At 38.0% G+C, this 112,721-nt stretch overlaps 1 protein-coding gene across 9 annotated transcripts; it reads right to left on the bottom strand.

The window, feature by feature from the left end:
• Nucleotides 1-328: 328 nt before the first annotated feature.
• Nucleotides 329-106,824, bottom strand: LOC141398605 (phospholipid-transporting ATPase IF-like). Of its 9 annotated transcripts, XM_073976018.1 has the most exons (12): nt 70,157-70,621; nt 69,907-69,967; nt 52,335-52,959; nt 32,337-32,547; nt 15,610-15,735; nt 14,589-15,550; nt 13,823-14,516; nt 9,918-10,059; nt 9,353-9,855; nt 1,445-2,258; nt 1,033-1,359; nt 329-966 (listed from the first exon to the last, which is right to left on the bottom strand). In XM_073976018.1, exons 3-12 carry the CDS (start codon nt 52,467-52,469, stop codon nt 744-746), a joined length of 4,137 nt encoding a protein of 1,378 aa, XP_073832119.1. In that variant the 5' UTR covers nt 52,470-52,959; nt 69,907-69,967; nt 70,157-70,621; the 3' UTR covers nt 329-743. The 9 variants fall into 9 exon arrangements, with proteins under 9 accessions (XP_073832119.1, XP_073832122.1, XP_073832118.1 ...); XM_073976021.1 differs by lacking the exon at nt 69,907-69,967 and having other exon boundaries at nt 52,335-52,823; nt 70,140-70,621; XM_073976017.1 differs by lacking the exon at nt 69,907-69,967.
• Nucleotides 106,825-112,721: the final 5,897 nt, after the last annotated feature.

Raw genomic sequence — 112,721 nt, 5'->3', positions numbered from 1 at the left:
GAACCTCATCTAAGTCTGGTAGAAATTTCACGATGTGCAAAGTATGAGCCAAATCGGTTATTCTCTTCAAGAGTTATAGTGCCCACAAATTTTCCGGATATTTTCGAACTTTGGTGGGGAGATACCGGAAAGAGGGGACAGAGGCACATTTTGCCCGTATGAAAATGTATATACCCTCGTTAGCATACATGCTGAGGGTATAAATATGCAAATCTTTGAACTCGTTCAAATATGATGGAAATATATAATCTGTTACGGCATCAAGATAAATCATTAGGTAGAAGCTCGACTGTCTGTAATTTGCTGTGATGGATACTAAAAAATCTGATTTTAGGTTTTTAAGTATTTCAATCAATACTGAAATTTATTTATTTCCTTAAATTGACATTTTAGATATTTACAAAAGTTGTTTTATTTTGTGTTGCTTTTTTTGTGTCATGGTATAAAATAAATAATAACTTCTTAAAACTACAACTTACGAAACTATTTTTGGCACTGGACAACATTGTTAGAACAAAAGTAAAATTATGCTTAAAATTTAAAAATACCTATAATAAAACTGGATTGTCTTAGAACGAGAAAATAAAAGAAAAAAATTAAACATAAATAACAAAAAAATTCAATACTTTTAAATACACATTTTTCTTAGTTAAAGTTTTGTGTTTTCCAAAGGGGAAAAAGCGAGGAATTAGAAAACTTTAACTTTCGTTCGGACGAAATTTGTGACCCTGGGCAATTTGGAACTATAAATGCGTTGATTGAACTTTATTGCGATTCATTTGGAGTAAACGCAAACGTTCTTTGCCCGGAAAAAAACTACGTTGAGGTAAATTTAAGCCTCGTTTGGCCATGCGGAAGGTAAAATCAGGTAGTAGGCAGGCAACAGTGGTCAATATCGTAAACAACCATACGGGAATGGAACTCAGGAGTTTGTTATAGGCCCAATAAATATCCGTGTCATATTGGCTGCAAGCAAAACAAAAGGGATTTAAAGGTGGTTCCATTTTCTCCGAAGAGGGATAGAATACTTACAAATTAATCACATTATAGATTACCGTGGTAATCATGAAAGCCAATATTGAACCAATTATTGTCACAATATACCAATAGCTCAGATATTTTGATTCCAACCATAACTTCAGATTACCCACAATTACAACCAATTGTATCAGCAGTGTTCCGAAGCATGAAAATTCGGCGGTCTGACCAACATTGAGGACCACATCATTGGTGGAGAATATAAAGAAGGCAAAATAGAAGCAAATTAGCGAGTGATAAACGGCATAGAGGGTCCATGCCAGGAAGAAAGGCCACTGCAGCTGCTTGTTGCCAGTGTTCTTCTTGTACAGCTCGGGTTCCCTGCAAGGAATTATTTATGAAAATGTTACAAAAATTTAAAAAAAATGTTAAGGTTATTTTTTACTTGTTTTTATTTTAATCATACCTTATCAATGTCTCCTCTGTATGTGGCTTCTCCGTCAACGATATAAAGAAGATCGGCAATGATGTATATATCACATTGTATAGCGTCAGGAACAGCGAATCGTATACTGATGACGATGAGAACAGTGTATGGAATTGGAATAGGAACATAATACCCATAAAGAAAATATTCTTATAGAAAAAGTACAAAACCAACAAAGACAATCGGGTCGTATGATAATGACCATGAACGAGCAGCAATCGTTTCAGCATATTAAATTTGGCAAATGCAAAATCAGCACAACGCGCAGCCTGGCGACCTTCTTTACCCATAATACCAATACCAACATGGGCCTCTTGAATCATACTAACATCATTGGCACCATCACCAATGGCGGCGGTATTGAAATTTTGTTTTGCCGTCTTTATCAATGAGACAACTTCACTCTTTTGCAGCGGACTAAGACGACAACAGAGAACGGCTGTACATTTGATGGCCACATCACGGAATTCATTTGGTGTCTCATTGAGGGCTACCGTTAAACTTTTACCATCAATGAGAAGGGCACATTGGCGACCCATACCGAAGATAATTTCACGATCCAAAGCATTTAAATGCAATAACATATCCTCTTTGCGCGAACATTCAATGATGAAATATTTGAAAGCGTTTTGTGGTATATGGCCACAGGAGAGGGCAATATTTAATGCGGTCTCTACTTTGTCGCCTGTAAGTACCCAAATTTTAATGCCAGCTCTTTGCAGGGAAATCAAAGTGTCAGCCACATCATCCTGGAGAGCGTCTTCAACGGCAGTGGCGCCCAATAAATCCAAATCTGAAAGAAAGAAAGAAATGTTTCAAATTTAATTTGTGTTGAGTCGAGTGTCAATAGAAGAAACCTTTCTTGCAGAAAGGGTCAATAAAAGCGCCTTTCCTTGCAGAAAGGGTCAATGAAAGCAAAAGGGTTTATAGAAACACCCTTTCTTTAAAAAGGGTCTCGAGGAGCAGCCTTTCTTTTAGAAAGGGCCTCTAGAAGCCGCCCTTCTTTCAGAAAGGGTCTCTAGAATCAGCCTCTTTTCTAAAAACCACCTTTCATTCGGAAAGGGTCTCTAGAAGCAAAGTTTTTCAGAAATAGTCTCGAGAAGGTGTCTCTAGAATCACCTTTTTTCTAAAAACCACCTTTCTTTCTAGAAGCAGCCTTTCTTTCAGAAAGGGTCTATAGAAGAACCCTTTTTTGGGAGAAAGGGTCTATAGAAGCACCCTTTCTTGGAGCAAGGGTCTATAGAAGCACCCTTTCTTGGAGAAAGGGTCTATAGAAGAATCCTTTCTTGGAGAAAGGGTCTATAGAAGCACCCTTTCTTGGAGAAAGGGTCTATAGAAGCACCCTTTCTTGGAAGTCTATAGAAGCACCCTTTCTTGGAGAAAGGGTCTATAGAAGCACCCTTTCTTGGAGAAAGGGTCTATAGAAGCACCCTTTCTTGGAGAAAGGGTCTATAGAAGCACCCTTTCTTGGAGAAAGGGTCTATAGAAGCATCCTTTCTTGGAGAAAGGGTCTATAGAAGCCCCCTTTCTTGGAGAAAGGGCCTATAGAAGCACCCTTTCTTGGCGAAAGGGTTTATAGAAGCACCCTTTCTTGGAGAAAGGGTCTATAGAAGCACCCTTTCTTGGAGAAAGGGTCTATAGAAGCCCCCTTTCTTGGAGAAAGGGCCTATAGAAGCACCCTTTCTTGGCGAAAGGGTTTATAGAAGCACCCTTTTTTGGAGAAAGGGTCTATAGAAGCACCCTTTCTTGGAGAAAGGGTCTATAGAAGCCCCCTTTCTTGGAGAAAGGGCCTATAGAAGCACCCTTTCTTGGCGAAAGGGTTTATAGAAGCACCCTTTCTTGGAGAAAGGGTCTATAGAAGCACCCTTTCTTGGAGAAAGGGTCTATAGAAGCACCCTTTCTTGGAGAAAGGGTCTATAGAAGCCCCCTTTCTTGGAGAAAGGGCCTATAGAAGCACCCTTTCTTGGAGAAAGGGTCTATAGAAGCACCCTTTCTTGGAAAAAGGGTCCTTAGAAGCACCCTTTCTTGGAGAAAGGGTCTATAGAAGCACCATTTCTTGGAGAAAGGGTCTATAGAAGCACCCTTTCTTGGAGAAAGGCTCTGTAGAAGCACCCTTTCTTGGAGAAATGGTCTATAGAAGCACCCTTTCTTGGAGAAAGGGTCTATAGAAGCACCCTTTCTTGGAGAAAGGGTCTATAGGAGCACCCCTTCTTGGAGAAAGGGTCTATAGAAGCACCCTTTCTTGGAGAAATCACCTTTTCTTGGAGAAAGGGTCTATAGAAGCACCTTTTCTTGGGGAAAGGGTCTATAGAAGCACCCTTTCTTGAAGAAAGGGTCTATAGAAGCACCCTTTCTTTGAGAAAGGGTCTATAGAAGCACCCTTTCTTAGAGAAAGGGTCTATAGAAACACCCTTTCTTGGAGAAAGGGTCTATAGAAGCACCCTTTCTTGGAGAAAGGGTCTATAGAAGCACCTTTTCTTGGAGAAAGGGTCTATAGAAGCACCCTTTCTTGGAGAAAGGGTCTATAGAAGCACCCTTTCTTGGAGAAAGGATCTATGAAAGCACCCTTTTTTGGAGAAAGGGTCTATAGAAGCACCCTTTCTTGGAGAAAGGGTCTATAGAAGCACCCTTTCTTGGAGAAAGGATCTATGAAAGCACCCTTTTTTGGAGAAAGGGTCTATAGAAGCACCCTTTCTTGGAGAAAGGGTCTATAGAGAAAGGCTCTATAGAAGAACCCTTTCTTGGAGAAAGGGTCTATGGAAGCACCCTTTCTTGGAGAAAGGGTCTATAGAAGCACCCTTTCTTGGAGAAAGGGTCTATAGAAGCACCCTTTCTTGGAGAAAGGGTCTATAGAAGCACCTTTTCTTGGAGAAAGGGTCTATAGAAGCACCCTTTCTTGGAGAAAGGGTCTATAGAAGCACCCTTTCTTGGAGAATTGTCTATAGAAGCACCCTTTCTTGGAAGTCTATAGAAGCACCCTTTCTTGGAGAAAGGGTCTATAGAAGCACCCTTTCTTGGAGAAAGGGTCTATAGAAGCACCCTTTCTTGGAGAAAGGGTCTATAGAAGCACCCTTTCTTGGAAGTCTATAGAAGCACCCTTTCTTGGAGAAAGGGTCTATAGAAGCACCCTTTCTTGGAGAATTGTCTATAGAAGCACCCTTTCTTGGAAGTCTATAGAAGCACCCTTTCTTGGAGAAAGGGTCTATAGAAGCACCCTTTCTTGGAGAAAGGGTCTATAGAAGCACCCTTTCTTGGAGAAAGGGTCTATAGAAGCACCCTTTCTTGGAAGTCTATAGAAGCACCCTTTCTTGGAGAAAGGGTCTATAGAAGCACCCTTTCTTGGAGAAAGGGTCTATAGAAGCACCCTTTCTTGGAGAAAGGGTCTATAGAAGCACCCTTTCTTGGAGAAAGGGTCTATAGAAGCATCCTTTCTTGGAGAAAGGGTCTATAGAAGCCCCCTTTCTTGGAGAAAGGGCCTATAGAAGCACCCTTTCTTGGCGAAAGGGTTTATAGAAGCACCCTTTCTTGGAGAAAGGGTCTATAGAAGCACCCTTTCTTGGAGAAAGGGTCTATAGAAGCCCCCTTTCTTGGAGAAAGGGCCTATAGAAGCACCCTTTCTTGGCGAAAGGGTTTATAGAAGCACCCTTTTTTGGAGAAAGGGTCTATAGAAGCACCCTTTCTTGGAGAAAGGGTCTATAGAAGCCCCCTTTCTTGGAGAAAGGGCCTATAGAAGCACCCTTTCTTGGCGAAAGGGTTTATAGAAGCACCCTTTCTTGGAGAAAGGGTCTATAGAAGCACCCTTTCTTGGAGAAAGGGTCTATAGAAGCACCCTTTCTTGGAGAAAGGGTCTATAGAAGCCCCCTTTCTTGGAGAAAGGGCCTATAGAAGCACCCTTTCTTGGAGAAAGGGTCTATAGAAGCACCCTTTCTTGGAAAAAGGGTCCTTAGAAGCACCCTTTCTTGGAGAAAGGGTCTATAGAAGCACCATTTCTTGGAGAAAGGGTCTATAGAAGCACCCTTTCTTGGAGAAAGGCTCTGTAGAAGCACCCTTTCTTGGAGAAATGGTCTATAGAAGCACCCTTTCTTGGAGAAAGGGTCTATAGAAGCACCCTTTCTTGGAGAAAGGGTCTATAGGAGCACCCCTTCTTGGAGAAAGGGTCTATAGAAGCACCCTTTCTTGGAGAAATCACCTTTTCTTGGAGAAAGGGTCTATAGAAGCACCTTTTCTTGGGGAAAGGGTCTATAGAAGCACCCTTTCTTGAAGAAAGGGTCTATAGAAGCACCCTTTCTTTGAGAAAGGGTCTATAGAAGCACCCTTTCTTAGAGAAAGGGTCTATAGAAACACCCTTTCTTGGAGAAAGGGTCTATAGAAGCACCCTTTCTTGGAGAAAGGGTCTATAGAAGCACCTTTTCTTGGAGAAAGGGTCTATAGAAGCACCCTTTCTTGGAGAAAGGGTCTATAGAAGCACCCTTTCTTGGAGAAAGGATCTATGAAAGCACCCTTTTTTGGAGAAAGGGTCTATAGAAGCACCCTTTCTTGGAGAAAGGGTCTATAGAAGCACCCTTTCTTGGAGAAAGGATCTATGAAAGCACCCTTTTTTGGAGAAAGGGTCTATAGAAGCACCCTTTCTTGGAGAAAGGGTCTATAGAGAAAGGCTCTATAGAAGAACCCTTTCTTGGAGAAAGGGTCTATGGAAGCACCCTTTCTTGGAGAAAGGGTCTATAGAAGCACCCTTTCTTGGAGAAAGGGTCTATAGAAGCACCCTTTCTTGGAGAAAGGGTCTATAGAAGCACCTTTTCTTGGAGAAAGGGTCTATAGAAGCACCCTTTCTTGGAGAAAGGGTCTATAGAAGCACCCTTTCTTGGAGAAAGGATCTATGAAAGCACCCTTTTTTGGAGAAAGGGTCTATAGAAGCACCCTTTCTTGGAAAAAGGGTCTATAGAACCACCCTTTCTTGGAGAAAGGGTCTATAGAAGCACCCTTTCTTGGAGAAAGGGTCTATAGAAGCACCCTTTCTTGGAGAAAGGGTCTATAGAAGCACCCTTTCTTGGAGAAAGGGTCTATAGAAGCACCCTTTCTTGGAGAATTGTCTATAGAAGCACCCTTTCTTGGAGAAAGGGTCTATAGAAGCACCCTTTCTTGGAGAAAGGATCTATGAAAGCACCCTTTTTTGGAGAAAGGGTCTATAGAAGCACCCTTTCTTGGAGAAAGGGTCTATAGAGAAAGGCTCTATAGAAGAACCCTTTCTTGGAGAAAGGGTCTATGGAAGCACCCTTTCTTGGAGAAAGGGTCTATAGAAGCACCCTTTCTTGGAGAAAGGGTCTATAGAAGCACCCTTTCTTGGAGAAAGGGTCTATAGAAGCACCTTTTCTTGGAGAAAGGGTCTATAGAAGCACCCTTTCTTGGAGAAAGGGTCTATAGAAGCACCCTTTCTTGGAGAAAGGATCTATGAAAGCACCCTTTTTTGGAGAAAGGGTCTATAGAAGCACCCTTTCTTGGAAAAAGGGTCTATAGAACCACCCTTTCTTGGAGAAAGGGTCTATAGAAGCACCCTTTCTTGGAGAAAGGGTCTATAGAAGCACCCTTTCTTGGAGAAAGGGTCTATAGAAGCACCCTTTCTTGGAGAATTGTCTATAGAAGCACCCTTTCTTGGAGAAAGGCTCTATAGAAGAACCCTTTCTTGGAGAAAGGGTCTATGGAAGCACCCTTTCTTGGAGAAAGGGTCTATAGAAGCACCCTTTCTTGGAGAAAGGGTCTATAGAAGCACCCTTTCTTGGAGAAAGGGTCTATAGAAGCACCTTTTCTTGGAGAAAGGGTCTATAGAAGCACCCTTTCTTGGAGAAAGGGTCTATAGAAGCACCCTTTCTTGGAGAAAGGATCTATGAAAGCACCCTTTTTTGGAGAAAGGGTCTATAGAAGCACCCTTTCTTGGAAAAAGGGTCTATAGAACCACCCTTTCTTGGAGAAAGGGTCTATAGAAGCACCCTTTCTTGGAGAAAGGGTCTATAGAAGCACCCTTTCTTGGAGAAAGGGTCTATAGAAGCACCCTTTCTTGGAGAATTGTCTATAGAAGCACCCTTTCTTGGAGAAAGGGTCTATAGAAGCACCCTTTCTTGGAGAAAGGATCTATGAAAGCACCCTTTTTTGGAGAAAGGGTCTATAGAAGCACCCTTTCTTGGAGAAAGGGTCTATAGAGAAAGGCTCTATAGAAGAACCCTTTCTTGGAGAAAGGGTCTATGGAGCACCCTTTCTTGGAGAAAGGGTCTATAGAAGCACCCTTACTTGGAGAAAGGGTCTATAGAAGCACCCTTTCTTGGAGAAAGGGTCTATAGAAGCACCTTTTCTTGGAGAAAGGGTCTATAGAAGCACCCTTTCTTGGAGAAAGGGTCTATAGAAGCACCCTTTCTTGGAGAAAGGATCTATGAAAGCACCCTTTTTTGGAGAAAGGGTCTATAGAAGCACCCTTTTTTGGAGAAAGGGTCTATAGAAGCACCCTTTCTTGGAAAAAGGGTCTATAGAACCACCCTTTCTTGGAGAAAGGGTCTATAGAAGCACCCTTTCTTGGAGAAAGGGTCTATAGAAGCACCCTTTCTTGGAGAAAGGGTCTATAGAGAAAGGCTCTATAGACGAACCCTTTCTTGGAGAAAGGGTCTATGGAAGCACCCTTTCTTGGAGAAAGGGTCTATAGAAGCACCCTTTCTTGGAGAAAGGGTCTATAGAAGCACCCTTTCTTGGAGAAAGGGTCTATAGAAGCACCCTTTCTTGGAGAAAGGGTCTATAGAAGCACCCTTTCTTGGAGAAAGGGTCTATAGAAGCACCCTTTCTTGGAGAAAAGGTCTATAGAAGCACCCTTTCTTGGAGAAAGGGTCTATAGAAGCACCCTTTCTTGGAGAAAGGGTCTATAGATGCACCCTTTCTTGGAGAAAGGGTCTATAGAAGCACCCTTTCTTGGAGAAAGGCTCTATAGAAGCACCCTTTCTTGGAGAAAGCGTCTATAGAAGCACCCTTTTTTGGAGAAAGGTTCTATAGAAGCTCCCTTTCTTGGAGAAACGGTCTATAGAAGCACCATTTCTTGGAGAAAGGGTCTATAGAAGCACTTTCTTTCAGAAAGGATCGCAAGAAGCAGGCCTTCATTCAGAAAGTGTCTTTAGAAGCAGACTTTCTTTCTAGAGGCCGCCTTTCTTTCAGAAGGTTCTCGAGAAGCAGCATTTCTTTCAATATTGGTATGTAGAAGCAGCCTTTCTTTCAGAAAGGGTCCCTAGAAGCAGCCTTTCTTTTAGAAAGGATTTTTAGAATCAGCCCTTTTCCAGAAAAATCTGTAGAAGCAGCCTTTCTTCCATAAAGGGTCTATTGAAGCAGCCTTTCGTTCAATAATAATCTACAGAAGCAGCCTTTCTTTAAGAAAGTGTCTCTAGAGGCAGTTTTTTTTTCAAAAAGGATCTCTAGAAGCAGCCTTTCTTTTTAGAAGTCGCCTTTCTTTCAGAAAGGTTCTCGAGAAGCAGCATTTTTTAAGAAAGGGTCTTTAGACCCATCCTTTTTTCAGAAAGGGTCTCGAGAAGCAGCCTTTCTTCCATAAAGTGTCCATAGAAGCAACTTTTCTTTCAGAAGGGATCTCTGGAAGCAGCCTTTCTTTAAGAAGGGTTCTATCGAAGCACCCTTTCTTCCATAAAGTGTCTATAGAAGCAACCTTTCTTTAAGAAGGGTTCTATCGAAGCACCCTTTCTTTCAGAAATGTTCTATCCAAGCACCCTTTCTTTTCGAATTTCTTTAAAAAAGGTTGTATTGAAGCAACCTTTCTTTCAGATTTTTTTTCTGAAAGATTACTTCGAAGCCCCCACCCCCTTTTAATAATTAAATATCGAAATGCTTACAAAATTTCATACTTACTACTTTCAATTTTTGAATAGCACTTCTCGCTCAGCTCCTTGCGATTTTCCAGCGAACTATTAGCCTCATTTAATTCCTCCACAAATGTTTTATATTCCTCATCGTCAATTCTGCGCCTTGCAATAGCCAACGTCCGTAGACCCAAACGTGCAAAATCGCTTATATGAGCATCAGTCTTCGTTATCATATCGGCCGATTGATTATTACACAATGGAAAGACATAACTTTCAGCACCTTTGGTGTAAATCCATTTGATGTTATTCTCATCTTTGATGATGACACTCATACGTTTACGATCCGAAGTGAATTCGAGAACATGTAAACGATCGAAACTCATTTCATTTACTTTGCCCACACTGAAGGGGCGACTATAATCCATGTGAGGTGGCACAACACGTATCTTGAGGATTTCATCATCATCTCCCAAATAGACCAAACCTAAATGGGCACAAGCTTCAACGAGGGCCTTCTCGTCGGGACTAGAGGCCTGGTAGTCTAGGGTACTGAAAAATTCAAGGTTTTGGTAAATATTGTATGTATTTGATGGATATTTGGGGATACTTACTGTACAACTTGTTCAATTTCATTTTTCCGCCTTTGTGACTCTGCTCTTATCAGCACGGTAGGTTGCCTTTGGAAGTTCGGTGCCGCATACGATTCACGTGATGCTGTACTGGCTGTACGATAAACCACACCACCAGGTGATACTAAAAACAAAAACAAATGAATGGGACAGTTATAGTTTCTCTCAAATCTCAATTATTATCGGAAAGGAGAATATCTGCCGGGAAAACATCTTTCATAATCATTCTGCTAACTGAGACGGAATATATAAATATAACAAGTGCCCCCTTCGGATTATTTTGGTCCGTGCCGAGAAAGAGCAAAACCCAGTACCAATTTGGGTGTGCTTCGTTTGTCACATCCGCATCCAGGCACACTCAATCTTCGGTGAGAAACAATAAATATCGAAAGGGAATTCATCTGAGGCGTTACTAAGAACTCATACATGTGAGACACTAGAACAGGGACTACGTTCCTGCATGCTGCGAGAACACAGTCATTAGTGAAGTAAGATCGAGGAAATAGTGGACTTTATGAGTCGGAAGAATTTCATAGTAGCTGTAGTGAAGGATACCAAGGACAACAACAACTGCAGCTTACAGCGTTGTGATGGTTATTAGATACTGAGGAAGAATTGCCCTTGGCGACTAGCTTTCTGTTCAATACAGACCTATCTCGCTTGTATGTGGCTCTAATGATCGGTAGGTTGAATGTATGGGGTAGCAGTCAGAAGTGGAAAAGCCAAAGTAGAGTACATTCCGACGATTGAAAGTTGTACTCCAGCTCCAGTACAACTATCGTTTTGATTGCTGTCGTACAACAAAGGTTACGTGGCTTCCAAAACTAGTTATCTAGGTTAACGTATACATCCCGACGATTGAAAGTTGTACTCCAGGTTATTGGCCCGCTTTTTTGAGCTGGCAAACTATCGATAGTACAACTATAGTTTTGATTGCTGTCATAAAACAAAGGTTACGCCGGCCTCCAAAAGTAATTATTCGCGTTATCTGTAGCGAATTATTTAAAACACAATTGCTTCTGAGTCCGATATAAACAAAGCTTTACGACAGTGACCAAAACGATAGTCTGGCTATCAATAGTTTGCCTGTTCTACCGCTTTTGGGAGGTCATAATCGACTCATCTTAGAGGATTTTAAATATTATAACGAGTTGTGACAATGGTAATGGTCAGCGCGTAATGGCCATGTATTGGGGACCCCCAGTATTAGCGGAGAGTACCGTAGTTCCCCAGATATATCTCGCTTGAACCTATCTCTGTTGATCGTAGCTGCAATGCATGGGATAGCTGTCAGGCTAGAGTTGACTAACGTATACATTAGGCCGACTAACAACTATACTTAAAGTTATAGGCCCAACATTTGCCAGAGTTTGGAAGGTTCTAACCGACTTATCTTATGGGGACTTTAATGCTCATCACGAATTGTGACATTCGGTCCTATGTCACAAAACATGATTATGGCGCAAAATCATCCAAAGCATTATGCCTTAACAGTGTCTCCATGGCAATGCTGAAACAGATGGGTGAGCCGGGACATTAGTATCTCACGAAAGTTCTCAGCCTGTCGCTAGCCACCCACATCGTGCCTGAAGTCTGTAAAGACAAGGAAAGGCGAATCGTACACGCCAATTTGCTTTTGTCGCCCGTATCAAAGACTCCTGAGATTTTACTCCTTCCCAGCATTGGAAATAGCTATCCATTTGCCGATCATCGGCGTGGGTGCCGTAAGCTGCAGGACACACATATTAGTCGAAGACTCAACCAGAAAAAGCCGTGCGATAGGACATAGTTGTTGGCGCTCGACTTATCGCCATTGATTTAAGGACACCGAACAGACTACCCTCCGGCTAAGTTTGAAACGTTCGATAATCAATTACATTTCTGGACACCATACGCGCTTGGAATTCCGTTTCCCATGGTGTGGCGATATCTACGGAAATGTTTAACCTCTACCTATTCGGTATTCCACACCTCCAGATGGCATTGAGATCGAAACGTATACAGATGATTGTACAATCTTGACGTCTGATATCTTCCCTGACATCATTTGTGAAAGTCTGAAGTTGTGTAACATTCGAAGCATGTCAACGTCGACCTTGCGTGCCACAGCTATCTGCAAAAAGCTGAGATGTAGGAACAAGGTCCTATGAAATCATGGACCTTTCCCGACAATTCTTTGCAGGAATGAATGAAAAAGGTGTCTAAATACGAAATTGTTGCCATTTCGGTAAGATAATGTGGCAAAATATTAAAAATACCTAAAATCGGGAGGTACCGTTCTAGGGGGGCTATATAAAGACGAGGACCTATACCGACGAATTTTAAGTGGAAAGTTGTACACCCCTAACGATAACTAAATACACAATTTCAGTCATTTGGTTGGGATATTAAGGCCACAACTTTCAAAATACAGAAAATCGGGAGGTACCGGCTATATAAAGCGTGGACCTATACTGAAAAATTTCAGGTGGAATGTTGTATACCCCCGACGAACAACTAAATACCAAATTTCAGCCGTTTTAATGGAATATTGTGGCCACAACCTTCAAACTACAGAAAATCGGGAGGTACCGTTCTATGGGGGCTATATGAAAACGTGGACCTATACCTATACAAATTTCAGGTGGAAAATTTTATACCCCAAACGAATACAAAATATCAAATGTCAGTCATTTCGGTGGGATATTGAGGCCACAACCTTCAAAATACCAAAAAATTGGGAGGTACCGTTCTATGAGGCCTACATGAAGACGTGAACCTATACTGACAAATGTGGACAGTTTTATACCACCAACGAACACAAAATACCAAATTTCAGTAATTTCGGTGGGATATTGAGGCCACAACATTCCAAATACAGAAAATCCGAAGGTACCGTTATATGGGGGCTATATGAAGACCTGGACATATACTGACAAAATTCAAGTGGAATGTTTTATATCACCAACAAATTGTAAGCACCAAATTTCAGGCATTTCGATGGAATATTGAGACCACAACCTTCAAAATACCGAAAATCGGAAGGTACCGTTTTATAAAGGTTATATGAAGACGTGGACATATACCGGCAAATTTCAGGTGGAAGGTTTTGTACCCCCAAGCAAGACTAATTACCAAATGTCAGCCACTTTGGTGGGATATTTGAGGTCACAACCTTCAAAATACCGGAAATCGGATGGTACCGTTCTATGGGACCTATATGAAGACGTGGATCTATACTGAGAAATTTCAGGTGTAATGTTTTATACCACCAACGAAGTCTTAGTGCTAAATTTCCGCTATTTCGGTGGGATATTGAGGTCATAACCTTTAGGGTGCCACCGAGGTGCAATGGTATGCACACCCGCCTTGCACGCTGAAGGTTGTGGGTTCGATTCCCCGGCCATTGAACATCAAATTTTCAACGGTGGTAAAATACCCCTCAGTAATATTGGCGACATTTACTGAACATTTCAGCCATATAAAACTTCTCTACAAGTGGTGTCTTAAGACACGCCGTTCGGACTCGGCGATAAACAGTAGGTTCCGCAACATTGAGCTAGTAAAAGTCGGAGTGCACACATTGATATGAGAGAAGTCTCCCCTGTCCCGCATGGCATGTTTGTGGAACTATTATAACCTTCAAAATACCGAAAATCGAGAGGTACAGTTCTTTGGGGGCTTCAATACCAAACATCCTAGGAGTAATAGAAACTTGTATACCAAATTATAAAGCGCTATCTTAAAGATTGCGGATTGTATCTTGATTTCAAGCGACAGACGGACATGGTTATATCGACTTAGACTTTTATGCCGATCAATATACCTTATATACATACCTTATAGGATCTCCAACGAATATTTCGATATAATCGAAATTCCGTTAGGTCTTCCACTTCAAAACTCACCTGGTTGTGTTATGTAAGCCCCCGGAGCACCATATGACTGTGAACGCCGGTGACCAAGAATACCACCAGCGCCCATTGCTTTACCGCCAGCACCATTACAAGCATGTTCGGGTAAATCCACTTCTGAGGTAGAACGTTTAAATTGCATTGATAGTGGACGTCCAGTTGGTATGCTTTGCAGAGATGAGGGAAATATTACTGGCCTTTCACCACCACCCACACCATTGACCATTTCAAAACCCTGAGGTGGTACAGACATTGGGTGAACACGTGTATGTGTGGCCCGGGCAAAATTTGGACTACGTTTCACAATATGCGGCCTTTTGCGTCTTTCCACTTTGTCGGCGGCATCATCTAGCAACGGATTAACATCAGATGTTATTTGGGGATTGATGGGTGAAGGTACTACTGCTGCCGTCTCTGGTGCACCACTGGGATCTGTTGTCAAAGAGGTTTCCAAAGCATTGACATCACTTTGTTGACTAGAATTGTGACTTTCTTCTGTGATGTCGGAAATGGAATATTTGTTGGCTAGGGAGTTGACTATGGGTGCCGCAGGTGTTTTTGTTTCAATTTCGGAGGGTTTTAGTTTTTCTGTTCCTTCCTCATTTGAACCATTGTTGCTGTTCATGTCACCTGCCACTTGGACGGTGTGGCAAATGGTAAGGGCCTGGAAGAAGTTTTTCTGGTCTTTCTGAAAATCGAAAAAGAAATATTATTAAGAAATTATTATCCATAAAATATTTATATGTATGGCTATACTCACATTAAATTTATTAATATCAATCTGATAGGCAGAACCCTCTTCCTGCAACCTGGTCTTTTTGTACATATATTTCCTCCCCGCAATTGAGCATTGTTGAAAGATCATTTCGTTTTTGGTCAAAGTACCCGTTTTATCCGAAAATAGAATATTGATTTGACCCAATTCTTCATTTAAATTGGAGGTATTGACAATACACGGCTGATCGGTATTCTCATCGTATAACTGGGTATCCCATTCCATAAATAGACCACCCAATACCCGATGCATTTCAATTGTCACATACAGCGAAATGGGTATCAAATAATTAAAGAGAATTAAAAATGACAAATAATCCTGTAGAAATTGCTTAACACTATAACTATCGGCTGGAGGACCCAAATACGCCAGATTGGGTATCACAAAAAGTTCGTCGTAACGTTTAAGGAAATACAAGACGGTAACAATCACAATTAGAGCAACTAAAATAAATATCAGGAAGCGATTGATATACATTTCACTGGAGGCAGATTTGTTGCGGGTGAGACGTGAATTCAACTGCAATTTGGTCGTCATACCAGTGTAGACGGCACAGCCAATAACACATTCGGTATTCTTGACACGAGAACCACGTAGCAAGACATTTTCCGCGGTCAAGGGTAAAACTTTGCCCTCAGCTCCTGCCAATTCTATTTTACCATTAAAACTATATAAATCAGTCTTGGGACTTTCACACTCGATGACACCCAATTTGTGCAATTGATCGACATCGACCATGGGTAAATCACGCGGCACCATTAGGGTCTTCAAATTCGATTCACCATCCAAATTGGCAGTGGTTATAAAACATTTGCCATGTGGATCGGAGGAACGTATTAGAACCAAATCACAGGGTACATCACAATCTCGTTCTACCAGCACCAAGTCGCCAGGTGCCACATACTGGGATTCGATATGCTGCTCCACACCATCACGTATCACAGTTACTGTAAAATACAAATGGAACAATTTACAAAATAATTTACACCAACTACCACCCACTTACCTGGTGAACAATTAACAATATTATCAGTTTTATATCGCAGTATATCTTCATAGCCTTGTTTAGCTGCCGTCACTGCAATTACGAAAACTAAGGGTAGCAGTGATGTCATTGGTGATACGGGACTGTCTGCAAAACAAACGAGTGGAGAAGAAAAAAAAAAAAACAAAGAAAATTATTTAATGAATAGAAAAAAAGTAATAAAAATACAAAATTAAATTAAACAATTTTATCAATGAATTCATCAAAAGAAAAAATCAACAAACGTTAGCGCGACCACAAAAAGTGCACGTGTTTATTTATGAATTGGGACAATGAAATATTTCTTGCGGCTGGCTCTTCGTTAATATTCACTGTGAAATATTTCAAGTTATTGTTTGATAGAAATTCTATTGATACTTTTTATTGATTGGATATGTGATGGGTGGGATTGGCACTGATATTATTCAGATAATTATCTAATTGTTATATACAAATTTATTATGTGGTGAGAGTATAATGTTTGACTGTCATAAAGGTTTTTTGTAAAACGTCTGAGTTTTTACCTCTACAATGAAAGGTACAAAGGTCCAGAATAACCCACCATACCATTGCTGTCGAAAACGATATCGCTTTCGAATGTTTCTCGATAGTTTTTGCGGATATTTTGTTCGAGAACGACACACGAGAATGAATTGAAAACGATTCATTCGCCGCTCAGTTTGTGACAGGAAAACCTTCTATTTCGAATACTTACTTACTTAGCTGGCCCTCTATAGAACATTTGTTCCATAGACCGAACTAAGAAAAGATTTCCAATTCTCTCTGTTCATTTTTTGGAATACCGCGCCTTGTCATCTCTTCATCCACTTGTTTGCGCCATCTTTATTTGGCCTGCCAATTCTGCGTGCACCGCCATGTGGCTCGAATTTATACGCCTTTTTAGTGGGTTCATCATCGCTCATTCTTATTATATGGCCTAGCCAACGCAATCGCTGCATCTCGATACGTTTAACTATATTGATGTCGTTGTATATCAGATGTGGTTCATACGACGTCGATATTCACCGTCAACGCAGATCGGTCCGTAGATCTTTCGAAGAATTTTTCTCTCAAACACGCCAATCACTGCCTTATCAGCTTGCGCAAGTACCCAGGCTTCGGAACCATACATCAGCACGGGTAGTATCAGTGTTTTGTAAAGCGTTATTTTTGTTTGACGAGTTGTGGCTTTGTTTTTGAAGTGCTTACTTAAGCCAAAGTTGCATCTGTTGGCCAATACAATTCTTCTTTTTATTTCACAACTGATGTCGTTTGTTGTGTTTACGGTGGTGCCGAGGTATACGAAGTCTTTTACTACCTCAAAATTATAGGAACCAACTTCAAGAGTTGGTCTTCTCGCCGTTTACCGCCAGACCCACTTTAGCAGATTCTCCCTCGACTTTCATAAAGGTATCAGTTACTTCTTTTACTGATCGTCCCATGATGTCTATATCATCAACATAAGCAAGTAACATGTGGCTATTGGTGTAGATTGCGTCACTTCTTTTGACGTTTCCCTCTCGTATAACCTTTTCTACCAGGATGTTGAAAAGATCACACGAAAGGCTGTCTCCTTGCCTGAAACCTCCTTTGGTACAAAACTCTTCGGAGAGGTTCTTTCCTATTTTAACTGAAGATCTTGTGTTAGTTGGAGTCATTTTACAAAGCCGAATGAGCTTTGCGGGGATACCAAATTCAGACATGGCTTGGAATACCTTTGAACGTAGCGGGCTGTCGAAGGCTGCAGGATGCTCAGGTTCCAATCGTCGGGTACTCGTTCTTCCTGCCAGATGGAGCTAACTAGCTGATGCATACACCTTATCAGCTTGTCGCCTCCGGTATGCCATTGTCCTGATATGTTATCGGGACGAGGAGTGCTTTGATTAAGCAGTTGGGCCAGTTGAGTGGAATATGCTGTCGCTATCTGTTGTGATTGCAGCTTACCGATGTCCAACTTCCGTGTTGTATCTGTTCGCACATTGTTTGCTACGTTTAATCTGGTACGTACCTTTGCTGCAACAAGGTAGTAGTCCAAATCTATGTTTGCACTTCGGAACGATCGTACATCCAACACGCTCGATGAATGTCTTCCATCTATCACAACGTGATCAATTTGATTTCTTGTTCTTTGATCTGGCGACAGCCAGGTGCCCTTATGAATATCGAGATGCTTAAATCTGGTACTGCTAACTACCATGTTTCTTGCAGATGAAAAGTCTATCAGCCTCATAGCATTGTCAGATGTTTCACTGTGGAGACTGAATTTCCCGACTGTTGGGCCAAAGATATTCTCCTTTCCAATTTTGGCATTAAAATCGCCTAGTATAGGAAAAACAATTCCCTCTAAACTATTGGTACTCCAAACTGTTGGTACCCAATAGTAGCGACGAAGATACAACAGATCCAATCCCAGAAGATGGTATTGAATGTATACCACCCGGCCAAGATGAGGTAAAGACAGCAACAAACCGACTGAAGAATAATAAGGTAGCAGGAGCTAATGGCCTACCAGCCGAGCTGTTTAAAACCGGAGGCGACACGCTGATAGGGTGTATTCATCAGCTAGTTAGCACAATCTGGCAGGAAGAACGTGTACCCAACGATTTTAACCTGAGCATCCTGTGTCCCGTCCATAAGAAAGAAGATTTGCTCCAACTATAGGGTCATAAGTCTTCTCCCTATCGCCTACAAGATAGTGTCAGGGATATTGTGCGAACGACTAAAGCCCATGGTCCTCGAAATAATTGGATCATACCAATGCGGCTTTAGACCTGGCAAATCCACCATTGACCAGATATTTACCCTGCGGAAAATCCTGGAGAAGACCCACGATATGCAGATCGACACCTACCACCTTTTTGTAGATTATAAAGCAGCCTTCGAGAGCCCGCTACGTTTAAAGGTATTCCAAGCCATGTCTGAATTTGGTATCCCTGCAATGCTCATTCGGCTTTGTAAAATGACTCTAAAGCTCAATACACATACAACGTTTGAGTAAAGTTTTGTGTTGGGCGTTGAGAAAAAAACAACAACAACAGGGCGACGACGATACCAAAGTCCAGCGTTTATCTGTTTGCCGGCATATATATCAAATGAATTTGAATTTTTCGGCATCATGCCCAACAGTGTAAAAACGGCCAAAACGACAAAAAAACTTTACCCAAACGTTGTATGTGTTTTCAGCTTAACTGGCACAAGGTCTTTAGTTAAAATAGGTTTCAGGCAAGGAGACAGCCTTTCGTGTGATCTCTTCAACATCCTGCTGGAAAATTTCATTCATGAAGGTCGAAGGAGAATCTGCTAAAGTGGGTCTGGCGGTAAACAGTGAGAAGACCAAGTTGATGGTGTCGACGCGCAATGCGTCCTTTGAGCTTGAACCAACTGTTGAAGTTGGTTCCTATAATTTTGCGGTAGTAAAAGACTTCGTATACCCCGGCACCGCCGTAAACACAACAAACGACATCAGTTGTGAAATAAAAAGAAGAATTGTATTGGCCAACAGATGCTAATTTGGCTTAAGTAAGCACTTTAAAAACAAAGCCACAACTCGTCAAACAAAAATAACGCTTTACAAAACATTGATACCACCCATGCTGATTTATGGTTCCTAAGCCTGGGTACTTGCGCAAGCAGATAAGGCAGTGCTTGGCGTGTTTGAGAGAAAAATTCTTCGAAAGATCTACGTACCAATCTGCGTTAACGGTGAATATCGATGTCGCATGAACCACGAGCTGTATCAGCTATACAACGACATCAGTATAGATAAACGTATCGAGATGCAGCGATTACGTTGGCTAGGCCATATCATAAGAATGGGTGAAGATGAACCCGCTAAAAAGGCGTATAAATACGGGCCGCTTGGCAGTGCACGCAGAATTGGCAGGCCAAGGAATAGATGGAGCAAACAAGTGGATGATGAGGTGAAAAGGCGCGGTATTCCAGAGTGCGAAGCAACAAATAGGGAGTATTGGAGATCTTTTCTTAGTTCGGTCTATGGAACAAAAGTTCTTTAATGGGCCAGCTAAGTAAGTAAAACTCTATTCTTCTTACTTACTTACTTAGCTGGTCTTTTACAGAACATTTGTTCCATAAGCTGAACTAAGAAAAAATCTCCAATCATCTCTGTTTGCTGCCGTATTTTCCCAATCTGGGATATATAAAGGGTGTTTTTTTAAGCCCGATAGAACTTGAAATTGTAAAAAATAACACAAAAAATTAAATTGTAATCAAAATTTTTTTATTCGAAAGATCAATACGTGACATTAACATTTGAAAATGATTTCGGGCATATGGACACCGCGGCTGTTCTTGACGAAGTGCATTCTGGACGTCCAATTTTTGGCCACTTTTTCGAGCGCTGCTGGCCGTATGTCACGAATAATACGAACAATGCTGGCCTCCAAGGCATCAATTGTTGCTGGTTTATCAGCATAAACCAGTGACTTCACGTAGCCCCACAGGAAATAATCGAGAGGTGTCAAATCGCACGACCTTGGAGGCCAGTTGACACGTCCACTTCTCGAAATCAACTTATCGCCAAATTTTGATTTCAATAAGTCGATGGTTGCGTTCGCCGTATGGCACTTAGCGCCATCCTGTTGAAACCACATCTCCTCCGGATCAATTTTATCCATATTTTCAAACAAAAAAACATTGATCATGGTGCGGTAACGATCTCCATTGACCGTAACGCGAGCTCCGGCCTCATTTTTGAAGAAATAAGGTCCGATGATGCCACCAGCGTGAAAACCGCACCATACGGTGCATTTTTCTGGATGTAATGGAGTCTGTAGGGTCTCTTTTGGATTGGTCTCACTCCATATGCGGCAATTTTGCTTATTAACAAACCCGAATGGCTTGTTCAGATGGACGATTATGTACGCCATACAAATGACGAAGTCGTCTATAAGTTGCGCGAATCGACGACTGATTTTAAAAGTAAATTTAGATAATTTCGTAGCGTTGTTCAAGCGTGAGTCGAGTCACGATGATTTGTCATAGTATACTGAAACAAATAAAAAAAAAGTTTCATCAAAATTTAATTTTTTGTGTTACTTTTTACAATTTAAAGTTCTATCTAGCTTAAAAAACACCCTAGCTTTCTGATATCTCGTTTGACTTGTTCGATCCAACGAAGCTTTGGCCTTCCAGATCTGCGAGAACCTCCATGCGGCCCGTATTTATACGCCTTTTTAGCGGGTTCATCATCACTCATTCTTATAACATGGCCTAGCCATCGCAATCGTTGTATCTCGATTAGTTCAACTACAATGATGTCATTGTGTAGTTGATACAGCTCGTTGTTCATACGACATCGATATTCGCCGTCAACACAGATTGGCCCGTAGCTCTTTCGAAGAATTTTTCTCTCGAACACACCAAGCACTGCCTTATCTGCTTGAGCAAGTACCCATGCTTCGGAACCATACATTAGCACGGGTAGTATCAGTGTTTTGTAAAGTGTTACTTTGGTTTGATGAGAGGTGGTTTATTCCTAAACTGCTTCTTCTTCGTATTTCAAAACTGATGTTATTTGTTGTGTTTATGGCGGTGCCGAGGTAGACGAAGTCCTTTACTACCTCAAAATTGTAGGTACCAACATTCACAGATGGTGCGGGGTGAGTGGACATATTACGCGTCGATACCATCAACTTGGTTTTTTCACCGTTTACTGCCAGACCAACTTTAGCAGATTCTCTTTCGACTTTTACAAAGGTGTCAGTTACTTCCTTTACCGATCGACCCATGATGTCAATGTCGTCCGCATAAGCCAGTAACATATCGTCGGTGTCATGCTTAAGTGTTCCATACGCCATTTGCCTGTTTTGAGATAATCGCATTTTAATGTTTTGCGTCACAACTGTGTGGAGCTAGATAAAGCAAATATTTATATTTTTGACTTGAAATATTAATAATTGTATATAGAACGTATTTGCAAAAGTTTAGAGGAATATGTATTGGAATATAAAAGTTATAGAGATTTTTTTTTAAAAATAGAATTTTTGTCTATTTATTCCATATCCGCACTTATGACACAAATGTGAAATATTGTAAATCACATGAAACAAAATGACAAAAAAAGTCCATCTTTGCCTCAATAAATTAAATACTTCTAAATCGAAAATTAAAATTCTAATTTTTGAAATGACTTTTTAAACTTGTAAATTTTTTAAATATTAATTTCATAACTGAAAAAAGTTTATGCTTTCCCGTCGAGGCGTGGATATCTCGGAAACTAGAGCAGATAGGAGAAAGCCGACTAGAAATTCAGAAAGAGCATACCGGAAAACCCTAGAAACCACCTGTATCTCAAAAAGTCAAAAATGGCGTATGGAACACTTAAGCATGACACCGACGATATGGCTGTTCTTCATACATTTCATATCAATATCGTTCATATTGATATTCAAACAATTATTTTCTTTGATTCTTTTCCAAAATTTAAATCAGTTTGTTGAATTTTCGTAATTAACTGCTGATTAATTTCTATTATAATATGTGAGCAGAGAAATAGGTAGGGCAATATTTCCGTTTTATGTTCTCATGATAGTAGTAAAATCTTATAATATATATCTTACATGTCTTTCTATTTCTTAGGGTTCATTAACCCATTTAAGTCATATAAGGTTTAATAGTTCTACACATAAGTGTCAATAAAGATGTGTTTTACTATCTAAGCGGAAAACTTTTGGCCAAGCCTTAGTGTTTTCCTCCCGTTATTTTTTGTTTGTTGTGGAGTTGATTATATTTTACTACGCTGTGAAATTATTCACGGTCAAGGCAATGACAGAAAACTTCGCACATGGTTCAATGAATACAAGTTTAACGTTGCTGATTTGTTTTTTCTCCGCACTTTACATTTAAGTGCAAATTTAATTTGAAGAACAAGGAAGAAAGCAAAAAAAACTACATGAGTAAAACTTGTGCCCTGGTTCAAGTGGCAACATGAAGTAGTTGACAGCACTTGATGCCCACATGGAAATATTGCATAAGTGTTAATTTGTATATTTTTATAAGTGTTTCAATTAGCTTTGGGAATTGTTGTGGGTTGGTCATATTGGTCTTTTGGAGATATTTACAAAAATTTGTATTAACAGTTATTAAAATTTGTTTTGAAGAGGTTCTAAAGTTGGATTTTTTATTTAAATAATTTTGAATTTCAAATTCAACAAGTTAATTTGTTTTGGGACGTAGGTGTAATTATTATTATCTTTATTTATTTATTTTTTTTTTAAGATTACTCAATTGTCTGTGGTCATGGCCAATGATTGTCATCTGCCCTCTTTAATCGTGGGATAATATTTTGAAATTGGGTTACATTTTAATTTTATTTTGTTTAATTCATTGTTTTGCCAACATTGTCGTTTTGAACAACGATCATTAAATTTTGTACGTGGACATGAAATTAAAATGTAATTTGTAGGAGTAGAGCGGTTTATTGTTGTCGTCTTTGGGGTCGAATTAAATTAGCATTTTTCCCCCAGATGACATGAACAAGAAATGTTTAATTGGACTCTTGGTGGAAATGGAAACGTTTCCAAAAAAAGTTAAATTTAAAAATCTTTCTTATTAAAATAGGTTTGCTCGCATGTTTCAAATAACCTTGAAAATATTTCAGGATAGTTTATCGAAACACTTTGTATTCGCACATTTCTTTCTCTTTGCTAGTTGCTATGAACAAATCTATGTTTGTGTGTATATGGATTGACACTTTCTTCATTCAGCAACAATTTAGAGAAACAAAAGTTCATTCAATTTCAAATAATAGTTTAATTGAAATGAATAGATTGACAAACATTCCATTCAATCAATGCATCAATAAATACAATGTTTATAGCTTCCTAATGCGTCAACTGTCGCAAACATACACTACAGTTCATTTGTATAGGTTAAACTTAAAAAACATTAATCGATATTGTTGATATCGGAGGGACTGCAACAAACTGACTGAAATTTGGCACTGTCCCTGTAAAATGGCACTCAGCGAATTACGATATTTTAAAGTTGTAGTTATATTATCCAACCGAAATCACTGAAAACTGGTTCCAATATAATTTATCGTGGAGGATACTAAAAGTTGGGCCGGCCGAAAATTATTTATATTTTTGTTGTATAATACAATCATTTATTCGAATTTCTTTTCATGCTATACATACATAAATATCTCAAGTTTCTTTAAACACATATAGTAAGACTTTACTAATGAAGCTCTACCGAAAAAAAGATCAACTCAGATATACAAACATATATGAAAATGTAAACCTATTTAAATAACCTAGAGTGTACATAGTTAAATGTTTTTTTTTTTTTTGTTACACAGTGTTGCTGATGATAACACAAGCACACGAATATGATGTTGTTGTTGTTTTTTGTCAGTACCTTAGCACTTTAGTTTTAAATTAATTAAAAATATTTACTTTTCATTGAACACTTAAGTTATCAAAATAATAGATAGTAATAGTAACTGACAAAATAAATTATTTTTAGAAACATTAATCAATAACGAATTTTTAAAATGCTAACTTAAGGAGAATAGCGTAAAAAAATCGAAAAAAAACCTAAAGGCCTCAAGCATGAAGCAGCTGATTACTACAGAAGCGAATCATCATTTAAATATACATATTCTGAAGTACATAACAGCAAACTTGTTATAGAGAAATATTGTTACATAGGTACATACACGGAAGTACCGTTGCATGGGAGCTATATCAAAACGTCGATCTTCACCTACAAATTTCTGGCGGAAAGCTTTTAGACTCAAAGAAGACTAATACAAATACAAAAAAATACCGAAAATCAAGAGGTACGCTTCTATGGGGGTTATAGGAACCCGCGGACCTATAATGACAATTCTCTTCTGGAATATTTTATAACCCCATGGAAGACTAAATAACACATTTCAGTCTTTCGGAGGGATATTGACGTGACATAGGGGATGGAAGATACCAAGGAACGGTCCTGACCGGTTTTAACATGGCAAAGCCCAGGATTTATCTTGGTCCCTCTTTCATCTCAAGTGGACACTGACCTCCCCGTGGTGTCACCTGGGGAGCTGCCTTTAACACCCGTTAAAGGTAGTGAGCTAACATGTGCCGCGCGTTCACCCATAAGAACGTTAAAAACTTGGGTTTGGGCGTCGGGTTAGTAACCCTCCCCTAGAAAAAACAGCCTACTATGAAAAAACGAAAGAAAAGAAAAACAAACCACGGTGCTCTTGAAACAATTTTAAATGGAAGGTGCTTACACTTCGGAAGTTTTTGCGGATTCTGAAACTACAATGTTTATAGATGAGAACAATCAAAAAACAAAAAAATCGGCGGAGCGCGTTTTAAAAAAATCGCGATTTAAGTTGACATTTTTAGGGGTTGTTTAGGTTTTCGCGATTTTGCTTAGAAACAGCAATTCCTATCAAAATGGGACTAAAGCAAATGTTGTAGCTGTAAAAATTCTCTACAAGAATGACCTTTATAATATTCTCGTCGGTTTTACCGTTTTTGAGATATAGAAGTTCAAATTGGGACAATTCAAATTCAATTCTGTATCGCCCCCATATAAAACAATGTCATGACTATAAATTCCCAACTTAAACTTATATATCTAAAAAATAATACAACGTAGGATAATTTACTTAAGCCAGCCTTGTAGAGAATTTTCACAGCTTTAAGATTTTCTCAGGTCCTATGTCGATAAAACTTAACGTATTCAAGCAAAATCGCGAAACCCTAACAAAAAAACCTAAAAATGTAAACTGAGCTTCTTTATCTCAAAAATGGTACATGCTGGGAACTAATGATAAAAGTCAATCTTCTAGAGAATTTTCACAGCTACAACATTTTCTTTAGCTCCATTTCGATTGGACTTGCGGTTTCCAAGCAAAACCGCGAAACCTAAAAAACACCTAAAATGTCAATTTTGACCGCGATTTATTTAAAAATCCCTACAGCGATTTTTTCTTGTTTTTGGATTTTTCTCATCTATAAACACTGCTGTTTCAGAATTCACAAAAACTTTCTCTGTGTAAGCGGTTTTCATCAAATGTTAGTTAAGGCGCACCCTTCATGACATTGTTTTATAAGGGGCGATACAGTCAGCGCATGGTCCCAATTTGAACTTCTATATCTCAAAAATGGTAAAAACTACGAAAATATCATAAAGGTCGATCTTGTAGAGAATTTTCATAGCTACAACATTTTATTTAGTCCTATTTTGATATGACCTGCGGTTTCTAAGCAAAATCGTGAAAACCTAAACAACCCCTAAAAATGTCAACTTAAATCGCGATTTATTTAAAAAGCGCTCCGGCGATTTTTTTGTTTTTTTTTTGTTTTCAGAATCCGCAAAAACTTTCGAGATGTAAGCACCTTCCATTTAAAATTGTTTCAAAAGCACCGTGAAACCCCTCTAAAGTTGACGAACCCCGCAAACGTTTTAAGGACCATGATCTGCGAATCTGCACCTAGAATGTTCACACTCTTTATAGATAAGGTGCAGTCTTCGCATTGGCAGACGTACTTGAAAAGTGCAAGGCCGATATTACTGCCATACAGGAAATACGATGGATTGGGAAAGGCGTCACAACAACACCTAAAGGTGACGCACTGTATTATAGGTGCCATGACGTAAAGCATGAGTTTGGTTGCGGATTCGTAGTTAATCGGAGGCTAAAACATCTGGAATCAAGCTTCACCCCAGTGATTGAAAGACTTGCTGCAATTCGATTAAAAGCTAAATTCTTCAACATCAGCTTTATTTACGCTCATGCTCCCACTGAAGAAAAGGACGAACAGACCAAAGATATATTTTACAGGCGCTTAGAAGAAACATATGACCGTTGCCCTGCCCATGACATTGAAATCATTCTAGGCGATTTTAATGCCAAAATTGGAAAGGAGAATATCTTTGGCCCAACAGTCGGGAAATTCAGTCTCCACAGTGAAACATCTGACAATGGTATGAGGCTGATAGACTTTGCAGCTGCAAAAAACATGGTAGTTAGCAGTAGAGTTGTGCCAAAGGAACTATATGGAACTACATAGTTCACTTCGCAGTTCCAATGGCCCACATTTTTTCTTTGAACAAACTGCGTATACTTAATATCACACGTTATATTTCATGATGTTACTCATACGTTTTTGAACTAGTACAAGGAACTAGGAACTAGATTACCCAACTCTAGTTAGCAGTACCAGATTTAATCATCTCGATATTCGTAAGGGCACCTGGCTGTCTCCAGATCAGAAAACAAGAAATCAAATTGATCATGTTGTCATAGATGGAAGACATTCATCGAGCGTGTTGGATGTACGATCGTTCCGAGGCGCAAACATTGATTCGGACCTCTACCTTATTGCAGCAAAGGTACGCACCCGCTTAAACGTAGCAAACAAAGTACGAACAGACACAACACGAAAGTTAGACATCGGTAAGCTGCAATCACAACAGATAGCCACAGCATATTCCACTCAACTAGCCCAATTGCTTAATCAAAGCACTCCTCATCCCGATAACATTTCAGCGCAATGGCAAAGCATTGCCCACTCCATGCAAACAGCCGCAAAATCCATACTTGGATACCAGAGACCTCCACCAAGGAATCCTTGGTATGACCAGGAGTGTCGTGCTGCCACCGAAGAGAAAAATGCGGCATATAGGGCTATTTTACAATCCGTAGCAACGCGTAGCGCACGAGAGACATATCGAGAGAAAAGGAGAGAGGAGAAACGTCTTTTCCGTAGGAAAAAGAGGGAGATGGAAAAGCGGGAGTGTGAAAAGATCGAGATGTACAGGAGCCAGAATGAAGTCCGAAAATTCTACCAAAGAGTCAAGCATCAAACTGATGGCTTTGGTACAGGCACATCCTCCTGTAGAGACCAGCAAGGTAATTTGGTAACTGATACAGATAGTGTACTCAGGATATGGAAAGAACATTTTTCAAAACTGTTGGTATCCAATAGCAGCGAAGACGACGAAGATACCACAGTCCCAATCCCAGAAGATGGTATTGAATGTATACCGCCCAGCCAAGATGAGGTAAAGACAGCAATAAATCGGCTGAAGAATAATAAGGCAGCAGGAGCCGATGGCTTACCAGCCGAGCTGTTCAAACCGTAGGCGACACACTGTTAAGGTGTATTCATCGGCTATTTAGCACCATCTGGCAGGAAGAACGAGTACCCGACGATTGGAACTTGAGTATCCTGTGCCCTGTCCACAAGAAGGGAGATAAGACTGTATGCTCTAACTATAGGGGCATAAGTCTACTCCCTATTGCCTACAAGATCGTGTCAGGGATATTGTGCGAACGACTAAAACCTATGGTCAACGAAATAATTGGACCATACCAATGCGGCTTTAGACCTGGCAAGTCCACCATTGACCAGATATTTACCCTGCGCCAAATCCTGGAGAAGACCCAAGAGATGCTGATCGACACCTACCACCTTTTTGTCGATTATAAAGCAGCCTTCGACAGCCCGCTACGTTCAAAGGTATTCCAAGCAATGTCTGAATTTGGTATCCCCGCAAAGCTCATTCGGCTTTGTAAAAAGACTCTAACTGACACAAGATCTTCAGTTAACATAGGAAAGAACCTCTCTGAAGAGTTTGGTACCAAAAGAGGTTTCAGACAAGGAGACAGCCTTTCGTGTGATCTCTTCAACATCCTGCTGGAAAAGGTTATACTCGTACGAGAGGCAAACGTCAAAAGAAGTGGCACAATCTACACCAATAGTCACATGTTACTTGCTTATGCTGATGATATAGACATCATGAGCCGATCAGTAAAAGAACCTTTATGAAGGTCGAAGGAGAATCTGCTAAAGTGGGTCTGGCGGTAAACGGTGAGAAGACCAAGTTGATGGTGTCGACGCGCAATGCGTCCATTGCGATCGGACCAACTGTTGAAGTTGGTTCCTATAATTTTGAGGTAGTAAAAGACTTCGTATACCTCGGCACCGCCGTAAGCACAACAAACGACATCAGTTGTGAAATAAAAAGAAGAGTTGTATTGGCCAACAGATGCTACTTTGGCTTAAGTAAGCACTTTAAAAACAAGCCACATCTCGTCAAACAAAAATAACGCTTTACAAAACACTGATACTACCCGTGCTGATGTATGGTTCCGAAGCCTGCGCAAGCAGATAAGGCAGTGTTTGGTGTGTTTGAGAGAAAAATTCTTCGAAAGATCTACGGACCAATCTGATTTGACGGTGAATATCGACGTCGCATGAACCACGAGCTGTATCTGCTATACAACGACATCAATATTGTTAAACGTATCGAGATGCAGCGATTGCGTTGGCTAGGCCATACCATAAGAATGAGCGATAATGAACCCGCTAAAAAGGCGTATAAACACGGGGCGCTTGGCAGTGCACGCAGAATTGGCAGGCCAAGGAATAGATGACGCAAACAAGTGAATGATGAGATGAAAAGGCGCGGTATTCCAGAGTGCGAAGCAACAAATAGAGATAATTGGAGATCTTTTCTTAGTTCGGTCTATGGAACAAATGTTCTGTAATGGACCAGCTAAGTAAATAAGTAATTGACGTCACAATCTTTAGAATTACGAAAATCGGAAGGTACGGTTCTATGGGGCCTATAATGAACAAAGACTAAATACCAAATTTCAGCCATTTCGCTGGGTTCCTGTGGTCACAACCTTCAAAATACAGAAAATCAGGAGGACTGTTCTATGGGGCTATGCAAAGGCGAGGACCTATTATATATATTTCTTGGAGAAAGTTTTATACCCGCACCGAAAATTAAGTACCAAATTCCAGCCATTTCGGTGTTATAATGAGGGGCTATTCTATGGGGGCTATATCAAAACGTGGACCGATATAGCGCATTTGCAATACCAAACATCCTAGGAGTAATAGAAACTTCTATACCAAATTACAAAGCTATATCTTGATTTCAACAGACGGACGGACAGACGGACATGGGCTATATCGACTTAGAATTTTGATCAAGAATATATATACTTTATAGGGTCTCCGATGAATATTTTAATGTGTTACAAACGGAATGACATATTTAATTATACCAACCATACTATGGTGAAGGGTATAATTGCACTGTGCTACAAAAGATGACTAAAAAAAATATTCAAGCGTTCTGATGCAAAAATTCTATCGTATAGGTGTCCATGGATAACTAAAATACCTTTGGGTCACTTCGTTTTTTACGATGAAAATGTGCCTCATCAAAATAATGGTTTTAGACCCCAAGTATGTTTGGACGAAATGCGTTTCAGACAATTTGGAGTCGACCTAGCCATGTCCGTCCGTCTGTCTGTCTGTCCTGCTGGTTGGAGCGCACTATAACTCTTGCGCGAATGAAGCGATTCGGTTCAAATTTTGGCTTTCGTAATATTTTGCCCAAACTTAGTTTAAGTTCGAAGATGAGTTACATCGGTCCCCTCCTTCCGGTACCTCCCCCACAAAAGTTCGAAAATGTTTGGAAAGTTTGTGCGCACGATAACTCTTGAAGGGAGTGACCGATTTGGTCCATACTTTGTATAGCGTAAACTTTCTACCAGAGTAATATGAGGTTCAAATATGGACTCAATCGGTCCACCCCTTCGGGTACCTCCCACACAAAATTTCGGAAAAGTTCAGTTTAGTACCAGCTTTCGAATCGCTTTGATTTTTGTTGTAACAACTTGCATTCACTGTCCCGATACGAAGGTACAAGTTTCATCAGGGGCAAGTCCACCCTTCCTGAGAAACTATCCTTAAAGGTGCAAAAAAAACCCTATGACACCGTGTGTAGTGGTTGGAGCGCAAGACAACTCTCGAACGGATCTACTGAGTCGGTCCAAAATGTGGCCTTCGTAATATTTTGCCATATCGGTCCACACGATAAGCCATATCGGTCCACACCTTCAGGTACCTCCCCCAAAAAAGTTCAAAAATGTTCGGAAAAATTGTGCGCACTATAACTCTGGATGGGAGTGAGCGATTTGGTCCATACTTTACACATCCTAATATATTTACCTGATACAGATCAGGTTCAAATATGGACTATATTTGTTTTGTTTAGTCCATCGGGTACCTCCCACACAAAATTTTGGATAAATTCACTTTAAGACCTGTTCTCGAATCACTTAGATTTTTGTTGACGCATCTTGCATTCTCTGTCTCAATTACGACAGTAAATGTTTTTTCAGGGGCAAGTCCATACTTCTTGAGAAAACAGCCTGAAAGTTGTAAAAAAACCCCTATGGCATCATATGTAGTGGCTGTAGAGCTCGATCCGAATACTGCGTTCGTCCACAATGTGGATATCGTAATATTTCTTCGAATATTAGATGAAATTCGATGGTATTGCTTATAGGTCCACTGCTTCCGGTACCTCTCCCACAAATGTTTGAAAATATTTCCTAAAATGATAAGAGCAATATCTCACAAACGTAGCAACCGATTTGGTCCAAATTTTCGATCTCGAAATTTTTTGTCCTAGCTTAGTTTATGTCCAAATTTGTGCCCTATCGGTAGGGGGTATATTAAGTTTGTCACTACGTTTGTAACTACTGGAAATAATCATTGTAGACCCCACAAAGTATATATATTCTTGATCAGCGTGCAATTCTACATCGATATAGCCATGTCCGTCCGTCTGTCCGTCTGTGGAAATCACTCTAGCGTCCGAACGGATTGACGTAGGTTGATGAAATTTTGGGAAAATATGTTATATTTACGTAGGACTTTTGGTATTGAAAGCGGGCTATGTAGGTCCACGCTTTCGTATAGCCCCCATACAAAATGACGCGTGACGCGTCGTCGTTTTAAGGAATATTTAAGATATTTGCCCCATTTTACCACCGAATTGGTTGTAATTTGGTACTTTGTGTCTTTAGAGGCCAGAAAACATTCCTACCAAAGTTGGGTTATATAGGTCCACTTTTTGGTATAGCCCCCATATAAGGCCCCATATAAAGTACGCGTCATTTTAATACATTCAATATATATTAAAATGACGCGTACTTTATATTTATTGTGTCTTCAGAGGCCAGAAAACATTCCTACCAAAGTTGGGCTATATAGGTCCACGTTTTGGTATAGTCCCCACATAAGACCCCTTATAAAGTACGCGTCATTTTAATATATTTTGAATGTATTAGACCCATTTGACCAAAGAATCGGTTGTAACTTTGTATTTTGTGTTTCCAGAGGCTAAGAAACATTTCTACCATAAAATGTTTATATAGGTCCACGTGTTGATATAGCCCCCATAATACAATATCTACCGATCTTCGATATTTTGAATGTTTTAGCCTCATTATCACACCGAGATGGCTGAAATTTGATATTTAGTCTTCTTTAGGCGTATAAAACTTTCCCCAGAAATTTGTAGGTACAGGTCCACGCCATCATATAGCCCCCATAGAACGGTACCTTCCGAATTTCGGTATTTTGAAGGTTGTGGCCGCATTAATCCACCGAAATGGCTGAAATTTGTGGTGGAGGGTATAAAAAGTTCGGCCCGACCGAACTTAGCGCTTTTCTTACTTGTTAAAGTTTTTTTGGGTATAGTTGCAAGAAGAAATTAATTTTTCGGATTTAAAATTACTATGGTTGTCAAAAACAAATAAAGGTAAACAAAAAAAATTTTGGTGATACTACTTTTATATGCAAGCAACATTTATAAGTTATTTGCACTTAGTTTCCAAAGATATACAATGAAAAAAACTCAAAAATACTCACCAATTAGCAATGAAATAATTGTCATAACTAAAAAATAAAAATTTGCTATTCGACGAAATTGCTCGAGTAGATTTTGTGGTAGAAATGTTATGAATGTGTATTTCGTTGATTTAATGCGATTTAGCTTTTGTTTTCGTTTTTTCTTCTTGACCTCCTCATCACCGCCAATTTTTATTTGTAGCCAATCATTGATGGTGCTGACACGCGAACCCTGCAATACAAAAAATAACATGTTTTAGAATGTTTCTTAATTTTAAAAATGAATTAATATAATTTGAGTTATTATAGGGTAATGACAGCATATTTGATATGTTCAAAATAATTTGTAAAATTTAAAAAATAAATTTAGTATTGAAAAATTAAATTTCGTGTTCTTAATACTTTAGCTTATCTATTTAAATGCATTCGCTTGAATTGTGGAGCAGAAATGGCGCCATTTGTTATTTTTTTCTATTAAATAGAAATCTTTTTGCGGTTACTGTGCACAAAAATGCAATACTTTAATCATAGACGTAATCAATTAACACTTTGGTGTGTTTTTGTTGTACTGTTTTTTTATTTCGATTTAAAAACAATATTTATTGAAAACACAGTTTGTTGTACATGTGCAAATGCTAACAAATCAAAATGGAACATTCTGTAACAAGGCAAGGCATTATTAAAAACAAAACATGTGCAAACTTTATGCCAAGGTTTCCTCAATAATAAAATCCGTGTTACATTATTATTCCCCAAGACAAACCAAAGCAACAATAATATTTGTTCAAGTAATTAGAAACTTAATACGAAAAGCTATTAGCAAAAAAAAATAGAACGAACATTAAACGTTTCATGAAATGCAAATAGCGGTTAGAAATTCTTTAGAATTTTAAAACTTCAAATTTGTAGAATTATTTGGAAAACAGAACATACAAATTTTTATTAAATTTATTTTTGCAGCAATTATTCACTTCAATTTCTTTGTTGTTTTCAAATTTATTGTATAGAGGTTAATAGAGTTCGCAAGAATTGTTTTACTTTGCACAATAAAAAATATTATTTTCTTTCGTTTTTTGTTGTGTTACAAATCCTATTGACATATGTATTTTACTTGCAATTATTATGAAGAATAATGTATTTGAACAGTTTATAGCTTCGCTTGAATCAAAATTTGTTCTACAGGTTCCAAATGCTAGAAAGTTAATCAGTTTTTATGACCATTTTATATTGAACTGTAATTAATGTAGGCATTTATACCCACACCCAGTTACGTAGCCAGAAATACAGCTCGGCCACATCAAAAACAAGTAATTGACAGTTTAAAGTCGATTTAGCCTTGTCTGTCCGTCTGTCTGGTTGGTGTGCACGATAACTCTTGAACGGATTAGACGAACTCCAAACTTAGCATCTCGTTATATTTTGTCATGTCATAGATAAAATTCGGTGATGGGCCAAATGTGGTCCACTGCTTCCACCACTTGTAGAGAAGTTTTACATGGCTGGAATACTTAGGAAAGTCGCCAACATTACTGAGTGGTATTTTGCCACAGTTGAAAATTTGATGCTGCCTAGCCGGGGAATCGAACCCACGACCTTCTGCGTGCAAGGCGAGTGTGCATACCATTGCACCATGGTGGAACCCAGTTTGACAAACCCTTGTTAAAATAATGGGTTAGTAGGGGGTTTTGTAAGTAGTTACCGCTACAAAACAAAAACTATAAAAACCCATTGCTGCGAACCCCACTCACCTGTCTCCTGATTCTTAATAGACTTAGTCATAAAGATAACTGAATAAAATATACGAACAAATTTGCGTTGCTACAACAACAACAACGGAAATAATTCCCATTTACCTCATACCATCTGAGTCACTTTTCGCCATTGAAATCGGCTTGCTACTACAGGGAAATTTCTATCCGTACGTTGACCAATATATTTGGATGAAAATAGAGTACATAGGTATACACATAGGTATAGAAAAGAAAAACGAACCCCTCTAAAGTTGACGAACCCCTCTAAAGTTGGCGAACCCCGCAAACGTTTTAAGGACCATGATCTGCGAATCTGCAGCTGGAATGTTCGCACTCTTTATAGAGAAGGTGCAGTCTTCCCATTGGCAGACGTACTTTAAAAATACAAGGCCGACATTACTGCCATACAGGAAATACGATGGAACGGGAAAGGCGTCACAACAACACCTAAAGGGGACGCACTGTATTATAGCTGCCATGACGTAAAGCATGAGTTTGGTTGCGGATTTGTAGATAGTCGGAGACTGAAACATCTGGTATCCAGCTTTACCCCAGTGAATGAAAGACTTGCTGCAATTCGAATAAAAGCTAAATTCTTCAACATCAGCTTTATTTGCGCTCATGCCCCCACTGAAGAAAATGACGAACAGACCAAAGATGTATTTTACGAGCGCTTATATATATATATATATATATATATATATATATATATATATATTACATATTTTATGAGCGCTTAGAAGAAACATATGACCGTTGCCCTGCCCATGACATTAAAATCATTCTGGGCGATTTTAATGCCAAAATTGGAAAGGAGAATATCTTTGGCCCAACAGTCGGGAAATTCAGTCTCCACAGTGAAACATCTGACAATGGTATGAGGCTGATAGACTTTGCAGCTGCAAAAAACATGGTAGTTAGCAGTACCAGATTTAATCATCTCGATATTCATAAGGGCACCTGGCTGTCTCCAGATCAATGAACAAGTAATCAAATTGATCATGTTGTGATAGATGGAAGACATTCATCCAGCGTGTTGGATGTACGATCGTTCCGAGGCGCAAACATTGATTCGGACCACTACCTTGTTGCAGCAAAGGTACGTACCCGTCTAAACGTTGCAAATAAAGCACGAACAGACACAACGCGGAAGTTGGACATCGATAGGCTGCAAACACAAGAGATAGCCACAGCATATTCCACTCAACTAGCCCAATTGCTTAACGCGAGCACTCCTTGTCCCGATAACATAACAACACAATGGCAACATATTGCCCACTCCATACAAACAGCCGCAATATCCATACTTGGATTCCAGAGACCTCCACAAAGGAATTCATGGTATGACCAGGAGTGTCGTGCTGCTACCGAAGAGAAAAATGCGGCATATAGAGCTATTTTACAACCCAGTGGGAAAATGTAATCGATGGGAATCGAACGGGTAATACAGAGCCACTATGATTTATTGATTACCGAATACATTATTCGTAACACGGTGCATGTCCTAGGAAAATAATATATTCCTTTATAGTATCCATAGAAAGCATCGTGTAATCAATGGGTATATTCTTTTATAGTTCTTTAGTAATATATAATGGAATTCATATACTAGAATGCATCGTATTATGTATGTATTCTCTTTTTATAAATAATTTATTCCCCCGTATGCCTTAAGTAATTCATTGCATTAAAATAGAAAACCATTAATTTTAATTATTATACCCTCCACCATATGGAGGGTATAATTAAATTTGTGATTCCGTTTGTAACACATCGAAATATTCGTCGGAGACCCTATAAAGTATATATATTATTGATCAGTATAAAATTCTATGTCGATTTGACAATGTCCGTCTGTCCGTCCGTCCGTCCGTCCGTCCGTCAGTCCGTCCGTCTGTCTGTCTGTTGAAATCAAGATACAGCTCGCAATTTTAAAGATAGAGAGTCAAAATTTGGTACAGAAGTTTTTATTACTTGCAGGATGGTTGGTATTGAAAATGGGATATATCGGTCCACGTTTTGATATAGCCCCCATAGAACGGTACCTCCCGATTTTCGGAATTTTTAAGGTTTTAGCTTCATTATCCTACCAAAATGGCTGAAATTTGGTACGTAGTCTTCTTTAGGGGTATAAAACATTCCCCCAGAATTTTGTCGGTATCGGTCCACACCTACATATAGCCCCCATAGAACGGTACCTCCCGATTTTCGGTATTTTTAAGGTTTTAGCTTCATTATCCTCCCAAAATGGCTGAAATTTGATACGTAGTCTTCTTTAGGGGTATACAACTTTCCTCCAAAATTTTGTTGGTATCGGTCCACACCTTCATATAGCCCCCATAGAACGGTACCTCCCGATTTTCGGTATTTTTAAGGTTTTAGCTTCATTATCCTACCAAAATGGCTGAAATTTGATACGTAGTCTTCTTTAGGGGTATACAACTTTCCTCCAGAATTTTGTTGGTATCGGTCCACACCTTCATATAGCCCCCATAGAACGGTACCACCCGATTTTCGGTATTTTTAAGGTTTTAGCTTCATTATCCTACCAAAATGACTGAAATTTGATACGTAGTCTTCTTTAGGGGTATACAACTTTCCTCCAGAATTTTGTTGGTATCGGTCCACACCTTCATATAGCCCCCATAGAACGGTACCTCCCGATTTTCGGTATTTTTAAGGTTTTAGCTTCATTATCCTACCAAAACGGTTGAAATTTGGTACGTAGTCTTCTTTAGGGGTATAAAACTTTCCCTTAGCTTTCCTAAAAATGGCTGAAATTTGGTACGTAGTCTTCTTTAGGGGTATAAAACTTTCCCCCAGAATTTTGTCGGTATCGGTTTACACCTTCATATAGTCCCCATGGAAAGGTACCTCCCGATTTTTCATATTTTGAAGGTTGTGTCTTCAATATTCCACCAAAATGGCTGAAATTTGGTATTTAGTCTTCAATGTGATATAAAACTGTTCGTCAGAAATATGTCTGTACAGGTCCACGCATTCATATTGCCCCATTTCTGACTAACATTCGTCGGTATAGGACCACGTTTCGATATAGCCCCCATAGAACGGTACCTCCCGATTTTCGTAATACTGAAGATTGTGACGTCAATATCCAACCGAAATGGCTGAAATTCGTTATTTCGTCTTCCAAGAGTTATAAAATATTCCAGAAGAGTATTAAGCTGGGTACACATTTTCAGTTTGAATGTCGATATTTCGCAATTATCGATAACTGTCAAACCGTCCAGCAACCACAAAACATTTTGTGGTTGCATGATGAATGACAAAAATGAACGGATACACTAGCAAGCACCAACAAAGCTGTCATTCAAAACTGGCAATGTGTACTCAGCTTTAGAAGCGTACTTCTTGATTTTCGGTATTTTTTAAGTTTTAGTCACATTCTCTTACCGAAATATAGGAAATTTGGTATTAAGTCTTCTTTGAGCCGGCCGAACTTAACACCGTTTTTACTTGTTTTTTATTTATATTTAGAAATATAAGAGCTCTGTTCCTTTACGTGCAAGAATCTTCAAGTTTTACCACTTTTTACTCGAAAAGCGTTCCTTTACTTCTGACACCACACAATTCGTATGAGAGCAGTTCACAACTTTTGCTACTTTTGCCGGTTTTACCATTTTCAAAAGTAAAGGAACAGACCAAAGGATTTTATGTAGTTAAAAAAGTATTCATAGAATACAAAAAAAGAATATTCATTCATTAACAACAGAAATTAAAATAGTTCATTACATTTTTTTACAAAATTACGTCTTTATTGTTACACGACACAAACAAAACTGACAAATTTATGCTGCGACTTAAAGGCGTCGGCAGATAACGGGATTACAAAAAAATAAAAAAAAATACAAAAAGAAACATTGCATTCCCTGGTCGTATCCAGTGGGAATGTAAGAGGTAATTAATATGAATTTTTTGTCAAGTGGAATTACTCGTTCGATTCTTTACGGTATAACGTATCTTCTATAATATATTTAATAATTTAACTTTTTGTCCAATTATATTCTTTTCTCGATTCTTACGGATACGTTTTGGAACGTATTGCTTATAATGCATTAATAAATATATTTTCAATGTAATATGTTCCCAATTTTCCCACTGGGAATCAGTAGCAACGCGTAGCGCACGAGAGAGATATCGGGAGAAAAGGAGAGAAGAGAAACGTCTTTTCCGCAAGAAAAAGAGAGAAATGGAAAAGCGGGAGTGCGAAAAAATCGAGATGTACAGGAGCCAGATGAAGTCCGAAAATTCTACCAAAGAGTGAAACATCAAACAGATGGCTTTGGTACAGGCACATCCTCCTGTAGAGACCAGCAACGTAATCTGGTAACAGATACAGATAGCGTGCCGATGGCTTACCAGCCGAGCTGTTTAAAACCGGAGGCGACACGCTGATAAGGTGTATGCATCAGCTAGTTAGCACCATCTGGCAGGAAGAACGCGTACCCGACGATTGGAACCTGAGCATCCTATGTCCCGTTCACAAGAAAGGAGATAAGACTGTATGCTCAAACTATAGGGGCATAAGTCTTCTCCCTATTGCCTATAAGATAGTGTCAGGGATATTGTGCGAACGACTAAAGCCAATGGTCAACGAAATAATTGGACCATACCAATGTGGCTTTAGACCTGGCAAGTCCACCATTGACCAGATATTTACCCTGCGGCAAATCCTAGAGAAGACCCAAGAGATGCAGATCGACACATTTCACCTTTTCGTCGATTATAAAGCAGCATTCGACAGTCCCCTCCGATCAAAGGTATTCCACGCAATGTCTGAATTTGGTATCCCCGCAAAGCTCATCCGGCTTTGTAAGATGACATTAACTGATACTAGGTCCTCAGTTAAAATTGGAAAGAACCTCTCCGAAGAATTTTGTACCAAAAGAAGTTTCAGACAAGGAGACAGCCTTTCGTGTGATCTTTTCAACATTTTGCTGGAAAAGGTAATACGAGTCAAAAGAAATGGCACAATTTACACCAATAGCCACATGTTACTTGCCTATGCTGATGACATAAACATCATGGGACGATCAGTAAAGGAAGTAACTGATACCTTTATGAAGGTCGAAGCAGAATCTGCGAAAGTGGGTCTGGCGGTAAACGGCGAAAAGACCAAATTGATGGTGTCGACGCGCAAAGCGTCCACAGAGCTCGGACCAACCGTGGAAGTTGGTACCTACAATTTTGAGGTAGTTAAAGACTTCGTCTACCTCGGCACTGCCATAAACACAACAAACAACATCAGTTGTGAAATAAGAAGAAGAATTGTATTGGCCAATAGATGCTACTATGGTCTAAGTAAGCAATTTAAAAACAAAGTCACATCTCGTCAAACAAAAATAACACTATACAAAACGCTGATACTACCCGTGCTAATGTATGGCTCCGAAGCATGGGTACTTGGGCAAGCAGATAAGGCAGTGCTTGGTGTGTTTGAGAGGAAAATTCTTCGAAAGATCTACGGGCCGATTTGCGTTGACGGTGAATATCGACGTCGTATGAACCACGAGCTATATAAGCTATACAAAGACATGCATATAGTTAAACGTATCGAGATGCAACGATTGCGTTGGCTAGGCCATATCATGAGAATGAGCGATGATGAACCCGCTAAAAAGGCGTATGAATACATGCCACATGGCGGTGCACGCAGAATCGGCAGGCCTAAGCTTCGATGGAGCACACAAGTGGATGAAGAAATGGAAAGGCGCGGTATTCCAAAAAGTCAAGCGAAAAACAGAGAGGAATGGATATCTTTTCTTAGTTCGGTCTATGGAACAAATGTTCTGTAATGGGCCAACTAAGTAAGTAATAGATAATATTCGGTGACGGACATTGAGGTCCACTGCCTCGGGTACCTCCGCCACAAATGCTCAAAACTTAAATGGTGCACACGAAATCTCTCGAAGCTGTTTTAGTCCAAACATTGTACATCGCAATATTTCTTCCAGAAATATATAGATCAGGTTCGAGCTTCGAATATGGACTATATCGGTCCAATCCTGCAGTTTAAGGTCTTCTCTCGGTTCGTTTCGATTTTTGAATAAGCTCGCCAAAATATATGAAGATCGATCCATTCATTTTCGAGCTATTGCTGCATTTTAAGTTGCGCCTCTACACACAGAACACTACGGGTTCTTCAATTTAAACGGTCATACCTCAGCCACGTTTGCTCGGATCGACTTGATATTTTTTGTGGCATAACTGTACTTCAAAATAAGCCAATATTTTTTTGATTTTTTGAAAGTGATGAGTAGAGGTAACCCCTTATGGCGGTAAATGTCTCTTCAGGGGCAAGTCCATACTTCCTGCGAAAATGGTCTGAAAGGTGTAAAAACCCTGTAGCTGCTGTAATATTTCTGTGAACCTTAGATAAAGCACCATTTCGGATACTTTCAAAATTTCAAAAATTTTCCGAAACTTTCAATAAAAGAAATTTTTCGGATCTTTTTGTTTTGTTTTTTTTTTCAGCAGGTTGGCAGTTCCGTACTTTCTGGCGTAATGGACCAAAAGATCTACACTATGGCTAGTAGATACGATACAACCTTTGGACATGTTAATATTTCTCTCAAATGAAATCAAGTTTAAGTTGACAAAATGTTCACGTACATAAACCTGTCATAAACACATTTTATTACAGGCTTGTAGTCGTAAACTCTATAACCCGGTTTACAAATGCCAGTATTGGCAAGACAATAGCAAAAATACAAACCTTTTTCACAAATACATTTATAAATTTTTAAATATGTATAGAGAAACTTATGAATGTATTGGTGAAAATGGTTTGTAAGTTTGCTATTGTCTTGCCAATACTGTATGTGTGTAAACGCCTAGTAAAATATCGGTGGATTCAGTTCACGTCATTGCACGGCTGGTTCTATGCACACGAATGACTCTGAGGAATCTTCGACCAGGGGCCGTCACCACAACAATGTGTTTGTGTTCGTATGTATTTTCACCATGGGACACAGACTGCCTGTTCCGAGGTCTTTTCGTCAATGCAAGGATAGAAAAAAGTCTAGACCATGGATCTTTTCCATTTGCAGATCCGCATCCACAATATATCAACATCGATGAGATGAACTGGATATATGGAATGGTTGCACTTCCGAGGATGCTCTGGTGTTAGTCGCCTCCAGGACTACTGCAATAGGAGTTATCATCTTTCCGTCGTCGGAATATGAGACACTCCCGCAGTCTTCCCAACAACAACAAATACAACATCTAGAACCACATATTATTGTTCAGCGCCCCGAAAATGCATCCTTCCTTCAACAAGTCAGCGCAATCGTAGTCTTTATGTGTCGGGGGAATATCATGATAGCCGCGATCTAGAAAATAAAGCTCATCGACAACTGTCGCCTGCAATATTGCGATGCTTACAAAGTTTTGCGAAAAGAACGTACATGAAGCGGAGGGAAAGGGCTTGGCTTCTTTATATACCAGTACATACCTAGTGACCCATATGTATGAGGGTAGCAGTATAGTGTGGGACTGCCGAGGTAGACTTGTTTAATATGTACATACCGCCACGAATATCTGTGCCCTGCGCTATATGCCTAATATTAGTTCGCTATAAGAGAACTATAAACGTCTGGTGCTAGGGGACTTCAGTGCTCACCATGGGCTTTGGCATTCCGTCCTATGCAATGACCAGAGGGGTACAGCGCTGGTCGAGTAAATTGATAGCACCCCATTTTTGCATGGTGAACGGTGATGCTCCTTTGAGAATAAGAGGAGCTTTTCACAGCTCGCCAGACATACCCGTTGTAGCAGCCGATCTGATAAATTACGTGTCCTGGCAACCCGTTATTTCTTTTGGCTCATCCCACCTTGCTATCATCTTGTTCTCTAAACCATAGGAAAACTGAGTAGCAAGGTTTCAGAGAATTTTAAAATCTCTTCAGAGAGCTGGTCATTCCCTCAGATCTTCAGGTAGCTGAGAGAATTTTATGGCATATCATCACTGCAGTAGTCACTCGGTATATACCTGCTGGTCGAACACACGAAATCAGACCATATTTTTTAGCAGAGGCGGCAAGACTTGCAAGTGAGCCTCGTAGTATGAACCCAGATGAACCTCTTGAAGTCAACATACTAGAAGGCGAATATACGCGGAAAAAGATGCCATCGTAAACGCGAAATCATATAAAGTGCTGGGCCCACACGGAATCTCAATGTTATGCTTCAGCAACTGGATAGACACGGGGTTGCGTATTTATCGAAGTTCCTCAATGTACCGTTAGCCACCCATATTCTACCGGAAGCCTGGAAAATAGGCAGGGTGGTCCAGCTACTGAAGCAGGCAGATGTTAATCGTACAGGCCGATCACCCTTTTGTCGCCAGTACCAAAGATTCCAGAGGCGCTACCCTTTCCCATGATGAGAGGCAGTTTCCTAGCTGCCCAACATGCATGCAGCATGGATTCCGGAAAGTGAACAGCACAACAAAAGCATTGCACTCCATATTCACACATATCAGTCGAGGACCAGAGCAGTCTGTGCGAACGAACAGTTATTGCTGCTCTTGACCTATCGAAAGCTTTCGATACCATCAACCATGCTAAGCTGTTTGAGGTTATAGAAAATACTTTCCTCCAGTCGAGTTTGAAACGTTGGATAATCAACTACATGTCGTCGGTGTCATGCTTAAGTGTTCCATACGCCATTTTTGACATTTTGAGGTAAAGGTACCTTACAAGGTTTTGAACCATGCTCTTTCAGATTTTTTGGTCGGTTTTTCTCTATCTCTTATAGTTTCTGAGATATTCAGATGCCAGTATGTTCCATATCCGCTTTGTGACCTAAAAAATCTTGTCGTTTTGTTCCATATCCATAAAGCCAGGCGTATGGAACAAAACAACTTTGAACTTTTTAGTTCCATATCCATGTCGTTTGGCGTATGGAACAAAAAGAGACAAAAACGAATTGTTCCGCACCAAAAATGATGGCGTTTGGAACAAAAAATTGCCCATTTTTGCCAAGTTACGGAAAAGTGTGGCGTATGGAACAAATTGTTTTAAAGGACTTGGTTTAAAAACTGAAGAATAATAGTTTCTAAATCCAAATATTGTTGAATATTGTATTGTTATATGAAAACGAGAACGTATCAATCGTTTAAACAAAAAATCCATAGTTTAAAGACAAAATTTTGATGTAAGTCCACAAAAATATACGTAAAAATCAATCATCAATCCGTTTTGTCCGATCGAAATTTTTACCACAAAAAAATAGTGATAAGTGGGGCAAATCCCTTAAATAAATGTTTTAATAAACCTATAATAATGGTCCTTATTGTATTTATATGAGAAAAATAAATGTTTCATTTAAAGTCCTGATTTTTAAACTCCACAGTAGCACTTCATATAAGGGAGGTGGAACACGATTGATAAAAAGTGTTTTGGTTGAAATGTGACAAAACGTGTTCCATGTGACACAAACTGCCAAAAACATGAAAAAAAGATTCCATGGAACAATTCAGCAACTTTTTGCAATTATAAAAATTTGCCATAACTTCTAGACTATCACAGATATCTGACTAAAATAAACTACTGAAATATTCTATGAGTTTAGTTAAGTAGAACTGAGCTCTTAAAGTATTGGATTATTGCACCATTTTTATCCTGTATGGCCTTAAACATTAACTTGAGTTTTTCTCGAATCAGGCAAATGGCGTATGGAACACTTAAGCATGACACCGACGATGTGTGGACGCGAAAAAAATGCGAAGTCCAACACCCGTGGAGTGAAGCAGATCGTTTCCCAATTTCAAACCATCCATACGGCTTTGAGGTTGTAATGTTTGTGAATAAATGTATGCTCTTATAAAGAAGTACGCCGGTCTGTGGTTAGATATGAGGTGCCAGTGTTGTATGCAGATGTTAGCGCTACACATTGGAAGAATATTTTAAACTGCTGAATGCCGCCTTGGTGAATGCAACAAAGGTGCCTCCTCATGACACCAGTTGACCATCTTCATGAGGAGACGAAGATTTTAACGGTACAGGCACGTCATAATCTGGAGAGAGAGGTCCAAAGGTATAAGCGACAACTTCTTGATCAACAAGCCCTTTCAGTCACGCTTGAATATCATACATGCAGTTGTGCAAGCAGTGCAAAGGCCCCATCCATCGCAGCAGAAAAACGTCAAGGCAAGCACGAGTGGCTTTAAAAAAATAAAAAAACAGTTGGTTCCGCCCTAATATACAGGCGCAAAAAACACCAACGTTTAATGTTTTAACATTTGACACAGAAACCTTATATATGAAATTTTATGAAAAAATTTTGCAACTTCATTGTTGTGGCACGTATCCTAAAAAAATTGTGAAAATTGGACCAGATTTCGATAAATCCCATGAAATTTTCAAAATTTTTTGTAGGATTCGTTTTTTAGCCAAAACAATGAACTGGTAAAACTGTTCATCGATTGGACCATAAAGGCGGATTTTAAAGAATTTTGGTGAAACTACAACTTCGGTCTCATATAAATTGCTATGGAAAAAAATATCCCTCTGGTGGCACGGCTTAACTTTAACCGATCGCCATAAAATTTCATATATAAGATTTTCGGGTTAAATGAAAAAAAAAAAACAAAAAATAGTTTACATGTATGCGTTTAAAACCCGTTACTGTCCGTACACGTGGCACAATGCAATGTGTAGTGTGTTCTGCTGCAAATCAGAAGGGATCAAACTTAGGAAATAATTCCCATTTGCATCATGAGCCTGAAATAAATAGAAATAAATGTGTCAAATAATATCGAAATCGGTTCAGATTTGGATATAGCTCCCATATATATTTTCGCCCGATTTCACGTATTTGCTGCACGGTATATGTGTCCGATTTCAATGAAATTTGGAATGTGTGACTGAATTCGGTCTAAAAATAAATGTGCCAATTTATATCGCAATCGGTTCGGATTTGGATATAGTTCTCATATATATTTTCGCCGGATTTCACGTATTTGCTGCACCCTATATCTGTCCAATTTTGAAGAAATTTGGATTGTGTGACTGAATTCGGTCTAGTAATAAGTATACCTTATTATATCGAAATCAGTTCAGATTTATATATACATATCCCCCATATATTGTTCACATATTCACAGTGGGTGTAGGGTATCATATAGTAGGCCCCGCCCAACTATGATCCTTTCTTAACTGGTTTCTAATATTTTTAATTGAATTATTTGAGTTATCCTGCTCAATGTTCATTCATTGGAAAGCTCGGAGAGCATTAACGAACTCTGTTGCATATGACCGAGGCGATTGAAGGTCAATTCTTACTTCGACTGCTGTAACAAATGTTAAGTAAATGCTACCAAATAGAGTATTCATTTTGGTGTAAGGCGTCATTTACGTTGATAATATTATTAAATGAATGTATCTCAAATAAATCGCATATTTTCTGAAGATATTTGAAGCTAGAATTTAACTTGATGAAGTCACTGTTCTTTGTCAAATATTCCTCTTTTGTTTTGACAAAGAAAACAACAACAACAAAAATAACTTTTTGTGTTTTAATGTGTTTCTTAATGTGTTGTTGTGTGTTTTTATAGCATTTAAAAACGATTTAGCAAAAATTTATGGGATTCTGGTTTCACTAAATTTATTTCCATTATTTTTTTCAAAATCTTTGTTTACGAGCACTAAGTATTATGTTTCACATGTGATTTGACCAATAGTATTATAATGTGTATACACGTCTCTAATGGAAATGAACAACAAATGCATGTTTATGACCCCAAAATCATAAGATAAAAGAACAACATATTTATAACTAAATCGTAAAGTAAACACAACGGGTGGTCTCCGGGAGAGATCCTTTGACCGATCATAAGTATTAGAAAACTTTGTTTATAAAATTTGCTGTCCACTCCCAGCTTCTAAGCTTCAACATTTCAAACAATGCCAAACAATAAAAACGGAATACTGCGTAAATTAAAAAATTTTTACGTTGTTCTTTGCAAAATACTAAAATATAAATTTATTACGATTCGTAGAGGCTTTGATATATGATAGACATATAAAAAGTTGATCATAATTTAAATATTTCAAAGGAACATTAAAGCAACATTGTGATTATGACGATTTTAAAAATCAATGGCTGCAAAATTAAAATATGAATATTATACATTTGGCTCGTGTGTACTTAAAAATTGAACTTTTCACGAGAAAATTTAAAAGTATGGTATTTTCAGGTGAAAAACTGCAATTGCAACAAATACCAACTGTCCATTTAATAACAGAACATAACGCCAGACAGATTTATAGGGAGAAACAAGTAAAAAGTATCAGTCGGCTTTGTCGACAGAGATATACACTCAGCTTGTGTGAATTGGCAGATCAACTACCGGTTACACAATCAAAATCATTCTCCCCAATAATTATGTATTTAAGAAGTTTTCAGATTTTATGGCCAGTTTTGGACGTACGAACTTGCCGATAAATGTATATATTTGGATGAAAGCTAAAAAGTGTTGCGGAGGAGGAACCTGAAGGAATACATCGGCATGGTGGAAATATAACTTAAAGTTTTTGGACCTCTTAGTTAAGAAGCATGGACTTGTCCACGAAAGACATAATATCGCTGTAAAGAGGACCACAAAGAGTAGCATCGGAATAAGTTGCAAAAGGATATTTGAACAGTCGGTAAACTGCACTTAAACATAAATGATGAACTTTTGTGGGGGATGCCCCAAGGAAATGATCGATATAGACCATTTTCTAATTAAACTGCATTTGGACAAAATATTAGGAGATTCAAAGTTTGGACCAAATTGTTTGCAGCGTTCAACAGATATTGCGCGTGCCATTTTTGCGAAAAGTTTAGAACTTTTGCGGGGAAAGTACTCGATGGAATGGACCGATATGGCTTATCTTTGAATTTATACTAACTTTGTTCAAAATACTACGAAGGCCAAATTTTGGACCGAATTGGAAGCTACGTACGAACATTATCGAGCGCTCCAGCCGCTACACATGGTGTCATAGGAGGGTTTTTAAACCTTTCGCGCTACACGCAGAGAAAAAAATATGTTTGATCCAACAATATTCCAAGAGCAAAATATGTATTGTTAACATATTGTTGGATTCCTCATGTAGTATTGTAAATCCAAAAATAGTTTGTGTCAACTGAACAATATTTCTCTCTTTTCTTCGAAAATTTGTTTCTCTTCTCTCGCTATTCGATGCCGTGTTGAAAAAACAATTTTGGTGAGTTGTGGTGTGTTTGTATGACATGCTGCCTTTACCTTTGTTTTTGTGTGTATGTACTTGTGAGACTCTTGTTTTTATTTGTTTCTGTTTTGTTTCATTCTTCTTTCCTTTTCATGTTTGTTATGGTGTTTAATTATTCCTTATGTTGTGGTGGGTTCTTGTGGCTTTTTGTTTGTCTTTGTTGTCAGCCAATACAGCAAACCATGTATTGTGTTCATCAATGATTGCAATATTATACGCGACATTTATATCCAAGTTATGCGAAAAGTGTATATGAGAAGTATATGCACTCAAATCAAAAATTTCTGGGCTGGTTTTCTGTATTGACAATACTTTTTGTAAACAAAATTAGATTATGATAGTTCCTACAATCGGTATTGTTAACGATTTTAACAATATTGCGGAAATTCGAAAGTTGTTTTTGTTTTCTTTGTTTGGAACAAAAGATGGTATTTTTGATTTGGATTAAAATGTTTGAACAAAACAAATACATTTTTGGAACCAAAACATATATTTTTGTTCCAACAAAAGCGAAAAATATTTTTTCTCTGCGTGTATTTCTTCACGAAGTATAGACTTGTCCTGAAAACGAAAAAAACTTGTGCTGTCTTAATTGTGGCAGCAAATACAAGTTGCTACAGCAAAAGTCAAAGCGATGTGAGAGCAGCTCTTAAACTCCATTTTTCCGAAGTTTTGTGAAGGAGGTACCCCAAGTAGTAGACTGATATAGTCCATATTCGAACTATATCTAAGATTCGCAGAAATATTACACAAAGTTTTGAATTTTTGTGAGGGAGGCATTGTCGTCGTAATGGTGGCGCCGAATACGAGAACAGGTCTTCAACTGAACATTTCCGTAATTTTGTGGGGAAGTACCCGAAATTTCACGATGTGCAAAGTATGGGCCAATTCAGTTACTCTCATCAAGAGTTATCGTGCTCACAATTTTTTCGAATAATTGTTAACTTTTGTGGGGGAGGTACCTGAAGAAGTGCACCGATATGGCACATCTTCGAACATACCCTAAGTTTGGACAAAATATTACAAAGGTTTAAAATATTTTGGACCAAATCACTTTATCCGTTCAAGAGTTATTGGGCGCTCCAGTCAATTAGACGGTGCAAAATTTGGCTTTCGTAATTTTCAGTCCAAACTTTGTTTAAGTTCAAAGATGGTCCACTCCTTCCGGTACCTTTCCCTACAAAAGTTCGAAATGTTCGGACAATTTGTGCGCACGATAACTCTTGAAGGGACTAACCAACTTGGTCCATATTTTGCACTTCGTGAAAATTTTATCACACTTAGATTAGGTCCCAATATAGAATCAATCGGTCTACTCCTTCGCGGTGAACTTTTGTATAGGAAAAGTCATCTCCGGTGAACTTTTGTATAGGAAAAGTCATCTCCGGTGAATTTTAGTACTGAAAAAGTCATCTCCGATGAACTTTTGTGTTATAAAAGTCATCTCCGGTGAACTTTTGTATAGGAAAATTCATCTCCGGTGAACTTTTGTATAGGAAAAGTCATCTCCGGTGAACTTTTATATTGGAAAAGTCATCTCCGGTAAACTTTTGTATTGGAAAAGTCATCTCCGGTGAATTTTTGTATTGGAAAAGTCATCTCCGGTGAACTTTTGTATAGGAAAAGTCATCTCCGGTGAACTTTTGTATTGGAAAAGTCTTGTCCGGTGAACTTTTGTATAGGGGAGGTCATCTGCGGTGAACTTTTGTATTGGAAAAGTCATCTCCGGTGAACTTTTGTATAGGAAAAGTCATCTCCGGTGAATTTTTGTATTGGAAAAGTCATCTCCGGTGCACTTTTGTAGAGGAAAAGTCATCTCCGGTGAACTTTTGTATAGGAAAAGTCATCTTCGGTGAACTTTTGTATTGGAAAAGACATCTCCGGTGAATTTTTGTATTGAAAAAGTCATCTCCGGTGAACTTTTGTGTTATAAAAGTCATATCCGGTGAACTTTTGTATAGGAAAAGTCATCTCCGGTGAACTTTTGTATAGGAAAATTCATCTCCGGTGAACTTTTGTATAGGAAAAGTCATCTCCGGTGAACTTTTGTATAGGAAAAGTCATCTCCGGTGAACTTTTGTATTGGAAAAGACATCTCCGGTGAACTTTTGTAAAGGAAAAGTCATCTCCAGTGAACTTTTGTATAGGAAAAGTCGTCTCCGGTGAAGTTTTGTATTGGAAAAGTCATCTCCGGTGAACTTTTGTATCGGAAAAGTCATCTCCGGTGAACTTTTGTGTAGGAAAAGTCATCTCCGGTGAACTTTTGTGTAGGAAAAGTCATATCCGGTGAACCTTTGTATAGGAAAAGTCATCTCCGGTGAACTTTTATATAGGAAAAGTCATCTGCGGTGAACTTTTGTATAAGAAAAGTCATCTCCGGTTAACTTTTGTATAGGAAAAGTCATCTCCGGTAAGCTTTTGTATTGGAAAAGTCATATCCGGTGAACTTTTGTATAGGAAAAGTCATCTCCGGTGAACTTTTGTATAGGAAAGGTCATCTCCGGTGAACTTTTGTATAGGAAAGGTCATCTCCGGTGAACTTTTGTATTGGAAAAGACATCTCCGGTGAAATTTTGTAAAGGAAAAGTCATCTCCAGTGAACTTTTGTATAGGAAAAGTCATCTCTGGTGAACTTTTATGTTGGAAAAGTCATCTCCGGTGAACCTTTGTATAGGAAAAGTCATCTCCGGCAAACTTTTGTATAGGAAAAGTCATCTCCGGTGAACTTTTGTATTGGAAAAGTTATCTGCGGTAAACTTTTGTATAGGAAAAGTCATCTCCGGTGAACTTTTGTATAGGAAAAGTCATCTCCGGTAAACTTTTGTATTGGAAAAGTCATCTCCGGTGAACTTTGGTATTGGAACTTTTGTGTAGGAAAAGTCATCTCCGGTGAACCTTTGTATAGGAAAAGTCATCTCCGATGAACTTTTGTATAGGAAAAGTCATCTCCGGTGAAATTTTGTATAGGAAAAGTCTTCTCCGGTGAACTTTTGTATAGGAAAAATCACCTCCGGTGAACTTTTGTATTGGAAAAGTCTTGTCCGGTGAACTTTTGTATAGGGAAGGTCATCTGCGGTGAACTTTTGTATTGGAACTTTTGTGTAAGAAAAGTCATCTCTGGTGAACTTTTCTATTGGAAAAGTTATCTGCGGTGAGCTTTTGTATTGGAAAAGTCATCTCCGGTGAACTTTTGTATAGGAAAAGTCATCTCCGGTGAACTTTTGTATAGGAAAGGTCATCTCCGGTAAACTTTTGTATAGGAAAGTCATCTCCGGTGAACTTTTGTATTGGAAAAGTCATCTCAGGTGAACTTTGGTATTGGCACTTTTGTGTAGGAAAAGTCATCTCCGGTGAACCTTTGTATAGGAAAAGTCATCTCCGGTGAACTTTTGTATTTTTAACTTTTATGGGGGAGGTACCTGAAGGAGTGGATTGATATGGCACATCTTTGAACATACCCTAAGTTTGGGTATTACAAAGGTCCAACATATTTTGGAATAAATCACCCTATCTGTTCGGGAGTTATTTTACGCTCCAGCCAATCAGGCGGTCCAAAATTTGGCTTTCGTAATATTCAGTCCAAACTTTGTTTAAGTTCGAAGATTGGTTATATCGTTCTACTCCATCCGGTACCTTTCCCTACAAAAGTTCGAAAAAAGTTCAATCGGTCTACTTCTTCGCGTACCTCCCATACAAAATTTCGGAAAAGTTCAGTTTAGGACCTGCTCACGAATCGCTTTGATTTTTGTTGTAATAACTTGTATCCACTGAACGGTATAAGTTTCATCAGGGGCAAATCCATAGGTGGAAATAACCTTATGACACCGGGTGTAGTTGTTGGAGCGCAAGATAACTCTCGAACGGATCAGCCAATTCGGTCCAAAATTTGGGCTTCGTAATATTTTGTCTAAACTTAGTATAAGTTCTAAGATAAGCCATATTGGTCCACTCATTCAGGTTCCTCCCCCACAAAAGTCAAAAGTTTACATCCTAATATATCTTTCAGATAAATACCAGATTCGAATATGTACTAAATTTGTTCATTCCTTCGGGTACCTCCCACACATTATTTCCGATAAGTTCACTTTAAGACCTGCTCCCGAATCACTTTGATTTTTGTTGAAGCAACTTGCATTCGCTGCCTCAATTACGATGGTAATTTTTTCAGGGGCAAGTTCATCTTCAGAACTGGTCCATATCGGTCCTCTCCTTAGGGCAAAGCCGTTCTTTGGTATTGCTGAAGTTACGAAGTTTTTCGGCAATTCATACACACACGACCCGAACGCAACGAAAGAGCACACAAAAGAGAGCGAATGTTTTGATTTATTTTCGTTTTCCAGCATGCGTGCGTACAACCTTACTAACACCCTGTCAAAAGTTGCCTATATTCAGAATGTCGTGTGCTCCCTTCTTGGTCGGCAGTGCCTTAGGGTGCCTCACCACAAAAATTCAACATTTGTGTCTAAGTGCAGTTTAGGGTCTGTTCGAAGATCCTTTGAAAATGTATACCGATGCTGTTCATTATGGTCCTGTTTAGTGCGAAATTATGTTTTCCTTGGATAAGTTGAAGCTTCCAGGCATACTGGTGAAATATTATACGATGGTCCACTGAAATGACTAGTGGTCGCGATATCTATCGAAAATATATGACTCCCAAAATAAGATCAACTTCCATAAATAAATTAGATCTCTTTCCCATCATATAATTTTATAAGTATTTTTAATGACTTATTTCTCTAAATACTGTCTTTTTTAGGAATTGAGCGTTATTTTACCAATATCGCAATATGGGTTTATAATACTTAGCAATTTCATTTGATTTTTATGGATGTAATTTCTAAATTTAATGCTTCGTGCACCAACCTTTACCACTGATTTTTCTACTTCTAGCCTCACTCTCTAAAATATAAAATATGCATTTCTATAACTTTATTTACATTTTGATTAACTGCAATCGTTAAATTATATAATTACTTATATATAATAAACATCTTTCTATGTTTTACCTTGTGCCACTTCCATGAAACACTTTCTTTAACAAATGGCGTTGTTTCATTTTTTGTAAACAACGGTATGCCATAGGTGGTGGTGTTCACACGCCGATAACCGCCCAAATGATCATGACGACCAATAATATTCATGTTTCTCCCAAAGAAGTTGACTGCGAATTTCTTTGTTGGGGGGCCAAACAAACGTCGTTGTTATCACTCTCACTTTTCACACGCACACTTTGCGTAAGCATTAATGCAACAACTAATCAGTATTATTTTTTATATGCAGCAAATTACAACACAAATTAATTATTTTTTGTAATATATAAGATAATATTTTTCAATATTAATTTGGTGTTTTATATTTAAATACAAAATTTTTATTTCCGCAAAAAATTTTAATTTATTTTGTAAACGTGTTATGCGTATCATTTGTTTGTTGTTTAAATTAGAATTTATTTTGTCGTTTTGTAATATTTTTGTCACAATTTAATTAACATTTTTCTGTTATTTTGTAATGGAATTTTTCTTCGTCGTCATTATTTTGTTATTTCTTATTTTATTTTCTTACATTTATGTTAGGTAGTAGCATGTTTGTCAAGACAAGTTCTTCGTCGAATGCCAACCGTTTTGTAACTAACTAAAATTTAACAAAATGTAGATAAAAATCAAACGCACTTCATTTGGATTAGTTGTTGTCTCAGCAAATTAATTCACTATTTATGTCTTATTTGAGCTTCGTTAGAAATGATGGCAACAATAACAACAACAACTTCAGCATCAGCAACTTTTGAAAATTATACCATTTATTTTCAAATCCGTTGTCTTGACATTGTGTAACATCTTGCAGCTTTAACTGTTAATTACGTACAGCAATTGGTGAAGAACAATTAGATTTAATGAGATTTTACTACCTAAATAAAAACATAAACATTTGGCGGCATCTTAAAACAATTTTATAAAATGGGCCCTCAGGTACAGTTGTATTTTTTATTGTATTAGCATGGGTATAAGCAATTGCCTAATATGCCTAAAAGGGTTACAGTTTCGAAAATCTCTCGGAAATAATTTAAAAAGTCCACGATTAAAGCTTAAAAAATCCATCAAAAATTCTGAAAAATCCATCAAAAATTCTGAAAAATCCACAGTTTTAGCAACAATTTTCTTCAAAAATACACCCTTTTTGTTCAAAGATGCTTTTAAAAGAATCCACGCTTTTTGTTCAAAGATGATTTTAAAAGAATCCACGCTTTTTGTTCAAAGATGCTTTTAAAAGAATCCACGCTTTTTGTTCAAAGATGCTTTTAAAAGAATCCACGCTTTTTGTTCAAAGATGCTTTTAAAAGAATCCACGCTTTTTGTTCAAAGATGCTTTTAAAAGAATCCACGCTTTTTGTTCAAAGATGCTTTTTAAAGAATCCACGCTTTTTGTTCAAAGATGCTTTTAAAAGAATCCACGCTTTTTGTTCAAAGATGCTTTTAAAAGAATCCACGCTTTTTGTTCAAAGATGATTTTAAAAGAATCCACGCTTTTTGTTCAAAGATGCTTTTAAAAGAATCCACACTTTTTGTTCAAAGATGCTTTTAAAAGAATCCACGCTTTTTGTTCAAAGATGCTTTTAAAAGAATCCACACTTTTTGTTCAAAGATGCTTTTAAAAGAATCCACGCTTTTTGTTCAAAGATGCTTTTAAAAGAATCCACACTTTTTGTTCAAAGATGCTTTTAAAAGAACCCACGCTTTTTGTTCAAAGATGCTTTTAAAAGAATCCACACTTTTTGTTCAAAGATGATTTTAAAAGAATCCACGCTTTTTGTTCAAAGATGCTTTTAAAAGAATCCACACTTTTTGTTCAAAGATGCTTTTAAAAGAATCCACGCTTTTTGTTCAAAGATGCTTTTAAAAGAATCCATGCTTTTTGTTCAAAGATGATTTTAAAAGAATCCACGCTTTTTGTTCAAAGATGCTTTTAAAAGAATCCACACTTTTTGTTCAAAGATGCTTTTAAAAGAATCCACGCTTTTTGTTCAAAGATGCTTTTAAAAGAATCCACACTTTTTGTTCAAAGATGCTTTTAAAAGAATCCACGCTTTTTGTTCAAAGATGCTTTTAAAAGAATCCACACTTTTTGTTCAAAGATGCTTTTAAAAGAATCCACGCTTTTTGTTCAAAGATGCTTTTAAAAGAATCCACGCTTTTTGTTCAAAGATGCTTTTAAAAGAATCCACGCTTTTTGTTAAGAAGGTGCTTCAAACCATTTTCATTAAAAATCCACGCTTTTTGTTAAGAAGGTGCTTCAAACCATTTTCATTAAAAATCCACGCTTTTTGTTAAGAAGGTGCTTCAAACCATTTTCATTAAAAATCCACGCTTTTTGTTAAGAAGGTGCTTCAAACCATTTTCACTAAAAATCCACGCTTTTTGTTAAGAAGGTGCTTTAAACCATTTTAATTAAAAATCCACTCTTTTTTTAAGAAGGTGCTTCAAACCATTTTTATTAAAAATCCACGCTTTTTGTTAAGAAGGTGCTTCAAACCATTTTCATTAAAAATCCACGCTTTTTGTTAAGAAGGTGCTTCAAACCATTTTCATTAAAAATCCACGCTTTTTGTTAAGAAGGTGCTTCAAACCATTTTCATTAAAAATCCACGCTTTTTGTTAAGAAGGTGCTTCAAACCATTTTCATTAAAAATCCACGCTTTTTTTAAGAAGGTGCTTCAAACCATTTTCACTAAAAATCCACGCTTTTTGTTAAGAAGGTGCTTTAAACCCTTTTAATTAAAAATCCACTCTTTTTTTAAGAAGGTGCTTCAAACCATTTTTATTAAAAATCCACGCTTTTTGTTAAGAAGGTGCTTCAAACCATTTTCATTAAAAATCCACGCTTTGTGCTTCTAAAAATTTCCTTTAAAAATCCACGCTTTGTGCTTCTAAAAATTTCCTTTAAAAATCCACGCTTTGTGCTTCTAAAAATTTCCTTTAAAAATCCACGCTTTGTGCTTCTAAAAATTTTCTTTAAAAATCCATGCTTTGTGCTTCTAAAAATTTTCTTTAAAAATCCAAGCTTTGTGCTTCTAATAATTTTTTTTTTAAAATCCACGCTTTGTGCTTCTAAAAATTTTCTTAAAAATCCACGCTTTCTGCTTCTAAAAATGTTCTTTAAAACTTCATGGTTTTTGCTTAGATGGGCTTCTAAAAATTTTCTTTAAAAATCCACGATTTTTGTTCAGATGTCGCTTCTAATTATACCCTAAGCATTTATGCTAACGAGGGTATATACACTTTCATACGGGCAAAATGTGCCTCATCGAAATAATGGTTTTAGACCCCAAGTATGTTTGGACGAAATGTGTTTCAGACTATTTGGAGTCGATTAAACAATGTACGTCCGTCTGTCTCTCTGGCTGGAGCTCACGATAACTCTCGAACGGATCAACCGATTCGGTCCAAAATTTGGCTTTCGCAATATTTTGTTCAAATTTAGTTTAAGATCGAAGATTGGTTATATCGGTCTACTCCTTCCGGTACCTCTCCCACAAAAGTTCGAAAATGTTCGAAAATTTTGTACGTACGGTCCATAATTTGAAACTCGTGAAATGTCTACCCGACTTAGATGAGGTTCCAATATGGACTCAATCGGTCCACTCATTCTGGTTCCTCCCACTCAAAATTTCGGATAAGTGCAGTTTAGGACCTGCTCTCGAATCTCTTTGATTTTTGTTTTAGCAACTTGTACTCACTGTCCCCCATACGACGGTACAAGTTTCATTAAGGGCGAGTCCATACTTCCTGAGAAAATAGCCTGAAAACCCCTATAACACCGTGTGAGGTGTTTGGAGCGCAAGATAACTCTCGAACAGATCTGCCGATTGGGTCCAAAATTTGGACTTAGTAATATTTTTCCCAAACATAGTTTAAGTTCAAAGATAAGCCATATCGGTTCATTCCTTCAGGTACCTCCCCCACAAAATGTCAAAAATGTTCGGAAAAATTGTTCGTTCGGTAACTTTTAAAGGGTGTGGCCGAATTGGTCTATACTTTACACATTCTAATATATCTACCAGGTATATATCAGGTTCAAATATGGACTATATTTGTCCACTTCATCCAGTACCTCCCAAACAAAATTTTGGATAAGTTTACTTTAAGACCTGCTATCGAATCACTTTGATTTTTATTGAAGCAACTTACATTTTTTTCAGGGGCAAGTCCACACTTCTATGGCACCATATGTAGTGGCTGAAGATCCACTTCCATAATATTCAATGTCGATCCATTCCTTAAAGTAATTCCTCCGCAAAACTTTTGCTCTTTAATCCTAATAACATTTTTGTCGGTTCATACGCCCAAAATTTATAAAACCCTCTAAATACATACGTTTTTGGGAAAAAATTGTTTCAGTATGCACAGGCTGAGGGTATATATCTGTCGGCTAAGCCGACTGATACTTTTTTACTTGTTTTTTTTTTTTTAACCACGCTTTTGTTCATAGGATGCTTTTTAAAATTTTCTTTAAAAATCCACGCTTTTTGCCCAGATGGTGCTTTCATATTTTTTTGTTTTAAATCAAGATTACTGCTCGATGGTGCTTCTAAAAATTTTCTTTAAAAATCCACGCTTTTTGCTCAGATGGTGCTTCTATTTTTTTTTTTAATAAAGTTTTCTGCTCGATGGCGCTTCTAAAAATTGTCTTTAAAACTCCATACTTTTTTCCACGTTTTTTGATCAGATGCAGCTTTTGAAAAGTTTCTTTAAAAATCCACCATCTTTGTTCAGTTGGCGCTTCTAAAAAGTTTCTTTAAAAATTTACGCCTTTTCTTCAGATGGCGCTTCTAAAAAGTTTCTTTAAAAACTCAAGTTTTTTGCTCAGATGATGCTTTTAAAAATGTTCTTCAAATAATTTTCTTTAAAAATCCACTCCTTGTGCTCAGAAATGTTCTTTAAAAAAAAACGATTATTGCTCAGATGGTGCTTCTAAAAATTTTTGCTCAGATGTTGCTTTTAAAAATTTCTTAAAAATGCAAGAGTTTTGCTCAGATGTTACTTCTAAAAATGTTCTTAAAAAAGCACGATTTTTGCTCAGATAGCGCTTCTAATTTTTTTTAATCCACGCATTCTGCTTAGATGGTGCTTCTAAAAAATTTCTTTAAAAACGAAGCTTTTTGAGATGGTGCTTCTAAAAATTTTCTTTAAAATTCCAAGCTTTTTTTTCAAATGTTTCTTCTAGAAATTTTCTATAAAAATCCACGCTTTTATCTCATATGGTGCTTCTAAAAATCCACAATTTTTAGTCTGTTGGTAGGCTAGCAGCGACACAAATGCCAAAGGTGAGTCCGTATTCGAGTTTATCTTAAAATATAATCTTAGAATATGCAACAGGGGAAACGAATACACTTTTCAAAATAGAATCAGGGGGGAGGTTATAGACATAACCCTCATTAATAAAGACGAATCTCTAATCAGTGACTGGAGGGTATCGGAAGAATGCTCCTTTTCGCATCATCGGAAGATATTCTTCCAAGTCTCTGTTAATGGCATTCGACAGCCACCAGTTAGAAATCCACGGAAAACCGATTGGAACAAATTCAATGAACTAGTAAGCTCCAAGCTGGGAGTATCACGATACCCCCAAATAGCCACAGAGGTTAATAGCGCAGTGAAGTACGTGACAGAGGTTTTGGTGGACAGCTATGAGACCGCCTACCCACTCACCTACCCAGGCAGAAGATGTCAACCGGTCTGGTGGTCGAATGATCTGGCTAATCTCAGAAAGACTAGCAGAAGGCTCTATAACAAAGCCAACAAAACGAAGTTGTCCACAGATTGGGAGAACTACAAAGTATCTTTCAATAAGTACAACAGCGAAATAAAGAAGGCTAAACGCAGATCATGGGTCTGCTTTAGCGAGTCTATAGAGGAAGTAAAGGATGTAGCCAAAGGACCCCAAATCCATCGGCAGTATCAAACGGGATGATGGCACATGGACTAACTCCGGTCTAGAAACTCTGGATCTCCTAGACAAAACCCACTTTCCCAACTGCATGGATGCACCAGATCGCTCAGCCGATCCACCTATGTGCAACCAAGCCACAGGGGAAGTGAGTGTCATCGAGGAGATTATAAGTCAGACAAAGATAGCTTGGGCGATAAACACTTTTAAGCCTTTTAAATCACCTGGTCCAGATGGTATTTTCCCTGCAATGCTACAAAATGCACTGGAGGTGTTGATCCTACACCTGGATCACATTTATAGGGTCTGTCTACGTCTATCGCTCACTCCGGTTCTGTGAAGGGAGATCACGGTGACATACATCCACAAAGCGGGGAAGTCAAGTCACACACTTCCTAAAGACTATAGACCAATCAGCCTATCTTCCTTTCTATTGAAAACCTTAGAAAGATTGCTTGATCTAGGAATAAGGTCCAAGCTTGAAAACAGTGTTATAAGTCCTGCCCAACACGCCTACATCAAAGGCAGATCGGTGGAGACTGCACTAAATGAAGTAGTTGGTTTAATCGAGAGGAATATGATGGGCTTAAATTATACGTTAGCAGCGTTACTTGACATAGAACGCGCCTTTAATAACGTCAAACTCGAATCCATCCACAATTCACTCCTGAACTTAGATGTTTCCACCACACTGATCAATTGGATCGATGGAATGCTTAACGGCAGGATAATCAATTCAAATATCGGTGAGACCTCCATTCGGAAGTCTGTCACCAGGGGCACACCACAAGGTGGCGTACTATCTCCACTGCTGTGGCTCCTGGTGATTACGAAATACTTAAGGAATTTGACCAAATACGTATAAAAACAGTAGCTTGTGCTGATGACGTGGTCCTAATAATCAGCGGGAAGTTCCCACAAACGCTATCGGAACTCATGCAAGGAGCTCTAGTCAATTTATCAAGATGGGACCACAACAATGGACTTGGGGTGAACCCATCAAAGACAGAGCTGGTTCTGTTTACGAACAAGAGAAAAGTCAAACCATTCACCCTACCAACGCTGAATGGAGTGGCCCTAAAGCTCTCTCTAGAGGCAAAGTACCTTGGCATTACCATGGACCACCAACTAACGTGGAAAAACAATGTCGAAGAACGTGCCAAGAGAGGCCTTATAGCCCTTTATTCATGCAAGAACTCTTTTGGTAAGAGTTGGGGATTGAAACCACTGGTCATGCACTGGATTTTTACGGCCAAAGTTCGCCCTATTCTAACTTATGGTTTGGTATGGTGGAATGCATTAAGTAAGACATCCCTTCTCCACAAGATTAATACCGTTCAAAGAGCGGCATCTCTCTTAATTACCGGTGCCATGAAAAGCACTCCACAGGCTGCTCTCAATGTATTACTGGATCTTCATCCGCTGAATCTCGTGGTGCAAGAGTTGGCAGCAAAGAGTGCTCTCCGACTCAAGGAGATAAGCTCATGGCGCAACTTCGACTATGGCCACGCTGTTATTTTACGACGATCTGGACTATCAGTGGGATCGGAGGTAATCAGTGACTATATATCACCACAACTACACTTCGACGAAATTGATGTTCGGATACCTGACAGAGAAGCCTGGACCCACAACTCCCCACCTCTACCCGGTACAGAGGTTTATACCGACGGCTCCAAGATTAAAGAGGAACAGGAGCGGGCGTCTACAGCGATACCCTCAACTTACGGATCTCGTACAAGCTAAGCGAAAATTGTAGCGTCTTCCAAGCCGAAATCTTTGCGGTCACGAAAGCAGCAGAGTTGATAAAAACAAGTAAAAAAGTATCAGTCGGCTTTGCCGACAGAGATATACCCTCAGCCTGTGCAAATTGAAGCACTTTTTTTCACAAAAAACTTATGGTTTTAGGGGGTTTCAAAATTTTGGTCGTATGAACCGACAAAATTGTTGATTAGGATTAAAGTTCAAAAGTTTTGCGGAAAAGGTACTTAAAGGAATGGACCGACATAGACCATGGGGGTGCCATATGGGGGTTTTTACACCCTTCGGGCTGTTTTCTCAAGAAGTATGGACTTGCCCCTGAAACAACTTTTACCATCGTAACTGAAGCAGCGAATGTAAGTTGCTTCAACAAAAATCAAAGTGATTCAATAGCAGGTCTTAAAGTGAACTTATCCAAAATTTTGTGTGGGAGGTACGGGAAGGAGTGGAAAAATATAGTCCATATTTGAACCTGATCTATATCTGGTAGATATTATGAGAATGTGTAAAGTACTCCCATCAAGAGTTATCGAGCGCACAATTTTTCCGAATATTTTTGAACTTTTGTGGTGTAGGTAGCCGAAGGAGTGGACCGATATGGCTTATTAACGAACTTAAACTAATTTTGGAAACAATATTACGAAGGCCAAATTTTGGCCGGAATCGGCATTTCCGTTCGAGAATTATCTTGCGCTTCCACCCTTTTCCACTTTCAGGCTATTTTTTCAGGAAGTATGGACTTGCCCCTGAGGAAACTTGTACCTTCGTATAGGAGACAGTGAATACAAGATGTTACAACAAAAACCAAGGCGATTCGAGAGCAGGTCCTAAACTGAACTTTTCCGAAATTTTGTGTGGGAGGTACTCGAAGGAGTTTACCGATTGAGTCCATATTGGAACCTCATCTAAGTCTGGTAGAAATTGCATAATGTGCAAAGTATGGACCAACTCGGTTACTCCCTTCAAGAGTTATCGTACGCACAAATTTTCCGAACATTTTCGAACTTCTGTGGGGGAGGTACTGGAAGGAGTGGACCGATGTAATCCATATTTGAACGTGAACTAAGTTTGGACAAAATATTACGAAAGCCAAATTTTGGACCGAATCGACAGATCCGTTCGAGAGTTATCTTGCGCTGCAACCACTACACACGGTGTCATAGGGTTTTTTGTAACATTGAGGCTATTTTCTCAGGAAGTATGGACTTGCCCCTAATGAAATTTACAGCGTCGTATAGAGGACAGCGAATACAACTTGCGTAAACAAAAATCAAAGCGATTCGAGACCAGGTCCTAAACTGAACTTTTCCGAAATTTTGTGGAGGAGGTACCCGAAGGAGTGGACCGATTGAGTCCATATTGGAACCTCATCTAAGTTTGGTAGAAATTACACGATGTGCAAAGTATGGACCAAATCGGTTATTTCCTACAAGAGTTATCGTGCGCACAAGTTTTGCGACAATTTTTGAACATTTGTGGGGGAGGTACATGAAGGAGTGGACCTATATGGCCCATCTTCGAACTTAAATCGAATCTGGACAAAATATTTTGATACCCAAAATTTGAACCGAATCGATTGATCCGTTCGAGAGTTATCGTGCGCACCAGCCAGCCAGACAGACGGACAGACAGACAGACGGACGGACATTGCTAGATCTACTCAAAATTGTCTGAAACGGATATCGTACAAACATACTTGGGGTCTAAAACCATTATTTCGATGAGGCACATTTTTGGTCGTATCAAAGTGTAAATACCCTCTTTATCCTAAAGGCTGAGGGTATAAACATGGAAGGGGACATACATGGACCGGTGGCTATCTATGTGGATAGTCAAGCGGCCCTAAAATCACTTAGATCCCATTCAATCAAGTCTGCTGCGGTCTTGCACTGCAGAAAAGCTTTGGAGGTCCTAAGATCAATCGTTACCTTGTTCTGGATCCCGGGGCATTGCGACATCGAGGAAAATGAAAAAGCGGATGAACTGGCGCGTCGCGGATCTGATTCAAACGACATCGAAATCGATAACTCAATCAAGCCACCCTTGTGTCACTTCATGCGGCTCCTAGAACAAGTATACAGGGAGAAGGCTGGTCAGATTTGAAACAACGAACCTGGCTGTAAGGTATCAAAGGCAATCTGGCCCAACCTCTCCAAACGGAAGACCACTTCTCTACTCTCTATGAGAAAACCCGACCTGAAACTAATGGTTGGAGTAATCACGAGACACTGCAGAAAAAGATCAATGACCTGCAAATGGGATAGAGATGACTCCACGGACTACTGCAGATTATGCGAAGATGAAGAAGAAACAGAGACGTTTGAGCACTTATTATGCCGTTGTCCAATGCTCAGGACCAGGAGAATCCAAACAATGGGTGAACATACAATTTCATCTCTGACAACATTCTGCCATGCCGACAACACTGCTTCTTCTCGCCAAGGGTCTGAAGTGGCTTCAACACGAACGAATCACAGCACCTTAATAAGGCAATACCTCCTTACTCGCTCTCCTTTCTAAAATAATTTCTCAATTGTCTTTCAATCCATAACACTTACTTAGATATTCTAAATTATTCTTACTTATTTAATTATTCTTATTTCTTACTTCTTAACTCGATACCTTCTATGGATGAACTATAGGATGAACACAATTATTGATGTACACGCCTGCACGTTGTCGTAACAACAGAGAATAACAAATTCGAATGAGAGCCATGTCAGCCGTTGTTTAACATAGGGACATTACTCTCCCATCAATTCTCTCTCATTTATTTTGGACATCAATGAACACAATGGACCATAAGGTCTCCGAGTGGAGTGGCTGTCTAACACGACAGCTGCGCGTCCTTCAACCCAGAGCGTTGATGCTCAAATTATTTTGTTCATTTGTCTCTCTGAGACTGTCTTTCCTTTGCTAAACCACGGCAGATAAGAAAAAAGAGAATGTCTGTTGTTGTTGTAGTCACGTTAACGTATATGGATGATCTTGGCTGAGGCAGAACAATTTTTGGGTCTCTCTTGTGCTCTCAATGAGCGTAAATTTGTTGTTGTTCACAACGTGTTAGCATCTACACAGGCTGTGAGCGATAACAAATTTAAGCTCACTTAGAGCACATGGGCTCTCTTGTGAGTCACAATGCCTACCCTTGCTTTAACCCAACCTAGTCTGTTGGTGGTTCTAACATTTTTCTTTCTCTTTTTACAAAATTTCACCTCACATCTTGCACCGTCCCACTCTAATATCTAATGATCATCATCATTACTATTACGTCTTATCCAACCGTTACATGATGATGTTGATCATTAGTTTTAATTGTTTCATAGTGTGTGCTGTTTATGTCACTGTTTTCTTGTCTTTCTAACAAACGAATGTTGTCGTTACCGTGGTCGTACCTCCTCCGCCTCAGCCGTGGAATCACATAATATTTGCACACTCGATTTATTTTACTTATTGACACATTTCTTTAGTCTTTCTCTTTATTGTCCCCCCGCGTGAACAAACGAGATTTGAAAGGAGGTCTTTGTTAGAATGTCAACCAACAAAACCCATACCAAAAAATTGCAGTTTTGGCGTTGATACCCGTTAGAGTGTTCCTGATTTTTTTTCTTCCCATTTGGTAACAAAAGATCAACGTAAATGCACAACAAGTTTGGAAATTGTGTGATTTCATTTGAATTCGCACTTTTGCAAATCACGCTGTGTACATTTTCTTGTTTTGTTTGCAATTTACCTTGTATCATTGGCATCACAGCTAGGTGACTTGTTTTGGCGACAATACAACCCCACCCCTCTTTTTGTTACGCGCATGTGTTACTGTTATTCATCCGTCCATTCATTCAAACCATTCATTCATTTGCTAATTTCTTTAAATGATTTTTATGGGCTTTTAATTAGCACACTTCGTTCGATTCGATTTGTTGTTTATATTATTTCCCTTCGATATGATTTTCAGATGTTTTCGTTTTATCAACTTTGAGTGTTTGTGCGGCTTGTTATTGTTCATCTTCAAAAGTAGACTGAAAATACACAAATAACGGTAGCCAGCTAATGTGTGTATATTTTTCTCATTTGATTGATATTTTAACACCTACTTTTCGATATTTATTTGCAGACGTTTACATTGGGCGTCTTTGTGCCGTTATAAACAACAACCAGGCAATAGGTAAGTCTACTCGTAATTTCTTTTACTGTGTTTTAGCTTTAGACGTTTGCGAATTAATTAGAAAGTCCATCACTTAGTAGTATTATCTGATGGATTTTCATCTGTAGACTATGAATGGGTTTAGTAAAGTTTCAAGACTCTTTGCCTGGCTTTATTATCGGGCCCATCTTACCCATTTTCCACACTCAGCACAATTTGGTTGGCTAGCGACAAGTTGGATGTGTTGGGTATAATCAAAACTTGGCGGACTGAATCCACAGTCTTCTTCTCTCATGCTATGCAAAGCTGTAGCATTCAGAAAATGTTAAGCAATAGTACATCCGGTGTCTGAGGATTTTTCGGATATTAGAATTTACCAATCCATGCATTTCAATTATGACTTTTCTATCCCATGTATTATCCATACGATACACAAGATACACGATAGGTAAATGTAAAATAATTTCATTTTAATAATCTCACAAATTGGACAATCCTATAATATTTCGAATTCAAATATCTATGTATGTATGTAGATGTACATATATGTATAATATTTTCTTACAGTTACACTTTTTTCTTGGCAACAAACATTTTTGCTCAAATATATTAAAGAAACAAATATCTCATAAATAAATTGATATAACAATTAATAAAATACATACGTGAATACAAATTGAAATTGGTTAACTATTGTTGACTTTCTATCAATAGGAAATAAAAATATGAGAAAGAGTACAAAAGTGTTTTAAATTCAAACATAAATAACAGTTACCGCTGAATAGATACATGTTATAGTGATATTTATCATACTCTATCAAAAAATGATACAATGGCGAGGTATTGTCATAAGATATGACGTATTTGACGAAATAGCAATGTACCTATAAAGTTTTAGACATTTTTAAGATTTTTTGATTAAAAAGCAAATATTTATTACTCGTGAAATAGCAGACTTCACACTGTTTGAGGTCACTGAATTGATAGTTTTTCTATCGATACAATCGGAACGAAAGAAAAGAAAAACGAATCCCTCTAAAGTTGACGATCCCCGCAAACGTTTTAAGAACCATGATCTGCGAATCTGCACCTGGAATGTCCGCACTCTTTATAGAGAAGGTGCAGTCTTCGCATTGGCAGACGTACTTGAAAATTACAAGGCCGATATTACTGCCATACAGGAAATTGGATTGGGAATGGATTGGGAATGGCGTAACAACACCTAAAGGTGACGCACTAACTACAAATCCGCAACCAAACTCATGCTTTACGGCATGGTAGCTATAATACAGATACCATGACGTAAAGCATGAGTGTGGTTGCGGATTTGTAGTTAGCCGGAGACTAAAACATCTGGTATCCAGCTTCACCCCAGTGAATGAAAGACTTGCTGCAATTCGAATAAAACCTAAATTCTTCAACATCAGCTTTATTAGCGCTCATGCTCCCACTAAAGAAAAGGACATACAGACTAAAGATATATTTTACGAGGGTTTAGAAGAAGCATATGACCGTTGCCCTGCCTATGACATTAAAATTATTCTAGGCGATTTTAATGCCATATTTGGAAAGGAGAATATCTTTGGACCAACAGTCGGGAAATTCAGCCTGCACAGTGAAACATCTGACAATGGTATGAGGCTGATAAACTTTGCAGCTGCAAAAAACATGGTAGTTAGCAGTACCAGATTTAATCATCTCGATATTCATAAGGGCACCTGGCTGTCTCCAGATCAAAGAACAAGTAATCAAATTGATCATGTTGTGATAGATGGAAGACATTCATCGAGCGTGTTGGATGTACGATCGTTCCTAGGCGCAAACATTGATTCGGACCACTGCCTTGTTGCAGCAAAGATACGTATCCGTCTAAACGTTGCAAATAAAGCACGAACAGACACAACGCGGAAGTTGGGCATCACCTAGCCCAATTGCGTAATGAGAGCACTCCTTGTCCCGATAACAACACAATGGCAAAATATTACCCACTCCATGCAAACAGCCGCAAAATCCATACTTGGATACCAGAGCAGAGGAGGTAGCCAGTCGGCTGAAAATCGGCGGCGCGCCGCCTCCGCTCGTTTTCTTCGAGTCGAGCCGCCGCCGATTTTGTCGGCTCAAATCGGCTAAAAATCGCCAGTCGTCAAATCGGTAGAAACGGCGCGCGCCGATAATTTTCAGCAAAAATCCATGAAATTTCGCGAAATTGAAAAAATGTCATGACATTTTGCTTCCTGAGAAATTTTATGAAATTTCTGTAGTGGAGAATTTGATCTAAGAACGTCTAATTTCATAAAATTTTTTAATGAAATTCATTCTAGTGTGTACCGGCACTATTTTAAACTACATGTTAACTACGCTGAAATTTAGCCGCGAGTCGGTAAATAAGTCGGCGCGCCGCCGTCGATTGTCTTGCACAGACGTGAGCGAGCGAGCTGAAAAAATCGGTCGGTTTCGTTGTCTGTACCAGAGACATCCACTAAGGAATTCATGGTATGACCAGAAGTGTCGTTCTCCTACCGAAGAGAAAAATGCGGCATATAGAGCTACTTTACAATCAGTAGCAACGCGTAGCGCACGAGAGAGATATCGGGTGAAAAGGAGAGAAGAGAAGAAAGAAAAAGAGAGAAATAAAAAAGCGGGAGTGTGAAAAAATCGAGATGTACAGGAGCCAGAATGAATTCCAAAATTTCGACCAAAGAGTGAAACATCAAACAGATGGCTTTGCTACAGGCACATCCTCCTGTAGAGACCAGCAAGGAAGGAACATTTCTCCAATCTGCTGGTATCCAATAGTAGCGAAGACGATGATACCACAGATCCAATCCCAGAAGATGGTATAGAATGTATACCGCCCGGCCAAGATGAGGTAAAAACAGCAATCAACCGGCTGAAGAATAATAAAGCAGCAGGAGCCGATGGCTTACCAGCCGAGCCATTTAAAACAGAAGGCGACGCGCTGATAAGGTGTATGCATCAGATAGTTAGCATCATCTGGCAGGAAGAATGCGTACCCGACGATTGGAACCTGAGTATCCTGTGTCCCGTCCACAAGAAAGGAGATAAGATGTATGCTCCAACTATAGGGGCATAAGTCTTCTCCCTATCGACTAAAGCCAAGGGTCAACGAAATAAATGGACCATACCAATGTGGCTTTAGACCTGAGAAGTCCACCATTGACCAGATATTTACCCTGCGACAATACTAGTGAAGACCCAAGAGATGCAGATCGACACATATCACCTTTTTGTCGATTATAAAGCAGCATTCGGCAGTCTCCTCCGATCAAAGGTATTCCAAGCCATGTCTGAATTTGGTAACCCCGCAAAGCTCATCCGGCTTTGCAAAATGACTTTAACTTACACGAGGTCCTCAGTTAAAATAGGAAAGAACCTCTCCGAAGAGTTTGGTACCAAAAGAGGTTTCAGACAAGGAGACAGCCTTTCGTGTGATCTCTTTAACATCCTGCTAGAAAAGGTTATACGAGAGGCAAACGTCAAAAGAAGTGGCACAATCTACACCAATAGTCACATGTTACTTGCTTATGCTGATGATATAAACATCATGGGCCGATCAGTAAAAGAAGTAACTGATACCTTTGTGAAGGTCGAAGGAGAATCTGCTAAAGTGGCGGTAAACGGTGAGAAGACCAAGTTGATGGTGTCGACGCGCAATGCGTCCATTGAGCTCGGACCGACTGTGGAAGTTGGTTCCTATAATATTGAGGTAGTAAAAGACTTCGTCTACCTCGGCACCTCCGTAAACACAACAAACGACATCAGTTGTGAAATAAAAAGAAGAATTGTATTGGCCAACAGATGCTACTTTGGTTTAAGAAAGCAGTTTAAAAACAAAGCCACATCTCGTCAAACAAAAATAACGCTCTACAAAACACTGATACTACCCGTGCTGATGTATGGCTCCGAAGCCTGGGTACTTGCGCAAGCAGATAAGGCAGTGCTTGGCGTGTTTGAGAAAAAAAAAATTCTTCGAAAGATCTACGGACCAATCTGCGTTGACGGTGAATATCGACGTCGCATGAACCACGAGCTGTATCTGCTATACAACGACATCAATATTGTTAAACGGATCGAGATGCAGCGATTGCGTTGGCTAGGCCATATCATAAGAATGAGCGATGATGACCCCGCTAAAAAGGTGTATAAACACGGACCGCTTGGCGGTGCACGCAGAATTGGCAGGCCAAGGAATAGATGGCGCAAACAAGTGGATGATGAGATGAAAAGGCGCGGTATTCCAGAAAGCGAAGCAACAAATAGAGAGAATTGGAGATCTTTTCTTAGTTCGGCCTATAGAACAAATGTTCTGTAATGGGCCAGCTAAGTAAGTAAGTAAGTAAGTCCACGTTTTCATATAGCTCCCAAAGAAGGGTACTTCCCGATTTTCAGTATCTTGCAGGTAGTGGCCTCAATAGCCAACCGAAATGGCATAAATTTGAGGGTATAAAACTTTCCACCTGAAATGTTTTGGTAAAGGTCCATGTCTTAATATAACCAGCATAGAAGGGCACCTCCCGATTTTCGGTATTTTGAAGGTTGTGGTCTCAATATCCCCAATATGCATATTTGGCCGATTTGCGGGTATTTTGGGCCCTATACAGCTATATCATAAAACGATGCGATTTTCACTATTTTTTGTTGGATTAGTTTTTAAGCCATAACAATGAACTGGTAAAGTTTTTTCAACGATTGAATTTGATGGAAACAAAGATCGCTAAGTTGGCACGGGTTAACGTTAAACGTCATATATACGATTTTTGAATCAAATGGAAAACATTAGGGGGTTGGAATTCCAATTTTTTTTTTTTTGGGTCAGTCTAATGTACTTATATCCAGACTTTACTCTAGCCCCCAAGAACCGGTATTGCCCAACTTATATATTTCGAGGGTTTTTGTCGAATTTTCGAAGCGAGATTGCTTTAGATGGTATTGTGTGTTGTCAAAAGCTCAGCAGTTCGTGGGGGAGGGTATAAAAAATTCTTCGCGGCCGATCCTAACGCCGTTGTTGCTAGTTTTGTTTCTTATATTTTTCTCATCTTTGAGCATTGTAGTTTCAGAATACGCAATAACTTTTCAGATGGAAGCACTTTTTTTAAGTTAGTTAGGGCACAATGGGTTTACTTTATCAATAGGGTAGTTTGTCATATTTCTTAAATATGCAATTTCAAGATCTCTAACCTGAAAGCGGTTCAGATTTTTTACTTCTTCTCTGTAGTTTTTTGCAGAAATCATTAGCATGAATAATTTTTCTGGAATTATAATACAAAAAGTATTACGCGAAGGTCAATATCGAAATATAGAAATATGTGGTCAGGGATTTACCCTTCTATGACGTTATAAAACCAAACTTTCCCCACCTCTACACCAATTTAACTGGCGCAAATCTAGTAAAGAAAACGAAAATAAAACCATATCTGATAAATAGTATTGCATAAAAAAATCTCAATCAAATGTTATTTAATTTTTTCTGTATTGAATGTTCAAGTCAATACCACCAAAAAAATCCAAGCCATTGAATGAAATGCTTGCCATGGGGAAACCCAAGCAAAAATTTACCAATTAATTACATTTCACTGAACAAAAAAAAAAACACAAAAATTCGCTGAGTTATGGCGTTTCACTGGTTGTTTGCTACAGATGTGTTGTTGTTGCTGTTTTTTTGCCTTTCTTTCGAATCTATTTCATTTAACTTTTTGAACTCTATCACATACACAATAACCGAATACGACAGACGACGACACTGATGCGATGAACACTGTAAACAATTCTTGACTTTCATTTCCCAAAAAAAAAACAAAAATTTACATTAAACGGAACGTCATCATTTGGTTAACAACAAATACGAAGTTTGGATTGCTATGATCATTAGTTAAACTGTTGAGCCAGGTAACATGGGCATGATTAAGATCTTGGTTGTAAACAACTTCGTCATCATTATCATCACCGGTGGAGGTTTATTACCTATTTTGTATATTTCGCAGTTAAGATCATTTGAAAGTTTTGAAACATTTTCGTAGATATTTTCTGTTAAATTTATAACTCTTCTTTAAAGCACAGACCAAATCGTTTAATATTTTCATTCATTCATTCTTTTTATTTTTGTTTCTATTCTATACATTATTTGTTTTTTTTGTTACATTAAACCGTTCTTTTTGGTTACGCTTTATTTATGATATTGTTTTTTTTTTTTGTTTTCATTAAGAGATGCCATATAGCCAGCCCTTGGTTTTCATATAAACAAAACGAAGCCAAAAGATGTGCCCGCTTAAGCATTCGCACCGAAACTGAACTTGAAACTGGTCTTAGCCAAAGAAATTGAAACGACTCCTCGTATTCGCTACATTAACTTTGATTTAAGCCTCTTGCTCTCGCTGCAAAGTTATTCTCTGATGGCTCTAGTTTTCTCCATCCACCAGCATAAAAGAGGCCAAATTCGTTTGTTGTGCCGCTCATTTGCTCACTTTGTTTATCGTTTGTTGTGTTGTTGGCTTTTGGATACCAGCTCTGGTTGTTTTGTTTTGACGGTTACCCCCCCATATCTAACGTCAGCATATTCAAACAACCGTATCTTTGAGATGTGTACTAATTGGCATCGAATGTTGTGGGGGCTCGTGTGTTACGGTACTCCAAATATTCTCTATTTTAATGTAGATCTTTGTTATTGAGAGTGTGTATAGGTATTTTTAAAGAAATGTTTTTTTTTACATTTTGAGTTTCAATTTTGGTTTTGTTCTTTATCTTTAGCTGAGATTGTGTAAAGCAATGTGTGGACCAAATGAAGATTTTTTGCTATGGTACCGATAGGAATTCTTTGTTTTGCTTCTTTAGATATGCAGTAATTTTTGGTATACAAAATTGTTCTAAATATTTTTTAAAAAGATATGGAGAATGTGTATTGATGGGACTCTACCCGGTATATACAACTTTTTTAGGTACATTTCGGGCAATTACCTGTGTTGGCGTGATACCACTGACCGTCGATAGCTCAGGGAAGAAAAGAGAAGAAAATAAAAGACAAACACGAGTGTATAAGTTTCAAATATATTTTCGGTTTATTGGTGGTAAAAGTGAGTTTCTTGGTACAAGAAACAGTTACCTTTTGAATGTGCGACTACGAAACGATATTGCAATAGGAGTGTGACTCCCTTGAAAGTTAAATAGCAAGTGAAGTTGCAGGTGGGCAGAATAACGTTCACAAGGCCGTGACATCAACTACGACTGCAGCATTGGAAAGCGCCCCTCTGCATCCGAACTGAGCGAATGTGACTTTTAGGAGAGAGTGTGGGAAAGAATGAATATTCTCTCCCAGCATCCGAACCAGGCGAATATGACTCCTAAAAGAAAGGCAGAGAAGATTTCCCCATTGAGCTCGAAGAGCGGCCAATTAATGTGGTTAATTGTAATACTGCAGAAGGGGAAACAAAGTATCGAACGTATACATTGGCGTAACCAATGTATCGAACTTATACATTAGCCGCCCACCTTGACGCGCTATCTGCAAGGCAACAGGGTTAGACTAAATTCGCGAGCAAACTTAAACTAGAGTTAGTAGGTCGTAAGGTGTGATTTGATTTAGAGGTACGCAAATCAAGTTTCAATTGAGCATGTTCAAATAATGTGCGAGATTTTCGAATGCAAATTAACTACGATTTAGTTAAAAGTGTTCGCTTTGATCGACTATGTGCTATATAATTTTACTATGAGGTATTGGGCCTGTTAGTATATAACCGAACACAGTTTTCTGAGCCACCAGCGAATTCGAAACAATGTGAGGCGACTCAGGCGACAAAATTTTGGAGTAGAGATCAGCGCCCAATAACAAATCAATTGGCTTGTCTTCGAATGTATCTGCTAGACCGAGGTGAGATAATTTAGAACGCAGATTCGAAATTGATGACAACGACGACAAGTTTTTCGGAATGTTAGGTAAGACTAACACATTAGCGTTTAGGATACTTTCCGAATTTTTAGGTGATGAAAGATTCACCGAACAAATTTCTTTCGATGTACTATTAGTATTTACACCAGGCAGAGTGGTGTGACTTGGTCGAGAAGGCAATCCGATTGTTTTTTGTAGTCTCTTTGTGACAAAAGAGACTTTGGACGAGGGATCAATTATTGCTCGAACGGCATAATTTCTGTGATTGTGAACGACATTTACAATCGCAGTTCCCAAGAGCACATCTCTATTTTGTGTGTGCAGAACATGACGATTATCAAAACTAGGATTCGAACTCTGTTTGGAAGTTATGCGAATAGAAGCGGAGTTCGAATTAATAGACGAACGTGATAATTTTGGCAAGGATCTTGACGATGTTTTACTATTTTTACTACGATGGAGTAGCGTGTGATGTCTACCTTTGCAGACAGAACAATTATGTTTACTATTGCATTTTTTAACTGGATGTCCATTCGAAAGACAGTTAATGCAAAGCCCATGTTGTTTAACAAAGAAAAATCTGTTCTCAAACGAAAGTTTTAGAAACCGAGAACAGTTTCGAAGTAGGTGTTCGTGAGTTGAGCACATCCGACATGCATGATTTAACGAAGATTTCAGTTTAGATGAGCTATTTTTATAATTTGGACGACTAATTGGAGAAGATGATTTTAGCGGAGATCGACAATTTTGCGAATATGATGTTTTGGGATTTTCCATAGCAGTAAAGTGTTCTATGCACAACAAAGTTTGTATTCTATCTGCTAGGAACGAATCTAATTGTTTCCATGTCGAAAGAGACGACTTCTCTTTGACACTTTGTTCCCACAGACCGATTGTATGCTGAGGAAGACGTTGCAAGCAAAGATGAACAAGAATTGGATCCCAATGATCCGTTACAACGTCGTAAACAGACATAGCGGAAATACAACTATTTATTCCGCGCTGGAGAGCTTTTAGCCCAGAGATCGATTCTTTTTCTAGTGTTGGAAGGCCGAAAAGGAGATTGATGTGACTATGCACGAGGATACGTTTATTATCATACGCATCCGTCAATGCCTTCCAAGCCAATTTAAAACTACAATGGGTGAGTGGAAATTTCGAAACAATTTCCCGAGCCTCACCGCTGGTTTTGTGAACTAAGTGACACAATCTTTCAATGTCGCTGAATCGAGAATTTTTGATGAAAATTGTGCTAAAAAGATCTCGAAAGGTTGGCCATGATATAAAATCTCCATTAAAGACTTCGATGTCAATAGGAGGCAAGACTAAATTGTGAGAAGGTGGATCGACCGGAGTGAAACTACTAATTGGATTTGTTTGGGTGGAAATAGATGCGAGTGATTCGCTTGTATTCAAAGGAGGCGCTTGACTTTGTTTACAAACATTGGAAACAGAAGGTATTGTGTTCGAACTAGTGGATGGTGGAGCAGATGCACTAACGTGGAATTCCTCCGAAGGTGAGAGGTGTTGAGGAAACATTGGTGGATTGTTGGGAGGGGTTGGTCCATTCAAAGATGGAGAAGACTTGGACGATTTTAGCTCGTCTAGCTTCTGGTTTATTGCCGAAAGGCAATGTTGATAAGCCCGAAAGGAGCTGTCGTATTTACCCTCGACGACATTTTTGTCAGAGGGTTGAGGACTCTGTGATGTCGCCAGATGGTCAAGACACTTCTGATGAGTGCTTTGGAATGTTGTCCATAACTGAGAAAGCTCGGAACCGTGTATTTCGAGACTAAATACGGTGTGCTTCTCAGAATTTATACGTTCGAAAAACGAGTCATATTTAACAAGAGCGTCGGCAGCTCGAATGAAACGCACGAGGGGATTTATGGACATGATTTCAACGAATAAGAGAATGGGGACGAAAGAGGGAAACGAATCAGTTCCAAAAAGGTATGTGGGCTCAGAAGTTTAGGACAAGACTAACGAGTCCAAGCGTCGCAAATTTAGAAAAGCGATAACTATGGAAATACTTGAAGCGAAATTCAAACTATAGAAAATGCGAATCCTACTAATTGGGGAAAGAAAAAAACCAAGGATGTACAAACGAGTGTGAATACTCAACCAATGAAAGGGTCGAAAACTGTTCTAATTTGCGACAATGAAATATAAAATGCAAAATTCCACCAGTAGAGTACGTGAGTAGACAGCAAAGTTCCAAGAAGGATAAGAAATTGAACACAAGTACCGAACTGGGACAATTTGCCGACTAGAGAATATAGAAATTATCAATATTGTTTCTAAAAGAATTGAAGAATAACGACAGATATGTAATTCGAAAGGAGAATTTAGAGCAACAAACAAAAAACAAGAAGAAAATTTCAAAAAAATTAATTTTTTTCTCAAACCTAGCTTGCAGGGTGTAGGGTACAATGAACAAGACGTCAAAAAAGCCAAACAAGAACGAGATTTCTAAATGAAAGCAGGGAGTAAAAATCGAAAAATGATTAAATTGGTGGATTTTTTAAAGTTATTTACTTTGACCAAAGATAAAATGTACCAGTACCGACTGTAGGGTACACGATTTTTGGATGCAAGATTTTTTTTTTTCAAAAACGACTAATTTGTATAAACAATATCGATAAAATAATGTCAATATTATTTGCAATTCAATTCAACCAAATTGAATATAATTTTATTTATAAACTGCAAAAATGCCGAAAATAGGGTGCCTTAACCGAAGATAAACAACAACAAATGGTATTGTAGCACCACACGAAGTAAAAAGCAAAAAAATCGAATCGAAAATATTCAACAAAAAATATAAGAAAAAAATAAATATTTTGAGACGATATGTCCCACTGTGCGAGTGTCGACTACGAATACCCGCACAAAACGTAATAAAACACAAGCAGAGAAATGGCTCTGTGTGGGCAGCGAAGCTCCCACTCAAGTACCGACGCTACAAACGATCAAGCAGTGATCGACAGAACTTTGTTGGTATGTTTACAATGTAATCTAACCGACGCTTTATAATTGTGCGTGGAAAGATGTACGTTGTTATTGCAATTAGAATGCAAATTCTCAAATAGGAAGATCAATACTTCCAGGAGAATAAAAACGAATGCGTTTGGTTTGTGATTAACGATCAATACAACAAATAAACGAAAGGTGCGAGAATGAGTGTTGTTATTGCAGATTTGGGAATGCAAATTTTCAAAGAGTTTTTAGTAAAACGAGGAGAATAACAACGTCAAATATTTTTTGGTTGGAGAGGATTATAACAACAAAATAAACCAAACGAAAATGTGGGTGGGTTGTTATGTCTATTTGCCAATGCAAATTCTCAACTAAAGGGCTTCGTTAGAAAAGACCTTGGGGAATAACAACAACAATAACAAGAAACGAGATTTCAAAAATGATTGGACGAAAGCGATGTGGTTATTTCTCACTGCTGGCTGTAGATATCAACGAGGAAGCGGGGGTGTGCAAGAAGCCTTTGAGTGAGAAATAAAACGAACGAAACAGATAGCGGATAATTGTAGTGAAATTGTTGTAATTATTTCTCTAAAAGGGTTCTTAGAAAACAGAACCAAACGAGAAAAGTAGAAAACAACAAATTCGAAGGAACAGCACTGCTAGAACTGATCTTTGGAAAGATCAACGACGAAGGAAATTTGTTGTTGTGTTTATTATTAAAGTGTTTTATTTTCGAAAATAGAACCGAAATAATAAAGGGACAACAACAAATTGAAATAAGCAGTACTGTTGGCGAGGATCACTACAATTACTGCTACGACTAAGTAAGTGGACTGTATATGACTTGAAGCAATGGACAATTTTACAAGGCGACCAATGCGCGATGTAGCGAACAATTTTAAACCGAAAAATATTTTCTCGTGTGATTACGAATTAAACAAAACAACAACACTCGCGGGTTTGCTCAATTTTTGCACAGAAACTGATTTACGTACCTGTGTTTTGTTGATGGTAATGAGAGATGATGACGATAGCAAATTGTTGTAAGGACAACAACAACGAATTTAAGTATCCAAGATTCTTCTCTCCTTAAACAAATGTAATTTGTTCAGCGGGCAACAACAAATGGCTTCGACTGGAACAGATCCGGCTCGAAGGACCAAAATGTTGGCGTGATACCACTGACCGTCGATAGCTCAGGGAAGAAAAGAGAAGAAAATAAAAGACAAACACGAGTGTATAAGTTTCAAATATATTTTCGGTTTATTGGTGGTAAAAGTGAGTTTCTTGGTACAAGAAACAGTTACCTTTTGAATGTGCGACTACGAAACGATATTGCAATAGGAGTGTGACTCCCTTGAAAGTTAAATAGCAAGTGAAGTTGCAGGTGGGCAGAATAACGTTCACAAGGCCGTGACATCAACTACGACTGCAGCATTGGAAAGCGCCCCTCTGCATCCGAACTGAGCGAATGTGACTTTTAGGAGAGAGTGTGGGAAAGAATGAATATTCTCTCCCAGCATCCGAACCAGGCGAATATGACTCCTAAAAGAAAGGCAGAGAAGATTTCCCCATTGAGCTCGAAGAGCGGCCAATTAATGTGGTTAATTGTAATACTGCAGAAGGGGAAACAAAGTATCGAACGTATACATTGGCGTAACCAATGTATCGAACTTATACAACCTGTTTTGGTTTGGGTGTTTATTTGGATTTTTTAAAATGTATTCATTCCAAACCCAATATTTGGTTTTTTGTCAAGCGGAACTCCAAATGTCAAGATTATCAACTAACAAGTAAAGGGTGTTTTTTAAGCTAGATAGAACTTTAAATTGTAAAAAGTAACACAAAAAATTAAATTTTGATGAAACTTTTTTTATTTGTTTCAGTATACTCTGACAAATCATCATGAATAGACTCACGCTTGAACAACGCTACGAAATTATCCAAATTTACCTTGAAAATCAGTCGTCGATTCGCGCAACTTATAGACGACTTCGTCATTTGTATGGCGTACATAATCGTCCATCTGAACAAGCTTAACGGGTTTGTTAATAAGCAAAATTGCCGCATATGGAGTGAGACCAATCCACAAGAGACCCTACAGACTCCATTACATCCAGAAAATGCACCGTATGGTGCGGTTTTCACGCTGGTGGCATCATCGGACCTTATTTCTTCAAAAATGAGGCCGGAGCTCGCGTTACGGTCAATGGAGATCGTTACCGAACCATGATCAATGATTTTTTGTTTGAAAATATGGATGAAATTGATGCCATACGGCGAACGCAACCATCGACTTATTGAAATCAAAATTTGGCGATAAGTTGATTTCAAGAAGTGGACCTGTCAATTGGCCTCCAAGGTCGTGCGATTTGACACCTCTCGATTATTTCCTGTGGGGCTACGTGAAGTCACTGGTTTATGCTGATAAACCAGCAACAATTGATGCCTTGGAGGCCAGCATTGTTTGTGTTATTCGTGACATACGGCCAGCAGTGCTCGAAAAAGTGGTCAAAAATTGGACGTCCAGAATGCACTTCGTCAAGAACAGCCGCGGTGCCCATATGCCCGAAATCATTTTCAAATGTTAATGTCACGTATTGATCTTTCGAATAAAAAACAATTTTGATTACAATTTAATTTTTTGTGTTATTTTTTACAATTTCAAGTTCTATCGGGCTTAAAAAAACACCCTGTAAAAGGAGCCTTATGTTCGGAATCTTTTAAACATCCACCTTGAGTTGTATTGAAGCAAAATTGTAATAATTAGCTTCTTTTATCCAAGTACGAAGCTCTCCCGCCACGTTGATCCTACACAATCGTGGATCTATACCGACAATACTCTGTAGAAATGTTTTACACCCCTAGCGGAGACTAATAACAAATTTCTAAAACCTTGAAAATATCGAAAAATCGGGAGGTACCGTTCTATGGGGGCTAAGCTATCACAAAATCTCATGGGCGATAAGTACTTTTCAGCCCGATAAATCTCCTGGAGCTGATGGTATCATTCCATCGATGCTTCAGAACGCACCGACTGTCCTGATTACCGTCTACTACTATTGTACATACCGGCGCTGTGGAAAGCGGTAACAGTAACCTACATTCCCAAAGCTGGGAAACCAAGTCACTCGCTACCAAAAGACTACAGGCCGATTAGTCTTTCCTCATTCCTCTTAAGAACTTTGGAAATGTTGTTAGATTCAGAAATTAGAACTTTCTTCACACACGACCTTATAAGCAACTCACAAGATGCATATATTAAAGGAAAATCAACACAAACAGCGCTACATAGTGTCGTAGGGTACATAGAGCAGAATCTGAATGAAATGAATTTCACCCTGACTGCCTTTCTGGATATAGAGGGAGCTTTTAACAACGTGAAACTCGAATCCATCCATTCTGCTCTAGAATTACTGGGTATCCCCTCTATCCTAATAGACTGGATTGATAGCATGCTTAGAAGTAGGTTTATAAACTCTAATATTGGGGAGACCTCTATTAGGAGATCTCTCACCAGAGGCACTCCCCAAGGGGGAGTCCTATCCCCTCTACTTTGGCTACTGGTGATAAATGGGATACTCATGGAATTCAACAGACTGGGAACTAAGGTAGTCACTTATGCGGATGATGTAGTTATCCTGATTAGCGGAAAATTTCTGTCTACTTTGTCTGAACTGATGCAAAGGGCTCGATGGGCTCATAGCAATAGCCTAGGTGTGAATCCGTCAAAAACAGAGTTGGTGCTATTCACTAGGAAAAGAAAAACCGTAGAGTTCGCACCACCAACACTGGATGGTGTGCAACTAAATCTCTCCACTGAGGCGAAGTACCTAGGAGTGATCCTTGACCATCGGCTTAGATGGAAAAGGAACACAGAGGAACGCGCCAGGAGGGGTCTTATTGCACTCTTCTCATGTAAGAACTCCATAGAGAAAAGTTGGGGTCTAAAACCTCATGTGGTAGACTGGCTGTATAAGACAGTCGTCAGCCCCATACTGACCTATGGATGTCTTGTTTGATGGCAGGCCCTGAACAATAGGTCCAAATTGTCCAGGTTAGCTTCTGTGCAAAGATCTTCATCACTTCTTATTACTGGAGCAGTGAAGAGCACCGCTCAGGCAGCACTGAATGCGGTATTGAACATCCAACCCCTTGATATTTCAGTTCAATATCAAGCATCCCGTAGTGCCCTGAGGCTCAAGGAGCTCAACCTGTGGCGTTATTCGGGGTCTGGACATGCTAGTATTTTGCATCAGTTAATCAATCCGATCGGACTAAGCAACGGGAGGAATGAAACTGACTACATTTCGCCTTCACTGGACTTTGATGTAGCGAATGTAATAATCCCTGACAGGAGTGAATGGGAGCAGGACAGACCGCTACCCGATAGCCTTCCCATCTTTATTGATGGTTCAAAGATGGATGAAGGAACTGGAGCGGGGGTGTACTGCGAAGGGCTAAATATCAGACGCTTGTTTAAGCTCAGTATAAACTGCAGTGTTTTTCAGGCGGAGGTCTTTGCAGTAATGAAAGCCCTAGAATTAGTGGTAGGAATGACGGACCACGCAGGTAGCACAGTCACAGTCTATGTGGATAGTCAGGCTGCCCTTAAGGCGCTAGGGTCTTATACTATTAAATCTAGGATTGTTCAAAAGTGTAGATCCATCTTAAAAACATGCAACGTACGTGTCAACCTTTGTTGGATACCAGGACACTGCAATGTTGAGGGGAATGTGATTGTTGACGAATTAGCAAGTCGAGGCTCCCAGTACTCGGACCTCATGATAGAGGACTACGTCAAGCCACCGCTTTGCTTCTTCCTCGGCAAACTCAGTCAGTTCTACGAAGAGAAAACCTTAAGAAATTGGCAGGAAATACCTGGTTGTAAGGTATCGAAGTCAATCTGGTCGGCAATCTCAGGGCGCAGAACTGCGTCCCTTCTCTCACTGCGCAAGCCAGAAATCAGGGTTGCTACGGGGGTTATAACTGGCCACTGTAGCATAAGAACCATGACTTGTAAGTGGGATGAAAACAACATTGAGAATTGTAGATTATGTGAGGACGAAGAGGAAACGGAGACAATCGAGCACCTTCTTTGTCGATGCCCTAGGCTGATGGTCAAAAGACATAGACTATTTGGTGTACATGTGATTGAATCTCTTTCTTACTTCTCCTCTATTGACCCTACAGTCCTGGTAAATTACTGCAAGAGCCTCAAGTGGCTCTGGGGCGGGTCAGTTCAGAGTTAGAACAGTGTAGGAATATTTTCTTAATCAATCTTTCTTCTTAAAGCAATCTGATTTTTCCTCTGTATTTACTTATTCTTCTCTCTTGTCTTATCACTATCGCGTTATCGCGCTTATCATTATTGCTTATTTTGAGCAATTATGTCAGGAAGCATGGACTTGTCCACGAAAAAATTTTACCGTTGTAAACAAAAAATTTTGAACTTGATGTAGGTTTGGATGAAATTTTACAATGTATATAGTTTTGGCCCAAATCAGATACTCAATTGATGCCGGCAGGATTATTTAGAACTTTTGGGATATTATCACAGGAAGTATGGACTTGCACCCGAATTGTCTCATTGTGAAAGGGGCCATGAGAACAAACTGCTGCAAAAAATGTCATGTTGATCCGACAAGAGTCCCTAAACTGCACTTGGTCTAAAATGTTTGAAAATTTGTGTGTAAGTTACCCATTTTCGAAGTTGATTACTACCTTCTAGAGTTATGGTGAAAAATGTTTAACTTTTGTAGGGGAGGTACCCGAAGTAGTGGACCGATATGTCCATCTTCGGTCTTGATCTATGTTTGCGGAAAATTTTGCGATACCCAACATTTGAAATTTAAAATAAAGACCCATTCGAGAGTTATCGTGGGCACCAGCCAGCCGGATAGACAGATAGACAATTCCAAATTGTATGTAACGGATTTCGTTACAACATACTTGGTGTCTATTTCGATGAGGCAAAGTTTTATCGTATCAAAGAGCAGGGATGAGGATACAATGTGAAATGTAAAAAATACAGGTAATAGCGCATTAAGCGTACCGTTCAAAACAATCTCTGACTATATAAGGGTCATTCTATATACAGCACTGATATCACTCGCTTTGTTATATGCCTTGGAATAATAATCACCCTAAATCTCAGAACTCAGAATCATCAGAACTTCAAGAAATGCTTTCGCAACCTAGGTCTGTTAACAGTAAACTAGGTTTTAACATTATTACAGCTGAGTGCGGATAGTGGAACCTTCAGTTGTGTACGATTCAGCAGGTCTGGTGTGAGTTGGATTTTTGAGACTATTATACACACAGAAAAAACAAACATATTTTGCAGCAAACATATATCTGTGTGGGAGCAGTCCCAAACATGACATATGTTTGGGATCCTGCAAACAAATATATGCTTGGGTGCAAACAAATACAAACCCAAAAGCCACAAAAAAACTAACACATGCACCAGTGGGCTCTTTCTGAGAGCAAGGGAGCGTTAATATCAATGTGAAACACATTGTAATGTATGCTCACTTGCTCTCAGCAAGCGCTCACTGGCTATCTCTAACATATACACACATTTATAAATGGTGGTGTTTCATTGAAAGGCATAGAAAAAAAGCACAACAGACACATAGGTACATAAAAAATTCCAAAGAAAGACAAAACAGACTTTAATAAAAGAAAAAACTGAAGGAAATAACTTATAAAAAGTCACACTTTTAAAAAGAAAAAATTATATAAAACATCGTTGAACGCTTCGTCTTAGTTGTGAAATAAAACACATTTTCTTCAAAGTTCAAATCATCAGCATGAAATCGGCATCTGGAATCAAATGATTATAGAATGTAATAAATAGGTACCTACATCCATATTTCAAATATACATACGAGTATGTATGAATGTATATGAAAAATTTATATGAAAATTGTATTGTATTACCAATATTAAATGCGATTTCTTCCTTGTCCAATAAAATATTTCCATTCACCTTTTTGATTCAATTATAAAATGTATTGGGCATTTAATTTACTAAAAAGCCCAATGTCTTTAAGAAAAGACAAAGCACTGATTTACCGCAAACACACCGCCAAAGCGTCTGCATCTCCAATTACACCATACACACAACCCTTTATTATAAAACAGCATTCCGCAGACGCATAAGCCCTGTTGTTACTCTCTTTAACAAAAATCCTCTCTCCACCCATAAGAAATATGTTCTAACATAAAAAATATGTTGGTACCCAAAGAAATAAAATTGAGATATGTTACAAAATGTTGCAAACATATATTTGTTTGGATACAAACAAATTATGTTTGGATCCAAACATATATTTGTTTGCAATCAGTCCCAAACAAATATTTGTTTTGACTCAAACATATTTCTAACATATATTTTTCTGTGTATATGTAATGCAAAGGTCTCTATGAAATTTCAAAGCTTTATCTGTAATCTTGCGAAGTATAGCTCTAAATATCGGGGATCAATTGCCTTTGGTTATGGGTACCGGGTACCTTGAACACAAAATTTTAAAAAGTGTAGATCATTGTCAATTCTCGGCTAATTTTAAAATTTTTTACAGTATGTAGTCCTCTCGGCCCCTTTTACGACGTTATAATATTTTTTGGGACAAGTCCATGCTTCCTAAGATTATGACCCAAATCTCTAAAAACCCTGTCGACACCAAATAAAAGCAGTAAAGAAAGGATCAAGTCGGGAGTGGCCGACTATGTGATGCATTACAGCACCACCATTTCAATATATTTTGGCAAACAATTTTATAGACCATCACATTTCATCACATTTTCCAAATTTCATGAAAATTGGACAAATATAAAATGCATGAAATCAGACGATAAGTATGGTAACATCGGGCGCCTTCGCCACGTTTCTGTTTAAACAAGTAAAAAAGTGTCAGTCGGCTTTGCCGACAGAGGTATACCCTCAGCCAATGTGAATTGAAACTTTCATCTACGGACAGATAGAATGTATTTAGCGTCCCTTCAGATCTTTGTGGCCCTTTTTAAAAATTTGAACTTGCCGACAAAAATGTGGATTAAGAGTTAACACAAATGTTAAACTTTGGTGGGGGAGGTACCCTTAGGGAGGACCGATATGGGCCATTTTAGAAGTTAAACTAAATTTTGACAAAATATTAGGAGATCCAAAGTTTGGACCAAATTGGTTGCACCATTCAAGTTATATCGTCCTAACATTTTAGTGACATTTTTTTAATATTTGGGAGAAGTACCGGAAGTTGGGGACCGGTATTGCCCCATGAAACTAAGTTTGGATAAAATATGACGAAGACCAAATGTTGCACCAAATCGGTAGAACAGTTCGAGAGCCACATATGGTGGCATAGGGCTTTTTACAAATTTCGGGATGTTTTCCCAAGAAATATGGACCTGCTCCGGAAAAACATTTTACCGTCGTAATGGAGGTAGCGAATGCAAATCGCTTCAACAAAAATCAAAGTGATTCGAGAGCAGGTCTTAAAGTGAACTTATCCGAAATTTTGTGTGGGAGGTACCCAAAGGAGTGTACAAATGTAGTCTATATTCGAACCTGATCCATATCTGGTAGATATGTATATTACGATATGCAGAGTATGAATTACATCAGTCACTCCCTTTAAGAGTTATCGTGCGTATATTTTTTCCGAAGATTTTTGAATTTTTATGAGGGAGGTACCTGAAGGAGTTAACCGACATGGTTTATCTTCGAACTTAAACTATGTTTGGACAAAATATTACGAAGGCCAAATTTTGGACCGATTTGGCAGATCCGTTCGAGATTTATCTTGCGCTCCAACCACTACACACGGTGTTATGGGAGTTTTTGCACCTTTCAGGCTATTTTCTCAGGAAGTATGGACTTGCCCCAGACGAAACTTGTACCGTCGTATGGGGGACAGCGAATACAAGTTGCTACAACAAAAATCAAAGCGATTCGAGAGCAGGTCCTAATTTGAACTTTTCCGAAATTTTGTGTGGGAGGTACTCGAATGAGTGGACCGATTGAGTCCATATTTAAACTTCATCTATGTCTGGTAGAACTTTCACGATGTACAAAGTGTGGGCCAAATCGGTTACTCCCTTCAAGAGTTATCGTGCGCACAAATTTTCCGAACATTTTCGAACTTTTGTGGGGGAGGTACCGGAAGGAGTGGACCCATACAACCCATCTTCGAACTTAAACAAAGTTTGGACAAATATTACGAAAGCCAAATTTTGGATCGAATCGGTTGATCCGTTCGAGAGTTATCGTGCGCTTCAGCCAGACAGACGGACGGACATTGCTCAATCGACTCCAAATTGTCTGAAACACATTTCGTCCGAACATACTTGGGGTCTAAAACCATTATTTCGATGAGGCACATGTTGCCCGTATGAAAATGTATATACACAGAAACAACAAAAGTATGAAATTTTTTACTAATTCCGTTCATAATTTTTGTTGTCCATAATTTGAACGTACCTCTTTTAAAGTGAATGGACAATTTTTTTTACTCATGTACACAATACTATTTTTGCAAAAGTATGAATGCTTTTCTAAAATACAAAAATAAATTTCATAGTTTCTCCTACGTTAACCACTATTTTCTGGCAAAACCGGTTTTTGTGCTTTGCCTACAAAGATATGGTGGATTTGCTTCTATTGTTTTTGTCTTTCCTCCCCTCGATCGTATCTACACGCACATTGCGTGTCAACAAAGCACAACAGCCTAAACAACCACCACTACTCACCGCTACCACACTAACTAACCACCATAGATTTCGTTTGTTTTCGGAAGACACTTACCATATCAATAGCATTAATTCGCAAATACAATTTTTGAATTACTTTAATATAAATGCAACATCTATAAATTCAAGCTAGTGCTGATGGACTCAGTATGTATGTACGTATGGTTCACATTGTTCTGATTTAAAGATACATAATCAATTAGGAAAATCAATTAGAAGAGAGAACCCTTTAGGAGAACAGGAATTACAAAATTAAATAAAAAAACAACTAATTTGAAAATAAAATAAAAAAATAGTTTCAAAATAAAATAAAAAAACAAAAATTTGTATAGAAAAAATAAATTTTTGAAAAATATAAAAATAGTTTTGGAATATAAGCAATTTTTTTTTCTTTAAAGAAGATTATTTTGAAATAAATGAATTTGTTCATATTTTGCAAAATAGAATACATATATTACATGTTTATGATTCATTCAAAAAAGAAACCGGTATTTATTGCTTTATGAACTAGGTTCATAAAATACAAAAATCTGAACATTGGGAAATTTTTTTGAACACTATTCATATATTGAATGAATTTTTTTTTTCTGTGTACCCTCGTTAGCATAAATGCTGAGGGTAAAAAAACAGTGTGCGATGCTACACCCACTGTTCCTGATTTATCGCCTTGAAATAGATATATATCGAAGCAGACTTTCGTGGTGCCACTGAAACCGGATGCGGAACAAAATTTATTGTACCTTGCGCAAATTAGAGATGTTTTATAGGTTTTTTAATGCTTAGATGCAGCCGATGCTACATCTAAGCATCCAAGTTATATTTCGAAAAATATATACAAAGTAAAAGATATGGTCTTGCTGTACATGAAAATCACATGCGGACAAAACGATTTTGATAATTACGCGATATACACATATTTTAATAATGCATATAAGTTAAAGCGGTTTATTTGAAGCGGTTTATTTAAGAAGTTCAAAGATTTATTTCATCAACCCGATAACTTTCCTCAATGGGAAACCTTCTATGTGAATGTAGTAGAATAAGCAAAATCCGCCCATTTTTTTGAGAGTTTCAAGAAAAATAAAAGAAGTACTCCTATAGAATTTTTCCAATATTTTCAACTCTAGAATGCATGTGAAAACTATTATTCCAAACCAAAATTTGTTTTTGTAACGCAAATATGTGCTTATTTTGGCTATAATATCCTAACTACTGTCCCGATGATTATAAGTTTGGTCTCATTTGATTCTCCGTGGAGTCTTTATTTAAAACTGTTATTATTTTGTATTTTTTGAAGGGTAAATGGACCTATATTTTCAAAAAATTCGGATTACATTTAAAATTTTGTCAATTTTTTGTAAACTCCGCGAATGCTGAGTAACATTTTACACATATTATGCAATCTACTTAATGACGTCACTTCGTGATAACTTTTTAGTGACAATTGTGCTCAATAAAATAATTAGCGTTTTTAAAATAATTTTTTCTTAAAAGCAGAAATAAAACCGCGATAACATTTGTCCGCAACAACCAAAAATTTGCTCGCGAGCGGATTTGTACTGGGGAATTGTTTCTTAACCTATGTACCAAAACTCCTTAATGTAGCGCGAAAAGAAAAAATTCAATTTTTGGAAATGGGATATGAAACAATTGGCAACATTTCCCATATACACTTTAATGCGGGCACAATGTGCCTCATCGAAATAATGGTTTTAGACCCAAAGTATGTTTGGACGAAATGTGTTTCAGACAATTTGGAGTTGAATTAGCCATGTCCGTCCGTCTGTCAGTCTGGCTGGCTGGAGCGCACGATAACTCTCCAACGGATAAACCGATTCGATACCCTACGGCCAGCATGTTAGTGGCTGCTGCGCACGACAACTCCACAACCGAATACTGCATTGGTCCACACTTTGCATATCGTAATATTTCTTGATATAATGGTCCTATCGAGAGGAATGAATAACTCCCACAATAGCCAAATGGGCTATGTCGGTCCATTCCTTTAGGTACGTCACCCGCAAATCTTCTGAGATTTCATCGTAATCCATATCTTTGTCGACAAGTTCATACGAACAAAATTCTGAAGACCTCTAAATACATAGGTTTTTTTTTTTTTTTTTTGAAAAAAAAGGTATTTCAATTCAAAACAGTCGGCAAAGCCGACTGAAACTTTTTTACTTGTTTTCTTTACAAATCTCACACCCCAACGCAAAGTAATTCTATGTCAAAATGACCACAAAAATATCGTACATGGGTCAATTATAACAACATAATATTATTTTATATTTATTTTTTAAATTAATTGAATAATAATTTTGTTATATTGAAAATGATAATATTGCCAACTTTTCAAAACCTATTACATTTGCACGGAATTCCAAACAAATGTTCCATTGTGGTGTAAGTTGTATATCCCTCGTAATTCTATGGTCTAGAAAAAACTCATTAACATTCAAAACATGGAAAACTACCCGTAAGTGACTCATATAATAACATGAATATTTGATTTAATCTATTTTAACTTTATATCAATGTTTAAGCTTTTTGTTTTGGTAAATTACTTTTGTTTATCTGGTGCGATGAAGTGTTTGGAGGCAAAAAGCTTTTTGTTTATTAAACAAATGGACGTTATCAAAAAAGCTTTCATTGTATTTGAACTGCTTTTTGAAGATAAGACCAACCAACGTTAGATTAGGTATATTTCAATTTATCTTGCCAATTTCCTAGAACGTTGTTCCACACATATCGATGAAGGTGTTCAATGAAAAGTTTTGTATTTACCAATACAAAATATTTCTCGAAAACAAATACGACGCAAGTCCAATATATTAGTCATAACTGATCAATCATGGAGAATTTTTTAACCCACAAGAAATAAACAATTTATAATAAAAATTCTGTTAAATATAAAGAATGCGAAATAAAATGCAATAAATTTAAATTGATTGAATATGGGAAATTGGGGGGTTTGAACTGACTGCTGGGTGCTTTTATTTCTAACAAAAAGTTTCAAACTTACCCTTCTTTTGAACATTTTATCCATAAACTCTTCCATTTTGTGTGAAACAACATTCATTATATGCAATCGATATTGATTTATACAGAATTAAAAAATATTTTTTCGATATTTTAATTTTTTATTTCACTTTTCTTTGTTTTGTTTTAATATTTCTTATTTTTACAAAAATAACCACTCAACAGTTACACCAACACTTTGGCCACCATCTACCACAAGTAGCACAGTTTTCCCTCAATTGACGTAACTGATGGTTCTTGGTCATTTTATTTCGAACCGACTAAAGCATGGAACTTCTTACACTTATCATTAGACCTTAGAATTCTTATCGCTCGCACTTTTAAACCGAAAGGGGATTTCGTCAACAAAAATTATATATTTTTTTATTTTGCTTCTGAATTCGTGGCAAATTATTATCAATTATTGCTTTGATAAGTCATTGAATTGAAAAATGTAATGAAAATTCCTTATTATTTCCTATTGAAGTGGTCTAAATTTAAACCGTATTGAGCTTTAATGCTCATGACTGTATTAACCACTACTAATGCTGGGAGTTCTTGGCATATATCTGCCAACCATCCATAGAAGTGAGTGCGACAGATAATAAGTTCAAATAAATAAAAATACACAGGCTGAAACAAAAGATAATTGTTATCGACTAGGTGACATACTACACTGCAGTGCACTGTGCTAATTAGAGTTCTTAAAAGGGGATGGGAAAATTAATCGCCATCACCATCATTATACCTCGACCGACCGCAGAACTAACTCTTTTCCCTCTATGTAGTGTCCGTAACTCTTATGGGTATTCTACACGATATGTTTTTTACATATGGATTGCCACTTTGGACATACATTTTGTATATAAAAAGTGACAACCCATATGTAAAAAACATATCGTGTAGAATACCCATTAGATTGCACTCATCACGAAGTAGCGCCTGCATCTCTCGGGAACTGCCTTGCTTGCCCCGCGAGTGATTTCAAGCTCTTCGTGCTTAACTCTTTGCGGCTTTCATAGTGTTTGGGCCTCCACGAGCTTTAGTTTGCCTCCGACATCCAATCCACGGCCATCGATTCATAAAAACCGGAGAAGAAGTAGTGAGAGCAAAGCCAAGTCTCTTCAGTATGATTAGATACGGGAATATCTAATCCTGATATATATTTATAGACGATAAGCCGGACTTATGTCCAAGACATTATAAACGTTTGAATTTCAAGTTCAACCACATGGCAATCCCACGGCAGCGGGTTCTTTCGTACCGGATTAACCCGAAACCATACACCGAAAAAATCGGATCCGTTAGTGTACAACCCTACGTATTCGAACGCGTAACACAGAATGTAGTGTGTTTCGCCACAAATCAGTTTGCATGATCAAATCTGGCAGAGCGCAAAATAAAACAAGTAAGAAAGTATCAGTCAGCTGAGCCGACAGAGATATACCCTCAGCCTGTGCAAATTGAAACACTTTTTTCACAAAAAACGTATGTATTTAGGGGTTTTCAAAATTTTGGTCGTATGAACCGACAAAAATGTTGATTAGGATTAAAGTTCAAAAATTTTGCGTAAAAGGTACTTAAAGGAATGGACCATGGGGGTGCCATATGGAGTTTTTACACCCTACGGGCTGTTTCTCAAGAAGTATGGACTTGCCCCTGAAACAACTTTTACGATCGTGATTGAGGCAGCGAATGTAAGTTGCTTCAACAAAAATCAAAGTGATTCAATAGCAGGACTTAAAGTGAACTTATCCAAAATCGTGTGTGGGTGTTACGGGATGGAGTGGACAAATATAGTCGATATTCGAACCTGATATATATCTGGTAGACATTATGAGAATGTGTAAAGTATGGACCAAATCGGTCACTCCCATCAAGAGTTATCGTGCGCACAATTTTTCCGAATATTTTTGAACTTTTGTGGGGTAGGTACCTGAAGGAGTGGACCGATATGGCTTATCTACGAACTTAAACTAAGTTTGGAAACAATATTACGAAGGCCAAATTTTGGCCGGAATCGGCATTCCCGTTCGAGAATTATCTTGCGCTTCCACCTATAAACATGGTGTCATAGGGTTTGTTTTTCAACTTTCAGGCTATTTTTTCAGGAAGTATGGACTTGCCCCTGAGGAAACTTGTACCTTCGTATAGCGGACAGTGAATACAAGATGTTACAACAAAAACCATGGCGATTCGAGAGCAGGTACTAAACTGAACTTTTCCGAAATTTTGTGTGGAAGGTACTCGAAGGAGTTTACCGATTGAGTCCATATTGGAACCTCATCTAAGTCTAGTAAAAATTTAATAATGTGCAAAGCATGGACCAAATCGGTTACTCCCTTCAAGAGTTATCGTACCCACAGATTTTCCGAACATTTTCGAACTTTTGTGGGGGAGGTACCGGAAGGATTGGACCGAAATAATCCATCTTTGAACTTGAACTAAGTTTGGACAAAATGTTACGATAGCCAAATTTTGGACCAAATCGGCAGATCCGTTCGAGAGTTATCTTGCGCTCCAACCACTACACACGGTGTCATAGGGTTTTTTGTCCCTTGCCCCTAATGAAACTTACAGCGTCGTATAGAGGACAGCGAATACAACTTGCGTAAACAAAAATCAAAGCGATTCGAGACCAGGTCCTAAACTGAACTTTTCCGAAAATTTGTGTGGGAGGTACCCGAAGGAGTGGACCGATTGAGTCCATATTGGAACCACATCTAAGATTGGTAGAAATTACACCATGTGCAAAGTATGGACCAAATCGGTTATTCCCTGCAAGAGTTATCGTGCGCACAAATTTTGCGACAATTTTTGAACATTTGTGGGGGAGGTACCTGAAGGAGTGGACCTATATGGCCCATCTTCGAACTTAAATCGAATATGGACAAAATATTTCGATACCCAAAATTTGAACCGAATCGATTGATCCGTTCGAGAGTTATCGTGCGCACCAGCCAGCCAGACAGACAGACAGACCGACAGACAGACAGACAGACGGACGGACATTGTTAGATCTACTCAAAATTGTCTGAAACGGATATCATACAAACATACTTGGGGTCTAAAACCATTATTTCGATGAGGCACATTTTTGGTCGTATCAAAGTGTAAATACCCTCTTTAGCCTAAAGGCTGAGGGTATAAAAAAATATGAAATGCGTGGAAATTGAAAACAAATTTCAATTCAAACCACCTTCACCTTCTAAAAATAGAAAATATGTTTTATTTAGCTTATTTGTTAACTTCTAATGGAGACAGAATAACTAGTTATTGTAGTGGTTATATAATAACTAGTTATTCAGTGAATCATGCCCTTGTTAAAATAAGAGGTTAGTAGGGGGTTTTGTAAGTGGTTACTACTCCCAAAGAGTACTAATAAACCCCATTATTTAGTAATGATTTTATTGTTGAGTAGTGTTTTGGCCAGCGGCTGCCAGCCGAGCGTCAATCCCATGCTTCTACGTAGGTTTCTATGCTGCTACAACAACAACCAACCACATGACGATGCATTCACTGAGGTGGGCAGTGCATAAAATGTGTGCATTTGGGTGACCATAGGACTGCCACGTTAAGCTATGCTAGTGTCGCAACTCTAAGTTGACCATTAGGCTGGTTTCAACTCAAAGGGAAAAAAATCGATGTCGGATTTTTTAAAACGGCATCCCCTAAAATTTAAAGTTTTGTTAGATTTTAAGTAATCAAAGTTTGAGCACAATTGGAATATGTTAACACACGTGCCGCTGGGGACTCAAAGTTTCCATAGTAATTTTTGTTAGTTGCAGAATAATGCATTTATAACTAACCATTTTTCAACCGATTAAGAAAAGTCCCGCAGGGTAGTTTAAACTACCTCTTACTATGGAAACTTTGAGGTCCCAGCAGCACGAGTTAACATCTTCCAATAGAGCTCAAACTTTGGCAATCTTAAAATCTAGCAAAACTAATCATTTTAGGAGTGTGCCGCCTACAAAAATCCGACATCCATGTTTTAAAATCACCCTAGTGACCTAAGTAGCATCCGTAACTCTTAGATCCCTCTCGTTTAACCACAGTTTAGGTGACCACAGAATCGCCATGTTAACATACGTAGTGTCCGTAGCACTTATGCATGTACACTAGGGTTATGACTTTTTTACAACCTCATATCCCTGTATCATAGCGTGATGAGTTTTGCCATAAGATTACATAAAATCATAATTATAAGGTGATTCGGTGAAAAAACCTCACGCACAAAATGTTTTTAAAATTTGAATTTCTCAAAATTATGTAAAATTTTTTGAAGTCACTGCAAGCAGATGTACAATTGAAAATAAACTTTAGAGTCACATGAGATAACTAAACTGACATAACATTTATTTCTCACTAATTTTCTTCAATTCTGAGAATCGTAAAAATGTCGTAAACGCTTTTTTTTAAGATATAATTTTTTTACAAAAAACAAAAAATTTAAATTTTTTCAAAGTGTTTTGTGCATGACCATTTTTCAATATTTGAATGGAATAAACATTATTATAGTTATTAGTAGGCTTATATTTATTCATTCGTGCAACAAAAAAATAATTTTTGAAAAAAAAATTTTTTTCATTTCATACATTGTATTTTTAAAATCGATTTGTGCGTGAACCTTTTTTATATTTCAATGGAATAAACGATAGCGTAGTGATTATTAGGCAAAAGTTCATTCATCCCTGCTACAGGAAATCATTTTTGAGAAAAAAATGTCAAAAAGTCATAACCCTAATGTACACGCTCATTATCTCTCGACCGGCCGCAGAACCTCTCTCTTTTCACCATATGTAGTGTCCGTAGCTCTTAGGTTTCCCCTAATTGACTGCCTTGTTTGCCCCGCGAGTGACTTCAAGTGCTAAACCCTTTGCGGCGTTCGTAGTGTTTGGACCGAGCTGCAGTTTGCCTCAAACATCCAATCCACGGCCATCGATTCATAAAAACCGGAGAAGAAGTAGTGAGAACTAAGCCAAGTCTCTTGAGTATGATTAGATACGGGAATTCATGTCTTCGTTGCAATACACCTACTGGATTACTTACCCAAGTCTCCTTCCAAGACTAGGGCCGACACCATGACTATCCGCTAGGTGAAATAGTCGATGTCACCACGATAGTGCGTAATGTTAACGAATCTCGTATTGGACTTAAGCAGAACACTCCTTCGGACATCGAGCATCTCCCTTTAATACCTATTTAAACCAAGTTAAATACGAACAATCTTGAAATAAAGCCGCAACTTGATTAAAAGCCAAATTACACTGTGTTATCACTCTCTCTGTCACTTTTTCACAAATTTTTGTGACAGACTCTGGCCCGCACGAATTATCCCAGCAACCGGACGGAACTTGTGTCGTACAAATATATTCTGCTTTCGCCATAAACTTAGGACATGACGTTTAGTGTTCTCAAACAACAACAAATAGGTGCTCAGTTGTTCCCTCCATCCAATGGAACACTTTACATACATACATTCCCGAAGGGACAAGGGAGACTTCTGTCATATCAATGAGTGTACGGCCATTGGAACTGCGAAGTGAACGAGATAGTTCCATATAGTTCCTTTGGCACAACTCTAGTGTAAGCCTATTCATATTGGCTCAATGAAATTGGACCTACTTTTTATCCGAATTGCGTATCTTACAACACCGCTTGTAGAGAAGTGTTTCATGGCTGAAATAAATACTCAGGAAATGTAAGCCAGAATTAAACTGAGGGAATTTGTCACCACCGAAAATGTTGATGTTCTGTTCAGGAATTGAATCACATACCTTCTGAGTTCATGGCGTATGTGCTTATGTGCACGTCATTAAAGTTCCACAAAATGTGTGTGGCGTTTTCGTAAGCATTTTTTTTTCCATGAAAGCCTCCAAGATTCAAAAAAAATCGATTATACGGGTTGAACAAAACGTCTTCCAATATCATTCCCTTCTGTAGTAGAGACATAATCCTCATTCTTATCTGTAAGTAACTTTTCGTAGGATTTCAAATTTGTTACCCAAAACAAACGTGTATTTCTCTCCCTCACTAGTTGGGAGTAGGGTGTCGAAACAAAATAATAATGTTTGTCAGTTCTTTTTCGGCCTTAATAATATTATTTTTATGTAGGTATATCCAAACATTGAATTTTTGTTATCAGCTAAGTACATCTTATCTTTATGAATTCATACTCCAGTGTCATTATATTTTCTCTGTGTAAATAAATGATAGAGCGAAAATAGAGCACGATGACAAATCAAAATTTATACAAAGAATGATGTATTAAAATTTGATTTGAGAACTTAGAGAAATAAAAAATTGTAATAAAATGATTTCTTTTGAAGTTTTAATAGAGTTTCATCATCTCTAGTTCGCTATAAAACATTTTGGAAATAATTGAGAAATATCAGTCTGTTTTCTCAGATTTAACATAATTATTCGACAAAAAGGCTACGCGATTTTAATCATAATGTAATTGAAATAGTCACATTTTCCACCCTTAAAAACGGAAAAAACAGGTAATAAATAATTCGTGGCTTTTTACAGATACAAAAAGAAAAAAAAACAAGCTAAAATTCTCAATATACCGAAAATCTGGAAGTAGCGTTACATGGGGGTCATACCAAAAAATTGACTTGTGTTTAAAATTTTTGTGGAGAAGTTTTATGACCACAAGTAATGTGAAATTACAGGCAGTTCGGTCAAAAAATGTAGCTAAAATCCTGAAAACACCGAAATTCGGAAGGTACCGCTATATAAGTGCCCAGCAAAATGTTCGATGCCAAAGATGACATTCAATCATGGGTGCAAGTGATCTAGCATGTCATCTTTTTAGCATCTTCATCGATGAATTTTATATGAGCGTGGACCCCAAAAGATGACGTTCTTTTCTGGATCCTAAGCATGTCATTTCCACCAATGATTTGACATGTCATTTTCACCAATGCTTTGACACGTCATTTTCACCCATGCTTTGACATGTCATTTTAACCTTTGGCATGTCATTTTCACCAACCCCTTGGCATGAAATTTTCATGTCTTGTTTGGAAAATGGAAATGCTGTATTGAAATATGGTTTTCATGAAAAACAAAACTCTTTATTAATTCAAACGAATTCATGAAATAGCTACAATTAATTTATCAGTTTAGTTTTTCAAAAGTTTACATCCAAAATTGCAATGTAATCACCACCGCTGCATCGCAAAAGATTACTTCTTCCGTTCTCCGCAACTGATATTCTTTCATCTTACAAAAGGTTTTTTCAATTATCTTCCCATCACCAGTTCAGATTTCAACATGGACTCCAAATGCACTCCTTTAAGTGTTTTTATTTCGTAAATTACTTTTATTTTATAATTTTGTTTTTTTTTTAACAACATTTTGGTAATTTATACTCTTTTATTTAGTAACGGAAATATGTAGGGATCTACAACCCGGCTTGCTTTAGGGATCACTAAGAAAAAAATGTAACGAACGGGGAGGAGAGACTTTTTATAGAAAATACCATTTATGCTTAATTAATTTATTTTTAATTGTTTCTTTCCAAAAGTAGTTTCTTCTTTATTTTCAGATTCTTGTTCCCTTTCGTTTCGGACTTTTTTTCAAATTCCAAGAAGCGACATTTGATTGATTTCATTCTATGTCAGATTTAGAAAAGACAAGGGAACTTTTAAAATAGCAATGTGTGCAGTCCGATTCTATTTTTAGCTCGATGGTTGGGACTTCATATAATACCAATTGTTTAGAACTTTAAGTTGTTTGATATGCAGGAAATGTAAGACAACATCACGGCGACAGTTCTAACAACTTTTGTCTGTTCCAGAAACTGCAAGAATCTACTTATTTTTACTACGATAACAATTTTTCCTTTATGTTATCGGAAAAAATAGTAAAAATTAGTAGATTTCTGCAGTAATGGAACATACCAAAATGAAAATAAACAGGTGTGTAAATAAAAACACAAACATCATCTCTATTGGATCGATGGAATGGGTACAAATGCTGATTAAAAGATCGGATCTTTCACGACTTCCTTTGCATTGGTTCAAATCCTAATGAAAAGATCGGATCTTTCACGACTTCCTTTGAACCAATGCAAAAGATGACATGAAATCACGTCATCGCAAAGAACCCCTTCCGTCAAGTTTTGCTGGGTGCTAATTAAAACATGGACTTTTATTGACAATTTTTGGAGGAAAAGTTTTGTGACCACTGGGAATCTCAAATGTCAAATTACAAGTAGTTCATAAAACATTTAGGTAAAAAAATATCGGGAGGTACCGTTATATGGGGGCTCATGGATTACCAAAGTAGTAGTGTTGGAGAAGTTTTGCGACCACTGGGAACGTCAAATTACAGCTAATTCGATTAAAAATTGTAGCTAAAATACTCCAAACACCAAAAATCGGGAGGTATCGTTGTAGGGGGCTATACCACAAATGTCAAATTTCAAGTGGTTCGGTCTAAAAATGTAACTAAATTCTTCAAAATATCTGAAATCGGACAATACCGTTATATGGGGGCGATACCATCATCGAACTTGGCCCGTCTATGGAAACACGACACTCGGGTCCAAAAATATAGAATTTTCGCTCAATTATTTTGGACGCCAGAATGATTTCAATAGACGGACATGGATAGATGCACTCAGAATTGTATCCTGATCAAAAATATATGGTAAAAACCAAATTTGCTTAATAATTCCATTTGAAAAAAAAATTGCGAGCACATCTACGATTTTTGGTATAGAGGTTAAGGAAAAATTCTGGTTTCAAATCTGTTGGCGTTCACAAAATTGGCCAATGCGCGCAAAAGTTATAGCGGTTTTTGTTATCCTATAAAGAAAAAATATTTTAAAATTTCAGTAAGAGCATTTGACATCCATCCGCAGATGCACCATAATTTCTAACATTTGTTTTTGTTTTCGGGGAAAATCAAAATTATAAAAAAAAAGAAAAAAACTGGGAGCAAATCTAAATTTTACTATCTCAGAGTCCGTATAAACCTCTAAAAAATAAATTAAAAATACGTACAGAATCTATAAACTCTCTTTCGAGTTGAGCTGTTATGACGTAAGAGGTACATATATGTACAAATTAGGAATGCATCGAAGCCCCACACATTCATCCATTATGCTACGTTTCACGGGTGGTTAGACCGATCATCAGGCATATGGACCTATGGACGAAGGCTAAGCTTGGAAACTAGCATTTATACCACAAATCATTCGAAAATTGTATATTCGAATTATTTATTTTATTTTTAATGTTAGTTATTTAATTCCAAACTATTTTTCAATGCTTTATTACAAATACTGGGGCAGCTTTTTCCACCTTTATTCTGATACAGAATGACAAATATAAATAAAGGTGGAAAAAGCTGCCTTAGTATTTTTAATAAAGCATTCAAAAATAGGGATACCAGCCAAGTCGGACTATAGGAAAGGTTTGGAATTAAATAACTAACATTAAAAATAAGATTAATAATTCGAATATACAATTTAGAATTAGAAAAAAATATTATTACAAAAAATACTATTTCGCTAAAATCCCATACAATAATTAATGTATACGGCTAAAACTTCGCGAGAGCTTAACTGCTTACTGTGATAACATATAAGAATAGGAAATTAAGAGTAATATTGAAATTACAATCATTCAAAAAATATGAAAATTAAAAAGCGTGTTATTCGCGAATTAGTTAAAGTCGGTTGATGCGCATTCGATTTCGAACACAGCGAATCAATCTCTTTCAATATTTATGCATATTCCGATGTTTCACTCAGCGGCCATTGTGTGCCGTCAGTTGCACCTCACAATGCCAAAAAACTTAAAGTGGGTAAAAGTAGCGCAATGTGCATACGATTTTGATACACATCCGGTTTCATTATCGCCCATCAAAGATACTATGTAAATATACACCTATTTCAAATAGATTCTTCAAAAACCGCGGATGGGCCTTCACATTCAATTTTTCGCAAAAGACCCATATTACTCGCCTATCTCTGTACTTTATGACACGCGTTTTCGCAAATATTATAATCGCGTATTAAAAAAAATCGCGATTTAGTACGCGGATTTGTCAAAATATATTTTTGCTCATTTTCCTATTTCCAAGGTATCTATTTCCGCCGTTTTAGTGGATAGATTCGATCGCGGAAGGGCCCATTAGATCCGTCGTGTAAAAAAAGTAAATTCACGGGGGATTCAAAGGAAAATCACTCATCAAATTTTGGCATTTAGACTCCAATTACTGGGATACTGTAAGAAACACACTCATGGGATATACATTAAACGACATAAAATCACGAGTTCTATAATCCTGTTATGAGTTTGGAATATAAATCTTGTTGCGCGTCCGAATTATTAAAAAATTCAAAAAACCCCGAAATTCCGGCTTCAAAATGTCAGCATCAATTTTAGGTAGATGCAGTGGATATATCAAAAAATAATACACTAGTATCATATTGCCCATGAAGTATTCTTTGAGTCTTTCTTTGGGCATATGTCTATAAAATGTAATGTTAAGCCAGAAATCGGAAGGGAGCATAAAAAAACTTGTTGGCTTCAACCCAGTTTTACCTATTTTTCTACATTGATGCCAACACAGCTTGTCGATATTATGGGATCCGTCCTAAAACACTTCATTTTAAAGAATGTATAGCATACTATATAGAATATGTTAACAGTTCGCGAATTCTGAATTGGTTAAAATCGGATTCATCGATTGTAAAACATTTTTGGTTTTCGCCATATATAATTTAATTTAGTATTTTGAAAATAACACTATGCAACATTGAAATTCAAACAATTTCTAGAAATAATTTTTTGTAAATACACATTGAGACCACAAAAACCCTAGTAGGGTTTTGGCCTGTCAGAACCAGTTCGGATTTTATGGACTCATCTAAACCGGGCTAAAACTATAGTTTTTTTTTTTTTTTTTTGATTAATCGGACCTTTATCTCAGAAACGATTAGGAATTTGGTTTTGGCAATATTGCAGCCCTAAACTAGTAGAACTTATCTTCTGAACAGACCACATAAGAAAAACACCATCTAGTACATCAAAATCGATAAAATATAGAACATTTTATATTATTGCTGAAATTCTGGTCAGTATCAACCAAATATTGGGAGTTGAATCAAATAATCTTCCGCAAAAATTGTCCAAATAAAGTACTCAGCAATTCTTCAGAACATCCTTAAATGCTAACTTCATGTTGTTTCAGTGGTATTTTGCATCATATCTTTTACAATACCTATTTCAAACACAGTTCACACCAACAGTTTATACTCGCATTTCGGATTTCATCACATTATTGACATACGAGGGCGGTTCGGAAACTTCTTAGCCTATCAATGAAAGAGAATAGTTAGTTTTTCAAAAATATTTTTATTTTTCAATATAATCTCCTGAAACTTCAATACACTTAGTTCACACTTAGGAGTTGCCAGATCGAAACAAAATTTAACATGTGTCAATAATAGAGATGGAAGTTTCCAAAACACTTAACTTGTTTCTATTTATACGGCGCTTTTTGTGCTAGGCTAATAGTCGTTGAAAGATATGCTGAAAACAATGTGCATTTTACAACAATGGCATGTTCTGAAGAGTTGTGTACTACATTCCAACGAATATTTTGTCAGAGACGTAGACAAGATTTCATTTCGGGAGGGGGCCACCTAACCAAAATTTTGAAAGTTCATTTTAGTGAAAATTTTTTATTTAGCAATGATGTAAACCTTATTTTAAACTTATATTACTGATGAATTAATTTTCATTACTATTTTTAATTAAAATTACTTAAGGCTTCTTGGCCAATTTCCACTTGTTTTCAGATTTTTTTTAACAAAATATCAGATTTTGTATATGTTCAAAATAATGGATATATTAATAATCAGCAATCGTACCGTTTCCATATTTTTACATTGAAAAGTTTGTGTTTTTGTTTTGGTTGTGAGAATGAAACGATTCAGAGAAGCTGAAAAGTTTGTGGCTTTGTGTGATTGGTACGGGAATCGTTTTGTTTGTTTCCGTTCATTGCTCACAACCACAGTGAATATTATGTAATTCAGTTATATCACTTCGGTAAGACCAAAGAAAGAGTAAACCAAAAACTCCAAAAACGTGTCATCTTTTTTTGGTCTTTTATCACGCTGCAATGTGAGAATATGGTCAATTTTTCAATTTCAGAAATTCAGGTGTCCAATCGTTGTAATTGTCATAAAGAAGTCAATTGTAGTTATTTGCCTAAAGATATTTTGGCGCCCAATCCTAAATTTTATCAAAAAAAATTCTGAAGGCCAATAGTGGTTTTCTTAATAGGGAACTAATGCTAAGCAATAGTGAGTCTATCCATCATGAAATGCTTGCGGGTATTTAAATGGTCTGGAATTCTGGCGTCCAATCGTCGAACTTCACTTATAGAAATTCTGGTTTCCTCTAGTGGATCTTCTCATTAATTGATCAGGAACAAGGAAAACTCTGGCAACCAGTCTTGAATTCATTTAAAATGAAATTCTGGCGTCCAATCCAATGTATTCATAGGCATATGTACATTATTTTAGCAAAAATCCATAAACACAATTTTTCCCAATCAACAATTTTTATACTCCCAGCCTTTAGTCAAAATGTGCCTCATAAAATAATTATTTTAGGGCCAAAGTCGTCTGGATGGCTGCGTGGAAAGCACGATAATTCTGGAACATACCAAACGATTCGGCCTTCGTAACATTTTGTCCAAATTTAGATCAACTTCGAAGATGGACAATATCGATGCACTCTTTCGGTAACCTTCCACTGAGTGTTTCAAAAATTTTCGAAGAAGTGTAGCTTAAGGCCTCTCTGGATAATAAGTAAATATACCTGTATATGCTTAAGACCTCAGTAGTCATGGCTTCACTTCCTTTATTATAACTTAGTTAAAAGTAAAAATATGGAAACGCTTTGCTTTTTTGCAACAAGTGTTTTCGGGGTCCCTATTACTACAGTACAAGTTTTTTGAGGGGCAAGTCCATACTTTCAGAGAAAATGGCACGAAACCTGTAAAGAACACCTACGGTTACCATGTGTAGTGGCTGGTGTGCACGACAACTTTCGAACTTTGGATTTAGTAATATTTTGTCCAAACTTAGTTTTAGCTCAAAAAATGGACCATACTGGGGTAGCTCCCTCACAAACCTTCAAAATAGTTGTTTAATGCAGTTTAAGGTCTGTTCGAGGATACTTAGAAATTTTTACTAAAGGTATTCCTTGTGTTTAGAGCGGTATTATGTTTTTCGTTGGCAAGTCCATATATCTTGAAAAAAGCTGAAAATTATACTGTGACGAACTGAAATGAGTGGTGGGCGCAATATTTTTAGAAGGAATGACTTTGGGTGACGTAGGGGATGAATGATACCAAGCAACGGTCTTGAACGGCTTTAACATGGCAAAGCCCAGGATTTATCTTGGTCCCTCTTTCATCTTAAGTGGACACTGACCTCCCCGTGGTGTCACCTGGGGAACTGCCTTTAACACCCGTTAAAAGTAGTGAGCTAACATGTGCCGCGCGTTCACCCATAAGAACGTTAAAAATTTGGGTTTGGGCGTCGGGTTAGTAACCCTCCCCTAGAAAAAACATCCTACTATGAAAAAACGAAAGAAAAGAAAAGCAAACCCCTCTAAAGTTGACGAACCCCGCAAACGTTTTAAGGACCATGATCTGCGAATCTGCACCTGGAATGTTCGCACTCTTTATAGAGAAGGTGCAGTCTTCGCATTGGCAGACGTACTTGAAAAATACAAGGCCGATATTACTGCCATACAGGAAATACGATGGACTGGGAAAGGCGTCACAACAACACCTAAAGGTGACGCACTGTATTATAGCTGCCATGACGTAAAGCATGAGTTTGGTTGCGGAATCGTAGTTAGTCAACATCAGCTTTATTTGTGCTCATGCTCCCACTGAAGAAAAGGACGAACAGACCAAAGATATATTTTACGAGCGCTTAGAAGAAACATATGACCGTTGCCCTGCCCATGACATTAAAATCATTCTAGGCGATTTTAATGCCAAAATTGGAAAGGAGAATATCTTTGGCCCAACAGTCGAGAAATTCAGTCTCCACAGTGAAACATCTGACAATGGTATGAGGCTGATAGACTTTGCAGCTGCAAAAAACATGGTAGTTAGCAGTACCAGATTTAATCATCTCGATATTCATAAGGGCACTTGGCTCTCTCCAGATCAAAGAACAAGTAATCAAAATGATCTTGTTGTAATAGATGGAAGACATTCATCCAGCGTGTTGGATGTACGATCGTTCCGAGGCGCAAACATTGATTCGGACCACTACCTTGTTGCAGCAAAGGTACGTACCCGTCTAAACGTTGCAAATAAAGCACGAACAGACACAACGCGGAAGTTGGACATCGATAGGCTGCATACACAACAGATAGCCACAGCATATTCCACTCAACTAGCCCAATTGCTTAACGCGAGCACTCCTTGTCCTGATAACTTAACAGCACAATGGCAACATATTGCCCACTCCATGCAAACAGCCGCAAAATCCATACTTGGATTCCAGAGACCTCCACAAAGGAATTCATGGTATGACTAGGAGTGTCGCGCTGCTACCGAAGAGAAAAATGCAGCATATAGAGCTACTTTGCAATCAGTAGCAACGCGTAGCGCGCGAGAGAGATATCGGGAGAAAAGGAGAGAAGAGAAACGTCTTTTCCGCAAGAAAAAGAGAGAAATGGAAAAGCGGGAGTGTGAAAAAATCGAGATGTACAGGAGCCAGAATGAAGTCCGAAAATTCTACCAAAGAGTGAAACATCAAACAGATGGCTTTGGTACAGGCACATCCTCCTGTAGAGACCAGCAAGGTAGTCTGGTAACAGATACAGATAGCGTGCTCAGGATATGGAAGGAACATTTCTCCAATCTGCTGGTATCCAATAGTAGCGAAGACGATGATGCCACAGATCCAATCCCAGAAGATGGTATAGAATGTATACCGCCCGGCCAAGATGAGCTAAAAACAGCAATCAACCGGCTGAAGAATAATAAAGCAGCAGGAGCCGATGGCTTACCAGCCGAGCTGTTTAAAACCGGAGGCGACGCGCTGATAAGGTGTATGCATCAGCTAGTTAGCACCATCTGGCAGGAAGAACGCGTACCCGTCGATTGGAACCTGAGCATCCTATGTCCCGTCCACAAGAAAGGAGATAAGACTGTATGCTCTAACTATAGGGGCATAAGTCTTCTCCCTATTGCCTATAAGATAGTGTCAGGGATATTGTGCGAACGACTAAAGCCAATGGTCAACTAAATAATTGGACCATACCAATGTGGCTTTAGACCTGGCAAGTCCACCATTGACCAGATATTTACCCTGCGGCAAATCCTAGAGAAGACCCAAGAGATGCAGATCGACACATTTCACCTTTTTGTCGATTATAAAGCAGCATTCGACAGTCCCCTCCGATCAAAGGTATTCCACGCAATGTCTGAATTTGGTATCCCCGCAAAGCTCATCCGGTTTTGTAAGATGACTTTAACTGATACTAGGTCCTCAGTTAAAATTGGAAAGAATCTCTCCGAAGAATTTTGTACCAAAAGAGGTTTCAGACAAGGAGACAGCCTTTCGTGTGACCTATTCAACATTTTGCTGGAAAAGGTAATACGAGATGCAAATGTCAAAAGAAATGGCACAATTTACACCAATAGCCACATGTTACTTGCCTATGCTGATGACATAGACATCATGGGACGGTCAGTAAAGGAAGTAACTGATACCTTTAGGAAGGTCGAAGCAGAATCTGCGAAAGTGGGTCTGGCGGTAAACGGCGAAAAGACCAAATTGATGGTGTCGACGCGCAAAGCGTCCATAGAGCTCGGGCCAACTGTGGAAGTTGGTACCTACAATTTTGAGGTAGTTAAAGACTTCGTCTACCTCGGCACTGCCATAAACACAACAAACAACATCAGTTGTGAAATAAGAAGAAGAATTGTATTGGCCAACAGATGCTTAGACCATAGTAGCATCTGTTGGCCAATACAATTTAAAAACAAAGCCACATCTCGTCAAACAAAAATAACACTATACAAAACGCTGATACTACCCGTGCTAATGTATGGCTCCGAAGCATGGGTACTTGCGCAAGCAGATAAGGCAGTGCTTGGTGTGTTTGAGAGGAAAATTCTTCGAAAGATCTACGGGCCGATTTGCGTTGACGGTGAATATCGACGTCGTATGAACCAAGAGCTATATAAGCTATACAAAGACATGAATATAGTTAAACGTATCGAGATGCAACGATTGCGTTGGCTAGGCCATATCATGAGAATGAGCGATGATGAACCCGCTAAAAAGGCGTATGAATACATGCCACATGGTGGTGCACGCAGAATCGGCAGGCCTAAGCTTCGATGGAGCATACAAGTGGATGAAGAAATGAAAAGGCGCGGTATTCCAAAAAGTCAAGCGAAAAACAGAGAGGAATGGAGATCTTTTCTTAGTTCGGTCTATGGAACAAATGTTCTGTAATGGGCCAACTAAGTAAGTAAGTAATTCTCTGTAACTCTTCCTCCAAATAATTTACATATATCTTCAAAAATCTGAAACAGTTTAAAATTTTATTCAAAATTTAAAAAAAAAATAGTAACATAAGCTAATATCTTATAGGAACGAAAATCATTTCGGGTGAGGCCCGGGCTACGTCGATATTATCGACTGTGGAATGGCTTCTCTATCCTAGAATTTTTGGTTTTTCAAATGCAAATGTGTTTTTATACAATAACGGATATTTGGCCGTTAAATTGTATTTCTTCATTACAAACGCTTTTTGTGCTGCATTTGAAGTTATGAGTTTGGCTTTGAAAGCTAAGACGCCGTGACAACATTTTTGTCATATGTTTTCGAGGACGTGGGTTCAAATCCTAGCCGGACTCAGTCTGTTTTTTTATTTTTTGATATTTTTTCTGTTGGGGCAAAGATCATTTTTAATGATTTTTATTAATTTTCTCGTTTAGAGTTAAGATGGTGATTGAAAATTTTTTGCAAGGAAAAAAAATGTTGTCCCGGAGTGTTAGCGTTCAAAGCCAAACTCATAACTTCAAAGACAGCGCGAAAAAGCGTAATATTGACGTATGCTTTTACGATATATTTTAATTACATTATTATATTTTAATTGTAATATTTGACGTTATCTTCTATTTTTATCTTCAATATTGATGACCACAATATTGATGTCCATTTAAATCAAACAAGTGAGAAAGGGCTATAGTCGGTAAGGGGCCGACTATGTGATACCCTACACCACTACCTCTGTCTTTTCACTCGAAAATATTTCTTTTAGGGAGATACTAAAGTTTTCACCTATCTGGCTTTTATACCAAATGAATTAAGGCGAACTGAACCAAAATAATTAATATTTAATTTTATATTTGACTACTATCGACATCACCAACATCAGTATGCTTTTATCCCTGTGAGAAAATTTCGTGATGATCCGATCAAAATTCCGACCTGTAGTGTGATTGCAGAAAAAGTGGAAAAAAGGGATGCATTGCCGACTATTGCGATATATCTATTATTTGACCACCTACGCCAACCTACTTTAAAGATGGGATTTTCTACTTTCTTAGTCAGGCTTTGCTTTTATATGGTCCCCAACCAAAGGTGTGATATCCGTCATTATTATTAAAATCGCAAAAATGAAAAGTTGGGTCCTATTCCGATATCTTCGTTGTTTGACCACCTACGAGAACCTACATGACATCGTTGTAAAGGTGATATTTTCTACTTTCATTGCCAAGTTTTGGTTTTTGTACACCACTTATAGACGCTGAGATATTTGCTTTGGAATAAATTGTTGACTTTTTCTCTAAATACATTTTTTGCCCATTTCGACCCCTAAATATTATCCAACCATCACCAAAATCCGCTCCGGGACCCCCATCAACATCCAAAACTTCGTGACGATCCTATCAAAATTGCGACCTGTAGCGTGAATACAAGGTTAAGATGAACAGACGGACGGACACACATAGCCAGATCGACTCAGCTCGTCGAGACATTCATTTTGGTATATACAAGTATGGGTCTACGACCATTATTTCGATGCTTTACAAACTTTTTTGCCAAAAACCAACTTATAATACCCTCCCCACATAGTGGTGTAGGGTATACAAATTCAAAAACTGACAAGCAAGTCGATTCTTGTAGGTTCTGGAACACAACCAATATTATCAGCAATATTGCATATCATATAATGACGTAAAATACACAGGTGGTAGACAGACGTATACTTAATATTGCGCAAAATTGTTATCGCTCATACGCTGTTGATATATGTACCAAATAAAACTTACCATTTTGGAATCAAATTAGTTGCAATAATCCACTTGAGAAATATCAGTCGTGTAATAAAAACAAAGAGAGCTGGCACTTTGTTACTCTTAAATTTAAAAGCAGCAACAGTTGTTTATTCACTTAATTGTATGTAATCACGACACAAATAAAAATTGCATACATTTGTTTTTTTTTTTTTTATTTATTGCATTTATAATTTTCTTAAATAATTCCTCTTTTCTTGCTTTTTTGCACTTCAGCACATTATAGTTTTATAAATTAATCACGAACTTTTTTTTTGTTGAAAAAAATAACAATAACCGATTTGAAGTAAAACTACTTTGACCGCATAAGAACAATTGCCACATTTTGTCAATCAATCGGCGAAAAACAAATCGAAGAGCCAAAGAGAGCGAGTCAACATTGAACTAATTAAAAAAAAACTAAACTAAAGCAAAGACATGCGAGTTGGCAATAACGTTCATTTATTTACTCTGATATCGGGCGAGCAAGCATTTGAAGAAAGCAAAAAATCCGAATTGTCCCCATATGGCTGTGGAGTTGTGTTAACTATCTGTACCGTTAGTAGAACCGAAACCATAGCCCAACACCGTGTCATGTCAAGCAAACGCCATGCTAACCACACAACCCACTATTTAATCAATTGCCATGACTGGTGTTATCTAAAAGCCTAATAACACCTGGTTGAGAGAGAAAGAAAGAGAGCGAGTAAAAGAAAATGCACATAAAGGAAATATGCCTCAGAGAGTGATATTTGCAAAATCTTTTGTTTTGAATGATAAGAGTCAAAACGACGTCGAAACTCTTTCGCCTTCTAAATCTTATCAGTTTTGTCTGTATGGCCTGTTGTTTTTGTTAACAATTTTATTACTGTTGCTGTTGAATTGTCAATAATTTTTTTGTTAAATACACAATACGACATGCACCTCAACCTATAATAATTTAAATACCATCACACCATTTGTTTGTCTTTTATTTCGAAAAGATATTTTTTATGGAATGGTTTAATTTATAATAGGTTAAACGCCACAATTTTATCTATTTGGCAGAGTTACTCATTACCACACCTTATGTAGAAGTCATGATTTTGACGATATCTTCCGCACATAACTTAATAAATATTTGCCTTTCTAATCCTTTAGGAATGAGTAAGAAACTAAACTATTATAAAACATACATACATTTAAAAATGTATTAAATATATTTTACATTTTATACTAGCAGACCCCGCACACTGGTCCCAACCTGCGACAAAAATCGTAAAATCGATATCAGCAAATCTCTGCGACAATTCAGCAAATTGTCTCTAAACATATTATATTTTAATATTCCAGCACTGTTTTTCCAATTTATAACGGTATTTAACAAAACAAAACAGAAGAAGTTGACATTTATGTATGATCACCTAAAAACTTTAAAAACATCAGTAAGGTTGTGACTTCTTAAAAGGCAAGTAACTCAAAATTTAAAGAATAAAATTATTTGTTTTCGAAATGGACGTTTTAGTACAAGGTTTTCTAATTACTTTTACATAAAAATGTATACACATTATTCACATAATATGTGCTGGAAATCAGATTTAGTATAATAATTTTTTGTGGATTTTTTTTTCCAAGACCTAAAAATTGAATTTGAGTTTTACTAACTTCGCCATCCTTCGCCACTCTCCAAATTTTTTTAAGAATGTTCGAAATAGTTTCAAGTTTACAAAACATTTGGTTCCAGCTGCATATATTTGCATTTCCGTGTGTGACATTACAAATACAGACGATGCCTCTGGTCGTTTCAGTGAATATGTCGTATTACTGTATTCTCAGTTTCTTCTTTGTTTTGTGTTTTTATTGTTTGTTTTGGATTTTTTTTTAAAGATTTAGACATTTTAGCTTTGGGATCTACTTATGAATGCATTTTTATACCCTACACCACTATGTAGGGAGGGTATTATAAGTTGGTTTTGGCCAAAAAGTTTGTAACGCATCGAACTAATGGTCGTAGACCCATACTTATATATACCAAAATGAACGAGCTGAGTCGATCTGGCAAAAAACTTAGGTGGATAAAAAGACAACGTTTTTTTTCCAAAGCGAATATCTCAGCTTCTATATGGAGTATACCAAAAGTAAAACCTGACAATGAAAGTAGAAAATATAACCTTTCTAATGATGTACAGTTGGTGCTCGTAGGTGATCTAACATCGAAGATATCACAATACTAGCAAAACCTATTTTCATTTTTGCGTTTTAATTATATTGCCGAATATCACAGCTTTGGTTGGAAACTTTCCAAAAGCAAAGCTTGACTATGAAAGTAGAAGATCCCGTCTTTACAATGATGTAAACTAGGTCGGCGTAGGTAACCAAATAACGGAGATATCGCAATAGTCGGTAATACATCCCATTTATCCATTTTTTGGAAATCACGCTACAGGTCCCAATTTTGATCGAATCGTCACGAAATTTTGAGGGTTAATGGGGGTCTCACAGAGGAAGAAGCCTATTGATTTTGGTGATGGTCGGATAATATTTAGGGGTCGGAATGGGCAAAAAACTTATTTGGAGAAAAGTCAACGTTTTATTTCAAAGCCAATATCTCTGTAAGAGGTATATCAAAAGCAAAACCTGGCAAGGAAAGTAATAAATATCACCTTTACAACGATGTAAAGTAGGTTGTCGTAGGTGGTAAAATAGCATAGATATGGCAATAGCCGATAATGCATCCCATTTTCCGATTTTTTTGTTATCACACTCGCAATTTTGATCGGATCGTCACGAAATTTTGGGGGTTAATGGAGGTCCCACAGAGGAAGAAGCCTACTGATTTTAATGATGGTCGGATAATATTCAGGGGTCGGAATGGGCAAAAACTTATTTGGAGAATGGTTAACGTTTTATTTTAAAGCCAATATCTCTGTTTCTTTAAGAGGTGTATCAAAAGCAAAAAAGTAGAAAGTAGAAAATATCACCTCTACAATGATGTAAGGTAGGTCTTCGTAGCTGCTCAAACAACAGAGATATCGCAATAGTCGGTAATGCATCCCATTTTCCGATTTTTTTGTAATCACGCTACAGGTCGCAATTTTGATCGGATCGTCACGAAGTTTTTGGAATTTTATAAGGTCCCACAGAGGAAGAAGCCTATTTATTTTGGTGACGGTCGGATAATATTCAGGAGTCCGAATAAGCTAAAAGCTTATGTGGAGAAAAGCCAACGTTTTTTCTTATGCGAATATTTCCGCTTCTAGTAGGTGTATTCCAAAAGGAAAGCCCGCCAATGGAAGAAGAAAAGATGTCCTTTATATTGACGCAAAGTATGTTGGCGTAAGTGGGCAAATAACCGAGATATCGCAAAATATATTATAACATATAATATATCCAATTTTTCCATTTTTTGTAATCACGCTACAGGTTGGGATTTTGATCGGATAGTCACGAATTTTTGGAGGTTGATGGTGGCCCCACAGAGGAAGATGCCTATTGATTTTGGTGATAGTCGGATAATATTTAGGGATCGGAATGGGGAAAACTCATGTGAAGACAAATTCAAAATTGTATTCTTTGTGAATATATCGATTTCCAGTAGGGTTATTTCAACGGCAAAGCCTGTCAAATGAAGAACAAAATATTACATGTACATTGGTGTAAAGTAGGTTGGCGAACGTGGTCAAACAAGGGATATACCACAATAGTCGGTAATGCATCCAATTCTTCCATTCTACAGGTCGAAATTTTGATCGGATGGTCACAAAATTTTGGTTGTTTATGGGGGTCCCAGAGAGAAAGAGGCATATTTTTTTTATTTAAAAACCAAAATATGTTTGGTGGTAGTCGGATTATGTTCCCTAAAATAAATGTTTACCAGTGAAAAGCTTATGCACAGGGGTAGTGGTGTAGGGTATCACATGGTCGGCCCCGTCCCGACTATAGCCTTTGCTCACTTGTTTACATTTGTATATTTTTGATATATGTATGATGCTACATATAATATGAAAAACAAGTAAAAATGTAAAGTTCGGTCGCACTGAACTTTATTATATCCCCTAGCATGAAATATTCTGACCTCAAATGGAATAATTTGTTTGCTTTCCTGTCCACGATACCAGTCGGACACGTTTTTTGACCACTAAGAACTCCAAATAGCAAATTACAAGCAATTCGAACCGAAAATGTAGATAAAAAAAATGAAATAGGGAAGGACCGTAATATGAGGCTATACCGAAACCTGGACCTAAGACCATAATTTTTGGCGCAGAAGGTTTTTGATCATTATGAACTCCAAATGGCAAATTACAACCAATTAGGGCCGAAAATGTAGATAAAAGCTTCAAAATACTTGAAATCTGGTGGTACCGCTACAAGGGGGCTATAGGAAAAACTGAACCCATATAATTGATTTTTTGGCTATAGTATTTTTTTACTTATTTTTAACATATACTGAAAAAATCAGATTGATCCGACGATTATAAATATTTTTGTCGCACCTTCCCATACAAGTGGGACCACTATGCCCCGGTCCGCACTGCTGGCCCATCGTAATGAGTTCTAATGACAACATTTTATGTACTTTCAGCTTGACAATACAAAAATTAGTATTTTCTACCTCACTTCTTCGGTCCATTGTCAAACCGAGGAGGATTTTAAATTTATCTACAGATTTTGTCTGTAGCCTTTCTATTCTCATATGGATTTGTCGAATTTTTTTGCCCATTGATGCTGTTTAGGATTTATTACCGTCCATGTCCCTTGCCTTTTTATACCCTCAGCATTTATGCTAACGAGGATATATAGACTCTCATACGGGCAAAATGTGCCTCATCGAAATAATAATTTTAGACCCCAAGTATTTTTATACGAAATCCGTTTTAGACAATTTGGAGTTGACTTAGCCATGTCCGTCCGTCTGTCTGTCTGGCTGGCTGACTGGCTGGAGCGCTCGATAACTCTCGAACGGATTAACTGATTCGGTCCAAAATTTGGCTTTCGTAATATTTTGTCCAAACTTAGTTTAAGTTCGAAGATGATTACGAGTATATCGGTCCACTCCTTCCGGTACCTCCCAAACAAAAGTACAAAAATGTTCGGAAAATTTGTACGCACGACATCTCTTGAAGGGAATAACCGATTTGGTCCATATTTTGCAGATCGTGAAATTTCTACCAGATTTAGATGAGGTTCAAATGTGGACTCAATCGGTCCTCTCCTCCGGGTACCTCCCACACAAAAGTTCGGAAAAATTCAGTAAAGAACCTGCTCTCGAATCGCTTTGATTGTTGTTGTAACAACTTGTATTCACCGCCCCCAATACGATGGTACAAGTTTCATCTGGGGCAAGTCCATACCATAGACTAATAAAAGTATAGACAGAGAAATTTTAGTGTTCTTGTTTTTTGTTGGTGTCGCCCAAACGGAAACTACGCAGACGTCTCACTCAATTGCACAATGTTTTGGGGTAAATTGCAACATTTTGTTGAATATTTTAATATGAGGATGTAGATCCGGCCAAATAATACCCAAATATTGTCTTTTACCAGATAAAATATTTTAAAAATGTATAGTTATTGCCATTTTAAAAATTGAGTGCATAGCTAACTGACTCAATTTACACTCAGTGAGAGAATTTAGGTGAGAAGATTTCTCTGTCTATACTTTTATTAGTCTATGTCCAGGTCAGGCAATGTGCGCTTGCTGAGAGCAAGTGAGCGAAAACTTCAATGTAAAATGCATTGAAATGTACGCTCACTTGCTCTCAGCAAGCGCACATTGCCTGACCTGGGTCTATGTCGGTGGTGCTCAAAATATTTTGTGAACTAGTCTCTCTGAGCGAGTCTTTCCTTTGCTAAACCACGACAGATGAGAAAAAAGAGAGCACATGTTGTTGTTGCAGTCACGTTAACGTATATGGGTGATCTTGGCTGGTCTATGTACATACTTCCAATGACACCGTGTGTAGCGGTTGGAGCGCAACATAACTCTGGAACGGATCTGCCGATTCGGTCCAAAATTTGGCCTTCGTAATATTTTGTCCAAACTTAGTATAAGTTCAAAAATGTTCGTAAAAATTGTGCTCACGATAACTCTTGAAGGGAGTGACTGATACATCTACCATATGTATATCAGGTTAGAATATGGACTATATGTGTCCGCTCCTTCGGGTACCTCCCACACAAAATTTCGGATAAGTTCACTTTAAGACCTGCTCTCGAATCACTTTGATTTTGGTCGAAGCAACTTGTATTCGCTGCCTCAATTACGACGGTAAAAGTTTTTTCAGGGGCAAGTCCATACTTCTTGAGAAAATAGCCCGAAAGGTGTCCTAACTTAGTTTCAGTTCGAAGATTGGCAACAACTTCCTGTACTTCCCTCCAATATTTAAAAAAAAAATCACTAAAATGGTATGCACGATATTTCTTGGACGGGGCAACCAAATTGGTCGAAACTTTGGGCAAAATTTAGTTTAACTTCAAAAATGGCTGATATCGACTCCTCCATAAAAGTTCAACAATTGTGTCGATTAGTCCGTAGATAAAAGTTTCCATTCACATAGGC

Source organism: Musca autumnalis, unplaced genomic scaffold, assembly GCF_047663935.1.
Source record: "Musca autumnalis isolate F117 unplaced genomic scaffold, ASM4766393v1 scaffold_3, whole genome shotgun sequence".
NCBI lineage: Eukaryota > Metazoa > Arthropoda > Insecta > Diptera > Muscidae > Musca > Musca autumnalis.
This window is presented reverse-complemented; position numbering and strand designations above follow the sequence as displayed.

Excerpts from the sequence above, each read along its gene's own strand:
- LOC141398605 (XM_073976021.1), bottom strand. The coding sequence starts at position 52,469 with ATGAATATTATTGGTCGTCATGATCATTTGGGCGGTTATCGGCGTGTG. Across the intron at positions 9,856-9,917 it reads GAAATTGAACAAGTTGTACA|TACCCTAGACTACCAGGCCT; the intron begins GTAAGTATCCCC and ends TGAATTTTTCAG. Across the intron at positions 967-1,032 it reads ATCTATAATGTGATTAATTT|CCAATATGACACGGATATTT; the intron begins GTAAGTATTCTA and ends TTTTGCTTGCAG.